The 142,942-nt window shown below is 41.3% G+C and overlaps 10 protein-coding genes across 24 annotated transcripts; 5 read left to right on the forward strand and 5 right to left on the reverse strand.

Moving 5' to 3' along the window:
- Window positions 1-9,847: 9,847 nt before the first annotated feature.
- On the forward strand, window positions 9,848-48,470 carry LOC1274774 (homeobox protein orthopedia). 6 transcript variants are annotated; one of them, XM_061646050.1, is made up of 9 exons: window positions 9,848-9,958; window positions 11,036-11,333; window positions 19,371-19,618; window positions 19,739-19,900; window positions 42,419-42,488; window positions 42,593-42,727; window positions 42,930-43,055; window positions 45,584-45,825; window positions 46,560-48,470. In XM_061646050.1, exons 2-9 carry the CDS (start codon window positions 11,300-11,302, stop codon window positions 46,743-46,745), a joined length of 1,203 nt encoding a protein of 400 aa, XP_061502034.1. In that variant the 5' UTR covers window positions 9,848-9,958; window positions 11,036-11,299; the 3' UTR covers window positions 46,746-48,470. The 6 variants fall into 6 exon arrangements, with proteins under 6 accessions (XP_061502034.1, XP_061502033.1, XP_061502031.1 ...); XM_061646049.1 differs by lacking the exon at window positions 9,848-9,958 and adding an exon at window positions 9,986-10,467; XM_061646047.1 differs by lacking the exon at window positions 9,848-9,958 and having other exon boundaries at window positions 9,986-11,333.
- Window positions 48,471-49,691: 1,221 nt separating this feature from the next.
- On the forward strand, window positions 49,692-51,026 carry LOC1274775 (charged multivesicular body protein 5). The gene is made up of 2 exons (XM_313976.5): window positions 49,692-50,089; window positions 50,175-51,026. The coding sequence occupies exons 1-2, from the start codon at window positions 50,021-50,023 to the stop codon at window positions 50,781-50,783; spliced, it is 678 nt and encodes a 225-aa protein (XP_313976.2). The 5' UTR covers window positions 49,692-50,020; the 3' UTR covers window positions 50,784-51,026.
- On the reverse strand, window positions 50,953-59,577 carry LOC1274776 (centrosomal protein Cep290). Its single transcript, XM_313977.5, has 11 exons — window positions 58,174-59,577; window positions 56,965-58,097; window positions 56,747-56,902; window positions 55,080-56,674; window positions 54,867-55,020; window positions 54,555-54,783; window positions 54,269-54,488; window positions 53,810-54,195; window positions 52,290-53,720; window positions 52,045-52,217; window positions 50,953-51,735 (listed from the first exon to the last, which is right to left on the reverse strand). Exons 1-11 carry the CDS (start codon window positions 58,342-58,344, stop codon window positions 51,099-51,101), a joined length of 6,285 nt encoding a protein of 2,094 aa, XP_313977.5. The 5' UTR covers window positions 58,345-59,577; the 3' UTR covers window positions 50,953-51,098.
- Window positions 59,578-59,636: 59 nt separating this feature from the next.
- Window positions 59,637-61,476, reverse strand: LOC1274777 (nedd8-activating enzyme E1 catalytic subunit). Of its 2 annotated transcripts, none has more exons than XM_313978.5 (3): window positions 61,270-61,476; window positions 60,992-61,213; window positions 59,637-60,919 (listed from the first exon to the last, which is right to left on the reverse strand). In XM_313978.5, the coding sequence occupies exons 2-3, from the start codon at window positions 61,146-61,148 to the stop codon at window positions 59,727-59,729; spliced, it is 1,350 nt and encodes a 449-aa protein (XP_313978.2). In that variant the 5' UTR covers window positions 61,149-61,213; window positions 61,270-61,476; the 3' UTR covers window positions 59,637-59,726. The 2 variants fall into 2 exon arrangements, with proteins under 2 accessions (XP_313978.2, XP_061499104.1); XM_061643120.1 differs by having other exon boundaries at window positions 61,266-61,457.
- Window positions 61,477-70,540: 9,064 nt separating this feature from the next.
- Window positions 70,541-73,878, reverse strand: LOC1274779 (vitellogenin-3). The gene is made up of 6 exons (XM_313980.5): window positions 73,757-73,878; window positions 71,901-72,151; window positions 71,421-71,819; window positions 71,116-71,350; window positions 71,015-71,052; window positions 70,541-70,939 (listed from the first exon to the last, which is right to left on the reverse strand). The coding sequence occupies exons 2-6, from the start codon at window positions 72,145-72,147 to the stop codon at window positions 70,725-70,727; spliced, it is 1,134 nt and encodes a 377-aa protein (XP_313980.5). The 5' UTR covers window positions 72,148-72,151; window positions 73,757-73,878; the 3' UTR covers window positions 70,541-70,724.
- Window positions 73,879-77,641: 3,763 nt separating this feature from the next.
- Window positions 77,642-79,775, forward strand: LOC1274780 (uncharacterized). Of its 4 annotated transcripts, none has more exons than XM_061644505.1 (6): window positions 77,644-77,884; window positions 77,958-78,381; window positions 78,447-78,520; window positions 78,606-78,834; window positions 78,926-79,011; window positions 79,210-79,775. In XM_061644505.1, exons 2-6 carry the CDS (start codon window positions 78,006-78,008, stop codon window positions 79,600-79,602), a joined length of 1,158 nt encoding a protein of 385 aa, XP_061500489.1. In that variant the 5' UTR covers window positions 77,644-77,884; window positions 77,958-78,005; the 3' UTR covers window positions 79,603-79,775. The 4 variants fall into 4 exon arrangements, with proteins under 4 accessions (XP_061500491.1, XP_061500489.1, XP_061500490.1 ...); XM_061644506.1 differs by having other exon boundaries at window positions 77,644-77,863; XM_061644508.1 differs by having other exon boundaries at window positions 77,644-77,863; window positions 78,037-78,381.
- Window positions 79,776-79,958: 183 nt separating this feature from the next.
- LOC3289900 (uncharacterized) lies at window positions 79,959-81,900 on the forward strand. Of its 2 annotated transcripts, none has more exons than XM_061644504.1 (4): window positions 79,959-80,254; window positions 80,350-81,092; window positions 81,181-81,233; window positions 81,368-81,900. In XM_061644504.1, the coding sequence occupies exons 2-4, from the start codon at window positions 80,354-80,356 to the stop codon at window positions 81,770-81,772; spliced, it is 1,197 nt and encodes a 398-aa protein (XP_061500488.1). In that variant the 5' UTR covers window positions 79,959-80,254; window positions 80,350-80,353; the 3' UTR covers window positions 81,773-81,900. The 2 variants fall into 2 exon arrangements, with proteins under 2 accessions (XP_061500488.1, XP_558490.3); XM_558490.3 differs by having other exon boundaries at window positions 79,960-80,161.
- Window positions 81,901-82,913: 1,013 nt separating this feature from the next.
- LOC133391555 (uncharacterized) lies at window positions 82,914-85,345 on the reverse strand. Its single transcript, XM_061646487.1, has 4 exons — window positions 84,948-85,345; window positions 84,451-84,877; window positions 84,066-84,373; window positions 82,914-84,009 (listed from the first exon to the last, which is right to left on the reverse strand). Exons 1-4 carry the CDS (start codon window positions 85,108-85,110, stop codon window positions 83,909-83,911), a joined length of 999 nt encoding a protein of 332 aa, XP_061502471.1. The 5' UTR covers window positions 85,111-85,345; the 3' UTR covers window positions 82,914-83,908.
- A 319-nt stretch (window positions 85,346-85,664) lies between these two features.
- On the forward strand, window positions 85,665-106,707 carry LOC1274781 (E3 SUMO-protein ligase ZBED1). 3 transcript variants are annotated; one of them, XM_061642743.1, is made up of 4 exons: window positions 85,665-85,983; window positions 86,286-86,559; window positions 86,649-86,728; window positions 89,223-91,146. In XM_061642743.1, the coding sequence occupies exons 1-4, from the start codon at window positions 85,933-85,935 to the stop codon at window positions 91,047-91,049; spliced, it is 2,232 nt and encodes a 743-aa protein (XP_061498727.1). In that variant the 5' UTR covers window positions 85,665-85,932; the 3' UTR covers window positions 91,050-91,146. The 3 variants fall into 3 exon arrangements, with proteins under 3 accessions (XP_061498727.1, XP_001230965.3, XP_313982.5); XM_001230964.3 differs by lacking the exon at window positions 89,223-91,146 and adding an exon at window positions 93,167-94,305 and having other exon boundaries at window positions 85,666-85,983; XM_313982.5 differs by lacking the exon at window positions 89,223-91,146 and adding an exon at window positions 105,493-106,707 and having other exon boundaries at window positions 85,674-85,983.
- A 32,892-nt stretch (window positions 106,708-139,599) lies between these two features.
- On the reverse strand, window positions 139,600-142,821 carry LOC3289901 (uncharacterized). 3 transcript variants are annotated; one of them, XR_009764657.1, is made up of 7 exons: window positions 142,573-142,821; window positions 142,254-142,503; window positions 141,519-141,598; window positions 141,107-141,386; window positions 140,672-141,050; window positions 140,424-140,604; window positions 139,600-140,347 (listed from the first exon to the last, which is right to left on the reverse strand). XR_009764657.1 is itself a non-coding variant. In XM_061642745.1 (6 exons), the coding sequence occupies exons 1-4, from the start codon at window positions 142,621-142,623 to the stop codon at window positions 141,330-141,332; spliced, it is 438 nt and encodes a 145-aa protein (XP_061498729.1). In that variant the 5' UTR covers window positions 142,624-142,816; the 3' UTR covers window positions 139,600-140,347; window positions 140,424-140,604; window positions 140,672-141,329. The 3 variants fall into 3 exon arrangements, 2 of the variants coding, with proteins under 2 accessions (XP_061498729.1, XP_558492.3); XM_061642745.1 differs by having other exon boundaries at window positions 140,672-141,386; window positions 142,573-142,816; XM_558492.3 differs by lacking the exons at window positions 140,672-141,050; window positions 141,107-141,386 and having other exon boundaries at window positions 140,424-140,627; window positions 142,573-142,817.
- Window positions 142,822-142,942: the final 121 nt, after the last annotated feature.

The raw sequence follows: 142,942 nt of genomic DNA on the forward strand, positions 1-142,942 counted from the left end.
CACCTTACGGTCGTTCCGGTTTCCTGGCATACAAGTAAATCGATCGGTGATGCTAATCATCAGATCTTGCGTGACACATTATTACACGACAAGGTACAGAACAATCGCAGCTCTTTGTAGTATGATAAGATCTAACGTGCTGCTTAAAATGAACCAATTAACCTACATTATTTATTTATTTGTTTGTTTATTAAACTCTTGTTTTGGTAAATAACATTATTGATTATTGAATTATATCTATGATGACAGATATGGTACACAAGTTTTAAAAAGCATTTAATGTTTTAATCAATATTGTATTTCTTCTCTTTTTTGACATGTTGATTGAAATAGAACACGGCTTAGGTCTTAAATATGTTATTATAAAAATTTACACGAAAATTGTTTTCTTTGTGGATATGCATTGTTTATGATTGAGTTGAATGCTACTAAAAATTGAAATGAAAATAAAAAAAAGATAAAATACGTACAGAACGTATCTATTTATTAATCCTATCCTATCTATTTATCTTCCACATATGAAAGCTAACTTAACAATATGATTATAAATTATAAACTCAAAAGAATAATTAGTATCATAAAAATCACGTTTAAATATAAAGCATGACACAATTTGATCAGATTTTTCTGAAAACAAAAATAGCATAAATTACGTCGAATATTTTAACCAAATTTGACTATTTTAACCTCAAACAAAAATTATCTTATATTTTCAGTCTGTAATACGAACGGTTCGAATGCTCTTATGTGGCATAATAGGAAACTGTGCTTCACTTTTATTTTAATATTAAAACTTGACAAATTTTGTTAAATAATCAGAAAGTCTACAATAAAAGAATAGCATTTTTCATAACTCGAGCCGTCTAGTCGTACAGGCATCAACTCGTAAGACTTAACAACTTGCCCGTCATGGGTTCAAGTCTCGAATGGACCGTGCTTTCATAAGTAGGACTGACTATTCTGCTATGGGTAAGTCACTGAAAGCCAAGTCGAATCTAATCCAAGTCACTGAAAGCCAAGCCAAGTACAGGCAAGCCTTGGCCGTCAATGGTTGTTGTGCCAAAGAAGAAGAAGACGAAGAAAATATTGCATAGCTACGGCGACACTAGTACAAAGTCATACGAGTTTCAATTACTATGCGAACTATCCCTTTGTAGCAAGTTGACTTGCTTGCTCAATTCCTTAATGTTAACCTATAAAGACGATAACATTTGCACCCTTAAAATCATTTAACCATAAATAATGTTGATATACGTGTCTCATATCTTCATTCATCAGGGCATAAAACAAAAATCGTCTTGATAATGTTATCATGCGCTCTGTTATATTAAATAAAACTAATAACTTATAACACTATCTAAACTATGCCGCTAATTATCGTAATGTTCATCCCAACAATAAAAAAGTGAATAGTCGACTAAGCTGTCGAAATTTGTTGTGTGTTATACAAACCAAGTTAGATATTTTAAGGGTTAAAAAAATCGGGGTTTCATGCATGTATTTTTTTGGTTTAAGAAAGTGTCTTCCATGTTTTGCACATCAAAGTAAAACGCTTGTCAACTATAAAGCGTTCAATTCTACAATTTCGACTGTATCTGCACGGAATGTGTCAAAGCTGGCATTCAGCGTATTGTTTCCGTTCCTTGTGGGCAATGATCTGGAGCCGTTCTCAGATAAACAAATCTTTTGCGTCGCAATGACCAACCGTGGCATGACAAAAAAACCATACAAACACCAAAGGTCAAACCCTTCTCGAGTGGAAAAATCCATTCGATTTTTCGCAGCTTCGCTTGACTGCATGCAACCGGCACGAAGCAAGACTCACCGGCACGGCCCCCGAATATTGACACTTCTTTTATATTGCGAGGTTTTATTCCTTTTCTTAGCATCCAGTAGTGCTTCTCCAAAAACGAGTTGTTCGTTCCAGTGGAGTGACAATTTCAACTATTACTGAACGGTGAAGCTTTAGCTATTTTTGGGAGGAGATCTATGGCCGCGGTATTTTTGAGTGTTGATGGAAAAAAGTACGTCAAAGATGAACGAGAAAATACAACACCACCAACTATATTCAAAAACCATCTCGACACACGCTCGATATGAAACTTTCCAGCAAGAAAGGCATGAAAAGAGCGACCAGAACGACGGTTGATGTTTTTTTACCCGAAAAAAAGTCCCACACCACCAGCGTCAGGTGCTAATAAACGATAATTGTATTTTTGCGCGATTCAACCAAACATGGCGCTTGTGGCCGTAGCTTCCATCTTGAGTATCTGCGTCCCACCGAACAACACCAGCAGTCCACTACGAATGGTTACCCCATGTTTACCAAAGATACTCTCTCCCACTCACCGGCACAGTGTCGCATACTTCGAGCAAACGCCGGACACGATCTCGTGAGTCGATCATCCAACCATGGCATGGTCCGTAAAGCCACGGGGATGAGAGGGTTATCTTTGACCAAATATTGTCAGTACCGGTGGCGGCTCTGTATCCAAACAAAGCCTGCACGGCCGCAACGGGAACGGCGCACGGAGGCGTGAAGGTACTACGCTCCCTCGCACCCGGGGGAACGTTCATGATTCGATCCGATGGATGATGCTGTTAATATGAACGATACGGTTGGATTAGCAGCTAAATTAAATCGCACCACTAACCGCATCCGGAGGCTAGAACTGGTCGAGTTTGTTTCTAATTCTAATATGATGAGTAAACTTTATCGGATCGTTGCAGCAGTACAGCGGCTTGCTTGGTAAATAGTAAATTAAGTCTTTGTTGCCTTAGCATTTTGCTACCATGTTGTTCAGTGTGTGATTTCTAGCACCAATCCGATCTTGTGATCTATTTCAAAATTACGTGGGATTATTGTTTAAAATTGAAATAATATTTTCATGTTTTGTAAACAGTTTAAATTCACAGACAGAAATATAAAAGGTACCAATTTTCTCAAAATAGACATTTACTTCATAGGGAATGGTTGTGTTAAGACGTTAACGCTTACGATCAAACAACACACTAGTCATGTGTTCAAGCCCCGTGTTGGCGGACACCGGACTGACTATCCTGCTATGGGAAAAATTATGAAATAACAGCTCATTAGTGATCTTGATCCCCACACCGTCAACGGTAGTTACTAAAAACTAGAAGATGAAACTTTGTCTCTCGAGTTTACATCATGTACCACCTATGTATCTGCTTGCAACCTACCAGATACGTACCTGTTCCCTGCGTGTTTTGAGGATAGCCTAGCTGAGTGAAACACAGTTTGGTCGAACTATTTGTTATTAATGTAGCAAATATTCCACATTCAGGAACAAGATAATGTAAGATACTACGATTTTTACGTAATATTTTCTTATTTGTTCATATTTTCCATTACAGCTTGTGATGAATTTGTGATCTTCGCGAAAACAACTTGAGCAAAGAGATGCAGCGGTGCAGGCTTTATGTGCTGTAGTTACTAATAAATGTTTCAATCCAGAATAAATGTTTGTTACTGGACGATGTTTTTGCATGCCTTCAAAACGATGCAACTGTTTTAGGCTATAAAAAATCAATAATTAGCGATATCCGAAAATCTTCCAGTTTACTGATATCTTAGCTTTCCCAAACCGAAATCTCGGTTAAATAAGTCATTTGTTATTTTTAGCCGAAATTTCGGTTAAATAAGTTTAACCGAGATCATAACCGAGATTTTAGTTGTACGAGTCTCAGTTATTTTCAACCGAGATTCGGCAGCAAATTTTAAGAGTGAAGAAATATCAGCAAAGAGAAGCCCGGCGTGCTGGAAAGTATATTGGTTAGTAAACCATCGATTAGCCAAACTGTGACAATGAGCTTGTTACTACATCAAGATAAAACAGGAGACCAACAATGATCAATCAAGTGCAATATGTGAGCATTTGCAAGCAATTGACCTTCGAAAGTTTTTTTTCTACCATTATACCGCCAAACATGGCTAGCTGGGAGTAGCAAGATCTTTCATGGTTAAAATTTTAACTGATCGATTGTCATGATCTTCTATTCGTTCATTATTCGGGGTTCATGTAAGCAACTTACGACTACCACTACTAATACTCTATATTGACGGTTTGTCTTTAAAGCATGATATTTACATCCTATACGCAAGCAATGCTAACATCTCCTAGACTCCTAGTACAGGTGGAATGATTAATTATGGATAAATGTGTCTGTACCAATTTCAGCCGATCACGAGCTCCAGTCCTCTTTGACGATGGACTAAACGGACACATCCTCGAAAGAACATTCTTCTCACAGATCTACGCGATACGATCCTTCCATTCGCCGTCTCGTAGACAGGACTTGGTGTTTGTTGCTAGGGCTGCCACTTATCGACGATCGTCAACAATGTGTCGTTGTTCGTAATTGATTTTTGAAAGGAATTGTTTCATTAAAATTTTCTTAAATCTTAGAATTAATATGCAATAACATCTTACTGACCTAACATTGTCTGCTTGTAGTTACATTACCCTCAACATATACAGTTCACATACATTACTTTTGTCTATTTTTTCCTCCCTGAAGTGCTGAACCGAAGCCTCTAATGTCTTGTGGTGTCTTCAGTGGTGTATTTACATTGAAATTTGATTTGACTTTGATTGAGAGTTGATATTTGATTTAAGATGATCTGTGATTTACTCTCGTGGCCCCTTTCCCTTAATGTGATGACTTATATAAAGTTAATACTATGTTTTCATAACCACTCCAAATCTAGGTGCCACCAATTTTATATTACATGATATGTACAAATCATCTACGTAATAAATTCGATTGTTGTGATTGTTGTGATTGACGAACATTATCAGGTGGACATAAGGCGAAGGGGAGCACAGCGAACTCGATGGCTGGACCAGGTGAAGCGAGACTTGACGGAGATCGGGTGTCTACATGGATGGGAGGCTCCGGCAGGGACCTAGCATCCTGGAGAATAATTGTTGACCGGGCCATGTCACATCGACGTGCTCTATCGTGAACAGGCCAACAAGAGAGAGAGGGATAGAGATCAGGTGGACATTTTTTTTAAATTTTAGTTTACATAATGGACATATTTATTTTTAGATTATAATATGTATAGTTCTTCAAAATCAACATCTAGCAAGATGAATTAAATGCAATAATTACAACACATGTCGGTTATAAAACGTCAGTAACGCGTAAATACACACTCGGTTCAATTTTTTTTTCTTTCTTGAATGTGTGCAAATCAATGAGCTGCTTTTCTACTTTCTGAATATGAACCTTCATCTTGTAAAAAACATGTTGAAAAAATTTGTCCACATCGTATTTTTCCGACACATACAAAGATTTGTACAGCTCTACTTTAAGACGAATTTTCAATAAATTATAGTAACATATTATGTAAGCGAAAGATGTTTTTTTTTTATTTCGTTCCATGATAGCTTCGAAAACTATTTCTACTTTTAAAATGTTGATGTTTAAGTTTTTGTTAAAGCGTAGATAATTGTACATGAAACAAGTTGCAGTCGTATTAGTTAAATATTGTGTATAACCCATTTCCCGAGTTTGCTTAAACATAGGATGGAATCTTTCCACAATTAACTGAAATACAAATAATACTTTTTTGTGCAAATTTTGTATAATTACTTTTATTTTGTATAAAAAACGACTTATGGTACCAATTTCACTTTGTTCTTCGTGCGTTGCATGCCTTTATTCTTCATACAGTTTACACATTCATCTATACAATCAGTCCCATCTAATGAAAAACTTAAGTGTATAATAATCAGATCTGTAATACTTGGTGTATTTAGTTTTGCACCATGTCTTAAGTGATATTAATACAACTTATCATTTGTAGTAGTTAATAATATTGATATAAGTAGAAATGATGATTTCAAGATTCAAATAAGGTCTTGCTTTTAACATTCTTACTTACTTATGTTTTTAATATATTTTTTAAGTTACCAAAAAAATGAGTTATTCGAAATGAGTTATTAAATGGATCAATCTTTTTAATTTATACTTATAATTGACTTAAGAGCATTCACAGATATCATTATTGTAGAGAAATAAACAATAACAACAATTTGTGAAATATTTGCTTGAATATGTGCAAACATGCAATTCAAACTCTTGTCCATTTAATTTAATATTACTTCTTACTTATTCATTTATCCAAACAACAACAAAAACACTTGTTCATTTTTCCCCTCTAACACATATACAATTGTTTATGAGATATAGTAAGAGCAATAAATATAAATATGAAATTATGAAAAATATAGCATAAATGGTAAAAATTTGTTTTACAGTTTCGCATAAAAAAAACCACCGCAAATTAGATACACGTATTGTTTGAACTTCAGTCAAATGTAGGTGGTGGTCCCGCGTGCCAATAGCGTGTTATTCGGGGTTGCGGAAAAGGTGAAAACGTGGAGCTTTTCGCCTGCCCGGCTGGCTGGATGAAAGGATTTGAGTGCATCGCAGATAGCGCATCCAGCCAAAAGCCAACCCTACCGAATAGATGCGTCAATCTCACTGCAGCGGGATTTTGTCACTTAGCCTTAGCCGTCAATTGCCACCTCGATGAGTGGAGCCGCAAACACCCATCGGCACCGTGGACGACGTGGACCCCCTGCTGTATCGCACACCCGGTTGCGGGAAAAACTCTACAGCAAAATCCACGTTCCCATACAACCTAAGCATTAATGCGGTAATATACATTCAAAACGACAATTTTTCCGAACGCGCTAAATCCCTGCGAAAATCCTTGCCAAACGGAACTGCGCTAACTGCGCTTTAGTGCTTTCCATCCTCCCTCCCCACGGTTGTTTCATGCTGCGCCACGCTCGCCCGCTGATGTGGGGTGCAATTTTCCATCGACTGTTTGCTTTCTTTTTGTACATTTTATTTGGCTTTCGATTCACCACGCCCGACAGGCGAGCGTCAATGCATGGAGAATGCACGAAAACAAACAGCTTGTGTGTGTATGCGTTTTTTTTTTTGTGTTATTTCACTTCAATTTATGGTGTTTTGCATTTTAACTCCACTCGCAAGCTTTCAAAAAACCAAACCGGTGCAAATGGAAAACCCGCTCAGTTTCGGGACAAAACCTAAAGCATTTATTTGGTCGACTGTTTGCACACGTTTTGGTTCACGGTTTTCCATCCGCAAGCAAACGAGTATGGGCGATGATTCCATTTTCCGTTATTGTTGCTACCGTCTGCTTTCGTTGTTTCTGTATTCTTTCCCTCTTCCAATTCCAGAGACGTGCGCTCGGTCGCTGTCCGGAAGCCAGCATAGAACTGGGTAAGCCGAATGATAAAAAAACATAAATCACCGCTGATCGCCGAATGGCCATCGAAACTAAATACGTGGCGGATTGTGGATTGCTCTCGTAATGTGTTTCGAAATCCGACACAGGACTCGACTTCAACTGCATACTTGAACTTTTTTTTTTTTTTGGCAAGTCTGCCAATAAATACACAAGGGTAGGATGTAGATGTATTGTATTGGTGTATTTTATGTTGGACGGAGCCCAAAAGATGCATACGGTGTGTGTGTGTGTGCGTGTCTGTGGAAATGCTGTTGTGTGCATCGGTTGGTAATAGAAGCTTTCGGATGGTCGTTCGCAAAGACTTTGCCGTGATTTACGAGCGGAAGGAAATTTGAATAAGTAATGCAGACAAAAATGAAACGTTCATATTGTATTTTCTTGTAGTTTTCTGCTCACGCTACTTTAACTGATATGTGATATTGACCTTCAGTATTGAGTCTTTTTAATTTTAAATGTGTTTTACTGGTATTAAAATTACTTCCAGGTTTTGAAAAAACGTACCATTTGCAAAGCGAATTATTCTGCTCATAACCACATGTAGTTTTCAGGCAACTGAATGATATTGAAATATTTAATTTAACTTGAAAAAAAACTCTTTCCTATGAAGCTTCAAAGGAAATATTCATTTTTATTGTATATTTTATTGATTAATTAATTTTTTAGTTGTTCACAGAAGGACGGTATGCAAGATTACGCAATGAATGTTGTTCAATTTAATTGTTGCCAATAATCGCGAATAACAAAAGCATGAGTATCCACGGAAAATCAAAGCCTCTCATCCAAATCATCCACACGTCTCTCTACATAATCGTCAGTGAGTCAGTTTGTCTTTCGTGTGAGATTAAACTTTTTCGCTCGAAGTTGCTCAGGCACGCGACTTATACGTATAGCGAAACAGCTTTGTGTCTCTTATAGAGTGTTTATTGTTAAAATCAAGAGAAAATGTTATTCTAGAGAGGAGGTAGTTTTGTTTGGTGCAACAATTTCAATATAATTTGTCTCCTTGAATATCTGTCGATCTAACAATGAAACCATAAAATCTCCTTCTCTGTCGTAATTATTCAAAAGTAGTTGCGTATTTCAAATGTATCGAAAATTTTCTCTAAATAGCACATAGCATCATAAATCATTTTCATTGAAATCATTTTCAGCAATGGTAAAGTAACGTTTCAACTCAAAGCGCTCTAAAATTCATTCACTTTATAGTAACATTAAAATCGAACATAAAACTATTTGACAAAACATTCTCCCATCGCCACGTGGCATTAAAATTGTAAGAGCTTTCACAAATGCGTGTGGCTTTGCTTTGCGCTACCCGGATCTTGCGCGCCGCAAACCCGTTTTCCCTACACGAGCCACTATGGAAGGACACCGTTGGCCCCTTTGGGATGGCCACCCTCAGGCCGCACCGGAAATCTGTTGATCCTTGCTAGTGGCAGTGGCGCCACTGAATGAGGAAATATCCTTCTCTCCGTAATCGCCGTCTCTCAATCTCCCGAACCGTGGCAGCACGGCAGCTATGTGAAGCTGGTGAAAAATGGCCCCCGGAAGGCGAAAAACGGTTGCCTACCCGAGCGTGGAGGGTTTGCCCCGGCACAAGAAAAAGAAAGATATTTGCATCATCACTCACGTCAAACCGTGCAGCACCGTGGAGCACCGAAATGGACCACGGGTTCGGGGCGCGTTTGGCTAGCACAGGTCTGCTACACCGACCGAGACACAGGCGGCAGTGGCGCAAGTGGCGCACACACGAGCCACCGTTGGGGAATGTTACGTTCGACGGTGCAACCCATCAGTCCTCTCCGCTGCATGAATGGATGCAATGAAAGCAACAAGAAGCAGTCCGGACCACCAAATGCAATAAAATAAAACTACACTGAAGGAAACGAGCTTTTTGTTTCGAATGAAATAGCGCAACGATTGCGAAAGGAAATAACACCGTTAAGAGCAAAAAACACGAACAACCAAAGAGCATCACGAGATGATGATGATGATGATAGTGCTGGTGCTGCATAAATGCGTGGTAGCGAAAAAAAGAAAACACCGGAAAAGCAAACGTAAAGCTAAAACATACGATGAGCTCATTTTTCCTGCGCTCTACAAAACGAACACCGTGTCTAAATGACAGTGTGAAAAAGCTCTACATTTCCCCCACACAGACGAAGTAGCAAGAGTCACGGGAGGAAAATAGTATGCACTTTTGGAGCCAAGAGAGGCAGTGCATTTGCGGGAAAAGGTAGCTCTCCCGAGCTGTTGCGCAGTCGCACCCGTCAAAGGATGCTGCGAACGGCGAGAATGTAGCTGTCCCGGTTACGCGCACATACAACACCTACCAACGTGGCCATCTTGCGGTTTCTTTCGGCTAACCGTTTGTAGCTACGCCTATTAATTTATTTCTACAACCATTCTGCCTCGAGCGAAAGCGAGAGAGAAAGAGCACGCGAACCGCTCTGTTCGCTGTCGTTCGCCCCCGCAGCAAAGCACACCCTTTTGTGAAACAATGGACACGCGAGATTGATGCTGCAACTCAATCCTTTGTTGACAGGCACCGTGCTTACAGCTACACACTTGCCGCTCGGTGCGGTGTTTTTGTACGGAAGTTTGACCAAATAAATCGCGCGCTTCTGCTGTTGGTGTTTTAGTGTAATCCATTTTTTGTCGAGCTTTGTCGAGCTTCCTCCACTCCGCGCGCCAAACGTCCCGGTAGCAAACACTCTAACTCACGCTTACCATTGCGAGAGTGTGCCACAACGGTTATCTCTGTTGCTCTCGTGCAGTCGCGCCTGTGCCCTGCCCGTTACAATCGTGCGCGGATCGTAAGGCGGTTACTCGCGGTGTCCGAGATTGTGCCGCAGACTGATATCCCGCGTCAGACTCTATCCGGACGACGCCCGACCAGCTCGTCTTTTCGGCCGCCGTGTCTCTCGTGTGAGTGTGAGGCACCGTCTTAGCAGGACCGTCTCGCTGCCAAGCTGCCAGCTTAAACGCCACTCACTGCAGCACTGCCGATCGCAACCGTCAGCACACTTTGGCTCGCTGTGCTGTGGCGCACACAACTTGGCCCTATTGCACGCCTCCATCCGCTGGCCACCGTCGCGGCCCAGGCCCAGGGTGGGCGAGTTTTGATAAATAATTTGCTCCTCCAGTCCATCGTAATGAATTTAATTTGTTACTTACTTATTTAATTAATAAAGCCTAATTAATAAGCGTGAGAAGTGTGCTGCTCGGCCCGACGCGACGCGTCTAAGGGTGTATACAGGGTGGGGAGGAGTAACTGTTTGTGATCGAAGCCCACATTCCAGTGCCGTACGTGCGTGTGATTTTTGTGAGTGTGTGTGTTTATGTGTGTGTGTTTGTGCATGTGTCTATGTTTATGCATCTGCAGTGTGTCGAGCTTTTGCTACGAATTAACCACCCTGAAGTGATTTTGTTTTCAACTTTCTCGATTAGTTCCTTGTTTGTTTACGTTATTGTGCAACTCGCAGGAGAAAAGAGGTGTCACAGGTGTTACTTTCAAAGTATGTGCGTGTGGTTTTATGCAGCATATCGACACTGTGATACAGATGCTCTGGTGGGATAGTGATGTAATCCAAACGACTTTATTTACCAGTACTTTTAGCAGTTTTTTTATCAATTCGTTTCATCCCTTCAGCGTAATTTGAACGAATGTTCGTCAACAACAAAAACAAATTATTAATAGCAGATTTTTGCTGTGAATAGAATGTGACAACCCAATGGCTGAGCTTAATGTGCAACCCAAGTATACGATACGACAAAACCAAGCCCTTACTCATAGTGGATAAAAACGGACAAGGATAGCAGTGGTGCTTTTATCTTAAAGAACACAAAAACAGCTCCAAAACAGGATGTGTGCAACAGTCGGTGACCATTGTTCTTTCGTATGCTAGACAACAACACTTCCGCTTCGCAAGAACACAATCGGTCAAACTGTCGGCGCTATCGATTCGCAACTTCTCAGCAAATATGCTGAACAATCTCAACGCAGCCGGATTGGGTGGTGAGTTTGCCAAAAATAGATGTTCTGTCTTTTATGTGTGATCCTTGTTTGTACTTAGTCGTATCACAAATCAGCTTATTTTTGCAATTCCGCGTTAAGAATCTATTATTACGTGTTGAGTGTTTGAATTACCTTTTGTCTTGTGTATATGCCAAAAAAGTGTTAAAAAAGATTATTTTTGCAACATATCTTTACATTTCTGATTCAATTACTTATACAGCAAATGCCACAACGTGCACTATGAGGTATTCCATTAGAATTGTTTGAAAGCTAAGTTTGTTAATAATAATATTACTACAAAGTCTGCAACATGACCGATCCACAACAACAATTGTTTTCTTTGTAAAGATCACATATCTTAAAATCCGCCACTAAGAAAGGATAATAAATTAAACATTAGTTGGAACTCAATTCAGTAGCGGGTTTACAGTGTCGAGGACCCTAAGCAGTAAGAATTGTTGAGTCCCTCCGTACATGATTTCCAGGGCATACTTGGCATCCGTCTTTGATTATGAAACATTTCAACATAAATTTTGTTCAACAGGGTTCGTCTAGCGCGGGGCCTTAACGTCCATCACTCACGGAGCCCCCCTTGCTAATGCAGTGCCATATTCTATCAACTGTTATAGATAATGGACTAAAGATTCCGGGCCCCTCATTGACGGGGCCCCCGCAAATGCTTACTTTGCTTACCGTTAATATCGCCACTGACTCAATTTAAAAAAAGAAGCTTTGATTGCTATGCCAAGATACAAATCATTCTAAATAACTTATTGGTACTTTGTTTCAAGGATATGACTTACCTGCACATTTAATGTTTTGCAATTTGTTGCTGGCCAATATTATTAATACAAAAAATTATTTTACACTATGTGTACTTAAATATTTTTCATAAAATATTTTTACAAATTCAAAACATTGTTTTAACACAGTATTGTAGCTATTTAAATGTTAGTAAGATTTTTTTTCTCATCGCTTATCACATTCACATCACTTCTTGATCCTCTAAGCTTTGATTCAAAATATTATTTTGTGTCATTTGAGCGTAATCTTTAGCTAATAAGCTTATTTCCAATCAGAGACTTGAGAAAAAAGCGCCAATATTAATAACTTTTTAGTAATGAAACTTCAGCTTCATTTTGAAACAGTGTTTTTTGTGAAATTGATGTTCTGTTGGACAAATCATAGTTTGGAAAACACAGTTTAAAGAAACTATTTAAAATTAAAAAACAAGTCTCGTACGACCTCACTCTGGGAAAATATTGTTTTAACTCCAATTTATTGGATCACTTAAATCAAACGGTGCCATTAAAACCTCTGCACCCATATCCCGCGTACCAATGGTTTAGTCAATAGTAATTGTTCCAACCGTTCCATTTGTATACTCTCATGCCCATCTTAGCACTAATTGCATACGCTCTACCACCGGACCACTATTCGCAACAGTAAATCGTATTATAAATTAAGTTCCCAGCTTTATAGAGTGCGCATATAAACCGCAACATCCCATCTCGCCGAGCTTACGCGCACGCCTAACAAAAGCGTTAAACCGCGACACTATCAAAATTTGCATACGACCGCGAAACGAATCGAAACAGAGCCAATGCACTGTAGCAATACGCTAGTTTCATTACGACACACATAAAGCACCCAACACATACACAATTTACGACACATTAGCGGCCATGCATAATGCACCCCACAGCGATGGGAGAAAGGGGAGATGAATCGTAAAGCGTATGAAGCTGGACGAAGGGATGGACCACTGAATGAGAGGGGAAAAAAACGTAATCGAAATCATTAGGCCCACCGCCCGAGGGTCTCTCTGGTGTGGTCCAATCGAATTTCAAACCACATTACATTCGCACGCGAGTAGAGCCCACTGGAGCCGCTTTATAGCTTCTCTGTTGGCACCTTTATCGGGTAGAGGGTACTACTAAAAGTGTAACGCTTAAGCGACCATCACTGGTTACACCAGCGTTGTGTAAATTTGTGCTCATAAAATGATAATGAATGGTACCATCGTAATTAAACGGTAAACAATTGAAATTATGATCGTTTAATTGAAACATCATAATTGAAAAGCCCATGTCGTATGATGAGGTTTTAAAATGTTTTGCATTTGATCATTGCACCTGCATTGCAGATTATGATTTTCAGCGCTTTTATTACCAATAGCGCTGAAAGCACAATGAACCAATAGTTTCGCACACATCGTAATGTTTAAAGTAATGAGTAATTAATCCCACACCGCAGACCCATTGAACCATATTTTTTTATTAATTTCGCTTTATTATTGATCATGCATGAAAATCGCTAAATTTTCATGAGAATTCAGTTAAATTAAAGTTGTGCTTTGAGAGAACTTGTACATATAGTAAAACTTTATCTATTTTAGCATTGTTATCGTTTTTTCAAGAAAAATAATGGCGACATTTGTCAATTGACTTCAGTATAAGTTAATTATTTTTTAACGCAACCTCATTTGTAAGTTCAAGTAACAAAAAACAGAGATACTGTAAAATCAAATGTTTAAAAAAATTACCAAGAATTACGTAAAAAAACATCCTAAATATTGTACACAAGTTGATCTTGTCCTCTAATTGATCGCGCATTGAAATATGGCAAGTGTGTACGAATTTAGAGAGATTTTGTTATTGTTTTGTTTTTTTTCATGAGTTTTATGGTATTCTTTTCGGCCAAAATAAACTTATTTTTATTATAATATGTTATTTAAAACACAGTGTCTTCATGCCGATCATGCCTGTCATCACTACTGAGACTTACTAATTTCTACTTACTGATTACTAAGCACATACTTGAAAAAGGCCTTTAAAAGCCTTTTAAAAACCCTATGCAACTATAAATAGCGAATCGAATGCAAAATCAACGCATGAAGCTGTGGAATCGATTCTATGGAACACTGATTAGCGTAGGTACGCACATTTCCTTGCTAAACAATTTTCCCCGAGTAGCTTTCTAGCATTAGGTTAAAGTTTCAGAAGACAATAAAATGGGATTTTATTCATTCATTTTACAGTTGAAACTATAACACTTTGCAATGCAATGGTTGGAATTCAAAACCATTTTCAAAGCTCCAAATGCCCTTCGACGAGGTACAAAAATTTCTACTAGCGAATAAGCATTTACAGAAAAAGGTCTATCTTAAATGTACAACATGGCTTTCTATCCATAGCTTTGCATAAAAAAACACCAATTCCTACCATCCTGCCACACCGCACAGAGATGGGCCTTTTTGTACTCAACCAGCGTGCCAACCAACCCAAATGGTACCACTAAAAGACGGTGACGATGGAGTCGAGAATGAAATGGTGATAATGTTTAATTTAATTTTATTAAAACCTATTTTCACGCCATCGAGCGCCCGTGGAGTCGAGCAGACGACCCGTGTGCCAAACCACGTTTTACGATCGGTGGCACTGGTCGTCGTGTCGGCACCGTACATCGTTTCGGTTGCAGGATGGAACGGGTACGCTGGGGTGGTACGTGTCGTTGTCGCGAATCTCAAACCTGTGTCGTGGGCTACTATCGATCGAAATGGATTGCAGATGACTCCTTCCCTGTCTCTGTGCCAAACCAGCGGAAGCAAGTGAGCGCTGAATAGGCAAGAAGCTGTGGAAGCTTGTGGAAAACTCGGTTCCATTTTGTTCCATGTTTTCAGGATACTGATTCCGCTTGCTCTCTCTCTTTCTCTCTCCCTCACTCGCACGCAGACTCGTTGAATGCTGCAGTACAAACGCCAGTTGAGCGAAACTGAAGGACCTCGAATCGATTTTTCGATGAATTGTGGCAAATTGCACTTCATTGCAGGCGTAAAACGTGAGTGTTCGTAGTCAAATGAACAGCTTGCCACTCTGACCCTGTCGGTGAAGCGATGGTAAAGATGTGACAATGCTGTGAGGAAAATGGGCGGACAAATTTTCAGAAAACCGGTGTCCATATGATTCGGTACAGTCAATTCGCGTACGTTTGCACTCTCGCGGAATGGATATCTGAAAAGTGCATTAGATTCGTACAAATATGTGGAAGCTTACACTCATTAGTGCCACTTTCCAATTCATTAGTGCACGTGTAATTGGTTCGTACAGATGAAATACAAACGAATGGTAAGGTTGTGCTTTAAGCACGGATGCGAACAGATGCACCTTAAATTTGCGTACACCAGCGCCCTTTTGTCTCAGTTAAAGAGCCTTTACAAATACCTTTACAAACGAGATCCTGCTCTTGTTGAGGCATTGAGAAGTTATTTTCGACGTTTTTTTTTTTGTACTTCTTTTTTTACCGACCACAGATGGGACGGTCGACCTTTAAATATTTATTACCCACCCTTCATGCCCCGCTCGGCCTGTTTCAACGTGTCAAAACAAGGGAACAAGGGAAAAAAGGCCACAAAAGAAAGAACTGGTTTACGTGGATGGACACCCCTGCCGACGTGGAGAGAATTCATATTTTTTAAACATTAATTATATCGATCGACCAGGATGGTGATGCTGATGAAAGGTGGCGGTTTTACGCCTTTACGTCCCTCTCCTTTGGCCGTCTGGAGGGGTTGACAAATGGAACATTGGTTCAGCTTTTCGCCGTCTCACAGCATATACCCACACACACAGACAACGCACTGATTCTGTACGTCCTGGTAGCTGATGTTTGTTGTCATACCTTACGCATTACGTGCGCTAGACGGTTGCTGCATGGACAGGACCGCGTTTTCACGCAACCAAAACAGAAACCAGACGCATAAGGGAACGCTTTCATAATTCAAAATGAAATAGACCCTGGGGAGCCGTCAGTAGTGGGTCGTTCCTGATGGAAGTTGCGAACGGAAGGTCACTATAGAGGATAATGGTAGTGGAGTGATTTTTACACGCACTCAGACATTGAGGTTTGAGGTTTGCGAGTTTGAGAATAGATTAGCGACTGAGTAACACTAGTTGTAACTGTTTTCGGTTGTGCAGAAATCCAAATTTATTGTTTACATCTTCTAAAACTAGTCAAAGAGAACTATTGCAATCATTATATTGCCCTATTGTCGAAGAGAACTATTGCAACAACTATTTGCAATCATTTTTCACTATTAAGAATGGTACAAGCTAATTGCATTTAGCTCTTTGTTGTTTTCATTAGCTGCTTTTATCCATTTCCCCTGTTTAATTAATGATTTCCAGCTAGAAACGCTAAATATGCTTCAAGACCAAAATGTTCAGTCTTAAATATCTATATTATTTTTAGTTTAATAATTGCTATACTTAATGTAGTATATTATGTATGTCGAATTAATGCATGTAGCTCAAATTTAGTAGACAACACAACCGAGAAACGATAAAACGAAATAAAAATATACCATATCTACCAATATTCAACCCATTTACCCTGAAAACCAGCTCCACTGAAATGATTTAAATTTCTATTTCATTTCTAAGCTCCATACCGTGAGAAAGACGCCCTAATTAAACTATATTCTATTATTGTACAAGCAGAGAGTAAAAGTGTAAACTAAATTAGCATGCACCTGTACACCGTTCCGTCCCAGAATAACTCTACAAATTGTTGAACCCACTGTGGTGCAATAAAAAGTCAATCTAATTTTTCACACCAGCCCCCCAAACACGCTAATTCGAACCATACCGCTTTCCATTCAAAATCTAATTCATCAATCGATACAATGATTCTTCGAATGGCGGACGCTAAACACGAGGGCCAGCACAGGCACACATTCACAAACGCACCAAGCGTAACATCATCATAAAAGGGGACCAATCAATAACTAATAACTCATTACGCTGCGTGTGGCTTGTACGCATGAATGAATTGGATTTTTTCTTCCCATCTTTCCGCTTCCACAACTCTGTGCACTGTCTCCGGTGTGGTGGAATGTTGGAACGATCCATATTGACACATTCCATACCATGGTTCAGTTCAACAGCAGAGCAAAACTTGACGGTGAAATAAACACGCTACCAGTCAGACCGGACCGAGCTCCAGTAACATTGGTGTGGATGTACTACAAAGACAAGAAAAAAACAACAACGTACCATACCAATAGCCAATCAACCGCATAAAAGAAAACAGTAGAAACAGAAGCGATCGCTTTGTGTGCTTCTCGTTAAAAATATCAGCCCCATGGTGATGCAGTGAAAACATCATCACTTCAGAAATCCCTGCAGCCCAGAAGTCGATGCTTCATCCATGCACTGCCTTTTTACACGTTTTCAATATAGGTGGAAGAGGGGGGAGTCTTACAGCACAGAGCACCACAGCCACAGCTTGAGGGCGATGCTGGCACCGTGAAGAGTGGTGCGCAGATGCCCAGGAGCCACTTTGCTTGTTGTATTTATTTCTCAAGTTTCCAATAACGTATGCTAGTTTGTCTTGAGAATGCAATACATGCAGTGCTCCGTTCCCTGGCCTGTTCTCCCTGGTATTTGACAGTCCTCAAGCTTTCTTGGTTAAACTTTCATATGGGCTCCACGATAGGAAAGGGAGATACGGTGGGGAGGGCGCTCACAAACGCTGACAAACTGCACCACAAAACGGTAGCCAAAATCGTATAGATGTGTTAAAATTAACACCTGCATATGAAGAGTAGCATAAAAGTGTTTCTGATACGTGTCTTCCACGAATAAACTTCACGAGCCTACTGGATGGAGAGCCACGGCATCTTTCCTGGGTCTCCTGTCATGGTGGAAGGACGGGGAAGAGGGGGAGGGGGGTTGGGCATACGAAGAGGCAAGGACAAACTAACAGAGAGAAGTAAAAAATCGAGCACACTATCTCACACGACTGTCAGAACGGATATCGAATCGCTATGGGATCACCTCAACTACCACCACCACGTACGGTCCAGCGACTGTTTGGCTGTCGCGGTGTGATGGGATGTGACATGAGTCCGTTTAAAAGACTGTTTCACCACGTTCGGGCTACCGGATAAAATTGCCGCTACGGCAACTTCGTCATCGATCCGGTCTGACGTAAACGGTGTAAAGTTGATGACAGTTGGCATTTGCTTGACTGTTGCCCAGGGATCGGTGATGCTGTCGAATGGGATCATCAGCACTGGTTGGCCAGATTTCAGTGAGCTCATGTTGTTCTGGAGCCATAAGTAGACTTTGGCGGTTATTAAGCGTGAATTTTCGATAAAGCAAACAACGAACATTATTGGGACAAAAGGCAGGTAGAACACAAAAAAGGAGTTGAACCTGGAGGAATATCACTTACAAAATTTATAGTACGTCTCAGTGCCTCGAAAAGGGAATTAGCTAAAAATTGATTTACATGTAACGTAAACAAGTGAACAATTTATCATAACTTTATCTTATTTCCATTCTAAAGCGAAGAATAATTTTATTCATATACTTAACCTCATATTGACAAAAGAAGCATAAACATTGCAAAAAAAACCTATCATTATAAGATATAATGATACCACCAATACAATAAAACACATCCAACAAAACAATAACGTTAGGAAGTACGTCAGTTCTGTGGAACTGAGGAAGTTTGAGTCTTCTACACGCAGAATTTACTCTCCTATTTTTAGCAAATTACGGATTAGCTATCTATATCAAGCGAAGTCTAACGACGGTTTTGATTACCAGGAACAAAAAGTTTGAGCGAAACTATTGGGCACAACAATCGAAGTCGGCCAAGGTCTGTTTTTCGCATTCTTATAGTAATCGTACGATGTTAGGTCACACGACTTGGCAACTGTATTGCGAGATTTATTTATTTTATACAGGGTTTATATGGTTTATTATTTATTTATTAATATTTTATTATATAATTTAATAATATCATTACAATAACAAGTAATAACATTGACTATTACTTATTTTTTATTTATATATTATTCATTTACATCTGTCCATTTTCCAACTTTCACCGTTTTTACCGATTATTGTAAATTAAATTGAAAAAAAATCAAATGAATCTACTCACACGCTTTGTACTTTCAAAATCACATGTTTTGTACAACACTATTTAACGAAACAATTAGTGCAATCGAGTAATGCTTAACAGTTTACCATTTCTACCCACCCGCAGGTCCGAAGGAATGTGATCTGCCGAAATCGGGCCTAACATCCCTGCACGGTGCGACCGGATTCGGCCAGGTGCCCAATTCCGGCACCGCCGACAGCAACGGCAACCGGTTGCACGTTAACAGTGGCGCCGGTGGCAACACTGGCACTGGGGGCGGCACGGGCGGTACAGGTGGTGGCAACGGTGCTGGCTCGCTGTGTGAGCCGCACAACATACACCAGGATCAGGTAAATGTAGCTATACGGGGGGGTGTACCTCCCAACCATTCAACCCATTTCCCGGTCGGGCCGCCCAAGTCCCGACTGCTATTGCCCGAAAGGTGAACGACTTTGCTTACTCTCCACCAGAATGCTGACAAACATGGCGCAAAACAGAAACGGCACCGAACACGCTTCACACCGGCGCAGCTGAACGAGCTGGAGCGCTGCTTCTCCAAGACGCACTACCCGGACATCTTCATGCGTGAGGAGATCGCCATGCGGATCGGTCTCACCGAGTCGCGAGTGCAGGTGAGTACGCTGGGCTGGGGCCAAACCTTGCTTGCTTTCCCTCCATGTGAAGATAGCTCACAGTAACTGGCTGGCCACACCCTGGCACACGTTTCCCTCAGGGTTCACGAGATTGTCCCGGGACGTGCCTGCCTAATGGAGTGCCGCAAAACCGTGCACCGTCATGCAGGGTTGGTGTTTCGTACACAATCGTTCAGTGTTGGCAGCGAACCAGGGGCGTTTTCTCACACCCTATTTACCGTCTAAGGTTATTTACATAAATCACTTTTCTCGTACGCGGAATGTTTGAGGAGAAAAAGGCTGGGCGACAGCTCGCAAGAACGAAAGCAGTCAAGATAAAAAGTTTGGATAACATGCAAGCAACCAGAACATTTTGACTATTTCCGCATCCTTTTTCCCCTTTGGTGCGGTTGCTCAAGAATTGCTTTGGGGTTTGTTTACAGATGGCGTAGCTAATCTTTTTACACGGCCAATATTGTACTCGTTCATGTGTGAAATATTGGATAGAGTCTTTTGGGTTCATAACTGAACCAGGAGGTATTTGCGTTCTTGCTCTATTCGAAGTATTAAATTAATGTAACACATTCGGCATCACCGTGGACATTGCAAACAGCTACCAATGCCTGCGGTTGATTTTCCAGAAATTACATCTAATTCGTCAATTTCGCGCCTAATTCTGCGGCTATGCGCTTTGATAAACCCTTACAAATGTGATAAATTTCTAGAAATTTTGTTCCCTGTGTGGCAAGAAATAGCTACACCCGATGGATGTTTTACACATGTAACAACGACATCAACATCTCCATCCATCCGCACCAGCAAAGCGCACCGGAATGTCCGGCCTTAGCATCACTAATTAACAATTAAATCGACCAAATGAATCACTTAGCTAATCCGTTTTCCCAGCAAGCAAATCTCCTCGGACCAAACACCTCAGACATCCGAGATTAGTGTACTACATAGGTGTTTTGCTGTGGCTCTGACCACAACAGAATGGGACGGCGACGAGGGGAGCATAATTATTTAGCCCAGTTTCCATTTACATAAACATGATTCATGATACCTGTTCCTCCCGTTCCTACACGTTCGATTAAGCTACCGAACTTCGAGCCGCCTAATGATTGTCTGAGGAAATGTGTACCGGGTCGGACAGACGACAATGCTGATTGTCGTCAGCATGTCTATCCGTAACAGTGATATCTGACACGTGTTAACGAACGTGTCGGGCAGAAGATTCTAAACTTGTTTAACCCTACTGTTACTCGAGCCCCAAACCATTCCATCGATTAGAGCCATGAGAAACGTAACGAATCCAGGCATGCTTTTCTTACCATTCTTACCTTTCGGCTTTCAAGAGCCACCTCTTGGCGTACGTTTCTACTATCTACACTTCGGTCGATTTTTCTTCTGCATTATGGTTAGCAAGACCTGGTCTAACTTTCAATACGATCTCAGTTCTACACATAGATATAAGTACATTGAGTATGAACAGCAAGGTCACTTTTAGCTTCAACAGCCTAATTCCACACCATAAGAAGCATCATTCTTGATTAGTGCATATAGTTTCATTTTTGCTAGACACGTAGAATATTGTTTAATTCAAAATTTAATTTATGCAATTGTTCATGTTAAGCAGATATTCAATAAGCTGTCTAACTTAAATTAAACACCAAATTTAAGAACACATATGCCATTCCATTATTTAGAACAAACTGGTGGTTTTACGTTCTTCTGGTTAGCTAAATTCTATGAAATGTATCGCATTGCTAGATTTTCTCCCCAGATCCACATTCTTCCCATATTCTCCACAGATTATTTTTGCAATACTAAACCATGCAACAAACCTTTAGATCCCCTTATCATCCCATAAATCAATCAAGGAGCTTCAACTTCATGAAACAAACTTTAAACAATCTGATCACGTTCTCGGCGACCCCTAGCAAACATGTGTGTATGTGAGTGCGTTCGTACACTGTGTGCCGCTTCAAATATACACCTTTCTGTGTGCTGGATGCAAAGGATAGCCGACTAATTTTCCTAAAGACGAACGCAGCGACAAAGCTCCTCCAAATCGCTTCCAAAATCAAGCGCACCAACTTTTTGATCCTGTCTTTCTTTGCATGGGAAATCCTACCGGAAAAAATAGATCCCCTACACCAAACATCACTTTTGCAAAAGGCTCTCTGCTTCCGTAGCCATTGCCGGCAGTCGAATAAAGTGTTTTCAAGGTTATTGCAGCGGCTTAGCTCGGGATCATGCAGATTGTGGACTCTCCTCGCCGGGCACACCGAACGTACGCCTGTGTACGTCAATAAACGTGTGCCATAAAAGAAGATTTTATATTCACTTCACTCGCATCCCATACACGATGCTATCGATATGATTGCCGCTCAATAGGAGCAGGTGATTCAACAAATCGAACACAGTTCCACAGTGGCATCACACAAGGTGTGGGCAGAAGTTTTCACTAATCACACCAATAATAAAGTATCCTTTCAGTGCCACCAATCCCCTCCGAGATGGCACTGTCGAAAGGGGCTTTTACGTACGAAAACCGCACTGAAACCGCACATGGAACATAAATTCCCCAGCTTTACGCCTCCCCCTTGGCTAATGAACTTGTTTTGTGGGTAGAGAGCTACAATACACAGTGCACGATGGTCCGTATGGTGTATACCTAAGAAAGGCAACACTACTAGCATTGTTTTTCCATTAAAACGTTTGGACTCTTGCGACAGTATTAAGCCGCATACACTGGTTGCCCACACAGTCGAACCACTTTTGGTTTCTTTTGATGGTAAAACTTTTGCTTGAAGCAAAACTGATCCTTTCCTACATTTGGGGTCGATGAATTTCCATGTCCCTAAAAACCGCAGCATTATCGCCGTGTGGCTGAGAACAACGTTCCGACATGAATGCGTAGAAGAAGCTTCGATTTGCTTTTACCCAAACGATCATTTTCATCGTCTTCAGACGGAGTAGGAAATATAGGTATGAAATAATCATCCAATGTTTCCAAACGATGCTACAAACTGGCTACAAACCGTTCTTTCTCCTTTTCCGTAAGGATTCCTAATTCCTTCGCCATCGGGCACGAATAAAGGGGAGAGAATTTTATTCGTTTTTTATGATATCATTATGAGTTTATTGGTTTGCTTTTATAGCATTGCGCCTAACTCCAATGGGGTTCGTTGTGCTCGAATGTGACCGCCACGATCGTCCGAAGGAAAGCCGCCCATTCACTTTCGACCAACCTCTCCCTCCTGCTCGACAGGGGTAGTTTGTTTGATGTGTTGATTGTGCACCAAATGTGCCAGACGGTTCACAGCGGTAAGCAGCATCACAACGATAGAGCTATCAGAATGCTATTTTTTGCCGTCTTTGTAATTTCTTCTTTTTCCCCTGCGCGAAAGTCAATCGTAGAATGGAATTAATTCGAACCAATTTCCCTCGCCTTCATCTGCCCTACTGGAGATATGCGCACAGTCAGTAAAGCTACAGACACCATTCGGAAAAGCACACGAAGGGTGGAAGATGGGATTACTTTCACATTTTTCAATTGTGACCAAACCAATTAAAGGATTTGCGTTTCCCATTCGCAATGAGAATGACCGGTCGCTGGGGAGAATGAACGTTTGATCTTACACATTTTACCCATTACATTGTAGTGTTATTGCGTGCGATCAAACTGTGCAGTAATGATTAATAAATTTTCTCACAAACTTTTGCTAACTTTTCTTGTGCTGAAGTGTTTAAAGAATACAAGTGCTGTATTTGTGATAATTGATTATATTAATATGGCATATTTCGTGTCAACGTGCATAATTTTGTATTATAAAAAAGTAAAGAAAATCTAAAAATACCAAACATCGCTAACGGGATGAGTTAACAGAATTTAACAACAAAACTACCCAAATTTACTTTAGCTAGTATTCAACAGCTTATTCCTTTACGTTAAACCTTTACGCCAAAACTCAAACAACAACGTCCACAAACCGACGAAAAATACGCAAACAGCAGGGATCTTGGGAGCGATTTATGGCCAACCGAAAACCCCCCGGGTGAAAAGCAGCCAAGCCCATGCTGCCGCATGCAAATAAAAGAACCGACGTTGATCTCCTAGGGGGTCAACATGCACAAGCCGACCGGGTAAATCGTGAGAAATGATAGTAAACTCCTTACTTACCACGGAGCAGTACCCTCAACGACTTTTTTTTTTAGTTTTGTTTCTCTTTACTTTACGTTCTGCTCGTCTACACGGTCAAAGCACGGGGCACTCAGTAGAGTAGTACCAGCGTGTATGGCAGCATGGGCCTGGTGAAGCTTCTGCCAATCCTTGGTTCTTATCATTCAAACCGTCCAGTGTGGAGGCCACTTTTTGTTGCCAGGCCGAGCGTAAACCCGCTAGTGGTGGTGTGCCACACGGGCGAGAATGTATGTGTGGCATTAGTTGTTGTTCCCCAAATCCCCACAATGTCAATTTATATGCGGAAATAATTCCTGCTCTTAATCCTCGAGCTGCCGACCCCGTGAGCTGGGCAGGCATCCGAAATCCCTGTGCATAAATAAATTCCTCCCAGCGCCCAAACCATTCAAGCGGAACTGTACCATACCGTGATAGCAGAGCACATATTAAAGAGGCTTGGAATTGCCTTAGTTTACAGCATAAAATCATAAGTAGCGTCATGTAAAACTTACATCATCACACATCGCCAAACGCAATTATGACGCGTGAGAAAAATCACCGTGCTATCGGGAGATGCTTTCGGGAGTAAAACACGTTTCATACGCCTCCGTCCCATTGCGAGGTCACTGCACGGTGGTTAATCAACTGATCCCAAAAATCAAACCACACGGCTGTCATGCCATCGCCTCAAACTCGTCTGAATTCAAACAACGCAACACGGGCGCACAGTAACGACATGACAATAGCATGAGAAAGGAACCCACCAACATCAACAAAGGGACAATTCCTTAACCCAACCTTAAGTTGTGAGTGAAGGAATCCATCTGGCGGAGACTACTCGAGCCGGTCTGTAATTGGATCGTTCGCCACCGATTCCACTGTGGTCGGTATGACATTCGATCTGTGCAATCCTCGAAGGGCGAAGCACACCGTTCCCTTTGAAGGTGATGATGATGCTGAAAGAGGGGGTCCGGGAAAGAGAGGTCAGACAATCGGACAGTGGTGGACGAATTTCCAGTTTGAGGTCGATACAGCATTGACCGGTTTGGGGCGCGTGTGGTTTGACCGTGTGGTGGTCAGTGTGCGTCTGGTTCGAAAGTGTCGTTGGGTTCTCGCCCCGCGTGTTTTTGGTTTGTTGCTAGTTTCACGCAAATATCAGGTTGATGCCACCCTGTAGGATTGTCGAGGCATTTCCAAAGCAAAGCATAAACCGTATTGCAGTGCTAATTTGGAGGTGGCTTGGAGCCATTAGTATTAAATTAGCCAAAATCAGTTATTTCTTTTATTATGTTTGATTACAAATTTACTCACTTAAAATTTTACTCAATATGACTTGAATGAGCGATAATTTTAAACGGAAAATGCATCATTGTAACAAGGCAACATCTCATTTCTTTCATTAATGGAGAACCCCGTTTTTCAGGTTGTCTTACTTTTTGAGCTACCGTGGCCGTTTACCACAATACACCATATATGTAGCGCCGTCTGCTAAATATCACTAAAAGTCACGATCTAATCGAACGATCAGTATTATTAACATTCATTATACAAATATGTTTCACTACATGAGTTGTAATTGAGTATCATCTTGATGATTGATTATGATATATTTTGAGAAACTTTCCCAAAGGTTACGCAATTTAACTTACATACTACTAACTGAAGAACTTAATGTAATCTGAGATGAGGGAAAACAATGAGAGGAATGCGGGAAAGGAGCTAGAATTTTGCGATTTATTTCGCGTATATTTTGAATGCGCGTATCCCAAGTGAACTGGGAGAAAGAGATGTGGAAATTGAACTTATGGAAACATGCATAACATAGCATTGCTCTAATATTTGCTCATTTCTACCCGTAGCAGTTCTCCCATTTTATGTCATTTCCAGACGGTTTATTCCTAGGTCCTTTAGTTTAGTAGTATGTTAAAAAGACTACTGCATGAAGAATTGTTTTATCAAATTAATACAATTTCTCTCATGGTTCATCCACGCCGTAATGACACGTGATTGAAGCAGCTGTAATAAAAAGCGACTTTGCTCAGTCGCCTGCCATCTCTAATTCCTGGCGCATGATACTCTTACCGTGCCAAGTCTTGTTATCTTGTTGCAATTGTATCTATTTTTTAATAATCTCCAAATTACAAACAGGTAGATTCACCTGCAGCTTAAGCAATTTGGGAAAAAAATCTTTGAAACTTGTTCTGCCTCGGGACTTATTTCATTCCCCTTTTGTCATGTCGCTTGTTGCACGCGCCATAAAACACACGGCCACGCATTTTTACATCTACATCAACCCGAACGCGTGAGTGTGCGTATGCCGTCGTGCGAACCCACCTCTGTAATGCGGAACACGTGGCGAAATTTAATATAAACGGCAAATAAACAGAAATTGATTTAGTTTTTTATTCCCTACTCGGGCATGTGGCTGCAATTGACAACTTGTCCACCTGTTATTTTGTGCATGCTGTGTAGGGGATGAATTCTTGTTCTGTTTGTGCGTGTGTGTGTTTTTTTTTTGTCTTCATTTTCTGCTCATCCTTGAAAGGGTTCACGCTGTGCTTTGCCCCGCTCCGGGTGGAACAACAAATTGTTGTAAATTTACACACAGCCATTGTGCAGAACCGCAGCGCTTTTTTGTGTGTTTTACCTGCCCCATGCACTACAGCCGATTGCAATAACATTTAAACACACTTTCCATTCAGGTATGTCAGCTAACGACATCTTAGTCCTTTTTCTTGACTCAATCTGGCCCGTCCTGATTACACAAAGCCTCCCCTTCCCTTCTGTCCCCTCCTCCAGCAATGAGCATGTGGTGTTACAGGTTACAGCAAATTCAGAAATGCTGTAACGATTTTAATAAATAATAGGCAACCCGCACCGACTGACAACGACTGCGGCAGTGTACAAGGAAAACGACTCTAAACCTCGAACCGCACCGTACACGACCCAGATTGCCGCTCGAATGGGGTACATATCGTACACACACACAATTTTCGCACTCCCATTCCCAGCCCCAGCAGATACGGACGAACGGGCGGAAATTAGCCGTGCAACTGATGACGAGCAAACAGGTCAAATGGGAGAGGGTGACGATTCGAAAAAGGGACTCGATATAAGGCAGGGCGCCGAGCTGAGGCGCTAGAAATCGAATCAAAAAGTCATCCCATTTACACCGCCACTGTCTTACTTTCACTTTTCCCGCTGCTCTTTCCTCCCCTTTTGGTCGGTCTCACTTTATGTGTTTTGGTTCCTTATGCCGAGCTCACGGCAGAGGAAAATCGAATCGAACAACGAAAAGGACAAAAAAGGATACACACAGGGAAACGACTTTCTTCCCAAAGGACACGGCGCATCTGATGTTGGCCCGGCCCGCCAGCCAGCCAATATTGCGTGGGATTGTAAGCAGAGAGCGGCAAGTGGTAAAGATTTTCCCAACATGATAAATAGTGCGGCTAGTAATGTGCTATTAATCCCGAATAGATTTAGCACGGGAAAAGATTTATTCCGTGCGTACTACGACCCTTTTGCTGCCAGCACGCATTACCAACCTTATGGGGGCCCCGTTGTTGTGGCCCCGGGAAGAAGGGTGGTTTTACCGTTGTCTGTCTGTCGCGCAAGTCATTGTGCCCCGGTAGGTGTTGGTTCTTTGGCAAAATTAGAACAATGGGTGAAACAATGCAAGCGGGCAGAGAATGTAGTACGCTCATTAATAACGCAGATCCTATTTTTACTGCACTTTCTAAAAAATGTATCGTTTGTATATTTTTAATTTCGAATCTTTACCTTATAATTATTTCTGTTAAACATGTTTTTGAAACAAATAATCTCAATTCGAAATATAACCTTAAATTTCATTCTAAAACTCAAAAACTACCAAACTAACAAATATACCAAAAAAAATACATACAGCAAATGTGTGTAAACATGTATAATGTTCAAGAGACTCAAATTATTTTTGAAAGTATTTTAGTAATTTACATTTAATACAATTTATCATAACAATAAAAATAAAACAAATGGCCAAAATATTATTTTCACCACTGTGAATCAACGGGAAACTGTTACTAGTTCATTATTTACTAGTCAGGATATTTGTACGAGCCCAAAAATAAACAGGCTACAAATTCCTTCCGAAAATCCCCTACCAAACCTTCCCTCAACTTCTCTCCCTTCCCATTACTTCTCCCGCGTATAGTTGTACACGATTTCAGTTCTGGCCCTTTTTAGGTAGTCCGTCTAATGTGTCTGCTGCCGGTAGTGACAGTGCGTTGAACGTTTCCCCCGCTGAGCGAAAACACAGCCAGTGATGGTGCGATGGTCGACCGCTGTGCCAACACTGGGGTGTGGAAACGGGTGTTGATGAAGGTTGTGTAGGGATCGACAGATTCCCTAATGCAGACCGTGTCCCAAATGCGGAGGGAAACGGTGGTGTTGGTGGTTGTGATGGTGTACCGACAAATCCTGCCCAAAAGTGCGAGGTAATGAAAGTGTAATAAAAGTATTATTGAGGCGTACGATTTATTGTTTATTTATTAATAACATGCAAATTGAAAACATTCGGGTGGGTTTATCGATAACGAACCGAATCGCTACAAAAGAATGTGTTGACTGGTAATCGATTTCGCTGCATACCGATGGTTACCTGATATCGTTATTTGACATTTTTTCGTTTCAAATAATGAAATTTGCTTCTCGTGTAATATTGCTATCAATTGTTATAACATGCTAGTTTAATTATAAGGAAACAACGTTGAGTTACAATAGTTTACAATAATGAATAAATGCAGCTACATGGAACTTTAGTTGTGTTTACAACTATATTTGAAAAGCACCTGAAAAGTATTGAATATATGCTAGAATTAACTAAACACATAAAGGAAAAAAACAATAAAATCATGTATGAGCAAAGTCTGCCTTAAAGGAAAAAATTGGCCTATGAAACGGAGTGCCGCTATTTGAGGTCATTGTGGCAATATTTGTTTTGCTCTTCTGTTGACTTCACCACCAACAAAGAGGCAAGCGGTTCATTGTTTAGGCAACATTACAACAATTAGTTCGAGCATACCAAAAGAGTTACACAGCACAGAGCACAAGATGAATGGTTCTGACAATAGTTTATATTAAAAATCTGAAGAATTCCATAGAAGAGTGTTTTGTGGAAATTATAAAAATTTCAAACTTTGATTGCAGTTTCCAAAATCGAAGAAAGTGTAACTTTAATGTGTGAAATGTGTGATCAAAGGAAATAGTTGCTACTTATCGGTTCTTCTAAAAGGACTATATCCAACGAAATGCTTAGGAACCAAACGATACAACCACCAGCAATTCCATTTGAACACTATACAACCTCGAAAATCGAATGATTTAGACTAGCGGTTTTCAACCTGTTGGGAATTGTCCCCAAAGGGACTATTTTAGGGGGGAATTTTGTTGATAATTTCGTTAAATTCTTTGGGTTGCCACGATCTCCTCCCTGCTCATGAGCTTGTGAGCTTTAGACCTTCGCCACGCTTATAGGAACACAAAATCAAGGACTGGACTTGATAGAACCAAAACGTCCGAGTCCGGGATAATGTGCTCTTTCATGACTCAGAGAAAGAAATGTATTCCAGCCAATATAGATTGTAGCGCCAGAAATTGTAATTTTAAATCCCATTCTTAAGCAGATCGGCCGTTTTGGAAAGTCTCTCCTAAATTAAAAAAAAAGATTATTCCCAAATGTTGTTGGATAGCCCTATGAAATTGAATTGTTTTTTTTTTTCTAGAAAGAAGATTAACAAATAGAAAAACATTGTAAATTTTGATAATATTTTATTCTATACGCGATAAATCGTTCTTTGGATTGTGGTTTAATCAACCCTAAAATTGAACTAGGAATCAAGCATGTTGACATTAGTAAATTGATAATGTAAATAATATGATTTTGTACTCTATAGCTTACATGATGTACATTCACAATAAGATAAAACAAAACATATCTTAGTCTTGATTGCCCGTCAAAGAGTCTCAAGTTCCTTCAATCGATGTCCTCCATTTCTATGAACACTTTTCCTCTATTTTTCCCGATAAAACTATCAGTACTAAAATCACCAGAATAAAAATAGTCAGCGTATATGAAATAATGTACCACGCAAATGTTTTATTTGCCGGTGCTAATGATAAAATGAATTATGCTATGTATACATGAAAAAAAATACAAAATACTGAGCCATTTGTGAACAAACTACACTATTTTTTCGAGCTAATGTTACTCATCTTGAAATGTTTACTCAATGTTCAACTCATTGATGTACATAGAGTTTTCTTTGTTCCGTTTGCCTTTCGCATACAGACATTATATTTTTCAATTTCTTCTAAAAAGAGCATTAACATTGCATGCTGTAAATAATCCCATCAACCATTAACAAACTGAATGCACTTAATTATAATGCAGTCATACTAAACGTGTCGTGGCAAAACTCCCCACCCAAACATTTCCATCTTGCATATCGTTCGTAGCAACAGTCTCCGTCTTTATGCAAACAGCTCACGCAAATTAAAACAACCAGTCAATTGTTTTCAATCTACCTTCCCACGAGCCGCCACTTCTTTTCCCCAAAGAGCAAGAAAGACTCCGGCTGTACGGTATTCTAATTTTCCCCAGCCCTGCCTGCGGTACATTACGCACGCCGAAGACAATCGTCAAGAAGTTTCACTTGCACAAACGCCTGTTCGCCATCTTTCAGCCGAAAGGTGCTTAGAAGAAACCGCCAGCAGCCTCAGCACCGTGCGCATTCGCAACCAGCCACGGACACATTCATCGTAAAGCATCTGCTGGTACTACAATACACCTGACACGCAGCAGGCAAACAGGCAAGCTTTTAATCTGATTTAATTCATGCGAGGATTAGTGGCATGAAACTTTCAGGAAAATTGATAATAAATACATTCACAGCACACTGCTGCATGCTTGGCGCTCCGTCGAGCGCACCGTTTTTGACGCACGGGGATTTCCGCAAGACACCATCAAACAATCTAAGACGACCGATGTCTTATGGTCCCTTGAAATGGTAAGAAGACGTTTGTGCTCGTATCGTGCGGTTCATTTTCGTACCGGTGTGCTGTTAAGCCAACTGCTATCTCTACCATCCATTATGGCAAGGTGTCGACTTGCTGTGCAAAGCCTCCATTGCCCGTTAGTGCAAGCGCAAGTACTAAAGGATGCGTGCCACAAGATGCAAAGCGAACGTGGAAGTTTTCTTACCAGAGTTTCTCCCTCGTTGGTCTCAGAATGATTGTTCAGCTCTGGTGCTTTGTTTCTTAGCTAATGAGTTGTAGGATTCCTTAGCGACTGAGGTGCGTTTATCAAGCATCCATGGGAAGCTATACATGGAAAATAAAAGGTTTGCACGAACGTTGATAAAACGATACTTCCATCAACTATCAACGAGGTGTGCGCACATTTTGAACTCGTACCATGATCATACGGACGCTGCTCTGTTTCCACGAGTTAGGAACAGTGAAAGGCTTTCAGGCTGGGATTGTTTCGTACGAATGAATGAATTGTCAAGTGATCAAATTCTACAGAAGATGCTTTACGACTACCGCTCAGGAGCATTACAAACCCCGTCACAAGCATCATAAAAACCTCGCGCTCGTGATGACATCCACTTCACCGTAAGACGGTACCGTCTGCGTCAACCATTTTCAAAACTTTAGCAATCAATCGAAACCAATCAATCAATTATCGTCAATTACCGAGCGCCTCCATCAAAAACCTGAAGTGCGTCCTTTTCTTAGCTAGATTCTTCTCACTAAAAGCATACGAGCAGATTTTGGTTTTTCAATCGATGCCGCATTGCACGTACATATATTGCACTGGAGTATCAGACTGAATTTAAAATCCATTAAAATGCTGTGTCCCACGAGAGAGCGTTTTATGATTTTATGCAAATAAACTTTCGGAATCGTGGATTCGGGTTATTTGCAGCACATCAAATTACAATATTTTTTTCTTTTTTTATTATTTTGAAACACAACATTGTTCACAAACTTTTTTAAAATTATACACTATTTAATGTTTTTACATGTTGCTCCATTGATAGTGTTTGATTTATAATTTATTATTAATTATTTATTTTTTTTAATATAATTATAATTAAACATAACAACATAATCAAAACAGTGTTATATTTATCATGTTTAACGAATAACAGTTAAGATTGGGAAACATCTTTTTTGTAGTTTCTATTTACGGAAGAACGGCCGTGATTCTTCATTTGTTCATTTCTTCAAAAAAAAATTGTAGAAAAGGTATTTTTTTGCGTTGCCAACAAAAGTATCAAGTGAAAACATATTACGACGCTATAAACGTACACACTGGAAAAAATGCGTTTGATCTTTACCGAACCAGTCATGTTTGGGATCGAAATCTAAACAACACGAGGTATAGCACGTTCAACACGATTGTTAACACCCGAAACCATCAAACGCTGTGCAAATTTCAGTCAAAAACACCGTCCCGGTCTGTTCTGTCTTGTTGCTTTTATTTATTTTGTGTTTGAAATTACGCATCATAGCTCCGGAATCTGCAGTGTGTTAGAACGTATCATTTTGTTATAAGTTTTTTTTCTTTGGCTCAACAACCGTTGTCGGTCAAGGCCTGCCTGTACCACTATTTGTGGGCTTGGGCTTTCAGTGACTTAGCGATTTCCCTCCATAGCAGGATAGTCAGTCCTACGTATGGCGGCACGTTCCATTCGAGGCTTGAACCCATACCGGGCATGATGTTAAGTCGTATGAGTTGACGACTGTACCACGAGATTGGCCATTTAGAAGTTAGAAGTATTACCTGATTTTAAAATCCACGTGATGAATTTTCTATCTATTACTTTATATATTACTATATCTATATACTTTATATATACATGCAAGTGTTATTTAAAAGAACTACAAACATCAGATGTATAAATGTACTGTAAGACCAATTGAGCAAACATATCCATCTCTACACTTTACACCTTGTAACATCATCTACAAATGCAACACTCTGCAATTCTTTGCTCGTAACGTTTGGAGGGACGTTTGGCAAAACAGATCGCATATTTCGCTGCACGAAAACCATTTCAAGTGTACTTTGGAAGGATTCCGTCAAAATTGGTTCGTGGCAGCTTCACAGTCACCTGAACGATTTCGAACAAACGGTTCAGTTTTCCGTTGCCGTCGCTGGTCAAAGCACTTCACACCATCGCCATGGTAACGCTTCCAGCATCATCAGCTTTCCATTGAGCGATTGCTGGAAAAACGGATATCCAGCCAACGGGAGGCTGTAATTGTGTGCAGTAGTGTTAGTGTGCCAGAGCACCGTTACTAACACACACCCCAAGCCGTTCGTGAGATGATTTTCTCCTTTTCCCAAGCAGCTCTTCGTTGGGGCATGGGATAAGCTAGAAAGAGAGCGAGTGGAAATGCTCCTAAAATGAAGGTGCGGGAGATTCCCTGCTTTCGCCATTTTGGACATTCCACATCCCAAGAATGCTCTGTATCGAGTGGTGATGTTCTCGTTTGTACGACTTGCCAACGATAGGCATCGAACGGAAAAAGGGGAGCTCAGGGGGGGATGAACGATGAATTTTTCAGAAGCATGCGCGGGGCATGCCACTTGCCGATTTGTTGTGACTTCCCAGCTTTCCGTTCTGCTCGAGGCCATTCCATCCAGCTGGAACGCAACCATTTTGAGCTGAAGGATAAAAGATTTCTTGCAGAAAAGTTTTCGTCTACTTTTTTTATTGTTTTTTTTTCGTGAATATTTTCTTGCCTTAGGAAAAAACAGTCAGCTTTTGGAGGAAGAACAAAGTTTTTCGGCTCATCTGGCTTTGGCGTGCTGTCGTTTTGGCTGGATGGAAAGATACAAAATGCCATTTTTATTGCAGCCTTGCGTAACGCTGCATCGACGGTCTTTCCCGATGCTGCGAAAACTTTGGTAATGTTCAATTAAAAAGGATTCTTATTGAACTGAGATGTGTTTTAGACCAAATCAATACTTTACATCACTGACAAGACCAAATGTTTATTATCATGATGTACGTATATATACAACTTTTTTATGCACTTCATGCTTACAATTAACGTTGGCGAATCTGATAAAGAACGAATCCTTCCACAATAGTTGCGATGGATCTATTTTGTTTGTTGCTTTATTTGTGATAATATGTACCAAAATGTTTATGGTCAGTTATTTACAGTATTTTATACAATTTGTTACTTCGAAAAACATGTTTATTTTTGGCCCGCGGGCCAAATGCACCCTACGAGCTGATTCATCTGGCCCGCGACAACATTTTGCATTTACTTAGCATGAATCCATGTGAATAGAGAGCGAGGAATGCTTTTTGATTGTTGTTTTTGATATAACAACTTAAAGAAATAGGTATTCAAAACAAAAAAAAACAACATCATTAACTAAATTAATTTCGGTTATCCCAATAAATTACTCCGCTTGTATATGTATCTACAAACGCGAATTAGCAAGTGATTGCAAAAGATTACTTTACGACCAGAATAGATTGACTCATAGAAAGGATTGTAAAGAAATTTGTTATCTGTAATTTAAACAAAAAGTTAAATCCTAAATAGCTGCACAAAGATACATTGATCAATAAAGTGATAGTGAAAATCTGCTTAAATATTTGCTGTTTTGTTGAACTTTTTCAGTACCAAAAGCGAGAAGTTTTACAAATTTCTCCAGTTTTACAAATAGAAAACCATTTTTACGAACCATGCAAAAGAAAAATAAAGAAGTTTTTTTTATGCGTTGCAATAAAACTTGGGATTTATTGGAGTAAATATCTCAACCGGCTAAATTTAACAACGAATAAATTGTGATGTGGTATTAGGCCAATTATTTGTTTGTTTATTTTTCCAATAATCATTTCAATGCGTTGTATTGCCCTAGCAATACCTTCATTTATCACCGCACCACAGTGGTTATTGCACAGTGAAGCATTATCAAATGTTTTAAATCCTTTTTTATAGAGACTTTGAGCCGATTGGCCTCCTTCGCTCCTCTTTAAATCCGTTGATTAATTCTAAAACTTAAAATCCAACATTATTCTTTGAAAACCTTTGTAATTTGAAGCTATTCGTTGATTTTATTTTGAATGTTTGTCTGTTTTACATGTGGTTTTGGTTAAAGTTCTTTATAAAGGCTAGTTATACGAAGTTTCAAATCCTTAGTTTTAGAACATGCAGTTCTAAGATGTTGTGCACAAAAAAACATACTTTACCGAAAAGGCGCAAAACAGAATCATCCGCAGAGAGAGAGACAAAAAAACATACAGAATCCCGAACAGAAGAAACCCCCGAGCACCAAACAAAGCAGGTCATCATCATCAGCAGCAGCAGCAGCAGCAAAAGCAACAACGGCAGCATCACGATATGGTGCTGGTAGCGTCATTAGTACACAATTTCACACCAACCTGCCAAAATATTTATTAGTTTCAGCTTTATTTACTCAACCATATTCCACGTTCCGCTTGTGTGCGCGGGCATTTGGATCGGTTTTTGTGACCCTCACCTAGACCGGTTCAAAACAGGTCCAGTCGGTGTGTCTGATCATTTCATTTTTCAGGATCCGGACCAAATGCCGTCGGCAAAATGATAAGTAAATAGAAACGGAAAAAGGGGTTTTTGTTTTTAGTTTTGACGTTTTTTAAAGATATAAATTAACACAATGCACAAGAAAATGTGGTTTTGCGGTAGATTGATTCCTTGCCGTATTTATTTGTCTTATTCGGAATCTTTCATTTCAACGTTGATGCCTCTTATTTCAACACATTAAATCATAATTCTACAAAGCTCAGCTTTATATATTACAAAAAAATGTTAAGAAATTCACAAGAATACTGCAAAACTTGGACAAACAGGTGTCCAGAAGGCAGCGCGACAAACTCATAATGCTCAAAGAATGTTGTTGTCATGCAACCCTCCGTGACTCTTTGTCCTCGGGGAATTGTTCCTCGGCCGCTGTGTCTTTGCTCGGGAACCGCAACGTTGTCATTGTCTACGGCGAAAAATAGTCATTGTCCTACCGATTGCGAACTGCTTTCTAAAACATACATTTTTAAACCCTATTCCATCACTATTTTCCGCCATTCATCCGTCAGCGTTCAGATGGATGGCCGTTGGAGTTTGCTGCAGCATGTAGCTGTTTGCATCGCGCGAGCCGAGTCTAACAGTTGTGTTTTTTTTAGATAAAACCGAAAGTTCCTCCTCGTTAGGCGATGCTGTTTCGGTTCCAAGGAGCGGAACAGAATGGCAAGTGCGGAATGCGACACTTCACACAATCACACAAGGATTATCAACACTTTGCTAGGATGTTTCACTTTGCCTCGCCGCAACACGGCTTAACCGTTCGAACTGCCGAAAAGGGAAACCGAACCGAACGAATGAACACCGCACTGGTTTAAGTGACGGTTGTTTTTAGGGGTTTTTTTTTTTTGGTCGAAAAGATAGATTTTTATTTCCATCATTTATATTTCAGTCGGTGCCAAAGTAGTTTTACGTGTAACCACACCGGGAACCGCCCGTTGGGAATTGGTCTGTGCTACTGCTGGCCGGAGCGCCATCAAATTCCCGGACCCTCGACCAAACGGAAACGGCACGTAAATAGCAAACGGCGGACAGAGCGTAAAGTCAACGGTAGACAAAGCTCCTACAAATGGAGGACCAATATTTTATCACTTTGCCACTTTGCCAGCCAGTAATGGTTTGTTGGTGTTGGAAAATGTAAGGTGGCGTTGTAGCAAATAGCACCAGTCTACCCAACATCCTGCCCAAACTGTGGTATGGAGTTCAGAGTGGGTGTAACAACGACCGAAAGCCAACCACAAATAAACGAGCCAATTGCATCAGTGTTGAGCTTTTGTTGATCTGTTTATTATGCTCTTAAATATTTGCCCAAGGAACTATTGTGCTGCACTCATGCAATAATAACATTATACATATCCTTTTCAATTTCATTTTACTTTGAATTGAAAAAGTTTAAAGTGCGCGTTAGTAGTAGTCGTAGTAAGGATATCAACTGCACAACAACAACATTGTCATAATCTCACTTTTGGCAATACGTAAAATGACATCGGTACTTGAAAAAAAATCCTTCTTTGCCTCAAATAGAGAACAAATGGTAGATTTTAGCAAACCAGTTGAGCCCAACACACACTGGTACGCACGATTCATGCCCTTCGGAAGCCATCCTCACATCATCCACCAATGCGTACCACTGAGCGTCACTGTCTGAGCCGTCTGAATCTCCACCCCGGAGACCATAATGGTATCAAAACTGGGAGTAATGAGACGGGTAATTAATCATTCGGACTCCACCGTCGAGAAGCGTCGGAGATAAATGGAGGAAAGGATTCCCCTACACGGTTGATGGCCGAAATGGGACCATGCTCTCCCAATGCTGTCTGTCTACTGGCATGACTCCGAGCGGATGCTGAAAGGCACACTCACACCCAAACAACGCCACTGGCGACCGTGTACGATCATGTCGGATGATATTTGGTCCGAAACTCTGGGACTCTGGGTGAGAAATGATTTTCCGTTTGACAACATTATTATCGCATTTGGCGTGCTGAGTGAGACATAAATTACCTTCCGAAGGGGAAACGTAGGTGATGGAGTGTGTGTATATATATTTTTTTGTTATACTATCACCGTAAAATCGATTCGAAGGACGATAAAGCACCGCCAACACACATGTACCGGTGGGAGAAATCAACAACGAGGAAATAACAGTGTAAAAATCAATATGTGTGCGAGATTATACGGGGTGTGTGCAACATTGCATACATTCACGGAACTAAATATGGAACATTTTACATTGTATTTAGGATTTATTAAGGATCGCAAATTTAAGGATTACTTTACTTCAATAGCATGTGTAACAAAGCGTCGAACAAAATATCAAAGTTGGATCTAATTTTGTGGTTTAACATGAATATATCAAGTCATGAGAAACAAAATCCTCACAGATAACTGGGTAGAGCTATACAAAATAATGGAAAACTTCTAGCTTTTGGACCAAATTGTGTACACATGTTTAGAGATTTCATGAAATTATGGTGTTATATTAGACTCAAAAATAAGATAAGCAATTGAATAATACTAGATGAATATCAAAGCTGTCCATAGAATTGTGCAAATAATATTTTTTATTATTTGTACATAAATATACAACAATTTGAGCTGGTTTGTGGTACAGCCGTCAACTCGTACGACTTAACAACATACCCGCCATGGATTCAAGCCCCGAATGAACCGTGCCCCCTATTCAATCATCATATTGAACAACTTGATACAATATTAGTATAATAGCGGAATTTGGAGCAAGTGTGCCATACGGGGCAAGAGTGCCACCAACTATTTTTCCTTGAAAACTTTAGTTTAATGATCAATTTTGTATACAGTTGGTTGCTTTCTAATGACTAGGTATACTGAGCCGAATTTCATATAGATCAATCGATATTTCCCATTGTTTCGAACTGATTTATGTTGAGTTTCAAAATTGAGCAGAATATTATAATTTTTGAATCCAACCAAATAAGCTCTTAAAAATCATGCGAACAATCAACCGAGAAAATATTTACACCACCGTATAGCTGAGAAAACGTGAAATTTGTTCTGGGGTTGGTTGAAAAAAACTTTTATTTTGTCACTTAAAAATTCAATTTCAAAAAAGTTACAACTTTTGGGGCAAAAGAGTCATCTCTATTTGGGGCAAGTGTGCCACCATCTTTCATAGGCGCGAGCTGTGAAAAATGTAAACATTGTTGTAGCGTGCTGCGGTATGGTGCGCTTTTACGAGCGGATTCTACTCCGGAAAAACAGACCAGCAACAACCCATATTGCGATACAGTTTGTGATGAAAAGGGGTTCATTGGTGACTTAAGACATGTAGGAATACATACACTAGTGGTACAAACGTAATGACTTCCAATTATCTAAGAAATACGGTTATTTTAACCAGGTGGCCGTCTTGCCCCATACGAGTGGCACTCTTGCCCCATAGCCCAAAAAACAACGTCTTTTTGGACCCTTTTTAAAACGCTTCAAAAACTGTTTTGTTTGCACTTTTTTCAAGCGAAACTCAGTTATAAGTGAGGAAATAGATGTTAAATGGTTATGAGATTTAAATCGGCTTTTGAAAAACACGTTTTAGTGAGTTATAACTTGAAATACTTAAGGTGGCACACTTGCCCCAAATTCCGCTATATGAAATTTTATTATCAAAAACAGTACAATTAGCCCAATGATCTAAATTTTCTTGTTATGTGGTTATTTGGTTATCAAATCAATGACACATCAGCAATTGTTCTGAGACATTTACTTTTTTTTAATCAATGATTCATTCCTTAAAAATGAAAGAGTAATACAACTCAAACATACAACTCAATCATCTTATCTAACTCTCACTAAATAGCAAAAGGGTGGCTTCGACAGAGATAGCAGGAAGGTGTGCTTGGAAAGTGACTCCGGTTAAGATATAAATTAAACAAATGCAAGATAAATAAGTAAAGGTACAACTAAACATTGAAACAAATAATGCACACAACAGTGCGACGAAAACATTACTTGATAACGATGCACTAATAAAACATTAACCAGTGCAATATCAAAAGCATTGGATTTTGATGCATTAGCTAGTGTGGTATGCCCTCTGCTCTTGGTCTTTCTTGGTTTGATGGCTAAGTCAAGACAGTGAGCAAACATCAATAAAAAAGTCACCCAACCACCATCACCATTAAAGTCCATTAAAAGCGTCGTTTGCCGTTCGTTCTTGCCCTCGTCTCACCAGCTATATTCCCTCCAGAGCTTCACGCTTCCCCTTTGCCTTATACGCGCCCAAATCATTCATACCCTAACACGGATGACTTTTAACGCCTAGGATGTGCGCCTGTTTTTCCACGCTCTTATTAGTTCCTGCTCATTTCCATGTCTCGGAGCGTAACGAGGGTAAAATATGCTTCATCAGGTACAATCAAACGATGATACGGTGGTTTTCAAATGTGTAGTGTTAGTTTTTTTTTGTCTTCTATACAATGCACCGCAATACAATACAGTCTTGGGTGTCTTTTACTGGTGGTTTGGGATAATGCCATGTACCAGCTCTTCTGGCGCTCCTCTGTTTCTGTAGGCGCATATGCTAGAATTGAAATCAAGCAGTTGTTCCCTTTACTTGTTTCTGACAGCTTCACCCTAGGCTCGCTTTAGCACTCTGGCGCATAACTCACGCGAGGGAATTCAATGAAAGGCTGGTGGGGTTTGAAAAATATGCAACTCAAAGTAGATGTTTGCCATCATTCTTTATAAGATTTATGAAATTATTAATAAAATAAGTACAAAATTAGTTTTTGGATACATCCATCTCTAGGAATTTTCCAAACATCAGGTTTAACATTTTTATTATTTAATCCTAATTGGCAACCGGTTTTTGGGTGGTCAAATCTTAACGAGAACTAATGCTACTTGCTTTCTGTTAGTGTTTCGAAATTAACACTACAAATACACACTGGCACTAAAACTTAAATTTTCATTTGTTTACTTTCAATCAATATTATCGTTAGAATTAGCACACAAAAACAGTTCTTGCATTTGCTTCATAAAAGTGTGAGAACATCCGCTAAAATTCATTTTATCATAAATGTTTTGATTTGACATTAAAAATTAATAATCGCATGTAATCATTGTCATTGAATTATCCAAGGTAAACCCAACTTTTTCCCAACAATAACTCCCTTTCCTGCAATCAAAAAGTTGAGTACAACGCCCAATGACTAGCTAAAACCGTATGATCCTGCCGGTCGAAAACGATCCCTCCATTAGAGAACCACTCGTGTCCGCTGCCAAAGCGATACCATGCGTGCGTATACCGGCAAATGCCTCTGAATCATGAATTTATAATATGCAGTTTTCCCCCCTGCATTTGATTAAAAAGTTGAATTAGTTTACCGAAAACCGGTGCTCTTTGTGCATGTTCTAACTCCGGGACGTCGTAGCAGACCAGGGAGCATTTGGAACACTTTCCAAGGACCAAAAACCTTGGCCAATATCTAACCTACTGCTGCAGCAACAACATTCGAACGCTCTTACTTGTGTGGCGTAATGGTACAATCAAAACACACCCGACTCCACCCGTGGAATCTTCGTAATCTGATGTGGCTGATGTTATTCTTGCCGTCTCCGCCTACAGTCTCAGCGGCTTCTGACAGTTCTGCCAAACTCATAAACGAATGTCATTATCATAGATCATTGTTTACCGACTGCACTTCTCAACCGCGCAACCTTAACCTAAAGTGGAACCTCCGTGAAAATGATGTAACTAAGAACAGCTCAAAGGAAGAAAAGCATACTCGCCCCAGAAAAAAACAACTCGTGCCACTTTTCCACCGTCTGGGCTGGGCGCTTTTTCTTTATTTTTATCGCTAAATTTGTGTTGCCTGTGCGTCCGCATACTGTGGCACGTTGCATTGCGTGCCCATCCCTGTGGTGCACCGCTTCCCGAGCCAGCACTCGAGATGCCATTTGGCACAATGACACCACCACCCTTCGCGAATAACATACATTGACACAATATTTTCCCGTTCTTGCGCGACTTTTTTTGTATTTCCCCTCCTTTACCACGGCTGCCGGCTTCCCTTAGTTTTTCAACCCATAGCGGTAATCTGTGCGGGACCTCGCCTAGCTCCCAACCACGCGGTACCATTTTCTGCAATTTCATACATAATAACCATAATCGTAATGATAAACAACAGTGAATAATAAATAGCACGTGATTACCACCGATGATGCGCGGCCCGACTTTTGGGGCGGCAGGCAAATCGGAAAAGGGAACAGTCCACACACACACACACCAGCAACTTCAAGAGGCTTAAAACAAAACCTAAAAAATCTAACGTCCTCAACGTCCCCGTACCCCGGGAGCGATGCTCAATTTCGTCAAACCCATCACCACCACTACTACCACCATCATCATCAACAAACAATTCGGTTAATTCGGGTTGTTTTGTTTTGGTTCCGTTGCGTAAAAGATCCGGTTTTTTACGCGTGAAAAGAGGGAAAACTATTGCCTGTCCACTTTGTTTTCCCGCGTATACGCATCGTCCGCACTCGGGGTCGGTCGGCTTTTTATGGTTGCTTCAAATTATTTTTACTGTTAATGAACTTTTGATTTGTAAAGTGGTGGTTAAAATTTATTAAAATCACATTCTTTTTTGTCCCCGATTTGAGATACTTTTTTTTAATGGATGTCTTTGTACTAAATTTTCTATTCCCGTTCTTTTTTTTCTCCATAGGTTTGGTTCCAGAACAGGCGTGCCAAGTGGAAAAAGCGAAAGAAGACCACCAACGTTTTCCGTACACCGGGTAAGCAGGGTTACGATGGCCACAGATAGGCACGATGGGGTGGGAAATTAGTCCTTGCTCTTACACTAGACTCTCTTCTTGTTTTCTCCACTCACCTCCTGTAGGCGCACTATTACCTTCGCACGGATTACCCCCGTTCGGGGCCAACATAACCAACATAGCCATGAGCGAAAGCTTATGCGGCACGTCAATGTTCGGGGGCGATCGATGGGGCGTTGGTGTCAATCCGATGACCGCCGGTAGGTACATGTTATCCGTGAAAAATTATTCCAATCGTCAACTAACGCCTTTTATATGAATAGCTGCGTTTGTCACATCCTTCACTGAAACTAATCCTTCATTTCTCTTTTGTGCGCTTGTTTGCGGCGGCTACTAACAACACCAACTAACTACCAACACACTGCCACCAACTACTAACCAACATCCGTGGGGTTGGCACAGGATTCGGTCAGCTGAACCAATCGTCCTCGCTATCCTCCACGCTCAACACGGGGCTTAACTCGGGCATCAACATATCCTCGGCTATGGGGGCCGGCGGGTATCATAACTATGGACTGAATGCGTTAGGTAATTACGATGGACAGTCGCCATTTTTCGACTATAAAAGAATAAGCTTCATTAAATTACAAATGACAAGCACTTGAATGTCCCAATCATGTTAAACAACTGCAAAAAAACTTTTGTTTATTCCTAGGTTTTTATTAGTATTTACATTTTTTAAAACACATTTCAATCATCATTCAGGGTTGTTTTGCACGAAAGTTTTTACTGATGAACTAGTTTGATTAATTGTAAGCAATTCATGGTTATTTTACCAAATTCAACACGCTGCCCGGAATCAGGGTGACTTTTATGGATTTGTTCTTCAGTAAATAAAAACAAAATTGCTCGCATATTTTGCCAATTTTCATTTCAAATCATACAGCTCAGTTAAGTAAAAATATTTATCAAGCATACGACATAGCGTATTTTTTCCGTTTATTATGATTCTGTAAGCCAAACATATACCATTTACCTTCGTTTATTCGCCTTACATACAAAAGAGGAATTATATATTCGGTATGGAATTATATATTATCTTATGGGATAATGTTTTCAATATTATTTTTACAACAATTAACCTCTACAAGACTGTGCACAACTTAATAGGTAATTTAGCCATTAAATACCTAAACCATGATCTTACTAATCGCCATGAAATCGAACTATGGTTTCAAGTAGAATCACACAAACTTGAACAGCAAAAGCAAGTTAAGATTAAATCCATCCGTTTAGTGGTGATAGTCTAAATCAGGGATCTCCAAACTTTTCAGTTCACGGGCCGCATTGTTTCACATATAATTGTGTTGAGGGCCATTTTTCCGTTGCCTGTAACTAATGCGAACGTTTAAATTTCGTCTTTATAGCAAAATACTAACACGATATACAAAACTTCTATAGCTTTCTAATATTTAAGCTTGGTCTACGTCTCTGAATAGCAACAATTACATTTTCTTTTAAAATAGTCACAATATTTAACTATTTATTTTAACCTTAACAAAGCCGCAAAGGGCCGCATAATAGGCTCCCGAGGGCCGCATGCGGCTCGCGGGCCGTAGTTTTGAGACCCCTGGTCTAAATAATCGATCCATAGGTTCAATTGTCATGCCATTGATGAAAATAATTTGCTAAGCACAAACGAAGTCCTTTCGGAATTCTTTGATATCTTTACATACATAGTGAAATTTTTTTTATCATTTTAAACGCGTATTTTGTAGCAAGTCAAATTATCCTTTTACATTTTATGAAACCAGTAAAACTTATGTTCATAAAATGTTTGTGAAACAAGTAAAGATTGCATATTAAATCAAATGCAATATTTGTCTCTAAACCATTAAACTCAACTAGCACATCTTATCCTATGTTGTTTTCTTAGTCACCTTTAATTTTCATCGAGATACACGTTCCTCATAAAATGCTGAGCATTAAATTTAGTTGCATAGTAGTCTAATAGCATAGATTGAAGTATAGAAAGTATAGAACAAAGCACGCAATTACTTCCTATACAAAAAAACAGAATTAGAAAAAAATATAATGAATTAGCGGAAAAAATTGTGTAACGCTGTCGAAAACGGGAATCAAAAATAATATTACCCGGAATCAAATTTTACCTAATTTTATTGAGCATCCATTAGCATCCATTATTACAAAGGATGCCAATGCCATGTCGGGTTTTAACAAGAAATCAAAAGCAATTTTTTGAACAATAACTTCCGTGCGTCTATTTTATCGATTTTAGAGTATTTATTTACGATTTCAGAATAATCGTTTAAAACTCTCATCCACTATCCTCACTTTTCCAAATACTTTAACATGAGCAGGTGACTCGCATATGCAGCCGTAATGCCTAATTCCCGTCCCCAAATTGTCCGTCTGCAAGGTCGCATATATGAAAATAAAACATCAGGTTGTATCGCATCCTAGCTAAAACCTGTCCTTAATGGTCAAATAGAACCTCACCATCAGCAGACCGGTTGATCAGACCCAACCATTACGCCTTGAACAGTGCGCTTTGGCAGCGGTCGTCACGACTTACTGTTGCACGCACGAGCCCATCCGGTATGCGAAACCCATTAACACCTCGCGGAGGTTAGGATAAAAAGCGAACCGAGCGAGAAAAGGAGAAAAATCGGTATCGACACGAAATTATTCATGCTCACAGGGCAACGGACAGCTCGATGGCCGCCGGACGGCGGGGTTCCGCCATTGTGTGCCGCTGTACCACACGAGGACGACTCAGGGTTGTTTTTACCATCGCACGATTTCGATCGTGATGTTTTTGGGTAAGGAGGCCAGGGAATCGAGGATCGGGCCGAGGGACCCGGGGCATGAAATGGAATGTTTTTTTTTTTTTGGGTCCGGCTGAGGTTGTTTATTCAAGCGAAAAAAAGGAACGTCCACCTCTGGGTGTTGTTTTTCTTGCTTGCTTCCTGAGCCGTCCGGCAGCCTGGTCGGCCGAAATCGGTGGCCCAGGAAGGTGTGAGGAGTAGCCAGTGCACAGTTCTAGCTTTGTTAAACATGGAAATTTGGTTCTCTTTTTTGCCTTTCCCATGCAGGTGATACGATGATGTACCAACATTCGGTTGGCGGTGTAGGCTGCACGGGAGGCTCACCCACGTCCACCCCGCCCAACATAAATGCTTGCTCACCATCCACACCACCGCTAACGAATAGTGGCCAGCAGCCGAATCAGCCTCAGCAGCAGCAACCGCATCAGCAACAGCAGCAACAGCAGCAGCAGCAGCAACAGCAACAGCAAGGTGCCAGTCAGAACGATGCGTCGGCCAATGGTGAAATGGTACGTGGACGCATAATGTTTTATGAGTGTGTGTGTTTTTTTAATCACACTATCAAGCAGAATGAATTATGTCCTGGTTCAGACTTTTCTTTTAATTGAAAAAACGGAGCACAAATAAACGCATCGTATGACTTTTGATATAAAAATCCTGAGCACTAAACTAAAAAAACAATGAAAAACTAAACGGTTCACAACATTTGGCTATTGAATATTTTATACAAAAAATATTATGGCAAAAAATATTAATATTAAAAATTTGTTTATTAAAGTTTAAATTCGTTGGTATGCTTTATTGCTAGCTATTGCTTTATCTTTATTTTTAAATTCTTTTTATTTTTTCTTGTTTTTATATTTATATTTTCGTATGTATTGTATAGTTATACAACTATTTGCACATAATTTTGATCGAACACATGAACATGGATTTTAGAGGAGTTTTTAAAAATAACAAAAATATTAAAGAGAAATCAAACACATTCATAATTAATATTGGCAAGTACATACTCAATTTTGTGTATTTTAAATTCCAAAAAAGTTTCCATTTGTGTGTAAAAAGTGTTAATTAAAAAGCCACGTTTATCCATAAAAAACAACAGCACTTTTTAAAGATTTTTCTAGGAAATTTTATTTTATAGTTGAACTTTTATCATGTACTGCGTTTTAATTAATAAACCATCTACATACTAGACAGCAAAGGATTAATACTCTTTTTATCTCAAACCCATACTTTGCAGTCTGGCCCCAATCAGCACGGTATCGGCAACTGTCAGAGCTTGTCGGCCGGTACCCCTGACGGAGATGAGGACGTTTGGCGAGGTCACAGCATAGCAGCCCTCCGACGCAGGGCGTCCGAATTGAATCAAACCATGCCCTCCTACTTGCATGCGCACAATTATGATCACCACAATTCGGTGTATTGACTGCAGCTATTTAAGTGAGCTCGCCAATTGTGCAGCTTTTAAGGTGAAAGCGGCAACCAGTAGCAGTACGGGCAACTAGCAAAAATGGTGCAACGTAGCAACGGACACGCATCGAATGCCGGAGCAGTATTACGGACCCAGAGTAGGGATCCCGGCCGAATCTCCGTGTGAAGCAGAGATGCAAGATCGTCGGTGTGTCAACGTTTACTTTTATTTCCTTATTTTGTTTTTTTTTTTAATTCCATTCCTTCTGTTGTAATAGTCTGTTACGTTTGTCTCTAAGATAGTTGATCCCACTGTTTATTTTCTACCGTCAAGGGATTTCTGGTAGCAGGATGGAAATCCGTTGTACTTGTAAATCAAATTTAATGTAAATTTTAGTATCATAGCACCGAGTAGCGAGAAATGATCAGGCAATTATTTGAAGAATCTTATAGGATAGACGAACGCAGGAAAAATAGTCTTACCGATGCTTACGGGAGTATCAATCTGTGTGTGTGTGTGTGAGAGAGATTGCATACTTAGCTGATCGATATTCGCCCAACAACAGAGAGAAACAACACACAATTCAAATTACAATGAAAATGTAACTTATTTACATACTAAAGCAAAGAAGGCCAGCAGTGGAAGTGACCCCTTATTAGACAGACCCACTATTGCATTAATGCACACACATACACACCTCCCTAGTGATCAAGTAAACTATCGAGCCTAAAGAAAGAAAAACAAGAAACAACATCAACAACTGTAAACCAATGTATACGAAAACTCTGCATACTAAAAGCATTAAGAAGCGTGTTGGAAAAAAGGAACATAATTAAAAAAAAAACAGGAACTACGAAACCACGGATAGAGAGTGCTGCGGAACACATGGAAAATGGAAACAAATTTCCAACATTTCAAGAGACTTGAAAACAAGTATACGATTACACGATATACGATTATAAGAAACATTGCGTAAGGGTAGAAATGCATGCAAAGTGCAGAGAAATTATATTATGAAAAATCTATATATATAAAACCCTCTATATACATACACAAACACACACACACATACACTTAATCGGAACGGAAAACGAATGCCTCGATCGCGACGATCTGCTGCGCTGAGATATGCTAGAAGAGAAATAAAAATAGTCACACATCCACATATTGCTTTAAACAAACCATTCTAGTGCGCAAACCAACATAGGAAGACCCGTATGCAACGAATCTGAAATGTAACACAGCTTATTGTAAATAATCGCTACTTCGTTATGGTTATTTCATCGATTATTGCGTTTTGCGAATTGCATCGGCAGCACAAACCATTCCATGTGCTTGAAGGCGCTACAAACCGCATTACGGAAAGGCATTTCTACCTAAGGTAATGTGTATAATGTATTGTACTTTGTTGTAGTTCAGCTAGAAATCTGTAGTTCAGCTAAAACATTATCTACAACACTGTGTATATGCTCTATCTTCCTTCGAAATTATGTTTGCGTAAATTCATCATTAGCATTCGAGCATTCGTAACGACAGCAAGAAATCTGTGTTACAGTTCAGATTACTGAATAATTGTACGTTCATCAACAACAACAGCATTAACAATAGTAGCAGCAGCAGAAGTATCAGCAACAGCAGCCGCAGGATCGATGCCAAAAGGGTCAGAAAATATGTATGTTAGTAAAAGTAACTATAGTATTGATATCGAATAAAAAGAAACATTCATTTGATTCAATCTAATGGCAAGCATTTTTAAATATAAAAATGATGTTAATTATGCACCTGGTAAGTAAATTACGGGACCGTGGGACACTTTTGCAATTCATCGTGAGTCAATGTCATGAATAATGCTGAAAGTGTGCTCGAGACCTAACGTCAGTGCTAACGATAGGATATATCAGCGATCGACAAAGTGCGGCTCAAAGTTTATAGCTCATAGAACTTTTAAAAAACTTACTATTGAGTTATCTTTTTGGCTCTTGACGAAGAACTCTACGAACATTTTTGTAGAATTTGACTCTTTAGGTCCACAAGTTAGCCGACCTTTGTGATAGATCGATAAAAACGGGGTGGTGCTATCCTGCGATCAAAATAGCAAAGCTTATACTATATTTGAAAATTTGTTTATTTGTATATTTATTGAGTTTTTTCATCGGACATAGAAATGGTCTTAGTGAACTAAGTGCTTACAAGCTAACGTGACATTACGATAAATTTGATTTTCGCACACGTAAGCGTTCACGGAACGCGGACTGGGGCATACTAAAGTCATACAAACTATAAACTATGACTGAAGGCGACACCCGTCACGTTTATCGGATTCGACTGACCGAAAGTGCTACGATTATGTGATTCACGTATTACTTGATTTTGCTGGAATGTATTAGACGGGGCAGACAAATTTAAAGGGTTGAATTGGGAAGTGACTTCGGACCGTTCCTTGTGAATAACAAAAAAACAAAATTGAAGAGTGGCTCCAGAGCTAACAGTAACTATCGACCAGCGAAAATTTAGACGTATGTCACCATGACTCCATGGGAAGATTCTATAAAGAATAGAATCGAGAGAATGTTATAGAAAATATGTTACTGAACGGCTATGCGGAAACTAAAGGAAAAAATGACTTAATATAAACGTTATTTTGTAAATTGTGTCCAAAATGCTAAAGCTATTACTAGTTTGTTTAGAGTTACGCGCAATTGGATAATTCAATAAGCCAATATTGAAATCTCCCTTATGTTGTACATTATCGCACTATTCCAAAATTGAAAAATCAACCAAACGCCAGTAACCGTCCAACCATGTGTCGATTCAAATGATTCATAGCAATTGATTGGTACAGTATTTTCACCGGGAAGCAGTATGACAACTGTTTGACGTTGGAGAAATCAGCTTTCTTTCAAGTTGGTTGAATGCAAAGAAGAAGAAGAGAAGAGGCCTCCTGTTTTCATGATATATTCAGATAACAAGAACAAATTGATGTGCCTGTGGGCATTATTTGTTTTGCCAAATTTATATACAACTTTCACACACGTGTACACTCTCTTGTACACCACAATTATCCCCCCCCCCCTCCACCCGGAAAAGAACAAAACAACTGCGCACCAAACTGTCAAACGAGCATGCCAATTCATTACCTCGAAAAAGAATCTCAATGATCCAACCTGCCGTTTCTTCAAAAATCGTAGAAATACAAACAAACAACCTTGCTGCACGCAAAGACGAGCAACAAACCACGGTGAAAAACTAATCCTTTCTTGATTAATTCGCTCTACGTACGTAGTGTAAAGATGAACCGTTTGTTCGGCAAATCGAAACCCAAAGAACCGGGCCCAAGCATCAGTGATTGTATCAGCGGGGTAAGAATCAGATTAGCAACAGCCAGTCCCGACCGATGACTCACCGCTCGGGCATTCCCTATCATCCCCTCTCTTACCCATCCAGGTCGATGCACGGGCGGAAGCAATCGAGGGAAAGATCAAAACGTTGGACAATGAGCTGCGCAAATACAAGGACCAGATGGCCAAGATGCGCGAGGGGCCGGCCAAGAACGCCGTCAAGCAGAAGGCGATGCGGGTGTTGAAGCAGCGCAAACAGTACGAGAGCCAGGTAGAGAACCTGCGGAACCAGTCGTTCAACATGGAGCAGGCCAACTTTGCGCACCAGACGCTGAAGGACACGCAGGCAACGGTGAGCGCCATGAAGGACGGCATGAAGTCGATGAAGAAAGAGTTCAAAAAGATCAACATCGAGGAGATCGAGGACATACAGGACGACATGGCGGACATGCTGGAGCAGGCGGACGAAGTGCAGGAAGCGATGGGCCGAACGTACGGCATGCCCGAGCTGGACGATGATGAGCTGCAGGCCGAGCTGGATGCGCTCGGCGACGAAATTGCCCTCGACGACGATGCCAGCTACCTGGACGATGTGGTGAAAGCGCCGGAAGCACCGGACAAGGAACCGGGTGCGGATAGCGTCACCAACAAGGACGGCATACTGGTGGACGAGTTCGGCCTGCCAAAGATTCCTGCCTCCGTCAAAACGACCTAAGCGGCTTTGGCGCAGCATCCCGCCTGTGCGATGATTCAGCTATTTGAGTGGCCTTCTTCAATTAAACACTCCCTCGTGTATTCGGCATCATCTGCATGGCGTTTGCCTTTAACTTATGTTTAAATACAGCACCCGTAATCAGCCAACGGCATACGAGAAAGCACCACTGTTTTGTAAGTGAACCGTATTTTCTTTACCATATTATATTTTATCGAATGATTTAAAATTGTTCTGTTAACTTAATTTCTATACTTTCTTATGAGCAGCCCTAATAGACGTACAAAAAAATCCGAAACAACCAGTCACCTTTCCCCTCTACTCGCTAATTTCGTCTATTACCGGCACATTCTGCAGATCGGAGCATTTGCGGCGCAGCAGATCGATTTGCTCCTTCAGATATCGCTCCTTTGCCGCGGCACGCTGCAGCAAAATTTTAGCCTTCTCCAGCAGCTGACTTTTCTTCTCCAACTTGTCCCTCAACTCTTCGTCTGCTCCGGTCGCCGTATCAGCGCGGTTCGGTCCGCCGGACCCCGCTGCGCCCGCACTCACCTTGCACCGGGTGCACCTGACGCTCGACAGCAGCTCTATTTCCACCTGCTGCACAGACACTTTGTTGAGCGCGTCGGTGAGATTTTGCTGCATCTTTTCGTGCTCCTTCTTCAGCCGATCGTACAGCTCCTTGGCGATCGTTTCATTCGGCGGGTTGGCAAGCGATTCCGCACTGGCCGCCCGTTCGCGATTGCGATGCTCTTTCAAATGCTTGTTCTCAGCCCGAAGCTTCTCGATCATACGCTTCAGGGTGAGTACGGTTTGCTCGAGATTAGCATTCCGCTCCGCTAGGTCGTTCGTGCCGCTTCGCCGGCTGCAACGCACGCAGAGATTCTCGAAATTGATAGACTCTGGACATCCGGCCGTTGCTTTGGCGATTTCTTCCTTCAAAGCGATCACATACCTTGTAGAAACACGACAAGGGGAAAAAACGAACGAAAATACAGAACCATTAACCACTAGTAGTTATCAACAGCACGACAATCGAGTACATACATAACGTACGTTTTTTCCTAACGCTCTGGGAAATCCCCAGTAAAACTCGTCTCGTATCAAGCGTTTAATTTAATAACCATCATTCCACCGCCCAAGGCGGTTCCGATGATGATAGCAAGATGGAACGTTTGCAAGAATGTAATGATGATTCATTGCGCAAACGGCAAACATTCGAATGCAATATTCTAAACTATCGTTAAATAACCAATAAACTCACTCTTCAAGATGCTTGATTTGCCGCTTCAGCCTCTCGGATTCGTCACTCTGCCGCAGCATGTCGTTGTCGAGCTGGAGCTGCAACGTTTTCGCTTCCAGCCGTACATTCTGCGCCTCCATGTTGCAAAGCTTCTCCTGCATCTTTTCCAGCTCATGTGCCACCGTATTGGAACCCTACGTGAAAAAAAATCCGAGTGATTTATAGATAGACCTTAGATATGTGATCCTTCGATCGTGCCCCCTTACCTTTCTATCAAGTTCCATCGCAATAATTCTTCGCTGCTGCGATTCGATGCGGCTCTTGAGCGCTTCAATGATTTCCTTACTGTTTTGCGTGAACATTTGCGTCGTGATCGTGCTGGTATCCTCGGATTCCGTACTGTCCGTGCTGCAGTACTGGTCCGGCGAGCCTGACGGTTGGTACTTGTTGTCCAGCAGGGACGCAGGAGCACCCGAACCCGTGCCCGCACTGTTCAACCGTGTCCGATCACGCTCCAGCCGAGCGATCGTCGTTTTGGCGGTGTTGAAGTGAACTTTCAGCTTTTCCAACTCCACTTCCCGCTCCTTCAGCTGTACCTTTAAACGCTCTGCCATCTGCTGCCAGCGCTTCTGCTTGTTCCACAGATCCAACTCGGCCGCCGTTTTTGCGCGCCGATTTTCGTTTATCGCCGTCTGTTTGCGCAGCTCGTCCTTCGTGTCGAGCAGCTCCGTTTCGAGCTGCTGAACGCGACGCGCAAGATGATCCTCCCGGGGCGTGGACATACGGTCCGCTTTCATCGCAATGACGGGCCGCTTAATCAGTTGGTTCTTGAGCGTCTTGACCAGATCGCGCGACTGCTTCTCGCGCTGCTGTATGCTCACGATCTGGCGCTTGAGCGCTTCGATCTGCGTTTTCAGCACGCGATTGCTGGCCTCGCTGCGATTCAGGTCCGCACTCAGCTGCGACACCTGCTCAGCCGAATGTAGCGACGTATCGTTCATGAAGCTCCGCTGGTCCTCGTGAAACTGCGATAACGTTTCCGTGAGGTCCTGTATGTGGCGGTCCTTCTCTTCAAGCATCTCCTTCAGCTGCTCGATTTCTTGGGCGCTAGCGATTGTTTCGGTAAACTCGCGCAAATCGTGCGTTTCCTTCGTCAGGCGATCGTTCAGCGCTACCAGCTCCATTTCTTTTTCCCGCAGCAACTTTTCGCTCTTTTTTTCGCGCGCATTTGCATCGCGAAGTTGCAGCTGCAGGCGCTTCTGCTCGTTCTCCAGCTCCTGTACGTTGCGTTCGAGCATCTTCACTTGCACATTCAGGTCCTGAATTTCACGCTCCTTTTTCTCGTCAATTTCATAGATGTTCTCAATGATTTTGTCCGTATAGTCGATTGCCCCGGCGTCTGACGACCCGGTGGCCGCCTCGTCCTCGACAGATCTTGGCTTCTCCGGTACACTTTCCTGCAGTGCTTTTAGCCGATTCATATCGTTGAGCTGGGTGGCGATGTTGTCGCATTCCTTCTGCTTCTCGTACAGCTTCTGCTCTAGATCATCGATCGTTTTCTTCAGATTTCTTATTTGAGCCATATTTTCATCATACACTTGTGAGTGCTCACTTCTTTCTGATTTCAACAGCTCCTGATATCTGGACAATGTCGTGTCCTTTTCTAGCAACAAATTCTGCAGCGAACCAATGGTGGTCTAAAAAAGAAAAGGTATGGAAATATTGATTAAGCGCGATCTACACCTCTCCCAGGAAAGTTCACTTGAATTCACTCTACTAAACGTACACTAAGAATGCTATCCTCAACGCGATCGTGCTTCGCAACGCTCGGAGACTGCGCTTGTTCCTTTAGCAATGATTCTTTCTCCTCCAAGGATTTTTCGAGCAACTTAATTCTTCCCTGACATTCAGACAGTCGACTTTCGGCTTCTAGTAGAAGCGCACTTCTCGTAGAAGCTAACATCATTGCCTGTTTCAGTTGCGATTCCAGCGATCTCTGGGCTACCGTGTGAACAGTCACAGCGATCTGCTCATTAACGTGCGCACCCGTCTGGCTATGTTCGCTTCTACCATCGAAATCGCTTATCGTATCACCAGATGAGCATCTTCTTGGTCCCTCACCCAGCGTATCCTCAATGATTGGAATCGTGTTGATACATTTGGATGATGTTTCTGAAATGATTTCAAATTCATTAATACAGCAAACGCACTGTGGCCTACACCTGTGCATGTGTACACTACTCACCAACTGCAACCTGCACAGCTTTATCGAAATACTTGTCACGATCTTGGCGCGATCGTTGGGCTTCCTCGCCAAACAGTAACTCCAGCGTATCCCAATGTCTGGTGTAATCGATTTCCTTCATTCTTAGCTGCTTATTTTCCCTCTGCAGCTGATCAACCTGCTCCTGACACAGTATCAGCTGCCTTGTTAAGTACTCACTTTGACTTTCGTATTTAATTAACTGAAAAGTTTTGATTGTTAGTGACAGTGTATATGTTGCATTGCAGGCGTTGAGAAAGCTACCTACATTTATTTTATCCTGTATGTGATTTCCCTCAAGATTCTCCTTCAATTTTGCAAATATTCGTTCGTACTCTTCGTCCCGCATTTGATGCTGATATTTCCTCTGCTCCTCCGTTAGACTCTCGCGCAATTCTAGCGCCTTTGTGTACATCTTTATAAACTCCGGAATGGCAGAGGTCGGTAGGTATGAGTGATGGCCTATCGTTAAGAGCTGCAAGCTTTTCTTCAAAAATCTGTAATTCGCCAGTCATAAAAACGTTGGTAAATAAATATTTCAACGTTCTCTTTACGTGGCATACACCATCACGTCGTTTACCTTATTTTTAGTTTGTTATCTCTTTGCTCGGCACTAAATTCTTGTCTCTGTTGGTCATGTCGCAGTTTCAGGTTGTCCAATTCTTCCAGTTTCTGAAGAAGCGTTAGTTTCATTTTGCTGTTCTCTAGTTTCAAATTTTCCTCTTGCTCGCGCACTGCAAAACAAAAATCCCTTATTTAATAGTGCTTAATTACACAACTGAACGTCCCTTACCCAACTCCAACTCCTTGTTTGCACGAGCGAGTAAATACTTTTCATTCGATGCGCTTTGCAGATCCACTACGAGATGGCGGAGGCTCACTTCTTCCTCGGAATACTTTGAGATGAGAGATTGCTGCGATCTAATCTGTTCGTTCGATACCTTCAGCAACTCTTCTAAATGGCCACTTTTAACTAGTTCACGTTGTAACTCACGCTCCAACCCATCTAAACGGTCCTTCATTCGCTTGTACTCGTCCTTGGTAACGAACTCTACTGCCAAACTGTTATCCACTATGGATAGTTGATTTAATTTGCTGTAATCGACCTCCAGCAAATGATCCTTATCTACCTCCCGGATGTTCTTCAAGAATATGTTATAAATATTTGTCGCCTCAGATTTCATGCGCATGAGCTCGCTTTCCAATTTTTCAATCTGATCACTGTCAAGCGAATCGAACGAATCGCCTTTGGCTCCATCAATCGCTTCGGGTTGCTTTAACTCGCTACTCCTCGTTGCCAGCTGCAGGCGTAGTTCGTGCAGAAGATTAAGGTGCTCGATCTTGATCTGACGCAATGAGTTGTGCAGATTATCATTCTCCGCTTTAAGGAAGTCAACTTTCCTTTGGAGCGTACAGACTCCTGATTCGATGTCCCGCAACCGATCGACCGTCTGCACCAACAGTCGGTCTTTCTCGTTCTCCGATGCATTGGTAATGTGCAGCATTTCGGTGTACAGCTTTTGCGTAACCTGTAGCTCATCCTGCACCGCCAAAAGTCGCTCATTTTCCACCCGCAGCTGTTCATTCTTCTCCATCAAACGGTCAATTTCTACCGCTTTCAGCAACACCTGCTCACTGAAATCAATCTGCTCCGGTTCCAGCCGTTCGATCGATTCCGAATTATCATCCTCGTTGCAGACATTGCCCGAGTCGTTAACGCTCTCGGTCGATTGAATGCTTTTACTTATCCTACCGTTTGCATCTGCATCCACCACTATGGCTAACCGTTCCTTCAACAGCAGCTCACGTTCCCGAGCAGCAGCTAGTAGATCGTTCGGAAACCGCATACCGCTGTGCCAACCCACCGACATCGGCCGTACGCTCAGTACGTTCAGCAGCTTTTCCAACGTATCTCTGTCGATCGTCAGCCGGTCCGACATGGCATCGTACTCGCGGAGCTTTTCCAAAATCTCATGCATTCCTTCGCGTAGATTTTCATTTTCCTCTATTACGGTGATGTATTGTTGCTCTAGCTCCCGGATACGATGGTGGTTAGCGTCCGTTTCCGCGGAGCGCGATGTCCCCTTCGGACGATCCTCGTCAAAGTTCATCTGTAGCTGCCCGACACACTTGTCGCAGTAACTGAAACTGTGCCGAAAAATGCACGCCTTGCAATGTTTCATACTGTCGTACACGTTGTACTGCTTCATGCACTTTTCACAGAACTTTATTACTTGCACGTCGTCGATAGAAGCAGCCAGATCGTCTACATCCGCCACACTTCCCTTGCCAGGAGATTGGGGCAGCGTTTTGCCCGTATCGGGGTCTGGCACGTCTGAATTATTAGTTTGTCTCTTTAAATTCTGCGCCAGAGCAGCCAATTGTCGCCTGAAATCAAACAAAACAAACAAATGTTGTGTAACAAGAGTGAACCAGTAAAATGTTACGAAACCAAATTACTTCAAATCGTTTTTCTCCAACTTTAGCTGCAATCTCATCTCTTCGGAAGCGCGCAACTTAAGAGCCAAACGCTCATTCACTTTGGCAATTTTCTTCTGTTTGGCCAATATGGAACTTGTAGCGACTACCTCATCGTCTTCTATGCCCAACCGTTTCCTGAAACGAAAAGTAAAAAAATATGAAATACTTTTAAAAAAGCTCGCCCTCCTTGTCCATACCGTAAAACACCATTTTCTATCGCTATCTCGTTCGCTAGATTGATCTCCGATATTAGCTGACGAATTTGTTTGTCGCGCGAGTTCACCTTTTCCTGCAACCGGTGTACCTTCTTGAGTGCACTGGCCAAACCCTCTTCGCCATTTTCATAGCGTCTCAGTGCCTCAATTGCTTCTACGGCTTGTTTTGATTTCACCCGATTATCATCCTCAACATCGGCCAAGATTTCCTGCATCTCGCGACACCTTTCGTTAGCCTTTTCCAGCTGCATCCGGTACTCCTGGCAGCAGTGGCTTTCCTGACGCTTTTCCTGACTCGCACGCGCCTTCTCCTCGCTGATGCGGTTCATAACCTCCGTCGAGCGATGAATTTCTTTAGAAAGTGTTAATATCTTTTGCTCCAAATCGACAATTATTTCATCCTTCTGCTCGAGACGTTCCGCCATCAGCTTGTACTCCCTCCGTTCTGCCTCAATATCGATACCAGGGAATTGACTCAACAGATCATCGTAACGAATCTTCAGCTCGTTCAACTCTTTTTCCCGTTGATCAATCTGGTCCTCCCATTCGGCGACCTGGTTCGTGTGCTCCGTTCTGGTTGTGTTAAGCTGCTCCTGCAAATTTTCCTTCTCGTCACACACGCCCATCAGTTCACCTTCCATTTGTTGCAGCTTTTTGTTCAGTTTACTGTTCAGCTCTTGCTGCTCGCTCCAGCGAGCCTGCAGCTCTTCGTACTGATGCGTTAGCGCCGTAATATTTAGCGTTGCATCGTTTAAGCTCACTTGCAGCCCATTAATCGTGTCGACCTGAAAGTTATTTCGCTTTTCCAAATCGTCAATATCGCGCAAAAGGCGTTTAATGTGCTTGTTCTTCATGCTGATGTTATTGTACAGCTCCTGCTGTCTTTCAATTTCCGACAAAGCATCGGGCGAATCTTCACCCTCACTGCCGCCATGCAGTCCTTCGGCGAGCTTGGCCTGCAGCTTGGCATTCTCTTCCATGACGTCTTTGAGCTTTGTCCGAAGGGTGTGGCGTTCCAGCTCAAGCTTTTCGATCGTTCTTTTCCATTCCTTCATTCGCTCCTGGCTTCCGAAATCATCTTTTCCCTCCACTAAAGTCTGCTTTAGCTGCCTCACCTTGAATGTCCAGACAATTGCGGTTATGTTAATTATGGGCGGTGGAAAAGCTTTTTCCCAAGAGCCCCAAACGTACCTGCTCATTGCGAAACCGTAGTGCAACCTGAGCCAAACGGAACAACTTTTTACTGCTTTTGCTATCCAGCTTAACGTCTGTTGATAAATTGGCGATCTCCAGCGCTGCTCCATCCTTTCGCACGTCATCTAAATTATGAGGAGATAGTGACAAAAGGTGCTTCCAATCCATTTTGGAGGAAAATGTGCTTATAACACAGCCGTCAACCTTGAATCCTCCCACAGAACTGTAGATTTTGTATTATTTTTACGATAAATACATTTGTTTTTGTTTGCGTTGCTATGGAAACCGCTCCGTTGCTACAACCAACAATCTCACATGGTGTACACACCACGGCATCCGGCAGCATGCGCTTTAAAAAAAATTAAATCTCCGACGTGCATAGAGGCCATCCATAAAAGACGTAACGCGTGCAGGGGATTTTGTTTTCTTTTGTTTATTTTTATAGAGACTTTGAGCCGACTGGCCTCATTTGCCTCTTTTAATCAGTTATTTATTTTAAATAAATTAATTTATCAGTAATTTATTTTAAATTCTATCATTAAAATCTAATAATCTTCTTTACAAGCCATTTGTGGCTTGCAATGACCTTATAACGAGTAGTCTCGATTTATTTAAAGCTATCCGTGGATTTTATTTAAAATGTGTATCTAGTTCATATGTGGTTTTGGTTAAAGTGCTTTATAAAGGCAAGTTTTATGAAGGAATTTTAAGAGCTTTCGCTGGCAATGGCTTTCTGGTGAGAGGATATTGTCGATACTGGTGTCCAATTTGCAGCTGATGCGTTCCGCAGTATATCCATAACATTCGGTTAAGCTATGGCGGACCTCTCTGGTCTTGGTGTGATGGATGGTCTCTCCGTGATGGTGTTGTGGTCTTGATGGTTCTCAGGAAAGAGCGGTCGCTGCTAACCCAACAACTATTCAAGCTCATAAACCCAATAACCAGTCATAAACGAATGGTGGAACGGTCCATTTGGGGTTTGAACCCATGACGGGCATGTTGTTAAGTCGTACGATTTGAGGACTGTACTACGAGACCGGCTAGTATTTTCTACCTCATGAATAAATATGTATGACTATGTTTAATGGTAAAGCAACATTGTTTAGAATTGGGTAGCTCCAAACGGTGGAAAAACAACGAAAAACCTCGATCGGTCCCATGACTAGAAATTTCGTATAATTTTACAGCCAGACCTTGACCGACAACGGTTGTTGAGCCAAGGAAGAAGAAAAATACTTGCACAATGCAATGAACTGAATCATTGGTCTAACGATTGTACCCTGAAAATGACCTTGAATGTGGAATCACATGTAAAGTTTTGATAACCAGTACATTTGCAGTCTACATCTCGAACGGTAGCGGAGTTTTTATTCCTCATAGAACACTGATTTTTTTTACATGTCATGTCACGGAGCATGATTCATTCCTGATTTGAATCAATATACGAGTATGACCTGCAATTAAATCGTGTACCAAATTATTTTTATTCCAAAATCAAATTCATCGCTTCATTTGCATATTGACCTTTATAAAGAGCTTCCCTGCACTATTTATGACATTTCTACCTCGTTGGGTTGAAATTTAAGCTTAATAAGGATCGTATTCGGTGTGGTGATATCGGCTACCATTATTTCTTGACCATCCTTCAGTCCGAGCTCGCTGAGTGACAACGTTAGATTTCCCTTCGTTGCCTCCTCAATGCTTTTGACTGTACCCATGTACAGGGTTTTGTTTTTCCCTTCCAGCACGGCGGTCAGTCCTGGACTTTTCATTTGAAAGTCAGGGTTTTCGCACAACAGCTGAATCAGATCCTGCAGCGTCATTCCATTAGGATCCTTGATGTCCACCGGTCTCGGCACCTGGCTACATGCCAAGCAATCGGACCGCTTTTCCGCTTCGTACGTATAGGTGTAGATGCCATCCACGTCATTGAACACCATGTAATTGTTCGACGGTTCACAGCAGCTGGAAGCAATCTTGAACACCTCCGTGGCACAGGCGGCCGCAATTACCGCATTGGTGCTGGCCACGGCCGGGATAATATTTTTCAACACGCCCTGCACGAGCCGGTATGATAATCCGGTGATGTTGAAACTGTTGGCTCGTTCCTGCGCTTTCTCGTACACCCAGGAGACGTGCTGCGGATCGTCACCATCGAGGGCAACATCTACCCCGAAGGGAGTTTCCTTCGGCCACTGGATAATCTTCACGTACTCGATGCAGTGTTCCGGCAGCCGGGGTGTGTTGGCGATGGTGCAAAGTGGATAATTCACTTGCGGTGGAAACAGATCCAGGGTGCAGTCGATGCACGCCGTCATGCCGGGTAGGATCACACGTGCGTTTCCCTTAAATCCTTCGGTTCCCCCATCGATGAAGGGAATGATGGATGTTTCATCGACCGAGCCGTCTTCTTCGTACTCCAGCATCGATATCATCATCCCGTTGATCCACCGGCGAGCTACGATCGAATCCAGCCCGCAAACAATTATGTGAAACTGCCGATAGAACGCAGAATCAAAGTCCTGAATTTTGCAAAAGTGAGGCGTCACAACGCACCCCGGCACCCGTGCACTGATGAATGCGGCCGCACATTGTGCCTTCGATTTGCCGATGTCCGTCCTTCGAAACAGAAACTGCCGGTTCAGATTGGAAAGCTCGATCGTATCCATATCGATTACGTGAATATCACGGATACCCATCAGAGCCAGATCCTTCAACAGTTCGCATCCCAGACCTCCAGCACCTTCAATCGTACAATTTAGCTTGAGTAAAATTTTCGAAAAACACGCGCCAGCCTCCGCCAGTATGCACCTACCAATGACGAGAATTTTGCAAGTGTTGAGCAAAAACTCGAGCGTTTCGGACGAGGCAACAAAGTATGGGTGACAAAGCGGGCCAGACCTTTCGAGGATTTTCCGCAAATGGTTCCAGCGTTTGCTCAAATGATCGTTGTTCGGCGAAGCGACTTCCATGGTAGCAGACAATTACTTTACTTTTTATGTGTTAGCCGCTCTCTAGAATTTATATTTCCGCAAATCTAGAAGTACATAGATGGTGATGTAAACGATTCCCTTTGGCGCTGAAACAACTTACTAGGCGTAATGTTTTTGGTGGATGCTCCAATTGACCACTTCAGAAAAGTCGAGATTGGCCGATTGTTGCTAAATAAGCGAGAATTAGCATAACAAAATGCTAGCAAAAGTCAAATTTCTGCACCAATCCAGTCCACGCACAACAATTATTTACTTTTGCCGGTGGGTCGAAAACAAAAAAACGTCAAACCCGGGGCCAGGCGCAGAGTGGCCAGATTATTTTTGCGGTTTTCGGTAGGCGCATCAAAATTTTATCGGTAGTTTTCGGTAGGAGTTTAAGATTATTTCGGTAGTTTTCGGTAGGCTTTAAAGTGTTGAGCGGGGGGGGGGGGGGTTGTCAGAGATGCAAGCTAATCTGTCCCATGAAGAGCAGCACGAGAAAATAACATCTTTACATGATTATTTACATGTGCCGGGTTACATTCGGCCTCAGCACAATTTTTCGATCGAAAAAATTCGATCGATCCGGCTGTCATTTTGGTGTCATTTGACACTCATTTCGCCGCCAAGGTGTTCATTTTACTGGTCTTTTTGAAAAATGGTATACCATGACAATCACGAGCAAAATGAACTATGCAACAAAAATAATCAAAACTACTTTATCTTTTTTATGGCTCATAGAAAAATTCTGAAAAATTTATACAATACGTGTAACATACAATTCTCAAAGCTTTTGGAGCCATTTGGCTGTGAAAATTTTGGCCCGGTTGCCTGGAATAGGGGTATTGAAAAATTTAATTCTAAAAAACAGTTTAATTACACTCAAAAAATTCTACGAAAAATTTCAGTGAAAGATGGTTGTGGATTACACACATATTCCAAATTTCAAGTCAATCGGATTCCTAGAATCAGAGAAATGAGCAATCAAAATCGATTTGGCTACCCGGTTAGCCGGTTGCCTGGAATAGGGTTAATCCACCTTGATCGCGCAATGACGTTTATAATCTAAACTTAAGCTAGGTTTATACGTGCATGTTTACAATTTGAAAGCTTTCAATTTTGAATACCACCGTTGGACGAACTTGCAAAAAAGGACAAACAAACCACATATTTAATCCTATAACAAATTTTACAAAAAGGTTCTCATTTTCAATCTCTCACTATAGAGCGTTACTTTTTCACTCTATAGTGAGACGATGTTGCTTAGTGAGTTGATGATAGGTGCGGATAGCTTGGATGATTTTTGTACCGTGTTGGTTCCTTGCACACTTCCCTATCCGCAAATTTCCGTTAAATGCCTTCTAATCGCCTTGTAATCGCCGGCGAATTGAAGGCGATCAGCAGTGCATTTAGCAGTAATTAAATGCCTTTGAAATATGTCAATGAAAAATTTCGCTTTTAATTTGAAACTTGAAATTGCAACTGTCAAAAGAAAACCTTACAAGCGTCTTCAGCATTGCACTGTTGTAGTGTTCCCAGATATGAGCGTGAGATTCGATAGCACGATTTACGTGTTATGTTCTCTTGCGTTAAGCTCTGAGCTATTTCACTTTATTAAAGATGGTCTGCATTATTCCATTGTTAAAGACCAACCCGTTGAAAGGTGTTATTATATCAAACTCATTTCGATAACTCTAATAAAAGGAGAAATGAGATACATATTTCTCCCATCCTGACAATGAAGGGTGAACATAGTGTAAATATTATGTTTTTTTTTAAAGGTACTATTTTAATTTTGCTTCACTTAATTTTTATTTATATTAATTATAGCAAGAAAAAAATAATTTTAAAAACACAGAAAAAAGATTATAAAAATCAGGATTTCAACACACGCTTTCTCGGTTCTGAACCAAAGGCGTTGTCACTGCTCTATTTGACAGTTACAATAGTAAGGGTGCAAAACCAGTATATAAACAAGCTAAGGCGGCGCTCTGGGACCAATCGAACGAGACAAACAAACACGACTCTGTTCGATAGGTGCTCTGTCAGCTGTTCGATGTCTTATAGACCTGTCATGATGCACTGCAATACGCCTATCTTATCATCTCGAAAATGAAGCATTTTCATAGTTTAAATGAACATCCATCTGCAGGGGGAAGATTCAACAAATAATGTACTAGTTATTCATATCAAAAATAACATAAAAATCTTTCAAATTTTTTATTGAAAAATGTAAACAAACGTCCATGCCCAAACACATACAGTGCATACACATTCATTGTGTACACGTAATAGTTTTATACGTTTCAAACCTGTATATTTGATGTTATTATTGATTGTGAAGCATTGCAAATATTATTGATAGCTATTCTAAATATTTTGTACACATTTTTAAGAAGAAAAAGAGACAAACTACGTAAAAAAACTTGAAAATGTCCCGCATTGAATTCTATCTACTGTAGCTGTGAAGCGTTTGACAGCCAAGGTACTCACAGCACAGGTGGGTATCGAACATCACAGACAGAATCAACTGACATGTTCGATTCGAGGTTTGTGTTGTTTGTTTGTTTGTGTCTGACAGTGCACCTCCATATGATTATATGGGTTTGTTCGTGTCTTATGTCGTGTTCGATTGCTGCTAGAGCGCCGCCTAAGATGGCGGCAAGCTATCTGTTCTCGTTGAATCAAAATGTTGAAACATTTCAAAGAGAACCCGTTACAACCGTGAAAGTTTCGGTTGAAATCTTCATTCGCCTTCTAAGGTGACTACCCAAGTGCCACAAATCCACTAAACGACCACTAAACGCCTTCTAAACGACTCAAGTTCTCTACCTAAACGGAATATAGAAAGACTTCGTTTAGCAGACGGCAAACGACTCATGCATTCTAAAAATAGCAAAAAAAAATCTGGTGGCGCCATCTGTTTGTGGGATACCCAACTTCCTCGCTTGGAGGAGAGCTTTCTCATTTCCTCCGTACTGTTGTATGGTTTTGCATTGAAGTTATGCATCGCTAGAACTAGAACGGCGATACAATTGTTTAAATACTAAACTCCAATGGAAACCACCAGCACTGAAAAGCAAGTGAGATTTGAGTAATGGTCGTTGGTGTTGATACCCATGTATCTGACCACACGACCATTCATATAGACTTTTGCTCGGAAAGTTAGAAGGCTATATTGGCCATGATAAGATGAAACTTGTCGAAACACAGTGCAAGAAAAGGATAGCAATATAATGATGAGTTGTAATACGCCATCTATTGATCAAACCATTGAAGCTGTGGAGCTTTCATTTTTTTTCTATGGATATTCAATTTTCCAGTCGTTTAAGCTTAATCTGTGGCGCTTGGGTAAGGCCTTAAATGCCTTCTGATTGCCTTCAAAGCCGTTTAATGCTGGTAGGGTTCGGTGCACATAGCGATTCATCGATGTAGGCGTTGGACGAAAAACGACAACCATGGTTTTGTCCAACTAACAGACGAAAATTGCCCAAACGTATGTGAAGTTGTGTAATATTTATGAAGTGATCTAAATAACATAAAGATTAAATAAATACAGGTAAACTTAAAATGAATTGCAGCAGCTTCCGTGATATGGTACGGGTAACCAGTGGATCGCACGCACCCGCCAGACTGATATCGTTATTGGCCGCCTGGTGTACTGTTGTTGTCCGGATTAATTCAGGACGACACCAAAATATTCAAGACCTTACATGAAGCAGTCTCATTTCAAATGCTCAATCACTGCGTCACCTTACTTACTTACTTATCCGGCGCTACAACCGCTTTGCGGTATTGGCCTGCCTCAGGAGTGTCCGAAACTGCTCACGGTCTCGCGCCTTCGTCTGCCAGTCCGTTATCCCGGCCTTAATTGCGGACGCCTCCACGCCATCTTGCCACCTCAATTTGGGCCTACCAAACTACACTGCGTCACCTATTTGCCCTTATATTGGTGGAGGAAATGTCACATTATCCTCTCTTATTGTAGAACGCAAACGTGAATCACTTTTGTGAAGATTTACACTCAAACATCAAAATCAAAAATCAATACCAGTACACCGTCGAAGACTCCGAACAGAATCAGATACAGCGAGCTTTCGAGAACCTCAAAGCGCTGCGACTCATTGATTAATATCTGTGCGAAATGAAGCCGCGGAAGGCGCTGACGATATTTCCGACCATGCTGCATTTAGACGACTTTGTGCAGATACTGCCAGACTTGCTACAATGCGCCTTATTCGCAGCCGAAATACTTTCCCTGGTGGATGCGGAGCACTCTTATGCTATCGATGAGCTGGACAACATATTAGTAAACGTGAACCGATTGAACAACGAACAAGGAACGGAGTGCGATTAAATTACCGCAGCAGTGGTCAGCTACGATTTGACAGAACAATCCAGCGGAGAGGAGACACACAATGGACAGGTTTTTTCCTTGATTGACCTGGTGGCATCGGAAATCCGGTTATGCTCGAAACTATTCTTGCATTCAATCGAAAATTGCAATCGCAGTGGCTTCGAGTGGAATTGCTACGCTGTCTGCTAACCATGGAAAGCACGCTAAAACATTCAAGCTATCGCTCACCTTGAACGCTCACAGTTCCTATAATATCCGTGTACAGTAAAGGTCTGCAGCAGTGTATTCGGCGGAGCATGATTTGGGGCAAATTTAGGGTATTGCGTTTGCGGGAAAACATGCGTGTGCAGACAGCCCAGACTGTTCAACATGCTGAAGAGCGGAAAGAGTTCGAGAATTTCTGCTCTGCATCGGCGAGAGTCATACGACGTACGGCATAAGACATTCTCGGGGTTCGGTAAGGCATATGTCAAGATACCACGGGACTCTTTATATTACAGGTGTCCCCCGAGATACGACTGTATTTGGGACCGAAAAAATGTCACAAAGCAAGGCGTATGTCGAAAAAGTCGTATGTCGAATATCTATGAATATAAATTTTATAACCGAAGTTGAAGAGTTGGAATCTATGATATCGTGTATTTTATTTAAAATAATGTTCGATAATGTAATAATTATATTTTAAAAACCGTACACAATATAGATATTCAAGATAGGGTAGTTTTGGAATCTTTGGAAATGTGTGTATAACGGTTATCAGCCCAGATATTCAAAAAAAATACATCAATTTCTTGCAAATGACAACTTTTAACTGTCAAAATCAAAATCGTCGTATCTGCGAATCGTCGTAACTCGAGGGGGTCGTAACTCGGGGGACGCCTGTACTTGGAACATCTGATCCGAAAGGTTACGTAAATTTATCGCAAACAATGTGAATTTTAATACATAAATTATGTATTTCAAGTGGTACACGATCCACAATATAATTTATAAAATATTAAATAAAAGAATTAAGAAATCATAAATCAATATACTGCAATAAATGTTATAAATAATATAAGCACACAGAAAAAAATCTTTCACAAAGGATCCAAAAACAAAATGGTTTATTGAAGTGCAATTCTTATATGCCCTCGAATAAACGTTGCGTAGCCCTGTAACCGGGCCATTTTAACTAGTGTCTCTAAAACCAGCAATAATTGTCACAGTTTATAAGAGTTACTAATGGACATTATTATGTTATTTATTAAAATTCAACCGACGGTATGTGGCTATGGTCGATTGCATCGGTGTGTGTGTAGTAGTGGTGGGCCATGATCCGGAGTCGGGTCCGAGCCAGTCGAAATTGATTCCGACCCGTGGGTGCAGCGGGTACGCTATATCGGTGTCGGAATCAAAAGGAACCTGCGGGTGCAACAAATTTTGATCGACACGAATGTTCTGTAGGTGTGAGAAAGCATAAGGCAGCGGTCTAATGTTGTTGTGCGCAACATTGTTGCTCGGAAACATATCGCTGAGGTGGTCTATGAATGTTGCTGACAACATTTAGTTTTGACATTGTTTAGCGTTAAATATCAGTCAATTAACAGCTCAGAGTTTATTTTTTTATCATTCACTTGTTGAATATAGAGTTGAAAAAATAATATACAGTCAGTCCAAAAAGTATTCGTCTAGCTGAATATTTTTCAGAAAAAGGCGAATTTTGGCCGCAATAGGCATGGGGTGGTAAAAGTAATCATGGGGTTTGATAAAGGGACCATCAATACACACGTTTTGCTAAAAAATAAGCATTTAAATAGTACTATATCAACCAAAATACATAAAAAACTAAAAAAAGTCGTTTGATGGGCGCGCAAAAAGTATTCGTCCATCAGACTTTTGGCGAAATATGCGTAAGAAAACAAAGGTTATGGAGTCAAAAAATGTCCTGATCTTGTTTCTTATTGCATTTATGACTATTGGTGAATACTTGCACAACGCAAGAACTTATTTGAACCTTTAAAAGGCGTAGTTTTGACCCACACATCCTCCAAGACTTGTTCCAATTATTCGCTGGTAGAGAGATTGCATTTCCGGGCCACGTGGCCAAGTTCCATTGAAAAAATGGCAACTGCTATCATATTGAGAGTCTATTAATTTATTTTCATCAGTTTGGTGTCAGCTGGTTTGGTGTTTCGGGCAAATGACAATGCTCTGTATGTTCTCCAGCTCGACTGTTCTTGAAACTTGTGGTATTTTTTTAGTACAATTTCTCAGAACTGGCACCCAAAGTACTTTAAAACTGCAACAATATATTTCTCCATCTCGTCTCCTATCAATTTGAATCATTTTTTTAGCTCACCTTTTCTCCATGAGCCCTGGTAAAATGACACCATGGTGTTAACGTTACACGAGATTTTGTTGCTGCATCTTAGTAGACTGTTTTCGCTACAGTCGACGTCGGCCGTATGACCTTGGCGATTTAAACATGTTTTAACATGTTAGTACAGGCTAATTTGAAACAAATTCCTGAATTATTTGATGCACCTTAACAGATTTGGCCACTTTCTGGGTACGGTATTATTCAAACTAAACATGTTTGTAACAACTCACTCATTCAAGCTATTACATGACCAGCTACGATGAAATGCAGCATGACCCATCAACCAATCGTGACTCATCTATTCTCCTGACCTTATTGGCCATCACAAAATGCACTGATTCTTTCGTAAAATTTGATTTTTCGGACATTAAATCGCATCTTTCGTTAGATTAATCGTCAAGGATGGCTGCTTACATGGCAATTTGTCACACAATTAGTGTCAAAAAATGGCCAAACTCTGATCAAATGAAGAAACGAGGCCTTCCACACATTTTGTAACCTTCAAAAATGGGTAGGATAGGTTATGCATAAGTTAAAGATACGATTTGCGCCTTCATGCTCCAATCATTTAACTCCCCCGCTTTTAGTGGCTCTCTGACCGCTTGAAGTGCAATTGAAACAACAGAAATGCATTATTTTAGAAGGAAGTCACCAGTAGATTGATAATAATACATTTAATTCACGTCTAGGTAGTGTTTGTCCAGCGTAAATAATTAAAAACCTAGATGGACGAATACTTTTTGCGCGCCCATCAAACGACTTTTTTTAATTTTTTAAATAATTTAGTTGTTATTGCACTATTTTAATGCTCATTTTTAGCAAAACGTGTGTATTGATGGTCTCTTTATCAAACCGCATCATTATTTTTATCGCCCCATACGCACTGCGGCCATAATTCGCCTTTTTATTTAAAATATTCAGCTAGACGAATACTTTTTGGACTGACTGTATACACCGAAAAATTTATTATAAATGCTTAAAATCCAAATTTAGCGGATGTCAACAAAACGCAAACTGCTGCTGTGTCATTTCATACACCCGATAAATAGGTAACGCGATAATAGGGACCCAGGTAAATAGAAAATGTTGCCAGACAAAAATCAAATTGGTTTGAATTTGGCCTGCAACAAAGTTGCGCTACCTGTCAAAATCCATACATTTTGCCAGCAACAATGTTGCGCGCAACAAGATTAGACCAGTGCCTAAGCGATTCCGACCCGTGTGTACAGCCTGTTCGGGTCGAGTATTGAACCTACTTTGACCCGACCCGAACTCGCTGCACCAACAGGTCGATGTCGCTGATGCTTACTTGCACCCACCGGATTCGTTGTACCTACTGAACCTACTTATACATCTCGGGTCGACCCGAACGACTCCGGGTCGCATACGGATGGCTTCCGGTAGGTTCGGGGCGACCCTCCCATCACTGGTGTGCAGTGATGTGATCTTTGGATCGCACCTACGACTCCGATCCCACTCCGGCTATTGTTAGTCTGATTCCGACACCAGCAAAATCCGAACCAATAGTTCCGCCCAGAGCAGTCCGGAGTCACCCGGAGTCGTTCGGAATCGGAGTCATCCGGAGTCGTTTGGAGTCGTTTGAAGTCGGGAGACGACAGGAGTCGGAGTCATTCGGAATCGTCCAGAGTCGACCGGAGTAGGTCGGAGTCAACAGGAGCCGTCCGGTGCAATGTGATTGTGATCAAGCATTTCATTTCGTTGTATTTTTTGGTTTTCACTTTGCCCGCGCATTTTGTGTACAGGCCTTTGTTTCGAGGGATGACTCCGACCCTAACATATACAGGACGACTCCAGCCGATTCCGACTCCTAACGACTCCGAACAACTCAGGATGACTCCGAAAAACTCCGGATGACTCCCACTCCGAACGACTCCAGAGGACTCCGGGAGATTCCGGCCGATTCCGGGTGATTCCGGGAGCGTCCGGACGATTCCAAACGACTCGGGATAATTCTGGGAGGATCTACCTTCTGGAGTCGATTCCGAAATTATCGGAGTTGGATTGGAGTGGAATCTGGATTTGTGCCAACTTTACCCATCACTAGAAGTGTGTAGTACCCTGTACGAGAGCCGCATTTGATTACCCAAAAATAATATTTAAACTAAAAAACCTAAACTAATTTCGATTTGTATTAGTAACGGGACTGGAATAGTTTCAAAACATAATAGATGAGTGTATGAGATTACCGCACAGATCTGAAAAAGATCTCGTAAATTATTTAGATTTAGTTTGATCGGTATGCTGATGTTATTACATTTTTCTGGTCTATATTGGGTAAGACGCTGGACACAGAACAAATCAACAAACAGAAATATTAAAAATAAAATAAACCTAAACACTAGCTGGGAAATAAACTAGGAAATTTAAAAAAAACACCTTCAGTGGATATTAATGATGAAAAGAGTGAATATTGAATAAATCTAAAATATTTGAAAAAAAAAAACAAACTTTTTATACACTTTATTGCACATTTAGGAAATGTGTTTTACTCCATTCACTCAAACCCAAACATCTTCTCCTTTGTAGCACAAAAAAATAGCTGTGTCCACTTCACAAACAAAACAGTCAATCGGTAAAAGCCAAAAAATTAAATAAGTCAGTTGAAAAAAGTTTCATCCTTCTGTATAACACAATGCACACAATGCATCATGCTTCTTTGCAAACTCAATTTATTTCAATTACCTTATGCTTACATTCAAGCTAATCAAACACATTTTACATTTCTGTTCAACGTTTCAACAATCAACAAATTACATTCCACAACTTCCTAGACAGCCTCAAAACAAACAACATAACGCCTTTTACCAACTGAGCTCATATCGACCGTTAGTTGGCACTACGATGCCATTGCGAATGGTGATTTATCGTTCGTCTTTAGGAAAAAGTTTCCTTTGGCCGTTTTGGGGCAGGCAAAGCCAAGTGGAATTGGATTGCTCACGCACCCGCCAGTGTTAAGCGAGAGAAGGGAGTTGCACTTCACCGCCAACAGGCTCTTTTCCGTTTCGGGATACACCGTCTCGGCATACAGCTCCCAGGCACGCTTATGAGAACCTAGAGTGGAAGAAAAAAATATATGTGTTTAATCTACTCTTTTTTCTACACCAATCATCTAAAAGGTATACGTACATGCCGGATCTAGACATCCCGGTTGAACGGAAACGACGCTAAAGAAAATGAAATACAAGTTACAGCACACGATTGCAACGATCTTATGATGAACATCTTACCCGTTGGGATAAAAATCTGCATCTCCGATTGGATCACGCTTGCCCAGCACCTTCGCATTGGTATGAATAATGTCCACGAAATCGGCATCACCCCGCTGTATGCCACTCAGCGATTCGCCCTCATTGAAGCATGGATTGGCCGGATCAAGACCGGTGATACGTGGTATCGATTTGTTCGTTTTATACTGAAAGTATCGCCCAGCACCTCCAACGATGTGTGCGCCCAAGCTGTGTCCTAGCAAGTTTCGGAATGAAGTTATAGCGACGCGCGCGTACTAAAGCACTAGCACTGCCCAGCTACCTACCTATCAGGTGAATCTTCTCCAGTGGCACGTACTTGATCAGTCCCTTCAGCCCATCCGCCAAACCTTCGCCAAGATCGTTCGTATTGAATGCGGACCAGGTGTACAGTGTGTCCACATACTCGGCCGTATCGATAACGACAAAGTTGTACCCGCCACGTGCCTTATACGCGTTGTAGATCGTATCGATTGCCCGATTCGGCTCGTTCACGTTCGACGTCCATCCGGTCACCAAAATGACCGTATCGTATGATTTGTTGAACAGTTCGTTCTTCCACAGATCGTCCGATTCCAGCAACGGTATGGTAACGTTGTTGTCTTCCGTCATCAGTATGTAGTTCATGTCCGTTATGTTGACTTCATTCTCGGACGCAGTTGCATTGGAGAGTAGTGCCACCGAACCTTAGCAGGATGGAATGAAAGCTCCATAGTAGCGTAGTGCAAAAATCAATGCTACCATCCTCCTCTGGAGGGTGTACTTACATATTTGATTGATCGTTGCAGCGATCGCTTCCGCCGGTAGGCCAATGACCGATTGCTTACTAAATTCCAGCAGCTGCTCCGGAGAGAATATTTGCGGTATACTCTCAGCAATGCCCTTCGCCGTTTTGGCTGCCACCTTTGCGACGTCTCCCGTCTTCTTCACCAATCCACCGAAGTCAAAGGGGTGCACTTCCAGAGCGCAAAAGCATCCGATCAGTACGATCGACACGATCATCCGCTTGCCCATCTTGCTACGGGTTGCAGGTCACAGATAACAAACGGGCGTGGGAATTGCATAGCATAGAATAGTTGAGAAAAAAAAACACAAACCGCAATAGGAGTAAGAGAGTAAGGGAAATTAGTGTTGTTTGATGCATTGTTTCCACTTTCCCTCGGTTTGTTTTGATGCCTATGACTAACATGGGAATTTACAACAACGCATGTACCGTTACGCTAAATGATGCAAACATAAAAAAGAACTCACAAATCATTAGAACGAGAACCAGGAAGTGGATATGAGAGAAAAGACGCATTTAATGTTTTACAGTACAGGCGGTCCCCGAGATACACGGTACCTCTTATACGCGGATTCGGAGATACGCGGTTTTCTAAATATGACAATTCTTTGAGCAAATTGTACTGATTTGACACATCAATTTTAAATTGCCAAATAATTTCCGTTTTGATCGAATGTTAAAAACTATTTCAAATGGTTTAAAACTGTTATATTCTGTAAGAATCATATCAACTAATTCATAAAGTAACTATAACCTCCCCTTACTTGCAAAATTACACGAACATTACTGATATTTTAGCTGGAAACCACGAGATTCGACTTACGCGGAAATTCGAGATACGCGGTATTTGGTGACCGTTTTCGGTCCCGATTAACCGTGTATCTCGGGGACCGCCTGTACTCGAAAGATCAACATTTGAATAATTGAATACTAATCCTTTTCCGTTAATCCATTAGAACGGATGACGATAGTGGAAATGACTACTGATTAAGATCAATTATTATAAATTATCACTTCAGGCTATTCAATCATTTGCGATACAGCTACTACATTTAAAAATGATGTGATAAATCTTCTGTGGAATTATAGTTAGCTATTATTTTTTACTATTACTAATACAAATTATACTCTTGGTGTGTGATAGACAGTGAAACCAAGCTTTGCGAGAATCCTTCTGCAAAAGTGATATCGTTATAGAAAATTAGCAAAGACCCTATTATTCGTGGTAAAGATCTCTGGATAAAAAAACCTTTTTAACGATAATCCTTCGGTTGACGTTGATAAAACAGTACCTTAAACATCGATCCATTATTTCATTATCGATTTCCGTTTTCAAACGTCTTCCATGAAAACATTGTTGCCGAAATTAGATCGCATGTATAGCCATAATACAATTAAAATTGCTTTTTTATGTTCGACTATTAGCAGATCGTGATCTTGATTCAAGCATAAAGCTGTCACAATTGACACTAATTTTATACAAGACAATATACATATTAATGACAGTAGATGAAAAATTCATGACCTATGAGCGTCATCAATATAAAGCAATTAAATGGTAATTCATTAAACAGCTACCAACTCCTGTGAAAGTAAGAATGTTACAGGTACATTCGTAGCAACTGAAAAATATTAAAAATGCTCCTTTATGTTCAAAAATATGGTATAGAAATTGAAGCTACTATATCAATCTTTCTACTGCGAATGCAACAGTTCTAACCGTTGTCTCTCCACAAACACAAACTCAGCCAATCGTATACACTTCACCATTTTGCCACATTAATCCTTTCTACTACCATCATCTGCTCGAAAACATTATGCGCAGCTTAGTATTCCTACCACGTTTTCCACCAGCCAGCACACACACACAGTAACTGTAACAGACAGACACTTTATGCCGAACACACGCGTGCTTTCAGAGATCAGCTTCACACGACGAAACAAATCGAACTAATCTGTGATCTGAGAAAAATTATAATTTTATATCCGCGTAATGCAGTGTGTAGTGTGGCTGGCGGGCTATACTCCACCCCCCCCCCCCCCCCCCCCCCCATTCGCTGGCTGACTCCCGCACACCTTCACCACACCTGAGATGGAGCCGGTTGCGCATGTTGATTCATTCTGATGCTGGAGCGTGCGGCTTGTTGACGCCATGCAGTTTTGCGATGGCCGCTGGCGATGGAGAGATGACGATCGACGCGACCACTATACGCATCCGTAAATCACTCCGCAAAAAGGCACGAGCGTGTGCAATGAGAAGAAGAAAAAAGAACCAAAAAAAACCAACGGCTTTGCGGACAGACTGTGCACGGCCAATGTCATCATGCTTCCGATGCGGCCGATACTACCGTGCTACCGGTTCAAGGATAACAGAACTTATTGATGCTGGGAGGTAAACCACCTTTGCTTTGTGACAAGTCCAATCATCATAACGGAAGAAAGAAAGCTTAGGTCACAGGACATACCGTTCATTGGCGATCGTAGCACTGATCGATAAAAAAACGGCCATACTTTATATACGACACACTCAAACGGAAGTTCAATGTTGAGCGATGATTTTGATTGATTATTGCATTTATTTTACGATACTTACTCATCACAAATATGTACAACTGCTGGGCCGTTTCACAATCTGTGAACCAGTGTATATTCTTCGTGCATGGCAAACACCGTCCACAGTATCGATCGCAGACAAATTTGAATGTTTACTGATGAATATTCAGCAGGCGTAGGCCTTTTTTGTGAACGCTCATTACGTCGAGTTTGGACCGCTTTTCGAGAGCATTTGCCAATTGTGCGGGACTTCTCTTGACCTTCACAAACGCTATCCGTAAGCAAAGGAAGTTATATTTTTCAGCGATAGCAAGCACTTTCTAAGTGTTATGAATATTTGGTAATGCTGTGTACCACCCTCTCAACAATAGCATATGCTTGTTATAACATTATCAAAGTAATGTATCATATTATTTATTTTATGTTTATTGTTTTCTTTAAATTCAGTTTTTCAGAATTTTCAAACATTAATTTTCTGTCCTTGTTTAGCTATGAAAAATTGAAGGTTGAAAATTGAAGATGAGACATTAAAGAGAATATTTTTAATATAGGTTTATGTTTAAGGTTAACGTAAAGGTTCAGGTGCATATTCTTTTAAATAAAAAGAAAAATTGGACAATGTTGCCATTGAACAAATGTTGCCGCAACCCGAGACTAAAATAAATTGGAATTTAAAAATATTCCTAAACACCTTTGTATTTTTGTATTTTTACATCAATAAGATCAAATACCAAAAATTACTCGCCGTATTGTTATAGCATTTCTTGTGCTAACGATTTATAACTTTCTCAAGGTATTTCCTCCTGTTTATTAACTTTATAGCGGGCACATTCGGTTGCATTAAAATTATTATTATTATTATTTTTTTTGCTTGGTGACTGTGATTGTCCGGTCTGCTAGTACAGTCGAGTCGGCCGGTCTGGATAGGGCCGATCTGGTGGTACAGTCGTCAACTCGTACGACTTAACAACATGCCCGTCATGGGTTCAAGCTCCGAATAGACCGTGCCCCTGTACGTAAGACTGAGAATCTTGCTATGATAACAATAAGTCACTGAAAGCTAAGTTCTCTTCAGTAGTAGTGGGTACAGGCATGCCTTGACCGACAACGATTGTTGTGCCAATGAAGGAAGAAGGAGAACTGTGATTGTAGTTGTTGATTAGTGATCTTCCCCAAGTGCCACAAATCCACTAGCTTTGAGAGCTTTCTCCTTCCTTCTGTACTGTTGTATGGTTTGGCATTGAATTTATCCCAAGCGTCACAGATTAAGCTTAAACGACTGGAAAATCAAATATCGATAGAAAAAAAAGATTGCTCCATAGCTTCATTGGTTTGCACAATAGATGGCGTATTATAACTCATCATTATATCGCTGTCTTTTTCTTGAAATGTGTTTCGACAAGTTTCATCTTATCATGATCTATATAGCCTTCTAGCTTTCCGAACAAAAATCTATATGAATGGTCGTGTGGTCAGATACGTGGGTATACAACCATTATTCGAATCTCATTTGCTTTTCAGTGCTGGTGGTTTTCATTGGAGTTTAGTATTTTAACAATCGTATCGCCGTTGTAGTTCTAACGGTGCATAACTTCAATGCAAAACCATACAACAGTACAGAGGAAATGAGAAAGCTCTCCTCCAAGCGAGGAAGTTGGGTATCCCACAAACAGATGGCGCCACCAGATTTTTTTTGCTATTTTTAAATTGCATGAGTCGTTTGCCGTCTGCTAAACGAAGACGTTCTATATTCCGTTTAGGTTGAGAGCTTGAGCCGTTTAGAACCCGTTTAGTGGTCGTTTAGTGGATTTGTGGCACTTAGATAGTTGTTCATGTAGCCATCCCAAGCGCCACAGATATTAAGCTTAAACGACTGGAAAATTGAATATCCATAGAAAATAAAAATGAAAGCTCCACAGCTTAAATGGTTTGATCAATAGATGGCGTATTACAACTCATCATTATATTGCTATCCTTTTCTTGCACTGTGTTTCGACAAGTTTCATCTTATCATGGCCTATATAGCCTTCTAACTTTCTGAGCAAAAATCTATATGAATGGTCGTGTGGTCATGGTCATATACGTGGGTATCAACACCAACGACCATTTCTCAAATCTCACTTGCTTCAGTGCTGGTGGTTTCCGTTGGAGTTTAGTATTTAAACAATCGTATCGCCGTTCTAGTTCTAGCGATGCATAACTTCAATGCGAAACCATACAACAGTACAGGCGGTCCCTGAGATACACGGTATCTCTTATACGCGGATTCGGAGATACGCGGTTTTCAAAATTTGACAGTTATTTGAGCAAATTGTACTGATTTGACACATCCATTGTGAAATACCAAATAATTTCCGTATTGATCGAATGTAAAATACCATTTAAAAAGGTTTAAAACTGTTCAATTCATCAGAAACATATCAAATAATTAATTTGGTGGCTAAAACCACCCCCTACTTGCAAAATTGCACGAAAATTTGTGATATTTTGGCTGGAAATCACGAGATTCGACTTACGCGGAAATTCGAGATACGCGGTATTTTGCGGCCGTTTTCGGTCCCCAATAACCGTGTATCTCGGGGACCGCCTGTACAGAGGAAATGAGAAAGCTCTCCTCCAAGCGATGAAGCTCAGCTGGTTGGGGTATCCCACCAACAGATAGCGCCACCAGCTTTTTTGCTATTTTTAAAACGCATGAGTCGTTTGCCGTCTGCTAAACGAAGTCTTTCTATATTCCGTTTAGGTAGAGAACTTGAGTCGTTTAAAAGCCGTTTAGTGGTCGTTTAGTGGATTTGTGGCACTTGGGATCTTATACTTAAATAATATCGTTTTTTTATAAAACAACGTCACACAAAATTAGCTTTTGTTTTTCATTAAAAATCGAAGCTACGAATATAAAAAGAGCTCGACGGCATCGTCAATCGGTAGAAGAAAGTCTAATTTACGAACTCACCAAATCTTAGCACTTTCAACACACTTGATCACAAACTAATCCACAATTTCAGGCGTATCGAGTACTAATCGAGCAGATATGGGAAAACAACGAGCAAATATCACTTGGGTAGCAGCGGCCTGCGGCTTTGTTGCTCCCTACTGTCAAATATGCTATCGGTGCTTTGCAAGGCAGCATCTATGAGCCTACCTGTTCCGATGAATATGTAGCTCCGATTGTCACCTGCGCACTGAGCATCGATTGAGGAATCAAAACAAAAGCTGTTTACGTTTGTTCTGCAGAAATTCTCAACTCGCGATAGTTTTTTAACTGTTTTAAATAGCATTTTAGGGATTAGTACTTATCTAAAACGTGACTGTGGTCCTTTCGTGTCATTACTGTTGAACCTAGATTCATTCTACTCATGAATCATTTTTTTTTTCGCGCTAAAATTGGTTAAGGTAGGAAAATAGGCTTTTGCTGTAAGTAGTGAAAGCATTTTTCATTCTGCCGCATCTTATCTATTCATGGACTTGTATCGCTTGTGGTTTTCAGACCATATAACATATATTTGAATATCATCAAAACAACCCTTTTTGAAATATGGAAGAATATTTGGATGATCCCCTAATAGAGTTTGTGAAAGTGGAGGGAAATGATGATTCTGACAATCAATTCGTCGACGATACGGAAATCGAAGATCCCAATTTATTATCACGTCCCAAGAAGATTCGGAAAATAATGTGTTATCAAACCGACAACCAAAAAGTTGTTCACCCTAAACATATTGCAAACAGGCATGTTGGTATGGCGGCGATGCCGGTGCTACAGAAAACCGGAATCCGAAAAATTCCTACAGAAAACCGGAATCCACACATAAAACAGATGGCAAGGAACCACGACGCCACACCGACGAAGTTAGTGGCACATAACTACGAGAACCGTAAAATGGTCAAACATTTGACAGATAAACACGACGGTACGTCCATCTAGCTAACACGGCTATCAAATCAGACGATTCAATGGTTTAATTTCACATTTCAGATGAAGTAAGAAGGAAGAAAATGATAATTGAAGCTCACCAAACAAACATGGAAGAAAAAAAATTCAAGAAAAATGTAAGTCAACCATCGATAGAATTGAGTGTTGAAAGAAGAGGAATCGATTCCAAAACCTAATTGTAACAATACATCTCATTGCCAGATGATTCCGATGAGTGAAAAGAAGACAATCGATTTGATCAGAAGAATCGAAAAAGAGCCGTCTATATGGGACAAAAAACATGAGGGTTACAGAAGCAAAGCGAACAAAGATAAAGCCTGGAGTCGTGTGGTTGGAAAAACAGGAATCCCATTAGAAATTGTTAAAGCCAAATGGTCATCGGTTCTAGGATCGTTTCGACATTACAAAGCACTGCACCTAAAAGATCGAGGTACCCGGATCAGTTATATCCTTAAGCATTTCTTCAAGCCTGTTAGCGTTTCGATTAATAATATCTATGAGGTTATTGTTATTTCTTTTAGGTCATAGACCAAATTGGTTCGCCTATGATGCATTGAGTTTTATGCTCAACTCAACAGATAACGGATATCAACCGGATGCCATCGAGGTAAACACTTTTTTATTTATTCATCTATATTTTGTTTTTTTTTTGTAATATACATCAATTATATTTTATTTAATGATTATTTAAAATTCCAAAGAATGGGATTCACTGCTGTATAAGTTGTGACAATGTATATGAATTAATTTCTGTTCTTGCTGTAGCATTTCTTAAACTAATTAACAAAGTAAAATTTAATTGTAGGACACCTCTGTCACTGAGTACATTGACGACCCTCGGGCTTCCGAGGAACATTACGAAAGTGAACACATGGAAGAAGAAGAATACTTATTGCAGAATGAGACCCGTTCTCCGAAGAAAAGAACGCCGATGAAGGAAGACGCGGTGGACAGTACTTGTTCTGACGATTCGAATAGTGCAGAAATCTTGCGTATTGTGCGCTCCATGTCAAAAGTGTTAGACAAAATGGCCAACGTTGGTATGCCCGTTGACTATGGACGCTATGTGAATCAGCATCTGAAGGAATACGACGAAGCGATACGAAGAAAAACCGTTAAAGGCATCATGGACCTCATCGCGGCTGCAAATGCCGAAATGGCAAACAAATATCCCGAGCGAATAATATGCAAAACATAACAAGATGTGCGCTATGTTCAACAGCAGTTAGTTTTGTAAGCTTATTTTATGGATTTTTTTTTATTTCATCGCCGAATTATTCCGATTTGATTTAAACCGCTTGTACATTTTGACGCAATTTATGTGCTGTAAAATTGCTCTAATAAATTCAACGTAAATGTTTTATATTTTAATATATTCTTCTTTTTCTATGCTGGCTTTCGAGACTCTCGAACTACGACACCTATTAAAACAATAAAACCTAACTAGAAATATGTATCCAAATTAAGGTTTCTCATTTTTTTAACTGAAGCAAATTATTATGATTCGTGTCAACGCTGCTTCAGTATTGTGCTGTGTGAAAAAGGCCTTTTGCTTTAGTGTAATAAGGCCCTAATCACAGAACAGCTGTCGATGGCTTTGTTTACTACGATACAAACAATCCCGATTTGAAACAGCGGAATAAATTAATAAATACGTATGTTAAACATGAACAATCTAATGTGATCAGTCGGATGTTATTTGCGTGCGTGAAAACTAATCTTACTAATCAGTGATCAAAAAATCGTCCAATAACTAGGTACAGTTTTGAACTTACCGGAAGAAGTAGTTCAGCAAAGTGTCCGATCACAACAAATTGATGTTTTTTTCTCTTGCTTTTGCGCTTAAAAAAGTGAGCTATGGATTTTGGCTAATAGTTCACTGCAAAATAATTATTGCGCTACATCCACAACAAATCAAATTATATGCTGTTCGCATCTTTTTCAGAAATATGGAATCGTGCAAAAAACAACCAGCGACCGCTGGTTCTGCTAGCCGCAGTTCGAGAGGCAAAAAGACTGGAACCACGAAAAAGCAAACAAGCGATAAGGATAGAGAACGAATCGTTAATGCATATTTGAAAGGATTCGGTGCAAAAATGATCAGCAACATGCTTAACATCAACATCTACACCGTGTACTACATCCTGAAGCAGTACAGAAGAACCGGCCAAGTGTTTTCCGCAGAACGTGGAGGACACAATGCTAAAGCGTTATCAGACGACGTTGCGCAAAGTATTCGCCAGTGGTTTGAAGAGGACAGCACACTGAGGCCGAAGCAACTGGCCCAGAAGGTGTGGGAACAGTACCATATACGTGTGAGTCCATGCGCCGTTCAACGTGAGTTGAAAGACTTGCAGAAGAAGTTATATAAAAGCATGCAGCCCGTTTCCAAACCGAACAGTACCATTCAGCACAAGAATGATTCTAATTGTAATGCGACAAGAAAAGAATCCCTTGCCATAAAAGACTGTCTTGTAGCGAACGAAAGCACAGTATTTATCAAGCAGGAATACGGCAACAGCAGTGACGATGATGCACAGTTAACAGATCACATTGACATTGGCGAAACTCAGCTAACTTACGGCAGTGGTGATTTCAAAGACAAATTTGAACCTACTGCTTCTAACAGCATTCATACCGGTATTAGACGCCCACATGGGACGGAATCAGGAGCATACCTAGATTCTGGTAAGTATCGAATTGGGCATCTCGTTAAATGATAATAGGACTGAAGAAACGAGTAGTTTCTTATGTTGGTTTTTTTCTTTCATTGCAGTTACAAATGGAGCAATACAAGATTATGCAGAATCTGAGGGCGAATACACAGAGGTACAGCAACAAGTGAATAATAATCAGGAAACAATTTGCATACCCACAATTATTTGTATCTTTTCCCCACCATCGAGCTTCAATCGTTTCAACTACATAGCAAGCGTCCATTATTGAATTCGTTTTCGTTTCAGGATCCACTTGGAAGCAGCCCCCTCCACACCTTTCCATCCACAACCAGGAAAAAACAGATCCAAGCAGACGACCTGCGTAGTGTAGGAACCAATGCGCATACTGTGAACAACAGGAAACCAGTGGCAAGCAATTCCGTTGCAACGTTTAACATAAACGGTATTAAAGCTGTTGTCGTAGACGGCAATTCAGTGGATGTTCCAGCGGGTGGCAACTGTACTGCAACAAAAAACATTTGCATACATTGTCCTTGCTTCGATAAACTGGTGAGCGAGCAGAAGAAAATGTTAGAACAATTTGTCGCCAGCCAACAAAAAATCATCAATGAAATGCGGGAGGCACAACAAACTTTAATAAACAAACTGGAATGCATGGAAGGGTCGCTTATAACTAAGCAAAGGGAATAATAATCAATTATATAGGATGTATTTGTGTTTACTTTTAATTTATTTCATTACACTTATGTAACACAATACATACAATAAATACTAACTTTACGAAACTTTTTTTAATTATGAACAACGCGTCAACCGTACCGAGTTTCGACGAGAGTTTTGCTAGACACTACTATGCATTCCGCGCGCGAAACACATGTTCTCGAAACACAATGCAAGCATTTTTTTCTCAGTTGGTTTAGCTCAATCTGTAATGATCTTGTGTTAAGAGTTAAAATTACCCAATATAACTTCAATTAAATCACCCATTTATAAAATTTATTTTGACTGAAAAACGGGAAATTCGACTCCAGAGAATGGAGATACGCTGGGATGAGGTGTACCAAATAAACCAGAACCGCACAGCTCATTTTATTCGCTTGAAAAAAATGAATGAACCGGTTCACAAAAATAGAACTCTATGGTACTTTTGGTACATCGCAAAAAAAGAGAACATGCATTCAATATAATTTTGAAAAAAAATAACAGAAACAACCATTTAAATGCAAAACTAGAAACGGTCGATTTGAAACTTCACAATCTACTAAACGACCACTAAACGGGTTCTAAACGGCTCAAGCTCTCAACCTAAACGGAATATAAAAAGACTTCGTTTAGCAGCACTTGCACCAACGTTGATTGTGGAAAAAGGGTTGAACCTATCCCTTCTGACGGGTTTCATAGAGCTAGAGAAGCTATAGTGGACGGTAATGCAGTGTATGGTCCAGCTGTTGGCAATAATAGCACACTGAAGCCCATTTTCACACATTGACCCAGTTTTGAAGAACTGAAACTGTAGCAGGCACAGCAGTTTTTAAAAAACAAACTTAAAATGATTGAGTTCTAATGAACGAATTAAAAAATAATAAGTCATCTGCAAACCAAAAAAAAAGCCTAAGTATTAATAAACATGCGTCACCAACACATGCTATGTTCCTCATCCGGGTCTGGATGAAGTAATAATATTTTTTATCATACTAAATAATTATTTAAGTACGTAAAACCACCAACTAAGTCGCCAAACAATATCGGTCGAAAATCAAGAGGATAATTGCAATTTTCTAAATGCGTACGACTTGTCCGAACTATTTGAAAGGAAAGAAAAGCATTGGCATTTGGTTACAGTAAATTTATTTCAACACGTCGATTTAAGAACAGAAACATAATGCAAAAGTGTTTATAATAAAGTACTAAGTAACGGGAAAAAAACAAAGTTTTGCTCTTCAGTATCATCAATTACTTTCACTAGCTTACACTTTAAATCCGAGCATTTTAGTTCATATTCTTCGCTGGAAAGTTCGCTCATTTTAGCAGAAAAAATCAAAATTTCACTAGATGAGTCAAACACCTCGTAAATATGTGAAAACAATTTGCCTCTTATCTTCACTTGTCCATTACAGTTTCTGGCGGATACAAATTTAAACACCTCATTTTCTTGGGTGATTAACCAATCATTAACGTTATCGTTACGCAGCATAAATCCTTGCCGCACATGCAAGGTAACCGTTTGGCCTTTCCACCTACAGACTGGCTCTGAGAAAGGTTGGCGTTTATAGTTGACATTTAAGCTTTCAAATTCTTGTATTCTACGCCCTGCTTGCTCCAAACCCCGATAGTTTGCCGATTGTAGATAATTGTTCAAAAAGCCTAATTTCTGCACAAAAGAGTACGAAGAGTAATCGCCTATGCAGCCAAAGCGTACAGCTTGTTTGTATAGATTTGTGAGGCTGTGCACATTGGATGTTACTGCATTTGTTCCGTAGATTTTGGCAAAGGTACCTACAAACTGTCTCAGCTTTTGGTTCGCCTTTTCCCACAGATGTTTATGCTGTTTGGATGAGAGTATTGTAATGGCGCAGAAATACAGCATAAAATGTTTGTATTTCTCTTCCGTCAGCAATCCTTTCAATACTACGGGAGATGCGTAAAGAAGAAAGGTCTGCCAATCAGTGCTCTTCCACAATGATAAATCCTCGAAAGATCGTAGCTTTTGTTTGGTTTCAACTGGAAACTTTTGCTGTTCAAGTCTGTTTAGGATTTCTGCAGGTAAAATCCACGCTTCCTCTTTACCAACTACATCCCTGAACCAAATGTCGAACAATTCTATAGTTACGCCAGTATCGACCTGATAAAGACCGTTATGACGTCCTTGTACAAGTCAAAGTTTGGTATGTCGATGAGGGGGCTTGTTCCGGCTTGGCTGTCTACAGCTGCAAATAAAAAGAGGTGTAAATTTTACGTTTTGAAAGGTTTATCTAAATACTACCTTCTATAAACGCTCGTGCAGGCATGTCCGCAATAATGGCTCGTAAGCTCACTACAAATCTTGTTCTGTCTATAACCAGCTTTGCCACGTATAGTTCTTTTATTTCATCGACCATCGGCCGAAGGAAAGCTTCACTACTGACAGGCGTTGCTGTGCCCGAATAGATGGCAACAACCATCGCCGGCCAGTTCGGTTGATCTACGATCTTTAGTAAAATAGACCAAAACTGCCTTTTTGACCGATTGCGCAGAGGAAGACGATTAATGCTTAAATCGAACAGAAGAGGTTGTGGACACGTTTTATGTTTTCTGAAAAAAAAAGAGAAAATTACCTGTGATTTCAAACGACTTGTATTCTCGGTACTTGGATTTAAAACGAGACTTACCGCAATTCAACCGTCAAGCAGCGACGTATTCCGTGGTACCAAAGTTTTCCATTTCCGAGCTGGTGGATCCTCATCGGGTGTCGTTGAGTGCGTAGGATCTTTCTTGGGTCTGTAGGTAAATTAAAATTTGTTTTGGCGCGCAAAATTCCCAGAATCATCTTGATTGAAGCGTTCGATTCATTTCCCGCCAGTGCCCAATAACGCACACAATCCTCGTTCGACATCCGAGCGAAATCGGGTTCGTCGTCTTCGTCGGTATCGGAAGACATCTCTTCATCGCTCTCATCTAGAAGCGCAGAATTATCGGAGTCTCCTAAATCCATTTCGTAATCCTGTGTATCCTGGAACAGAATATCCAGATCTGACGAAGAAGGACTTTCGTTTTGATTTTGGACTGCATTGGAAGACTGCGGCGAGGAAGACGATACTGTAACATAATGCACGTTTTGTAAACAGCTATACTCCAACAGCGCGATGAAATATTTTCGTATACATACCTTGCAGCTCCGATGCAGGCACCACATTTACAGTTTCTTGTGGCATCCTGTCTGCCAACAGCAAACGCGCCGCTCCCCGATAAAGGATACCGGATTTGCGGACTCTCTGAAGTGCTCGATTTTTACCGCTCAACGCGTCAAGCTTACGATGCATGTCACTCATGTTTTGAAGCGATTGCGTTGCTTTTCGCCACCGAAAATCGGTAATTCAATCAAACCGTTCCCCGTTAACCAGGACGAGACGCTACCAATGTTTATGCTTGTCTTATTATTGTTATGTCGTCTTATTATTGCTTTTTCTACTACCCCCAAAGAGCAAAAGAGATAGAATGATCGCAATACACATGAGCTGTAGCGGCACCTGTAGATCTTTGCTGTACAGTCTGTTCCCGAGTTACGCGGTTTCTGCGTTCCCGACGAATCCATTATCATTTATCATTTATTTGATATGATTCGTGCAGAAAATTCTAATATTTCTGGCTTTTAAGCGGTTTCAAATTGTTACGAAAAATGCAATTTATACCGAACTTGAAGCAAATTGTACTAATTTGACTTTTAATCTGTCAAATTTAGAAAACCGCGTATCTCCGAATCCGCGTAAGTCGAGAACCGTGTAACTCGGGAACAGACTGTACCCGATTTTAAAACCTACTTTTCAATTTGACAGCATTGCTGGTGCAGCTAAAGGCCTTTTGGTTCCGTGTAATCACGGCTTCAGCAAGAACGACATCAACAATCAAGGTTCAACTGTCAATCTGCAAACTATCCGTGTTTCAGCGTGTGTAAAGCTATTGGGCACTCGGGTAAATTGTACCAAACTAACGCGAGTTACGATTGATTCGTAAGCGTATTGATCCGCCGTGGAATTGGATGGTTACATTTGTAACAGAACAATCCATTGTTCAGCAAATCAGATCCAAATTCCGTGGTGCCAGTTCGTCGACGCTGTGTTGCAGATTGGCATCTCGATTCCGTACCTACAATCATGGAGAATTCACAAACCAAGCGTAGCACCAGATCGGCGGCACCTCCTGCGGTAAGATTCGAATAACCATTCTTTAGCCAGCTCAAACTCGTTGATGGAAATTGTATTTAGAGGAAAACAGAGCTCTCTCTGTTGTAATTTGTTTAGTCATGAATATGATTTTTCAGCTGCCATTTCGGTGCAGTCGAACGAAGAAGTTTATTATTTGAGTGGCGCTAGTAGAAAGATAGGAAACACCGTGGAAGTGTAACTACACTACCTCCAATGTGTTTTCCTCAGGAATGATTCCATTTAATTTTATATTAAAAACATAAAAAATAATATTTTTTTCTTTTTTTTTACTTTTCTAACAGGTTTCCGCCGAGATGCCAGAACTCAAAGAAGAACCTATCGATGACGACATTTCCCTCGATCACACAAGACAGGCTGCAACAGAAACCACACATCAGGAGGGTTTCCTAAGCAGTGGTGCTAGAGATCCGTTTTTGGATGAAATGGAAATCGGCGAGACCAGCATTACGTTTCCGAATGCCTTTCTCGATGCGTTTGGGCAAGACGTCAAGACTGAACACCCAACTGCAGAGGAGAGTGATTTAAATGCTGAAGCCGTTGAGGCTGCTGGTTCGAGTGAGTTACAATTAGCTCTTTGTGCAGTTTACGTTTTAATATACGATTAGGAAAACCGTAATATCCCTACAAATTTCCTCGACTTCCAGGTACTGCAAAGAGAAAAAACTGTGACGACGAAGAATCAGAAGAGGACTCAAGCAGTGCAACGAAAAGGCTGCCAAATTCTGTAAGTTGTTAAACTAAAATCTTTCATTATTTCGTATCTTTAATTAGTAGAGGTAATATCTGAAAATATGTCGTAGTATTTCTTGGCACAAAATGCGTTTTTCATTGATCTGTCTTTAAACCATTTTGGTCGATTGCAGTCTTTTTGTCTAGGGTTTGAGCATGGAAATATTTACGTTTCAATTTACATACCATTACGCTTAGAGCTACATTTCCATTACATTCAATTACAATGTGAATGGATCCTAAATCTTTTACGAGTAATCCAAATCATCGCATCGGTTGATCGGTGTTCGTTGTGCGAAATTTTGCGTTATAAGGGGTATTTGTAGAACAATTAGATGTATTCATTATGGGAACAATTCGTAAAGAATGGTACATAATTGCTGGATTTACAGTCTATCTTAAAGATAACTATATTTACACATACTGTGGACTCTCGCATAACGAGTTCAATTCTTTCCAGTGACTCACTCGTTATACGAAAACCGTTATGCGGAAAGGTATTTTCGATAAAAATTGTATGGAAAGTCCTTTAATGGGCAAAAACCATGCTAGATTATCTTGAAGCTATGAATACGACTATGCAAAAAATCGAATTCAAATATCAATTATTTTACCTTTTTGTACGAGATCCAAACATAAAAATGATCCTTTTGGCTGATAGTACAGGCGTCCCTCGAGTTACGACGATTCGCAGATACGACGATTTTGATTTTGACAGTTAAAAGTTGTCATTTGCAAGAAATTGATGTATTTTTTTTTGAATATCTGGGCTGATAACCGTTATACACACATTTCCAAAGATTCCAAAACTACCCTATCTTGAATATCTATATTGTGTACGGTTTTTAAAATATAATTATTACATTATCGAACATTATTTTAAATAAAATACACGATATCATAGATTCCAACTCTTCAACTTCGGTTATAAACTTTATATTCATAGATATTCGACATACGACTTTTTCGACTTACGCCTTGCTTTGTGACATTTTTTCGGTCCCAAATACAGTCGTATCTCGGGGGACACCTGTACTGATTCCAAGGGGCGGTTCTGTGGTGCAGTCATCAACTCGTACGACTCAATAATATGCCCGTCATAGGTTCAAGGCTCATATGAATCGTCCCCCCGAAGAAAGTACTAGACTATCCTCTGGTGGTGGTGGTACAAAAAAAGTCTCTAGAGCCTGTGCAGGCCAGCATGTCCGCGTAGGACTTTACCCCAAAAAGAAGAAGATGAAGACTCATATTAAGCTTCTCTGTCCAACATTACCGTTCATGATGAAGAACGCAATTAACATTATATGCGAAATTTGGCTCGTTTGTATTGTAGAGTGATATCGTCATGAAGAGAGATCTACTGTATACGAAATTTCTTTCCTATTGAGTTACTGCAGAGTTCTAGCAGCCACGATTCACAGCCACAAACATTATTAACAGTCATATTTAAAAAATGATTAAAAAACTGATCATTTAATTTACGAGGACTAATTTTAAAGTTTTGTTGATTATCCTAAGCCTTTTTTTGTTATCAAAGAGTCTCTACGTGAATTATATACCTTTATTGTATTCATGCATACGTTTGGAAACTGATTATTTATTATAAGTATGATTACATTTGAAGAGATGAATGTAATGGCGAGACTTCAAATCTCTTTAAGCCAAACTTATTGCTATTACTATGACTACTTTTTTATACATACATTTATATAATCAGGTTCTGTATTCTGCGTCTATGTACTGGCGTTATTGAGCGGTCAATAATGGTCTTTGCACAAAAGGCCAATCACAGGCTGCGTGATTTCCAATCAATAAAGCATCAATTTTTGGAAGATTCTCAAATGATTTAAAGCAATAGGCTTGCAAGGACATGTGAAATTTCATTTATGCGTGAGATGTTAGCATGCCACCATAGTTAAATCTTTTGTCACTGCCAATAGATTGCGGGCCTGTCTTTTACTACAGTCAACTAGTCGTACGTTCATGCCCCCGTATGGACCGAACGTTCCATACGCAGGCTGATACAGACACAATAATGAGTTAGTGGAAGTAAACTGATAGTAAAAACACTTAGTGGTTAAAGCAGACCTAATATTCCAACACACGAATATGTATGTAAAAGTGAAGGGGCGAGCGATCGTTGACACCAGAATTATTTTGTCCCAAAACGAGGTTCCTTTATTACGATCTGATCAACGACTGACGATCAATTCAAGTTCTCCCCTTTATAATAGTTCACTTGCTTGCATCGGACAATACTATCCTGTCACCATTCTTACATGTATGCGTTGAGACGATTCATCTGAGTCCAAGTTTCCCATTGAACAGATAGAAGAAATTCTGTATAACTTTCTTAATGATTTAAACATTGCAAAAGTGAGTTACATCTCTCAAATGAGCATCATACAAACTATTCTTCCTTTTTCTTGACGATTCTGTGCATACTCTAATTGTTGAGGATTTTTGCTTTCAATTTAATTACAATTTAGACACATAGAAAGCAGTACTTGAAACAAGTAACATGGATGCATTTTGAACAAACTGCTGGAGGAGGAATTTGTCGGTACTGTGGAAAGATGATAAAAATGAATCGGGGCTCAACGTGGAACCTAGCGCGCCATATGAGATCGTTTCATGCAGGAATTAAATTCCCCATTGCAACCGGCGAGGATGCAACATCACCAAGATCACCAACACCTACGAATGTATCTGTTGTCACTTCGGACCAGAATGGTCAATCGTCACATGCTGATTTTGCTGGACCGCTATCCACGTTTAACTCAAACAACTTGGACCGGCTGTTGATGCTTGCGTTAATTAAAGACTGCAATCCTTTTACCATGATCGAAGGAAATTACTTCCGGGTTTTCGTTAGTAAGCTAAACCAGCAGTACAAAATGCCGTCAACGAAATATCTTACCAATGAGTTGCTTCCCCGGGTTTACAACGAAACTGTTGAAAGCGTTCTATTCAAATTAAACAAGGCGGAAACAATCTCGCTAACGATAGAAGGATGGACAAACTCAAACAATACGAATTTGAAGGCTATAACTGCGCACTTTTTACAAGAAGGATGTAAGCCGACGTCACATCTCTTAGAATGCTTATCGTTTAAGGAGTCTACTGCTGATGAGGATATAGTAGAATGGATTAAAAAAGTAATCAATAAATTCGCCCTGAGAGGCAAAGTCGTCAGTCTGACAAGTAACCATGTGAGCGACATGAAATCTGCATGCTTGAAGCTAGGTCTGCAGCATTATTACTGTTTCGCACACGGTCTCGATACAGTAGTGCAAAACGCCATTACCGACAGCATAATGCAGACGTACGAGAAAGTAAAACAAATCATTCTAGATATCAGACAAAGTGACGTTGCAACAAAAACTCTGCTAGAAATGCAAGATAGTTTGAATCTGAAGGATACGAAACTGAAGTGCTACAATGCGAACGATTGGAATTCAACATATGATATGTTATATCGATTTTGGCAAAACAAAATTCCTGTCCTTGTATGCATGAACTCGTTGCAGGTTGTAACTACCAACATGCAGCCTAACGACTGGAGTACCGTTGAACATTCCGTACAGGTTCTAGGCTATTTTGATGAAGCCGTCAAACATGTATCGTCCGATAGCTTAGTTACGCTTTCCAAAATGGGACTGATTGTAAGGTTACTGCAGCAAAAAGTGATCGAGTTTCAAAGAGATACGAAAAACTTAAAGCCAGATATGCAGGATATGGTTTCGCGATTGATCAGCGGAATTGCCGCTGGATTAGAGCCGTTGAAAAATGACCAGCATGTGTTGCAGGCCATGATTTTGGATCCAAGAATAAAGCAACAGGGTTTGGATAGGGAAAAGGATAACTTTCAGTCAGCTTCCGAAGCGATCATCAAAGCCATTTCGCCCATGTACATGTACTATGAGCTTCCCTCGCCAAAGGTTCAGCAACAGAGCTCAGTGCCAACAAATTCAATCTTCTTCAGCTTTGTAAGTAGCTTACCGCAAGCTGAAGCATTGAACAGTCCGAAAGCAGCTGCCAAAGCAGAACTAGATCGATATCTTAAAGCAGATATACTAGCGTTGGATCAGGATCCATTGATGTGGTGGCACAAGGAAAAAAATAACTACCCCAAGTTGTACGATCTCGTGCAGAAGCGATTCTGTATTGCAGCGACAGCAGTACCCTGCGATCGAATGTATACCAAAGCAGGCCGATTGTACAGAGAAAAACGCTGCAAATTGGGCGTCAAAAATGTGCACGAGTTTTTGTTCATTCAGCAAAACTATGACAACGCAAAGTTGGAAGACTTATGAATAGTCTATGTTATTATTTAAGATTTGAATTTGACGTAAGAATTTGAAATGTACTTATTGCTAAGTATAAAATAATTATGATGATAACTGAAACTAACTCCTGCGTTAGATGCACAATGTAGAGTTTTGATAAAATCGCAAACATCCGTAAAGTTCCTGTATTAAATAATCATTCTACGATGGAATTTCCGAGCAACGAAATGATTGGTGGTAGGGTAAATGTACCAATAGTGGTACAATTTGTAGTGGTACCGATGTGTTTTAATGGATTTAAAGTGTCAGGAAGGACAATTTCTGAATATTTTAACACATACCAATTGGAATATGTTTTATCTACGCAATCACAACTATTTTTATCATGAAATACATCAAATTTACGAAAAAATACATATTTTTGTGACTGCTTCGTTGTACCTATAATGGTGGTATGGTTCCTATAGTCGTCGTATTGTGTTCCTATAGTGGTGGTAAACAAAGATGCATCAAAAACGGGGTATAATATCAATGAAACTTAGTTTTGAAGCTGTTTGCGTATGAATAGCACAGATTACTGCCATAATATAGGTTTCTTGCGTAATTTGATCGTAAAAAAATGTATAAATTTGATCAATGAAACTATTGACAAAAGTACTGCATCACACCTGTCGTCAACCTACACCCGGAAGAGTGTGCTTGATTTGAAGTCAATTTTTCATTCAGCCATATAAGCGAATTTTGGCCTGTTTTTGGTAAATTACCTACATAAAACTCATTTCTGTTGATTATTTTAGTGAAAACAATACGACATGTCAAAAATATCCTCGAAAAAAATCTAAAACGACCTGTTTTCATTGATTTTATAACTATAACCACTATAGGAACATGCCTGTGTTGTGTACCTATAATGGCACTATGGTAAAAAAAACACTTAAAAATGCATAAATATGGTCAAAAGGCAAATAATTTTAGTAAAACAATAACATTTCATAACAATTATGTTGAAAAACTAGTAATTGCGTGGTTATGTGGTCATTTGGAACGTTAACAGAAAAATGAGTTTCGTTATGAAATTCTAAGGATTTTGGAAAAATGTCGACACTTTTCACAAAATAATGGATTTTTCGGTCACTAAGTAATGGAATGGCCCCATTTAACTTTTAAAACCTTTGTAAAAGGCTAAAGAACATTTTACACTAACTTAAATAACTTAATTACTTCTGATTTGCCGTATGAACCGCATTTTAGTGCAATACCACCACTATTGGTACTACCACCACTATAGGTACATTTACCCTATTGAAACTTCCTAGTCTTAGTATGGTTTTTATTGCTTTTTTATAGTGACTTTTAGTCGATTGGCCTCATTCACCTTTTTAGTTCAATGCAATAATTCTAATCTTAAAATCGAACATTCTGTATTGTAAGCCATTTGTAGCATGCTATTATCTCATATCGGCTAGTCTCGGTTTACTTTAAGCTATCCGTTGATTTTGTTAAATTAATATGTCTTATTTACATATGGTTTTGGTTGCAGTTCTTTATAAAAGTTAGCAATAATTTAAAAATTTAAAAGCTTTCGCTGGCAATCGTTGTCTGGTGAGAGTATAGTGTCGATGCTCCTCAATGGTCCAATTTGCAAGCGATACGTTCCGTAGTATATCCATCCATTCGGTTAAGCTGTGGCGGACTGCGATATCAACGCCACAAAAACTGCATAGTGGATTTTTGCAATAAAAAGATGTGGGTGAGCCGGGTGTGTCACATCTGAAGTCGTGATAGCACTCTCTGGTCTTGGTGTGATTGATGGTCTCTCCATGGTGATATTATGGCCTTGATCGAAACAGCGGCCGTATAACCGTTCCAACTATTAGCGGTGATGAATTTGCTAAGGGGAATGAAGCCTCTTTTCCTTTTGGTTATCCTTTTCCATCGGCCTCTTTGTAGGTCTTGGCATGACATAATCTTGTTTTGTTGAGGTATAGCTGGATCAAACGAATTGGAGTTGGTCGCTCATTTCAACGTCTATAACTATATGAGTAGCAAATACTTGATTTCAAATGTAATTTAATTTAGACAACTAGTCGTGCAAAATAAAAGAAAATCCGTAAGACGCTAACGGCGATTTCATCTTATTACAGAACTCATCAATAATACGTTGCAAAATAGTACAAACACGCGATGCCAAAGGGCATGTAAAGCTTAGCGTTGTTCCTGATCACAGGGTTAGCGTACCCAGCAATCCACTAAAAATCCGATTAAACTGCACAGAAGCTAACGAGCAAACACAAATCCACAAGCACAGTATCTATCAGGAAGTAGAACGGTCGAAGCAGGAACACCGAAGGATAACTTCTGAAGATGCGGACTCATTAATCACTATGTCGGACGAATCGTTGTCTGATTTTTCTGTGAATAATTCAATGATCGTACATACATTACAGGATGATAATAGTGACATTGAAGATCCTACATCCAAACAAACAACAACCCCTGTGTCAAGAGTAGCAGCGAGCAATATCGGCACATCAGAATCGAAAATGATCCGCAAAGCACGCTGCTCAAATTGCAAAACAATGACAGCGATGCTGAAAGCACAGACAAAGTTGCTAATCAATATTCGATCGCAGCAAAAACGTACCACAAATGAAATGTTGAAAAATCAAAAAATTCTTATGAATCGTATGGCCGCTATGGAGTTACGAATTAAAACATTACTCAACGATGAAAACGCTGACGAGGCGAATAAAAACGCTGACGAATCCATTCCCTTTTTCGATCAGCCACTCGTTGCCAGCCTTGAAGGGCTCGAAAAGTTGGATAAAGATTTGGAGGATGAAGGCTACTTTCGAAACTTGACGAATGAACTACTGATACAAATTGTTGACGAGGATCCTAACAATAGAATGTTGACTGTGCTCGATGCCATATTCGACAAGACATTCTTAACGACATGCTCATGGACGGGCATATCTAAAAAAAGCAGAAAAATAGCAATGGTTTCTTATCAAAATGTCTTGAAAGTTTTCCAATCAGTTGGTAGTACCCATGAGGACAAGGTAACCAAGGATATGGTACAGTCGTTTTTCATGAACAAGCTGAAACATGCCAAAGAACGGTTGAAAGCGAAAGGGCTGGTGCGATCAAAGTGTCGAACGAGACAAACTTTTACACTGTACAAATGAAAGAGTGAAACATGCTATGGTTATGTATAGTAGTTATGTAGGATAAGAAACAAAATATAATGCACTTTTAAAATAAAGTAATAAACACATATAAATGACATGCTTTCCTTGGTCATCTACATTCGAAGTATAAGCATCTTCTATGTATATGTGACATGTTAAATGACATGCTGAAACAGTACTTATCCTCCCAGTTCAGATATCTAACAGTAACACAATCTGTATATTGAACTGACGGCTACAATCTAGAGGTGGTAGAAGAGTTCTGCTATCTTGGGACGATCGTTACTTCGGACAACGACATCAGCATTGTTGATATGTGAGGTATATTGCACATTGATTCACCTTAGTGGTCCTGAGCGGAGGATACAAACGCTCTATGCGTGTTTGAACGACACATCCTCGGGACTATCTTTGGCGGTGTGTTCGAGTATCGAGTTTGGAGGAGAAGGAAGAACCACGGTGCTTGCTGAGCTGTACGGTGATAGGACCATTCTGATGGTGACGAAGGTTGGCAGGATACGATGGCTGGGGCATGTTATGAGGTTGCTGTTGAAGTGTGAGGGAAACGCAAAGTGGAATACCGAGTGGACTGATTTACCAAAAGAAAAAAAATACGTCTGTTCGCTTGTACGTTTAATGCAGGAATGATCTTTATTCAGAGTTCAATGTGTGTGTGGCCCGATTGGTAATCATTCGGTGTTACCTGATAGGCACTTGTCGTGTCAAGCTGAGAAGTTCAACACTCCTCCTCAACACTGAATGGTTTTATTCCGATCGCTTCCTTAAGTTTTCGAAGTTTCACTGCTTGCAACGGTTTGGTAAGCAAATCAGCTTGCATGTGTTCGGTTGGGCAGTACTGCAGTTTTACGATGCCGTCCCGAACCATATCCTTCACGAAATTAAATTTCGTATCGATGTGCTTTGCTTTGCGTTCGGCTCGGTCTCCTTTAGTCAGCGCAATGCAACTTTGATTGTCTTCGTTGACCAGAACTGGACCATCCAGTTGCTCGCCAACATCCGCCATCAGTTTCAGGATCCACTTTACTTCCTGTAGACACTCGGCAAGGGAAACATATTCGGCCTCGGTACTAGATAGTGCCACACACTTCTGCTTATGACAGCCCCATCCGATGAGCCCGCCGCCGAACTTAAACACGAACCCCGAGTTGGATTTGCGGTCGCTCTCGTCGCTTGCCCAATCGGCGTCCACAAAACACTCCAGCTTTTGTTCGCCGCTTCCAAGGTACAATACACTATCCAGTGTACCCTTGAGGTAACGTAGTATCCGTTTGGCCTCGTTCCAATCTGCTTCTGATGGATCTTGCACTCTCCTGCCCAGAATGGCTGTGGCGATTGCAATATCGGGTCTGCTGGTCACTGCAGCGTACAACAGAGCTACTATGAGCTCTTTGATACGCTTTTGGCGAATCCAACTTCCTGCCATTCTCCTCCTTTCGTTTTAAGAAGCCGGGATCCATCGGATATTTGGACGGTTTAGCATCCAGCATGCCGAAACGCTCCAGAACTCGTTCCAAATAAGCTTGTTGGTCCATACAGTAACGCCCATCGTTACGCCGAACTCGTATGCCGAGAAAAAATCTTAGGTTACCCATGACGCTGATCGTGAAATTCAGTGTCAAGACGTGGACCACCTCAGAAAATTCTTCCTCCGTGGTACATATGACGATCACATCGTCAACGTAAATGAGAACAAAGATGGACTTACCCGCTTTTTCGCGTATGTACAAACATGGGTCCGCCGTTGATTGGATGAAACCCATAGTTTTCAGTACGTCGTCGATTTTCGTATTCCAGACACGAGCTGCCTGCTTGAGCCCGTAAATGCTGCGATGCAGCCTGCACACTTCGTTCGGGTTATCGCTTTCGAATCCCTGTGGCTGGCGCATAAAAATCTCCTCCTTGAGAAGACCATGTAGATACGCCGTCTTTATGTCAACGTGCTTCGTTAACATCTTCCTTTTACTCGCCAGAACCAGCATCGTCCGGAAAGTAATCTGCTTTATGACGGGGGCAAACACCAGGTCGTAATCCGTCCCGAATTTCTGGCAGAAACCCTGCGCCACCAGCCGTGCTTTATACCGAACGAAATGACCGTCTTCATCCGCCTTACACTTGAAGATCCATTTCGACCCGATAGCCTTCCGGTGTGGTGGCAGCTCCGCTCCACTTTCCATTTTCCTGATGAGAGTGCATTTCTTCTGCCATCGCCGTTTTCCATTCGGCACTCTGAGGACCGGATACAGCTTCCTTATACGTTTTTGGTTCTGCTACACTTTCCTTCACCAGATATACTTCTTCGTCTCATATCTTGCCGGTGGAACGCCAACTGTCGCCCTCTGTGAACGACGAACGGGAGTATTCGACACCTCTGGCACAGCCGCTGGCATCGCCTCCGGTACCGCATCCAGCACCGCCTCCGGCACCGCAGCTCCAGCTTCATCGTCGTTATCGTCCCACAGTCCGCGAAGCCAATTGTTATCATTGTCGTTCCAAAAACCTTGTGGCCAGCCATCGTCTGAACAATCACAACCGTAAAATTCAGAATCGGAGATTGTATCATTGGCCACGTTAGTTTTAGCTTCCCGTTTCGTTTCATCGAGAGACCACTCGATTTCAACGCTTTCAGTCGGATTATCCTCTATTTTGGGATCGCCGTATGTCTGCTCCTTAGATCCGTCATCAATCTCAAGAAAACGGACATCCCGACTGATTTGAATTTCTCCCGTTTGAGTGTTTAGCATCCGATACGCCTTATGCTCGCCGGAATAGCCGACAAAAGTCATACGCTCCGCCTTAACGTCTAACTTTTTTCGTTTCACCGACGGAATCAGTACGTACCCAACACATCCAAACAGTCGCAGGTTGGTCAAATCTGGTTTTCTGCCGAACCAGATCTCGAATGGCGTACGTTCTACTGCAGCAGACGGCAATCAATTTTGCAAGTAGCAAGCGGTATTGATTGCTTCCGCCCAAAATCGCTTATGCATACCTGCATCCCGAAGCATACACCGACCCATCTCCGTGAGCGATCGGTTCTTCCGCTCCGCAACTCCGCTGGGGTGAATATGCTGCAGTAAACTCCATCTTTATCCCTTCATCCGCACAGAACTTCCGAAGCGCCTTATTGGAGTATTCTCCTCCCTGATCGGAGCGAATAATTCGCGGTTTCCGGCCAAATTTACACGGGTTTTGAACCAATTTTACATACTCGCGAATCTTATCCTCGGCCTCCGATTTCTTTTTGAGAAAATAGACGAAAGTATACCGACTATGATCGTCTATTAGGGTCATATAGTAACGGCATCCCCCTAAGGTCGTTTCCTCCATTGGGCCGCACACATCACTATGGATTATATCCAGCACTTCTGTCGAGGTTTTTTCCGCAACTGGTGGAAATGGCGAGCGTGCCATTTTGCATTCGATGCAGCATTCGCAGGTCCAGCGGATACCGTAGTCGACCACTTTTAGCCCCGACACCAAATCGCGCCGCTTCATTTCACAGATGACAGCTGGATCCCTGTGCCCAAGACGACGATGCCAAGTGTGTTGGCAGTTTTTTCGTGTGCTCCTTTACCACTGATTTCATCACTCGATCCTGTGCAATTCGCAACCAATACATATCGCTCACTTTATCCGCGACCGCGACAACCGTATTTCCGTAAACGAGTTTGCACCCGGTGTTGTCAAAAACCGCACGCACACCTTTTTCCGCGAGTTTACCGATTGAAATCATGTTTCCCTCCAGCGTAGAAACATACAACACACCCCGTAGCGTGATTTCAATTATTTCACCGTTTTCAACCGCACACTTGATCAGGCAATCGCCAACGCCTTCAACGCGATTTTCGCTGCCATCCGCGACGGTAACATTTGAACGCAAGCTTTGTTCCATTATCGTGAACGCGCTTTTGTCACTACACATGTGCGAACTAGCACCCGAGTCGATTAGCCACGACCGATCGTTACCGCGAATTTCAGGCTGACGAACCATGAACGTGAACGAACTTGTGTCGTTTTCGCGCACTGTTTTCACTTGTTGTTCTTTATTCGTCCTAATTTTTTTCTTCTTTTCACCTTCCCCGCTGCTCTTCCGATTCAGGAACTCTTTGCAGTCTCGTTTCTTATGGCCAGGTTGACCACAAAAGAAACACGCGCCTGGTTTTGCTTCACTTTTCGCCTTCAGCACTCGCTCCTCCTGCACCTTTCCGCCGTACAGCTTCTCACTTTCGTCGATCAGCTTTGCCCGCACAAGATCCATCGTTAGTTCTTTATCTGAACGACTTTCCAAAGCTGTGGTAAGTGCGTCAAATGCTTTTGGAAGGCTCCGCAAAATCATGGCCACCTGCATGTTCGCCGAGAGTTTTTCACCCGAATTCTCCAGCCGAGAATAAAGATCTTCCATGCCGTATAAAAAATCTTCCATATTCTCACCTTCATGATAGTTTGCGTTGCAAATCTCTTTCAGCAACGAAACTTTCCCGATAAGAGTGGCTTTGTGGTGGTGTGCCTTGAGCGCATCCCATGTCTCTTTCGCTGTGTTCTTTGTCATGATGAGATTGTGTTGGTTATCCTCAACCAACAAAGCAATGGTCGCCCGCGCCTTCGAATCACCCTCCGTCCACTCCGGAGTTACCGGTGTCGGCGCGACACCCGGGTCAACGTACGTCCACGTACCCTCCCGCATCATCAACATCTGCACTTTGAAAGCCCACGACCGATAGTTTCGGTTGTTCAGCCCACTTTCGGATGACACCCACTTTCGAAAAATCCATTTTTGCCCGTGCAAAAACCGTCCCGGTTGGATTTTTTTCTTTCACCACGAAAAACACACGATTCCTTAACCGCACTGCGTACCTTCCGGAAATGTCCTAATTTTTCACACCGAAAAAATAACTGTTTTTCCGAACCGCGTCGCGCACTTTTCAATTGAACTGGCCACACAGAGCTGGACCCATAACCTGTTGAAGTGTGAGGGAAACGCAAAGTGGAATACCGAGTGGACTGATTTACCAAAAGAAAAAAATACGTCTGTTCGCTTGTACGTTTAATGCAGGAATGATCTTTATTCAGAGTTCAATGTGTGTGTGGCCCGATTGGCAATCATTCGGTGTTGCCTGATAGGCACTTGTCGTGTCAAGCTGAGAAGTTCAACAGTTGCTAGACTCATGACCCATAAAGAAGGTGGTCCACAGCGACCCTTAGTTAGTTCTGCATGAGGCGCAGGGGAGCACAGCAAGCTCTTTGGCTGAACCAGGTAAAGGTTTGTCGAAGATCGAATGTCTACATGAATGGGAGGCTACAACCAGGGACCGCGCATCCTGTAGAAGCAATGTTGACTAGGCCACGTGTCGACGACATGCTCTTTTCTGAGTAGGCCAAAAAGACAGAGAGGGAGAAAGACCTTCGCTGTTATCCTGCCAATGATGTCGATGTACCGGTGCCACATATGTCATTGGTAGGTAGTGCCACATATGTCATTGTCTAACCTCGCGCTTCGAATGAAACCTTCCAGGACGATGTTAAAGAGCAGACAGAATAGTCCGTCATCTTGCATCTTGCTGTCATCAGATTCTTGTGAGATTTGAATGTCAAGTTCGATACTCTTACTTTGCACTAAGCCTCATTCATTGAGGCCTCTAACAGTCGGCTCAACTTCCCAGAGAAGTGGTATCGCTGCATGATGTTCCAACAGGTGGTGCGTAGGGATCCGGCGCTCTCGGCACTTCTGGATGATCTGTCAAAATCTGTCGAGTGAAAATTTAGTCGGTAGTGGATTTACCTCCAACAAACCCAGCTTGGTAGCTGCCAAAAAAATTATAGCAAGGGCGCAAGTCTGCAGAACAGGATCTGGGACAGGATCTTGTATGCGGCATTCAGGACTGTGATGGCTTGAAAGTACGAGCAATCTAGACTGTCGCCTTTTTTGTAGATAAGGTTAATAACACTCAGCTTCCACTCCTCCGGTAGTTCCTCCTGCTTCCAGATTCGCACGATCAGCTGATGCATTTCAACGGTAAGCCTCTCCGTGAAGAGTTCAGCCGTCAGCCCATCGCTGCCAGAAGACTTATTGCTCTTAAGCTGCTTGATGGCGCTGGCAATTTCATCCAGAGATGGCGGGGATAACTTGTCGTCTGTACCAATGTTGTCGCTGTTGTTACTGCTGTGATGTTGCTGTGGTGGTTGCCTTGTTCTGCCACTTGCGCCAGCCGCTCTTACCTCTGCTCCATTCAGGTGTCCTTCGAAGTAGCACTTCCATCTTTCGATCACCTCCTGGTCATCTGTCAGAAGAATTCCTTCCCAGCACATTACGGTTTTAGGAGCAAACCCGCTCCGTGCCTTCTTCAATCTCCTGTAGAGTAAGCGGGTGTCCCCCGACTGGGAAAACTGCTCCAACAGCTGTTCATCTGACTCTTCCAAACGGCGCTGCTTGGCTTGAAAGAGCAGGGTTTGCTGTTTCCGATCTCGGGAACCTGCACAATCATGTGTTTCAGGCTTCGGGTCGTACGCAATGTCAGAGATGTACACAGCTCGAAGACTTACTCAATGTCAGGGATGATGTACACAGCTATGGCAGTTGGAGTACGTTTGAGATATACAGTCTGTTTTCGACTTACGCGGATTCGGAGATACGCAGTTTTCTAAATTTAACAGAACAAATGTCAAATCAGTAGAATTTGCTTAAAGAATTGTCCAATGAAGTATAAATTGCTTTTTTTTTTTTTTGATAAACAATCTATTCCGCGTAAAAGCCAGAAATATCAGGATATTCTGCGCTAATCGTATCAATGATTAAGTGATAAAATGTTTAAAAGTACCAAATTTGATTAAAAAAACTCAGTAATCAAATGTAGTTTAGCTAAAAACATCAAATTTGACCTCTGCGGATTCAATTTTGACTTCTGCGGAACAAAATCAAGCTGATGATTATCAATCGCCTACACTAACTGCTTCTTGATAATCAAAAAAATGACTATCTTTTTCGTCATCTGATCGACCATATACACGGTCATGTTGAACTTTTCAGTGTTCGCCTACAACGTGGTGCTTCGTGACGCTTCAGCTGATGCGTTTCCTTCAATACCACGTCTGTCTGCGTCTTGATCAGCCACGACAGCCGATCGATTCAGTCGAGAAGTTCTCTCTGACGTGTTGTTCAACAGGATACTCCTTCCTGTTGTCATCGATATATTCTTCCCCCTCTTGATCGTATATCAACATTTCGATCAATTTCTCTATATCACGAGCAAACACGATATTTTTCTTCGGTTTCATGCGGACCCCGCTGTCAACGTTCTCACGTACCAGATTGCTGATCATACCTCCTTCATTGAAGTGACCAAGATGGCGATGCTGGTCAGTACGCTTCACTTCCGCTGTTGGCTTCCGTTTCTTTTTCGACTGTCTCCCACAAATGCCGTAGGCGCTTACAATCGTCATCTAGCAACCGGGTCTTCATTAACTCATAAGTTAATTGAGATTCGGGAAGTTTTTTCAATGCAGTCATCAGGGGTTCGTAGGACTCCATAAGGGTTAAGCTTCAGACATAACATAAATCACCTTCTTATAGCTTTGATCCAGCCACTCGAAGCTGCCGAACTAGATCCTCAAATTGTTGAATGTGGGCGCGCAACGATGTCCCTTCCTTCAACTTAAGGCGAGCGATCTGATTTCCTATAACCATCTGTCTTCCCGAGATCTTCTTGGCCAAAGTATTTTTGAGAACGTTCCACATTTCCTTCACCGTGGTCTTCTCTTGTATACATCCCACTTGAACTTGGCCACATCACTAGCCTTTGCTGGAACATCCTTTACGGCTACGTCCCATACCTTCGAGGCTTTCAAATACACTTAGACCTTAAACTTCCAGGCGTCGTGTTCGGGAAAACTGCGAGATTCCGTGAACCGCCACTTCTTTCTGCTTGTCTGGACACATAACCTAAAGACGTTCGTTCTAGCTGGTGGTTTTATTACAACTAACTATTAGTTCATGCTATTACAGACTACTGCGATCTACCTTTGTAATTTGTCAACTACGTGATTGCTAGATGTACAATACATTTCAATGGATGTCGCCTTGCTTTCGCTGGCGGTTTCCAATTTCCATTTTAAATTTATATTCATACTAGTTAAGGCCCGGTAAAATCTACCGGATGTCCTCAAATTTAGAATTATTTTCAAACTCTACACGTTCAGTGGCAACAACCATAACTCAAACACCTATTTGTTCTTATTTGTTCTTACAACTGTGTTAACCTTGTAACTTCCTGGTTGTTACAGTTCTTACTGTACATTGCAGAACCGTTAAGTATCGATGAGGCTACTTTTGAGCCATACTGATGTAAATCTTAAAGTTTAAATAACCATAAAAAACCAAGTCACGCAATTTTGATATTTTTTTAACTGGTGTTCAAAAATAAGGTTATTTGTTACGCACGTAAAGTACCAATGAATCTTATTTACTTACACTTATAAGTAATAACAATGATAATCATGATTGGCGAGTTTTGTGGCCATTTTGACAAAACAGAAAGTTCAGTAGCTGCATTCCTACTTATTTTCAATCGAACTGATACGTTCCATGCCTCTGTTGACACAAATGTATAATTTGTTTATTTTTATTTTTTAGTTATCGGCGTGATTTTATGGAAAGCATAGCTAAGTAGTAACCTCAACAACGTGTTGATTGAATAACGTATTGATGTGCAGTGGATTAAAAAATTAGGGTGCCGCTAATACATATACAACATGTTTAGATCCAATCCCAATTGCTTACTTAAAAACATAATATTTTTGAAATGTTCACTTCTGTTTCAATCCATTTTGTGTTTTTTGTGCCCATAAATGTAAAATTGATCTACAAAAATATGATATCGCACGTGGTTCGAATTTCATTTCTACTCTTTTTTCTACTTATGTTTTCTTCGTTAGGTAATATGTAATCGATGCTTACAACAATGTTAATGTAAATTTTATCGTTCTTAAATTTCATGAGGGTCATTTCCAAAAACGCCATCAATATTTTATTTTATCATCTTGAAACTGGTTTTGAAGTATTAAATGGAATTGGTATTTGTGCATGAGACTATTGTTGTTGTTGTGCAAAATATCAAATTTCAACAGTGAACATATTCCCTCACATAACTATTTCAACGGTGTAGTTCTAATATTCCGATCTATACTGTTATAGAAAAGAATGGTTCAACATTGTTATAGCCTTCCCAAATCAATTAACTAAATTCGCGTTTACTTGCAAACTACTTTATTTACTCTTGCCGCCCCACATCTTCAGATTTTGCTTCCAATTTGACTTGTCCTTAATTATAACGTGGTTGTTCCTAATCAACACCGTAGTACGGTGATAGCATCACATGGTAGATATCGTCATCACTCTTGATAGATACAGGCAGAATCAATTCAGCGCTCTTGGGCACGCTACAGTAAGCATAGTTTCATTGTGGATCATTCTGCAGTTTATGCTTATCCGGCTAAATGCAGTGCGCACGATTGTCTCACCTAACGCGCAGTATGTTGCAGCCATGTTGCGCAATGAACCATCTCTCGCTTTAGTGCTTTGTTCCGGAAGGACATCCTGAAATAAGTAGTTCTTCCCACCCGCGAGCAAATCGTTACAAATTCAATTTTAATTTTCAAGCCATCAATACTCCCGCCGCTTCCTCGCTCGAAATTTCAGCAAGGTTTTTTAGCATATGGCTGCTTAGGGTCTCTCGCTTACATCTGCTTCTTATTGTCATGCGTTTTCCATTTCCTGATTCAGCCAATAATGCGGAGTAGTAGATTTGAGGGAGTAGTAGATTTGGGGCGATCCCGTGGTACGTGGACGTCAACTCGAACGACTCAATAACATGCCCGTCATGGGTTCAAGCCCGCGCACCGGCCCCCCGTAGCAAGGATTGACTATCCGGCTACGTGGTAATGAATTAAGTCTCGAAAGTCTATACAGGCCGGCATGTCCGCATAGGACGTTACGCCAAATAGAAGAAGATTTGAGGGAGTGTACATGTTCGACGTCCTGGCAACCCGATTTACAGGATATTCTGTACCACACTTATCTGCCGATGACGACGGTGTATTCGAGGTGCTTAAGCACCGGTGTAGTATTCGAGGTGCTTAAGCACCAATAATGAGTATGGTTGGCTTTATTAATGATGGAATGAATTGGAATATCAATTATTTCACAATTAAGCTATTTTGCATAGTTTTCAAACATGTTTTTTTTAATATTGCCTTGAATATCTTGATTCATAATGGGAAGGGGTATGAGATGGGACACATTATCATCAGGTGGCTGATTTGCAACTTAAAAAATAATCATTATATCCAATACGATGTGTTTTCAAATCGGTTTGTGTTAACAAAAAATCTAAGTAACCATTGCCCTCATTATCCGCAGGCTGGCAGTGTGGCACGGAGCAAGTCCTTTCGCAGCAACGCGCGTTGCTAAGAGAGCTCTGCTCTCACCGCTTTCTCTCTCTCTCTCGCTGAATGTTTACTCTCACGTCATTGTGGCGATTTTCGATTTTATATATAGTGAGATTCTAATTTTTCAATTTAAAAATCTCAGACTCGGTTATAGGCGCTGTTTTTATTTTTACGCAGTACAAATCAATCTGTCATTGTATATGCCATACATCCAATCACTTTGTATTAAGTGTACAGGCGGTCCCCGAGATACACGGTTAATGGGGACCGAAAACGGCCGCAAAATACCGCGTATCTCGAATTTCCGCGTAAGTCGAATCTCGTGATTTCCAGCTAAAATATCACAAATTTTCGTGTAATTTTGCAAATAGGGGGCGGTTTTAGTCACTTTATGAATTATTTGATATGATTTTGACTGAATATAACTGTTTTAAACATTTTGAAATAGTTTTGAACATTCGATCAAAACGGAAATTATTTGGCAATTTGCAATTGATGTGTCAAATCAGTACAATTTGCTCAAAGAATTGTCAAATTTAGAAAACCGCGTATCTCCGAATCCGCGTATAAGAGGTACCGTGTATCTCGGGGACCGCCTGTACATCTGCAGCATCCACTCAAAGGAATGTGGCTACGAACTTGGATTTCTGGACACGATCATTATTTTCTATAGTCTTGTTCGACCCGCTTTGTTTGACGCAATCCACTAGGACATTAAATAAAAAGATAAATTAATAAATAAATTATAATCTCATTGGTCTATTACAGGAAACTACTGAAACTAGTTAATTGAAATCTGCTTTTATTTATCATTTCAGTCTTCATCCGACAACATTCTACTTAATAAACTTGCACCTGCTCTCCGTGTTTCTTCGCCATTGTTAAGGCAGAATACACAAAAAACGGTTAAGCCAACTACAACACGAGTCCAAAGTACGGAGCCATCAAAATGTACGTACATCATCCGAATGCTAAACGACGATCCAACGAAACCACCGTCCAAGCCGGTGGTTGTATCTGCCGACCAGGTGCAAAAACTGCAACGTGTCCCAATCGAGCAGATACGAGCGCTGAAACGAGTGGCGGCACCACCGCAACCGGGCAATGTGTTGAATCCCAGAATACGTGTAAAAAATTTCGCTACCATGCAACCCACTGCCCAAACAGCTATGCCAAGTGTGCAGAAAGATACACAGCAAAATTCCTCCCCACCACCTCACTCCAAAGAAGAATGTACACATTGTCCGTGTTTCGAAAAGTTTGTCAAAGAGCATGACCAAAAAATGGACACATTCCTGACGAAGCAGCAAAGGATAGTAAGTGAAATTTTGAATCTGCAGCGGCACATAATGAACAAGCTACACAGTATTGAGAGCACGCTGGAATCTCAACCGACCGGCGGTGGCAAGCCCAGCTTTATCGAGCATTCGGACGACGATTCGGCACATTCACCTATCCCGTTCAATCTGCCAAACACGATCGATGAAGCCAGCGAACCTAACTACGCAGCTGCGCAACAAAACGGAACGGCCCACATCAATTCGGACGAGGTGCAGTTATTCAGCTTCACGCGGATGGAGAAGGCAGAGGAGTTGAACGAATTCGACAGACGCCTCGCTGACGCCGAATATTTTAAGGAAACGTACAACTGGCTAAATTCACTCATCACGGAAACGAACTGCGCCAACCGTATGCTGGTAGCGCTCGATCTACTATTCGACAAAGTGTTTGTGAACAAGTGCAGCTGGACCGGTAGGGGTAAGGGTAACAGCAGAAAGGTGCCGCTAAGATGTCGTCGAAACTTGCTGCATCTGTTTAAAGTTATAGGAAGCACGCGCCGGGCCAGCGTTTCGCGGTCTGACGTGGAAGACTTTTTCATTAAAAAGCTGAAGCAATCCAAACAGCGGCTAAACTTGCAAGGAATTCGCAAGGCTACGTGTCACGTGAAAAGAACGCAACTAAGCTAGGCTTTGCTATCAAGTAGGAATTTGTACAAAATAACATACATGAATAAAATATATTGCATAATGTAATTACATCTGTTTCCGATTCTTCTTCTTCTTCTTCTCTTTTTGAGGTTATACCCCGGTTCGGTATACGGAATCCAGCTTCCTGGGCCCTCCGCTACTAGTCCGTGGTTGCGTTTTACTGCGAACCTCTTTAGTTTAGGACCAGCTACTGAGGCTATATGTCCTTCTTTTCTTTTTTCCTTTTTGTCGTTTGATTTGTTCTATCGATTCGTTATTTTTGTCTCTGTGTTCCTTTTTGTGAACCTTGTGTTGTTTTTTTCTGACTGTTGCTCTGTTTATGAGTTGTTGCGTTTATGAGTTCGGGTAGGATTCTAAGGTAGTTCATACAGTAGAACGTCGATTATCCGGGGGCGGATTAACCGGCAGGCGGCTTAACCGTGCGCATAAATGTGACAGCTGTTCAAACGTTCAAGCGAACATTTGCAGCGATAGTCAAGTGAACAACCAGTTTTTTTTTTCAGCTCTGTAGTGTCTAGTGGTATTTTCGAAATTCATTTTAGGTCATGAAAAGTTGTTAAACCTATAGTTATTGATTAAAATAATATTCTACTAACGATTTAACGATTGATTCAAGATGAATTAATCATAAAATTAGTGGATTTTATAATTTTTATATGAATTTGACATTTCTTGGACCGCCATTAAAGAAAACATAAAAAATTGTACCTTATATACAGACAGTCTAGCAGCATGCTACATACTGCTGGCAGCGCAGCAAGAAATGCATATTGACGAACTAATCAGCAAAATCTTGCAAAATCTTGTCTAAATTCATTATCCGTGCAAATCGATTAACCAGCAAACGTCCGGTCCCGAGCTGCCCGGATAATCGACGTTCTACTGTATTCATAAAACTATTGAATTTTATAATTTTTATATGAATTTGACATTTCTTGGACCATTATCCGTGCAAATCGATTAACCGGCATTCGTCCGGTCCCGAGCTGCCCGGATAATCGACGTTGTACTGTATTTGATTATTTGAAAAAAAAAACGTTATTTTAGAACGTTATCTTATTGTCTTTGATGAATTCTGTGACTATTTTCAAAATTTTAATGTTTTTGGTTTTCCATGCCTTTATGAAGTTTTCTTCATTGAGTTTTTCTTGTCTGTTTCTCTCTATCTCATATTTCTGGCAGTCAAACACTCTATGTGATCCTGTATCATCTTTGTTGCAAATCGAACATGTTCCATGGTCGACTAATTTCATCTTATGAAGCCAGTAATTTCCATAATCATGACCAGCGATTAGCCTATTGATTATTTTGATTTCTTTTGGGGGGAGTTTCAGGTTATGGTGCCACATTTTTTTGGGAATCGATTTCTGATATTTTGCGAATTTCTTTCCTTTAGTAAGGCATGTTTGGGAATACCAAGTGTTGGCTTCCGTCCTAGCTCTGTTAGTGAAGAGGGTTATGCCATCTGATAATCTTAGTTTGTTTTGTATTGTTTGAATTGTGGTACCCATCCTTGCTAGCCTATCTGCAATTTCATTCCCCGGGATACCCACATGGCTGGGGATCCATTGAATATGGCATTGTGTTCTTTCACAATTGTGCAAGATTTTGCTGATTAGTTCGTCAATATGCATTTCTTGCTGCGCTGCCCGCAGTATGTAGCATGCTGCTAGACTGTCTGTATATAAGGTACAATTTTTTATGTTTTCTTTGCTGGCGGTTTCTAAAGCAAGGTCTATGGCATATAGTTCAGTTGTGCAAATGGAAGTCGGATGGTAGAGTCCTTCTGATAATTTGATTTCTTTGTTGGTCATCATTATGTAAACTCCGATGCCACATTTATCATCTATTATACTTCCATCAGTGTATATTTTTACTCCTGGTTGATTGTTTATGGTCTCTAAGCTTTTTTGTCTTAGAACAGTTATGTTGTAGTTGTTTTTGCTTTTGTCTATATCAGAGATGGAGGTGTTGATATTGGTGAGGAAGTGACTATTTTTGGAGTGATTGAACTCATGTCGGGCTATGTCATCGTATATACTTTTGTTGGCTATATATGTTTGTTCTTGAGCTGATAATTTACGAAAGGGTGTGTTTCTATGGATGTTGAGGTATTGGGGATTAAAAAGTGAATGGGCTATTGCTTTTGCGAGTTGTTTTTCTACTAGTAGTGAGCTTCTTATATTGAACGGTATTTCTGCTGAATTTGCGAGGAGCGTGTTGATGGGAGTGGTTTTACAGCAGCCTGTTACTTTACGTAAGGTTTGGTTTAGTATGGGATTAAGGGAATTTAACACGTTCTTGTTGGCATTTTTGCTGAGAGATATCCCGTACTCTAAAGTGCCTCTCACTAGAGATTGGTGAAGTTGTATGGTTTTACCAGGGTTTATATTGTTTTTATTGTTGCAGACTATTTGAATGAAATTTATTTTCTTCTTCGCTTTCGTTATTTGATTTTTTATGTGAGAGTGGAATTTCAATTTGTCATCTATTTCTATTCCCAGAAAGCGGTGTGGTTTGACCCTCTCGATCGGGACTCCGTTCATTTTCTTTTTAATATAATTATTATCTTTCGTGAACGTCATTACTTTGGTTTTTTCTATGTTGATATTCAATTTTATTGTTGCAAGCATGTTAGCTAGTTGGTTCAGGGACCGTTGTAGTTTGGTTTTTAGTTGTTGTAGGGAAATTCCGTTTTCTATCAATGCAAAATCGTCTGCATACTGTATTAGCTTGATTTTATTTGCATTTAAAGCATGGCAGTCGCTGGTGTATAGGTTGAATAATAAAGAAGATAACACATCACCTTGTGGGAGACCGTTGGATATCCTTCTTCTAATTGTTTGGCCATCTCAATCTATTTCAACCCATCGGTTGGTCAAGAAGTTTTTTACCCATCTGATATCTTCGGGAGATATCATATTTCTTGTCATAGTTTCAGCTAAAATATTTACATCTACACTGTTATACGCATTTTGTACATCAATAAAAATGACGGCAGTGTGTTTGTTATTCCGGTTATTTTTTTTTTAAATTATTAGTCAGAAAATCGACTGCTGATGTTGTTGCTCGATTTTTCCGGAAGCCAAATGATGTTGAAGGTAGAAGTTGGTATTTTTCCGTTATGAGCTGAATATTTTCGGAAGAGTTTCGTTTAGATCTTATGATTCTATCCCATTTCTGCTCGTCTAAGATATTTACATCACTTATGAATCTTGGAGAAGGGGATCTTATTTTATTATCATTGCTATTGAAGTTTATTTTTAAAAATTCTTTGGCTTTTTCGGTGTCTTTGGCAATTATGTTTGATTTTGGTGGCTTTCCCTGAATGGTCCCCATTAGCCTCCAGAGTTTTTCAGATGATGTTTGAGAGTCCACCTCTTTTATTTTTTTTTCGATGCTGCTTGCTTTACCTCTTTTCATTAGGAACCGAAATTTTGCCAGCTTTCTCTTATATTCTATGTGGTTATCTATAGTTTGATTGTTATTGTAAAGTTTCCTAGCTTCATTTTTATTGTTCCATACCTCCCGAACGTCGTCTGTCCACCATGATTTGGGGATGAACGTAGATTTGGACATGTTGTTCTTGATAATTTTGTTGATGTCAGTAGTTATAGTGTCGATGCTGGTGTTTTGTTTAAATGGTAAAACTCTTACTAGACTATCTATTTTTTTGTTATTATAAATTACTCTTTGGTTTGGGGGAGATGGAGTCTCATCTAGCGAGGATATTATTACCCGATGACCACTGTTACCTACATGCATGTCGGTAACCTTTTTCTGTGTAACCGTTGAAAGATGTCTCGATGTTATTGTGAGATCAATGGCCGAATTTCGTTTATTGGGGTCCGAATTAATGAAGGTGCATTTCTTATTATGTATAATTTTCATGTTAGATTTTATGATTTTGTCTAGAAGTGACTTTCCTTTGCCATTTGAGTAATGATTTCCCCATTCTGTGCTGTGTGCGTTAAAGTCGCCTACTATAATTGTTCGGTTGCTTTTTTTTAGTCTAGAAAAAATTCTATTACATAGCGAATTGAACTGCTGAGCAGGTGTATTCGTTTTCACGTATATCGAAGCGATGACTAAACCCGAACGTTTGATTTTTATTGCCGCAACTTGTATGTATGGGTTAGGATCGATGATGTCAATTTGTTCGTAGTTGAGTGTGTTGCGAATAAGCACTAGGCTTCCTCCATACCCGTCCTCTCTGTTTTGAGCAATGGCGTGAAATTGAGGTATCTTTATTGAGTTGAATGTGTTGGTGTTCAACCACGTTTCTTGTAGGCATGCTACATCTATTTTTTCTTTGAGGAGTAATTCTCTTATCTCGTCTTTATTATTCTTCCATCCTTGTATATTGGCATGTAATATATATTGAAAGCTTTTCATTATATCGGTAGATGTAGAGGATTTGATTTTTTTTGTATATGAAACTTTCTAGTTAAAAATTTTAAATTTTTCGTTGTCTGAATTTGGTTCGTGCATGTCTGTGTCTGTTATTTTGGTGTCGGTTGTTTTTGTGCATTTGTTGGTTGTAGGAGTATTGTTAATCTCTTGAACGTAAATGGAGTCCTTTGACCCGATAGAGGTATCGGATAGGGCATCCAGATCGTAAATGATTTCTGTGTCTTTAGTGATATATGTATTTATATTGTTCTGTGGAGTGGTGAGGGTGTTAGTGATGTGTACTTTTTCTGTTGGTAGTTTTTCTGTGTTTGTAGTAGTAGTAGTTTATTTGAATTCGAAGCATTAAATGTAATTATGTTTTACAAGTTTTCCTTGCGATAATGGGTTCGACTCTTAAGCTTTCCTCATTAATGTTTTCTGTGTAGCAATTGCTGGATTTTTCGATTTTGTTCTGATGTTGAGTAGTAACGTGGGAAAAATTTACAAAAAAAAACCCACAAATTTTGTTTTCTGTGTTTGTGTTTTGATTGTTTTCTGTAGTTTTGGTATCGCTGTTTCTGCTAGTGGATGGTTTTGGTGATGGAGCATTTGTCTTTGCTTTGGTCTTCTGTGCGTATGAGTGTTCGGTTGTGTAATTTTTTGGGATGGTAGGGCATTGACGTCTCCGTATGCGTTTGGCTTCTCCATATGTATTTCTGTTCTCTGTCTTTATTTTATTTATTTCAACTTCGTCCAAGAAAGCAGGACAGTTTTTGTCCAGCGTGTTGTGGGCATCCCCGCATGACACGCATTTTGTTTCTTTGCAAGAGGTTTCATGTACCGATAAGCTGCAGTTAGCGCATGTTTTCTCGTTCTTGCACCATTTTTTTGTGTGTCCCAATCTCATACAAGTAATGCACCCCATTGGCCGAGGGATGAACAGTTCAACCTTTACTGGGTACAGTCCAAAGTCGACCATGCGAGGTATTTTGCCTGAGTTGAATGTGATGATTGCCGTACGTGTGTTTTTCAATTCGTTATCTACCTTCCTCTTGAGGATATTGACCTCTACGACACGTTGTTCGCTCAGTCCCTCGATGATTTCAGCCTCCGTCATGAATTCTATGTCGGGGCATCGGATTACTCCTTTGCTTGTATTGAGGGTTGGATGTTCTTTTGTTAGCACATTTACCTCGCCTCGACCGTCCGTTAGTTTTTTTAGTTCTTTTAGTTTGTTTGCCTGTTTCTTGTTGGCTACTTTAATTAGTAACTTGCCCTCTCTCAGCCGAGATACTTTAAGGGCTTTAGTGCCAATTGCATTTTCTATTTTTTATTTGATACCAAAAATGGGATCACTTTGTTCAAATCTCTGTTTGAATTAATTGCTTCCATTACTAAAAAGACCTCTTCTTCCGAACACTCGTTCCCAATAGCTAGCCTTTTAATATTTTTCCCGATTTTTTTTCTTTTGGGCTCAATTTGCCCCTCCAACAGCTCGTAATAATTCCCGAGGGGAATGCCCCCTCTCGGGTCCTGGACCCCCATGTCTCCTACCTTGTGACCACCTCTTGTGGTTTTTGTCGCTTTTCCCTTATGTGATTTTTTTTTTAAACAGCTCCAAACCTGAGGTGAACAACACTTTTTTTTGGGCTTTCGCACACTTGTTTTAACCGTCACTTTAATTTAAACACGTCTATATTCTTCAGCTGCCAACTGTCGAATCGCTGTTTCCGATAAGCGAATACATTTTGGTAAGGTGTCAATCTCCGAAATTGTCTACCTTACGCCCCCGTCACTTTTGACTCCCTTCTCTGTTGGCCGAACATGCATCTGGTGCCTGGACACAGACAATCACGACAGGGTTTGAACGCGAAACTTGTTAGATTATCAAAGTAATCATTGATGGTAGTAAACCTTGATTTAGAAATAGCCTATTATAAAACACTATTCCGTTCACATCGTTCATAAAGAGTAGTTGCGACTCCTTTAGGTTATGGGCCTAGGAACGTAATCGAAGTACACATAGTGCAAGTGAGAGAATCTTTTTTCGCAGAATATAGTATACCGGACTCTATTTTCATTTGGAAAATGCTGTCGATCAATTCCAACGGTGCGGTTGATGGAAGCAGAGGAACTGTACAAATTGGCAAGGGAAATTATTCAGGGATCAGAGGCGTGACAAGGCCAGCTATGGAACGTTTGCGAGGAAGATAAAATTATTCATCATGTGCGTTAGCAACCAAAATGCTGTTGATCCGTGCTGGGATCCTGAGATGCAGTGAGTGCACCAGCAGATGGCGATGCTTGAAACTCACAGTCGCTGAGAGCATTGGCCACGATTTGCCTACGCATTGAGCCAATAAATTATAGCTTGGTGCAGACGGCAAGGACAGCGGATCAGGCTTGGGAAAATGTGAAAAAGGCGTTACAGGATGATGGGATGACCCAGCGCCTTGGATTACTACGGAAGTTGACAGATGGTATCCGTGGAAGCGTACGTGAATGGGTTGATGTGTACCAGTCACTAGCTAATGGAAGCAGGGTTTGCGAATGGTGACCAGTGGTGGGCTAGTTGGCTTTGCTAACTAAATAGCATGCTCAGAACGCAGATAAATGATAAACAGCGTCACTGAATAATGAATACCTATAGTTTTATTTCGCGTAACGATCGAAGCTTACACATCTAAATTCATACGCGAACTAGGGCATATATAATAAGCACAACAAGCAGAGCTCTTCAAGATAGGGCCGGAGATGCTTTCCGTCAAAATGCATCAGTTGTTCGTGAAAGTCTGGGAACAGGAAAAACTACCGGAGGAGTAGAAGCTGGGTGTTATTCACCCAGTATACAAAAAGGGCGACAGGCTGGATTGCTCGAAATTTCGAGTCATCACGGTCCGTAATGTCGCCTACAAGATCCTGTCCCAGATTCTGTTCTGCCGGCTTGCGACCCTTGCTACACATTTTGTCGATAGCTACCAAGCTGGGTTTGTTGGAGACTGTTGTGTCTTTGGCTTATCAGGTACTTTATTAAAAACACTAATATAACAGTACACATTATAAATATTTCTGACAAGCACAATACACATTAAAATACTCGGCCGCGCGCCAGCCGTACCGTGCCCTGCCGGGAGCCCTGCTCGACCGGCTGCTCGCAACACCTGCTTGTCCGAGCGCACGACACACACTGTCGTCCCGTGGACATTGACCAGTGGTAGCACAACTACCACGGCAAGTCCAGGGGTCTTCACGGCTGCCCACAACAGAGGCAAATCCACTACCGCCTACGACACCATAGATGTACCATTGACGTCGGAATCGTTTCGAATCTCACAGGGGTCTGAGGCAAGGTGACGGATTCTCCTGTCTGCTCTTTAACATCGCCCTGGAAGGAGTCATTCGAGGTTCAGGGCTAGACAACGACATTCGTGGTACGATCCTCTACCGGTCTCTTAAATATCTTGGTTTCGCGGATGACATCGACATCATCGACAGGACAACAGCCAGGTGTACACCCGACTCAAACGCGAAGCAGCAAGAATTGGATTGAGAACCAATGCGACGAAGACAAAGTACCTGTTTGCCGGAGACTCAGACCATCTGGGAAGCAGTGTATTAGTTGACGACGAAAACCTCGAGGTAGTAAGGGATTTCTGCTATCTAAGGACGGTTACTTCAGACAACGAAATCAGTAGCGAAATCCGGAGACGCGTTGTGCAGGGGTATCGTGCATACTATGGGCTTCACCGACTGCTGAGATCCAGAAGACTTCAAGCCCGCAAGAAATGTGAGATACATCGCACATTGATTCTCCCGGTGGTCCTATACGGACACGAGTCCTGGACCATCCGAGCGGAGGATGCAAACGCTCTGGGCGTGTTTGAGCGACGTATCCTCCGGACCATTTTTGGCGGTGTGTTCGACCATGGAGCGTGGAGGAGAAGGATGAACCACGAGCTTACTGAGATGTACGGCGAACAGAGCATCCTGACGGTGGCGAAGGCTGGCAGGATACGATGGCTGGGGCATGTCATGAGGATGCCGGATTCATGCTCCACCAGAAAGGTGTTCGACAGCGATATAACAGCGCATAAGGCGCAGGGGAGCACAGCGACCTCGATGGTCGGATCAGGTGAAGCGAGAGCTGTAGGAGATCGGATGTCTACATGGATGAGACGCTGAAACCTGGGACCGCACATCCTGGATAATTATTGTTGACCGGGCCATGTCACATCGACGTGCCCTATCGTGAGCAGGCCAACAAGAGAGAGAAAGAGCGAAAGAGAGAGAGAGAGAGAGAGAGAGAGAGAGAGAGAGAGAGAGAGAGAATAAGCGCAACTTTTTGTACAGGCAATGGTTTTCGGGTGATGTGTGAGTGTAGCAGATCGGGCCAGAGAGAGAGCCGAGCGGCAAAGTGCATTATTATACTGTAGGCCAGCTGTGTCAAACTCATTTCATCAGAGGGCCGCAAGTACAGATTTTCAGTGATTCGCGGGCCGCAAAGTTGAGAAAAAAATATACCTCAATATTTATATAAAATACTATTTAAAATCATTATTTTTAAACAAATTCACTTTTTATACTCCTCGCTTCAAATCTGGAATCGTTTCTTATTCAAAAATTTGCGATGTTATTTTCCATTGTGCTCTTTTTTATAAAAAAAAAAGTTTAATATACTTTAAAAGTCACATGCAATCTCATTTTATCCTTATTAAAATAGGATATTTTTCATTTGTCGCGTTCTCACACGGCAGTTCTGTTAGAAAATATTCTGCTCAACCTCACTTTTTCACTGAGGTAGGGGAAATCTAGCTGCCTGTTGCGAATTTTTTTATAAGCATTCTGAGCTATTCATCGCTGGATGAATAACAAAAATATTTGCCTGCAATTTTTTGACAGTTCAAGAGAAAAATTGTAATAAATCGTGTTTAAACATTAGTTTTCGCTAATTTCCAAGTCCCAATTGTTCTAGTGGTATATTCATTTCTAATAACAACAACCCGTTGTTTATGAATAATTTTGTTATATTACGATATTTTTATCCGACGCAGATTCGTGGTGTGTGAGCCCAAAAAGATTGGCAAATATTTTTTTGACACTTGAAGGGAAATGATTTGCTAATTAACCGTAGAGTTGGCAACCAGATTTACACACGTAAGTTGGCAACCGGCATACCCGGGTATTCCACACGTTTTGATGCAAAAAATTAACGATTTTCATAGGTAAACAATGCTTTCTATATTTTAATGCTGTAAGCAAGTAATGCTGACCATATATTCTCTTCTATTTCATTTATACATAAAGTTTTTTCGTTTTATTATAAAAATAACGGTCAAATTGAAATTTGGAATCGCTTGAATTTGACTCGAAAATAAGCACAATACGAAAAGAGGAAGAAGAGAAACGTCATTCTCCATACAAAATGTATGGAATACCCGGGTATGCTGATGGGATTGCCAACTTACGTGGTAAAGTTTAAAAAAAAATCAAAATAAAATACTTACAGGCTGTTTAAAATTACAATTTATGCACCAAAAAATCAGAAATTAAAAGTTGGGAGGCTACAGAAAATTTCAGGCCAATAAAAGCAATGAATCAAAAGTTATCTCAGTTTAAAGTTAAAAAAAATACCCGGGTATCCGGTTGCCAACTTAAAGGTTAAGGAAAGGACTGTGTGAGCTAACCTATTAATTAGCTATGTATTGCAGGCAGTGTTGTTAATTGTCGACATTTTTTTATGATATTCGCAGTAAGCGGGTGTCAAAATCATTTTTTGATCATGATATTCATGGTTACCATGACACGACTTTCCAAAAGCGACAATCATTTGTGCATTAACAATCAATGCTTTTGCGATGATATGATTGCAAAAAATGTAGAATGAATATCATTTGACATTTTTCAGTGAGAATCCAGAACCGCTTAATCGTGCATTTACCGATACTAAAGCCATTAGACCACTTGATATTTTCACTCAGTGAACCAGGAAAATGGTATTCTCTTACAGGGGTATAGAAATTGACGCGAAAACACGAAAAAAGGACCCATTTTCGATGAAGATCTAGTTCACTTGAGGTACGGCAAAATCAAAAAGTCAAATGATTGTAGCAGAAAAAATATCATCGTGTCACCGCGCGGCTACATGAGGTGAAATATACAGCGAAATGAACTATTTGACAGGCGAAATATCTGACGGATAAAGCATCACAGTAACCAGCTGATGTGCAATGTAAACAAATAACGTGCACAAAATTGTAACTCGACCCATTGAATGACTTCAATATGGAGTATTTCGTCCATTTTGAGTCAACAGCTCATTATTTCTTCCAATTAGGGAATGTTCTGCTTAAGAATATATTATTTTTAAGTGAGATTTGAAAGCGGATGTTGTGTCTCCCCCAACCCTTTACCTTTACCTGTCATATATTTCACCTGTCAAATAGTTCATTTCGCTGTATATTTCACCTCATGTAGCCGCGCGGTCAAATGATATTATTTTCCGTGATTGTCGAATGAATGCGTGGATCTAGAATGCGATGCTTCAAAAAGTATCATTTTGTAAAATTTTATGTCGACGACTATCACCGTTCGCAACACTGATTGCAGGACTTCGGCATTTCGTTTATTTTAATCCTTAATGTAAATCCTTTTATGTTAAGCATAATCATTTCATTTTGGTTTTGATTTTCGCGGAGGTTGCAAAGTACAATTCGTCTTGTAGAATGTGAGATGCAAATAAATTCAACTTGGCTACAAACGCTTTCGATAAATCGTACATATTGGATTGGATTCACATTCTACATTGGATTTTTATGGTGGGATGATTAGGAAAAAACAGAAGTGGCTCCAATCGAATATCAAAGATGTAACATACTAAGGTCGGAGCCGTACAGATCTGTTCGGAGCAATTCGGAGCCGACTGAAGCCTTTACTCGGCAGTTAGAGTCATTAAGATCGGTAGGACCGTCAGAAATGGTTCCGACTCCAGACTAGCCGCTCCGTGCGACAACCGATGACTCCAACGGTTCCGAATGACTCTAGATGGCTCTATAGGCTTCGGACGGCAACGAGCGAAACTGTTGGTTTAACAATCCATCACTAGTTGTTGCAAAGTTTCCAAGTGTGTGTATCTTGTTATTTTCATTCCTATTTCGTTTCTAGACAGACGCAAATCTGTTTTTCTGTTGTTTTCTGTTTGTTTTCTGTACGTACGTGTAGAATAAGTTTGTTAGATGTTATGGGAATATTAATGTTAATTTAGAAAAATATAGCGACATAATGATTGTTCTTCTCTGGAAAATTGAATACACTTCGACAAATAGTAATAACAGAATTTTGGTTTGCAGTGCTATCACCACTTCTCAAAATATTCTCGCGGGCCGCATTCATTACCGACGCGGGCCGCCAGTTTGACATACCTGCTGTAGGCTATCGCACGGGCAACAAGAGGAAATAGATAAAGGCATATTCCATATCAGCAGAAAGACGAAAGTGTACTGTATTCGATAGAAGGGTGGCGATATCACAACAATAAGAATAACATGTCTAACAATAAAGACGCTTGCATATGAGAAGTAAAACCAAACGGTCCTTGGTATTTCTGATATACATCTGAGGTACCAGGCGTCTCCATTGTGTACGAAATTGTCTAAATTAACTCAATATCGCATGCGAAGTGCAAGTTAAAAAAAACTGAGAAAGATACGCTCTCTCTCTCTCCTTCTCTTTGCGCTACTAATCCATTAATCACTTGCCTTACAGAATCAGTTATATGTGTTAAATCTCCGAATATCGATTTCCCACAAAAAATGGGATATGCAGATACGGTCCCTGGCCGAGGCATTCGAAAACAACCCAGTGTAGATTGGAGTTTGGTCTGCAGCTCTCCTATGTAGCATAAGCCTACCAAGGGATCGAGCAGGCGTCAGAGAACGAGGCAAAGACCAAACTGATGGTGGCAACATCAGCGGGCCTACCAATAAATAATCAGAATCTAGATAGGTGAACGCACGTTTGAAGTGAAAGGTCAGCAACGACAATAGCATGGAAGCTGAATTGCACGCATTGCAGGCTCCGCTGGGCTGGCCATGTTGTACGCATGGAAACGGACGACCCAGCCCGTAAAGTCTTTTTAGGTCGTCCACAAGGACAGATGAGGCGTGGTCCGCTGAGGTGGCGCGAGACCGCGAGCGGTTTCGGATACTCCTGAGGCAGGCCAAGACCGCAAAGCGGTTGTAGCGCCGGAGAAGTAAGTAATTGTCATATGCTGGAATGGTGCCCCTAACAGCCATTTGCTGCACCGAGAACCTGCAAAGTTGGCGATGTCAGACTCATTAAGATCATTACGATCCGCAATCATCAAAGTACAGTGAACCCTCTCTTATTTGACACCTCTCCAATTTGAAAAACCTCTCTTATTTGAACATTTTGCACAGTCCCTTGATTTCCAGTACATTTTTGTCCCTCTAATTTGGAAAACCTCTGAAATCTGTATCCCTCTTATTTATGTATGGTGTTGCCATGGTTATTGAAAGATGTATGCTCAAATTGGCGATTCTGTTCGCAGTTTCCTATAGCAACAGTTAAGGCTGCATACTAAATGTTCTGTCTCTTTCTTGTCTTGTATGGACCTTTCATTCACTTTCAACCTCTGTAATTTGAAAACTCCTTTTATTCGACAGTCCCATCGCCTCTCAAATAAGAGAGGGTTCACTGTATATTAATATAACTTTGGTCCTAGTGAACTCTTTTGCCATTTAACGCTCTGTCCAGCGTCGTACTGCTGTAAAGGGCTCTAATTCAGATACAGAAAAACATGAACACTACCATCTTGTCAGTGTCTCACTAGTTTCAGGAGCTCATCTGAACATCGTCACCGAGCGCCTACTGGAAAAGAACGAAACTTTCCTGTAATGCAAACAAATATCGAAAAGAAACGATTTTATTGAACACACAGAGCAATTTTTTAATACGATCAAAAGCAGGATGTACTAGATTATCCAACATTCGAATACGCTAAATAACATTTGTTTATTAATTCACTCGTTTGCCGTAAAGTCCTGTTCGTATCATATCAACTTTCTATCCTACCTAGGGCAATTATGTGCGAGATAGGTGAGCTTATACTAGTTCTTTTGGCCAGTCTAGACTAGGTAACTTTATTTTTGTTAATAAATAAATCCACGTATGATAGATAACACATTATTAACCATGCCAGTTCTCCACCAAAGCTGTTCCATAGATATGTATTAAACTAACCTTTAAATCTATTATAAGTTCAGCAAACGCGACTGCTTTCGGTCAATCGTTCATTTCTTGCTTTTTTATTGTAAATTCATTCAGAAATTCATCCATTTTGTTGAAGCACTCCTTACAATCGCCATCCGATATGAAGGACGCTCCTCGTTCGATAGCTGCCATCAGTTCTGCTTCATTTTGGGGATTAGCCCTTTTCATGATCTGCTTCCATGTGTCGATCAAGCTATCGATGGGATTAAAAGCGGGAGCATTTCGAGGCAGATACTGAACTTCGTACCCCTCTTGCGCAATAGCCTCCGAATTAGTTGCACAATCTCGAAAGGCGTCACCATTCAATATAAGCACTGGTCGGTGTCCATCATCGTGCTGATAATTCAGGCTTCGTGTCATATCTTTTAGAAATTCTTCAAACACTGGCTGGTTGATGGGCCTGTATCTGGTGGTATAATGAATTAAACCGATGCGGTTCATCGCACATATGATTACGACGTTTCTTGTACGCAAGGCTGCAGGTCGGGATTGTTGTTTGTTTGCCATTTCAGGCGAGTATTGGCTGGTGGTACGTAGATTTACATTGAGAGCCACTGCATGAACGAATATGATAGCGGCCCGAGGAAGACGTTGCACCAGCTGATTGTAGGATGATATATACTGCAAAAGATCTTGTAGAGTGCTCTCGGTGTTTTCACCCCGTTTCGAGCTAGAGGCAACCTTTATTCTTTTGAACGAATAGTAGAAAGGATAGAACTCACGAGCGATTGTAGTGTGGCTAACTTGAATTTGATGATACTCCCAAACTTTTTTAACCAGTTTTGATAATGATATCGTGCAATCCTCGTCCAGCCATGCTTGAATGCTCGAAATTGCCGCATCTGTAAGCTTTTTGGGTTTAACACCGCCACGTGAGTTTGCTTCAACCTCGCCTGTTTTCCAATACTTTTTCAATATACTGTAGACGGTAGGCCGCTTAATGCCCAACATCTCAGCGATCATGCTGTGTGAGTATCCTTTATCGCTAGCTGCAATGACTCGTTCGCGGTCTTGATTGCTCGTTACATTAACCTTACCGCGGGATCGACGTTTACCAGCATCTGTTACCGGCGGAACAACATTTGGTCCGCTCCGCTGTCCATGATTTAACTAGTGAAAGTGAGAGCAAGTAAGATACAAGTTAAACATGTAATAGATTGTTAACATCGTACAATAGTGGGATATTTTATGAACACAATCTCGAAAATGTTATTGTGCGATAAAAGTTGATGTCGCAGGAAATTAATCAATATAAGGTTTAACATACAAGCCCAATGTGAATAGCATAATTTAGCGCACGCGAAATATATACGAACAAACATGACATATTTTATTTGTATCACAATTATGTTTCATTTCTTTCAACATGATTTTCAACATGGCAAAAGTTGAAAATCATGTCTGAAAACATATTAAATAAAAAAGAGCTGAAAGAATAATTGTTAGACAGATTTTTTAAATCAACAATTGAACGATGGTACTGTCGTGCAGTGTATCAAACTCGCCAGGCTCCGTTGGGCTAACCATGCTATACGCATGGAACCTGATGACCCAGCCCTTAAAACCCTTGTAGACCGCCCGCAAGGATAGGGAATGATAGGGTGTGTGGTGAGGGAAGTGTGTGCTTTCTCTCAGTAAACATTTTTTATTTTACGCAAAGGTAAGGTTTTTATATGCATATTATATACACGTTTTTGACACGTTTTGAATTGAAGTCACTTTCTTTTGGCTATGAAAATGTAATGCTCGTCACCACATCGCCCTGTTTTGACACTTTTCTTTTTTGGCGAGGATTAATGTTGCCTTTTTTATGTTCTTTCGATCGCAGAGGTGGTCGAATAAAACTCACGCGTTACTAATAAACTTAATAACGTATATATTCAACTTCTCTTGGTTACAATCGATGTTGGCTCCGAGCACGCTTCCTTGCTGACCGCTAGTTCTTCAGTGCGCGCTGGTGTTTGGCGGTCAACGTCCGTGACCGCGCAACCGATGACCCCCTGATCGATCACACGCATACATTGACGGATGACGCTTTGCTGTCATCCGTGAGTTACCGCCGTGAATGAGTCCGGGCCAGGTTAGCTCACAACAGCCTTCTTTCTCTATTGCCTTTTATCTTTCTCTCTCCACGTTGGACTTGGTGCCAGGGGCGGATAAGGCACTACCCAAACTAAGCGCCCGCGTGGGGTCCAAGATCTCGAGGGGCCCCGAAAATGGGTCCCTCCCCCCGCTCACAAGTTGCTTCTGCAAAAAAATGCTTCTCAATTCTTCTATAATTTAGAGTTCCTCATACATCTGCTCGCTTGACGCTTGCGCTTCAGAAACGCCTACAATCGTGTGAGCGCGTAGGGTCTCCCACTTGTGTTAATCCGCCAATGCGCAATACACTTAAAATGATCCATGTAATCATGTTCAGAAAAACATTGTGGTGGATTGCCTATAGCAATATCTTAGTTGTAATCAAGTAGCCATTGGTTACAGCAACCGTGGTTACACTGCATATCGAATAAATGTACAGTGAACCCTCTCTTATTTGACACCTCTCCAATTTGAAAAACCTCTCTTATTTGAACATTTTGCACAGTCCCTTGATTTCCAGTACATTTTTGTTCCTCTAATTTGGAAAACCTCTGAAATCTGTTTCTCTCTTATTTGTGTATGGTGTTGCCATGGTTATTGAATGATGTATGCTCAGATTGGCAATCCTGTTCGCAGTTTCCTATAGCAACAGTTAAGGCTGCATACTAAATGTTCTGTCTCTTTCTTGTTTAGATGGACCTTTCATTCACTTTCCACCTCTGTAATTTGAAAACCCCTCTTATTCGACAGTCCCATCGCCTCTCAAATAAGAGAGGGTTCTCTGTAGTTAGTCTTAGTTCACTCTTAGAACGGTGTACATCGTCTTTCAATCGATCCCACATTGGTGACCCCGACGTGATCTCCGGATTGTTATTAGTTCTCCTAACTCGAAAATTCGTAAACGAACATGTGTACCGAAAACGTTTCTAACTAAGAAACTCCCCTGCTACTGCAGCCGTTTCGGTTAAACTACCGGAATTCTGGAAGAACGATCCATCGTTGTGGTTTTCGCAAGCTGAAATTCAGTTTTTGTTGGCCGGCGTTCATAAGGATGAAACAAAATTTTATCATATTGTCGCTAAACTCGAACAATCCGTGCTTTGTCATATCGCTGATTATGTAAAACAGCATCCTGCGACAGAAAAATATGAAGCCGTTAAGCAACACCTCATCGCTCGATTCGAGCTCACGGAACAAGCCAAAATGGATCAGCTACTTGGATCGTACGATTTTGGAGACCTTCGTCCTACGCATCTTTTATCGAAGATGCAAGAACTTGCTGCCGAATTGAATGTGAATGATTCCTTGTTAAAAAGGCCATTTTTGCAAAAACCAGCTTTTTCCAGCTAATATACGAGCAATACTTAGCATGCACGATGGAAGTCTTTCGAAGCTGGCGGAGATGGCAGATAAAATGATAGAAATGGCTCCTCAAACATCGGTCATCCATGCTTCTGTACAAAAAGATACGACGGAAAATTTAGCAGAAGAAGTTGCCGCCATGAAAGTAGAACTACGCCAAATGAAAGCACGGCAATCTGAGCGCAGTCGATTGCGTTCCATTTTTCAAAATCGTACCAATGAAAATAATATCTGTTGGAATCACCGGAAGTATGGAAATCGAGCTAAGCGATGTCGAAGCCCTTGCCAGTATCATCAGTCAACAAACTAGATTTACGCTCATCCGAAATCGGCGAGGTGGACGGATTTAGAATTAGTCACCGTCTGCAAATCTTCGACAAATCTTCTGGTATTCGATTCTTAATCGACACGGGATCGGATGTATCGATAATACCTGCATCCAAGATCTCCATGCAGCAAAAGGAACGAAAATACGAACGTATGTGAGCAAGTTTGTTTCAGTGGATCTCGAACCACTGCAGTCACTTATCTGTAAGAATTTAACCATGCTATAAACAGGTCTTGATTGAATATGAGAATTTGGGAAAGTTGAGCAATATGGACATGCTAAGCATTTTTATCATTTGGTTATAGTTATTCTTGGATCGTTACAGTTTTTAAGTTATTTTGGGACGCTGTAATATTTTTTTTTTCATTGGCTACCAGTAAAAGCACCGATTAATGTAAAAATTCCTGCATTGTATGAACAAACTACAGTATAGATAAAACTGCCTAACATGTCCATGTTGCCCAGCTTTCCCAACTTCAAGTGATACACGTTCCAGCCAAAACCAAAACAAACCGTGCCGCATCTGACGTGTGTTTTCGAAGACGACAATTGTGAAATTGAAATGGACAGTGTACCAAAAACGGCTTGACTTGTTTGTAAGTGGTAGATATCGTGTTTTTCAAATCGAGGATTGCTAGTAGACTGTGGACAGTTGTTAATTGGAATGGAAAACCCTGTAATTCATCAAACTTTTTATGTATTACTATCATTTCAGATGCGCTCCACAGCATGATGATGGTAGGAAAAACAGTTTGATGAAGGATGACCTTTTGCGCTTGCAATAGGGTCCCTATTGATGGCAAATATGTACAAGTGGAAAAGCCGAGTCATAGTGGATCAGAATACTACTTCTTCTTTTTATTCTTCTATTTGGCGTAACGACGCGCAGTCTGTCGGCCTATACATGCTTTCGAGACACAGGCGACGGGATGGACTATATAGCGGAATGGAAGATAGGAGGAAATGTACATCGAATCGTTGGATAGGATAATAGCAATAAAGCATGTTCGGATGTGGGAATGCTGAAATTCAATAGGCTCAAGCCCAAGAAGAGGAAAGCGCATGGGATAAGGAGAACTACCGAGGAAGCGTCGAACTGCTACACGCAGTGCTGCAAAATGTCACTATCAATGTCATAAAAAAATCTGATTGAAACAAAATCCATATCAGCGTCACGTACTCAATTGTGATAATCAGAGGTGATACTCAAAACGATTGGTGTGACTAATACATGCTCATGACATGTTTGCGACCATCGCTTGGTCAGTCACTATATCACGACTTTTTTTTGCTGTGATCAATTTAGCAAAATGTCATTGACATTGGCATGACAAATTCTGACTGAAACAAAATCATCTCAGCGTCACGAGCTCTACTGTAACGATCAGAGGCGAGCCTCAAACCGTTGGTGCGACTATCACATGCTTGGTGACATTGTGTGCAACCAACTCTTGGTCAGTCACTTGGTCGCGACATTTTCAGTCGGTGATCATCGCGCTGGTCACGGGAGATATGCGGTGCGTGCGAGTGGTTCCAAGAAACAAAATGAGCATGTTTTCTCGCTCTGTTTGACCCGACAGATAATCAAAACAGATAGAGGGAGAAAGCATGCTCATTTTGTTGCTAGAGCTTACGCGCCAAGTATATTCCAAGAATGTCGCGATTATCACCGACAACAATGTCGTGACCAAGTGAGTGACAAAAAGTTGGGTGCTGAACTAAATGTCACCAAGCGTGTGATTGATTCTCCAACTGTATAAGCGAAAGGCCATGGGAATGTTGTCACTCAATGCTGACAAATTTTTCAAAATGTGAGCTTTTGTCACTTTTTTGAGCTTTTGTCAAAATTTTGTAACCTGGAGCAGCCAGGAAAAAGGTTGACAAAAGTTGACAAAATTTGACGTTCGTGAAAAAGCGTAAACAAACAGCTATTTGCCGCAGTTGTGACCCATTGTTATGATAATAATGCTAAAATGCATGATTCTAATTGATTTATGTACCTATTTAGTACTTCTTAAACAAAATATCGATGATATTCAGATGTTGGAGCTTTTTTTCGCTCTAGTGTATGGTTTTGGTGCGGCCACGAGAAAAGCTCTTTTTTGCAGTTGACAAGCAATTTTGACAAAGTTGAAAAAAATTTCAACATTTTTTCAGCTCCGTGGCCACGCGCTATTTGAGTATAGTCACTGCCCGCACAACAAAATCGAGCAGTTTTTGAGCTCGGTTTCTAGCTCGGTTTCTGCCGAAACCGATCGAGAAAGCGAGCAGAAACGTCCGAAGAACCGATCGAAGCTCTTGATCAATTGAAGCGTTTACGGTCGTTCGAAGGAGCGCGCAGTCTGTGTTTATCCCTTTCTGACAAAAATGCTCCGGTACACGACCGTGTTGGCGCAAAAATCATAATGGCCAAAAAATACTTCACACCGACGTTCTCTTTCTCCCCTCCTCCTCTCTTCACTATCCTTTCACCTCGCTATATCATTATTCGTTCTTGCTCTCTAGCTATATTGAGCGGGAGACTGAAAAGTTTTCGATCACTTTGCGCTGCGGGTCTCTTTCTGACAAAAAAGCGACCGTGTTGGCGCAAAAATGATAATGGCCGAAAAATAGTTTACACCCACGTTCGCTTTCTCCCCTTTTTCCCTTCTTCCCCAACTTTTCATCTCGCTTTATCATTATTGGTTCTTGCTCTCTAGCTACATTGAGCGAGATGTTGAGAAGTTTTCGATCGCTTTGCGCAGCGGATGATCATCTCAGATGTGCACGTGATCTGATTTGAGCTTCGTTTCAGTCATGAGTGTTGATGACTGAAACATTGGCATTTGGTAGCACTGTTCACAGCCAGAAAAAATCATGATTATGCTTGCGCCGGCATTAAGCTAAGCTTGTCAGTCAGAGTATCGCGTTGGACTAAAGAATTCACATGTCGTGTTCAGCATGTATTGACGCACTTTTATTGGCTATCAGCAATGAACATCAAGCTACCACGGATATGTTCATCGTTTTCGTTGGTGAAAATCTCGTGATACTCATGACATTTTTAAACTTACGGTGAACACTCTCCAACCTGGCCATCGCCACCGAGCCTGGGTGGGGACCAGACAACGGCGGCATAGTCCAGGGTGGACCGAACCCAGTAGCAATATAGAGCCTAAAGACAATTTGGATCTCTGATCTCGGATGACAATCTAACAATTAAACCCGGCGATTTGTTGGCTTTGTTAAGGACGTGTTCAATATGAACATTGAACGGCAACGTCTCGTCTAGCCACATTCCCAAGTCCTTAACCGATATTACACGGCTAATAGGAATATCGCACAGTGTGTAATTATGGACGATCCTGTGGGATCTGCCAAAATAAATAACACAACCTTTATCGAGGCACAATTGAAGACCGTTAGAAACGACACCATACAGAAAACGAGTCTAGGGCATTTTGGACAACACTACAATCGGAAGATGGGGATACAGGGGAAAAGATGTTGAAGTCATCTGCATAGAGCAGAAAACTATCGGAAAGAGAGGTAGAGGCACAATCATTTAGGAAAAGAATGAAAAGGAGGGGACTGAGGACGACTACTTGAGGTACTCCGACGCAACCATCAAAGGAATTGGACAAATCGGTCTGTATCCTGACTCTGTACGTTCTTCTAGTTAAATAGGATCACTATACAAATTTTACTATATTTCCTACGCTATTTCCTACGCTAATTCCTACGATGCACATTTACTGCTGGCTGGCATAGTTTGTTGACTGAAACTGGCATTGTATCCGTTCCATACCTGAACCAGGCCCAAATATCGTTCCGAATCCAAATCCTCAACAGTTCCTGGAATTGTTCCTCAAGATGAATGAAATTGGAAGCTATTTCTGGATCAACATGGAATCATGATCGATTTTCGGACCGGTATGTGTTCAATATCAGTTCCAGGTTCATAATGGGTTACCTTTCAGTTCTATGACCGGTTTGGGTTCGTGAAAGGTTCCAGGACCAGTATGTGTTCAGTATCAGTTCCAGATTCTTTATGGGCTACCTTTCAGTTCAATGACCGGTGTGGGTTCGTGTTAGGTTCCGACCGATTAGGAACAGTTAGGAACGTTATGAATTTATGATCAGTTACAGGACCAGTTTTGGTTCATGATCGGTTCCACGGCCCATAAAGGTTCATGCTAAGCTCCAGTACTGGTATGGGTTCATGATTGGTTCCAGGGCAGGTATGGGTTCATGATCGGTTGCAGGGCCCATTTGGGTTCATGATTGGTTCTAGGACCAATATGGGTTCATGATCGGTTCCGGGAACAGTATGGGTTCATGATTAGTTCCAGGACCAGTATAGGTTCATGATCGGTTCCAGGACCAGTACGGGTTCATGATAGGTTGCAGGGCCGGTAAGGGTTCATGATCGGTTCCAGGACCCTTATGGGGTCATGATCAGTTTCAGGACCCGTATGGGTTAATGATTGGTGCTAGGGCCGCTTAGGGTTCATAATCGGTACCAGCACCGGCATTGGTTCATGATAAGTTCCGGGACCAGTATGCGTCATGATAGGTTATAGGGCTGGTACGGATTAAGTATCATCTGTTTTTGGACAGACATAGGTTCAGTAACCAGATGCAGAACCTTGAACCAGAAAAGTGATGTAATGGTTTCAGGACCAGTAAGGGTTGGATTTTGGTTTTGGGTTTGTGGGAGCGATTGAAAGACGATGTACACCGTTCTAAGAGTGAACTAACTACATTTACTCGATATGCAGTGTAAACACGGTTGCTATAACCAATGGCTACTTGATTGCAACTAAGATATTGCTATAAGCAATCCACCAAAGACCAATCCACGGTGACCGGATGGCGTAACTTTTGTTCTTTCATCATCCTCATTCGAATCCTTTTCGCAAATATTTGTTGGTTTAATACGATCAATGGAAATCCTTCGTTTTTCACCGTTCATATTTATGTCCATATACTTTTCATGTCTTTCCATTATTTGAAAAGGTCCCTCGTATGGGTGTGTAAGAGGCCGCTTGACTGAATCGATTCGAACAAAAACGCTTTTGCATCTTTGCAAGTCCTTCGGTACAAATACCGATCGTTTGTCATGATGCGAGTTTCTGATTGGTCCGATTTGTTTTGCATGGTCCGGCAAAGCAGTTTGGCGAACTCTGAATTTCGGTCTTCGAGGGTTCCAAAAAATCGCCAGGAATTGGTAGTGGCTGTCCGTATGTCATCTCGGCAACAGAACAATCGATATCTTCCCTGATAGCAGTTCGCAAACCGAGCAGGACCAACGGCAGTTAATCGCACCAACGTTTCGAATCGACACAGGTGAGCGAAGTTTTTAACGTTCGATGTTCGATTATCGCTCGATAAGGCCGTTAGCTTCGGGATGATACGCTGTAGTACGGATACGGAGAGCCCCAAGAAGCCGTGTCAATTCCGTGAACAATTCGGACTCAAATTGTCGTCCTTGATCTGTCGTGATTGTTTCTGGAACACCAAACCGAGAAATCCAACATTCACAAAATGCTTTTGCGACTGTTTTTTCTAGCATATCTGGCAAAGGAACTGCTTCCGGCCAACGGCTAAACCGGTCGATCATCGTTCATAAATACCGCTTTCCGTTCGACGTCAGAAGTGGCCCAACCAAATCGATATGAACATGGCGGAAACTACTTTTGAAAAGCTCGAATTCGTTGAGCGCCGAAGATGTATGCCGATGGATTTTCGATCTTTGACAATCGATACAAGATCTGACGAAGCGGGCGACATCTCGATTCATTGAAGGCCAAACAAACCTTCGCGCAACAATTTTTCTCGTTGCTCGAACACCGGGATGAGAAAGGCAATGGATGTTGCGAAGACTTAACTAAAACGTAACTTCTCTGGTACATACGGTCTAACATGTACATTATCCGACACATCATAATACAGCAATTCATCAGCAATTCTGTAGTTCTGGATCGTCACGCTGCGCTTTCGATAATAATTATAAATCCACTGTTGCAGAAGCTGAGATGGTGTTGACTCTGGATAATGCGTCTGTGGCACAGGGAAACGATCTTGCACAGTTATTCTGTCTAAACTCCTGTAATCTCCGACAAAGCGCCATTGACCATTCTTTTTCGGTACGCAATGAAGTGGACTTGCCCAACTGCTTTTGGAAGGGCGACTAATCCCGAGTTCCATCATGGTCTCAAATTCTTTTTTAGCGGCTTGAAATTTGTCTGGAGGCAATCTACGTGATTTGGAAGCAACTGGAGGACCAGTGGTTTGAATGTGATGGGTTACATTATGTCTGTTGGCACGATATCGACCTCGTGCGAGATCTGTCAGGCGAATGTTGACATATATCGAGATATCTTGATAATAGCACGAATAAGTCGCAACAAATCCCTCAGATGGCGCTATGACATACAGACAAGGACGAAAATACGAGACAGCTAGATCTCCAACATTAGGGCCAATTAGGAGAAAGTTCATCTACGGTCAACTTTAGGGCAAACATGGTCAAGGAGATCAGCTAATCGAGTAAAATGCCGCCATCGTAAAATGGACAGTAGCAAAAGTCAAGCGAAAGAAGAAAGACTATTTTTTTAACTGTGCGGCGAAACCCCTATACGCGAGAGCTACCAAAATAAACGGATTGTTACCAGGCGTAACAACAATGTCTTACCTTAGTCCGCATTACCGGTGGGCGGTGATTTCTCGAAATTCGACAAGCAAGTCTCGAAAAGGACGATCTTTTGCTATAGTTGTTACACCAAAAACCGAAGATTTCGATAATCCACAAACGGTGTGTAATTTCGTACCACCATCAATAAGTCTTCTGTTTCCAAGGTCTACAAGAAGACAAAAATGCGCGAGGAAATCGGAACCAATAATTGCAGAAGTAACGTCGGCTTGCAAAAAATTCCACGAAAACTTTCGGCGTAGTCCGAGATCCACTGAAACAAACTTGCTCCCATACGTTCGTATTTTCGTTCCGTTTGCTGCATGGAGTAAAAACGGCGATGGTTCTCGAGTCTTCTCGATCTTGGATGCAGGTATTATCGATACATCCCGTGTCGATTAAGAATCGAATACCAGAAGATTTGTCGAAGATTTGCAGACGGCGACTGATTCTTAATACGCCCACCTCGCCCATTTCGGATGAGCGGAAATCTAGCGGTTTTTTTTGGCTGATGATACTGGCAAGGGCTTCGACATCGCTTAGCTCGATTTCCATACTTCCGGTGATTCCAACAGATATTGTTTTCATTGGTACGATTTTGAAAAATGGAACGCAATCGACCGCGCTCAGATTGCCGTGCTTTCATTTGGCGTAGTTCTACTTTCATGGCGGCAACTTCTTCTGCTAAATTTTCCGTCGTATCTTTTTGCACAGAAGCATGGATGACCGATGTTTGAGGAACCATTTCTATCATTTTATCTGCCATCTCCGCCAGCTTCGAAAGACTTCCATCATGCATGCTAAGTATTGCTCGTATATTAGCTGAAAGTTTTGGCAAAAATGGCCTTTTTAACAAGGAATCATTCACATTCAATTCGGCAGCAAGTTCTTGCATCTTCGTTAAAAGATGCGTAGGACGAAGGTCTCCAAAATCGTACGATCCAAGTAGCTGATCCATTTTGGCTTGTTCCGTGAGCTCGAATCGAGAGATGAGGCGTTGCTTAACGGCTTCATATTTTTCTGTCGCAGGAGGCTGTTTTACATAATCAGCGATATGACAAAGCACGGATTGTTCGAGTTTAGCGACAATATGATAAAATTTTGTTTCATCCTTATGAACGCCGGCCAACAAAAACTGAATTTCAGCTTGCGAAAACCACAACAATGGATCGTTCTTCCAGAATTCCGGTAGTTTAACCGAAACGGCTGCAGTAGCAGGGGAGTTTCTTCGTTAGAAACGTTTTCGGTACACATGTTCGTTCACGAATTTTCGAGTTAGGAGAACTAATAACAATCCGGAGATCACGGCGGGGTCACCAATGTGGGAGCGATTGAAAGACGATGTACACCGTTCTAAGAGTGAACTAAGACTAACTACATTTATTCGATATTCAGTGTAACCACGGTCGCTGTAACCAATGGCTAGTTGATTACAACTAAGATATTGCTATAAGCAATCCACCACAGGTTAAGTAGGTAAAGACGGACACTGCGGGTAAGATGGACACGTCTCACCGCGTGGCTACATGAGGTGAAATATACAGCGAAATGAACTATTTGACAGGCGAAATATCTGACAGGTACAGCTAAAGGGCTGGGGAAGACACAATATCCGCTTTCGAAATTCACTTAAAAATAATATCTTCTTAAGCAGAACATTCCTTAATTAGAAAAAAATTGTGAACTGTTGACTCAAAATTGACGAAGTACTGGATATTGAAGTTATTCAATGGATTTAGTTACGATTTTGTGCACGTTATTTGTTTACATTGCACATCAGCTGGTTGCTGTGATGCTTTATCCGTCAGATATTTCGCCTGTCAAATAGTTCATTTCGCTGTATATTTCACCTCATGTAGCCGCACGGTGCATGAAAAAGGTAATTTTCGAGTAACTCAACAATGTAGAATCCAAACTGAAGGTAAAACAACACATTCGAGAACATTTTTCGTGTAATATATGCGAAAATGGTTCAACGAACAAAACAAATTTTCAATCATGCGCTCCTTTGTGGATCTAATTTGATTACTGCGGGTCTTATGCTCTGTAACTTGCATTGTTTATATTTTAGAAAGTTTTATTACATGAACGATTTGTCATGATTGTTAAGCAAAAAACTGGCGAAAGAACGATGATGAAAGTATTAAAAAAAACTTGTATTTTGTTGGTTTAAACATCCTGACACCAACGCGGGAAAGACGGACACTTTGTCATAGGGAAAGATCGACACCGAATTTGTTGAGTTATTTTACTTCTTAAATCAATTGGTGATGAATATATTTCTTCAAACACCTTAAATAAAGGTATTTTGAAGATATAAACCATTACACAACTAGAAAAAGTAATAAATAAGCGAGAAATGAAACTCCGGTCAAAATAGCAGTCATGCGTTATGATATTACTCGCTCGACGCTGATGAGGTTCTTCACGAAATCCAATATTTTGTCACGACTTGGACAACTTTAATAAAAAAAAGATGAAGTACTGATATCAAATCGTTCAGGAATAGATGAGAGATTCTATGGGTTTACAGAATGGGTTTCAAAAAGTTCAATCTTCAATGTAAGAAATGGCTGGACCCATTAACAAGTCCCTCAAATATGCTGTGGTCGCGCACTTTCCGCGGAATTATTTTCTAATGCGAAGTTTCAAATTGTTGTTCTGTAAGCTGGTGCAACGTCCACTGTTAGTGCCCGATATTAAAAAGATGCCTTAGATTCTGCATTCTACGTGCTATTAGAAGCGGTGCTTACAATTCCAAAATTCACGGCTGAATGAATCGTCGTTGCAATTGGCAAAGAATTGGGTTATAAACGTACCAGGACGTGAAAAGCGATAGAATTTGTAAAAATACTGTAAAAGACTTCAATTTCCAACGTTTTCTATAGGTGTTGTGAGCTAACCTGGCCCGGACTCATTCACGGCGGTAACTCACGGATGACAGCAAAGCGTCATCCGTCAATGTATGCGTGTGATCGATCCGGGGGTCATCGGTTGCGCGGTCACGGACGTTGACCGCCAAACACCAGCGCGCACTGAAGAACTAGCGGTCAGCAAGGAAGCGTGCTCGAAGCCAACACCAAATTGTAACCAAGTGAAGTTGAATATATACGTTAGTAAATTTATTAGTAACGCGTGAGTTTTATTCGACCGCCTCTGCGATCGAAAGAACATAAAAGTGGCGACGAGTAAAAAAAAAAAAAAAGGATTTTTTTTTCATTGCATTTCGACTGTGAGTGAAGTTGTGCTTTTCGAAAAATTACGCGCCCGCGAGCAAAACGCAGAAGGATGAGCACCAGCGAAAACGGTGCATCGGATTTCCCCATGGAAGGAGAGCAGCGAAGATCATCCTTGCTGCGTTCGACTGGTTTTGCTACGGGACAGCAAATTTTTCCACCCGCGAACGAGAATGTTGTGCCAACGGTGAATCTGCCATCGCAGAATGCAGCGGGGCAGCCATCGCTACAGCATTTTGCTGCGTCATCATCAGTGCCGGCGCAGTCACCCGATTCTGCGATGCTGATGCAGATGATGCAGTTAATGCAACAGCAGATGCAGCAGCAGCAGCAGCAGGTGCAGCAACAGATGCAGCAACAACAGCAACTAATCACGCAAGTATTGCAGCAGTCACAAGTTACAAACCAGCAAAGCCAGGCCTTCCCGACGCAGGTCATTGCCCCCAGTAATCCGGAGTTGATTATTGATGCGTTGTCGGGTAGCATCACCGAGTTCCGGTACGAGGCGGAATCCGAAATAACTTTCGATACGTGGTTCGCGCGCTACGAGGACCTGTTCGCACAGGATGCCTCCCGCCTCGACGATGCAGCAAAGGTGCGCTTACTGGTGCGCAAGTTAGGCCCTGCGGAGCACGCACGCTACGCTAGTTTCATCCTGCCCAGCGTTCCTCGGGAGATACCGTTCGATGAAACGGTGAAAAAGCTGAAGGCCCTTTTTGGGAGAGCTGAAACGCTTGTGAGTAAGCGCTACAAGTGTTTGCAGCTAACGAAATCTCGTACGGAGGATTTCGTGTCGTTTGTTTGCCGCGTGAACCGCTCCTGCGTCAACTTTCAGCTGTCCGCAATGAGCGAGGAGCAGTTCAAATGCCTGATATTAGTGTGCGGCTTAAAGGATGATGCTGATGCGGACGTGCGCACGAGACTTCTCTCTCGTATCGAGGAGAGAACCTACGTCACGCTAGAGCAGCTCTCCGCTGAGTGTGAGCGAATCTCCAGCTTGAAGGTGGATAGCGCCATGATCGCTACTCAGGCGGAGGAGCAAATCCTAGCACTAAGAAGTAGAAGCAATGCACAACAGCAGGCGAGCAAGTGGAAACAAAGGAAGCAGTACCAGCATACGAGGAACAGTGATAATGTAAACAAACCACCTGGGCCGTGTTGGTTATGTGGTGAGGCTCATTGGGCAAGTGAGTGCTCATATGCTCTGCACAAGTGTCGCGATTGTAACGTAACCGGTCACCGAGAAGGTTTTTGCAACCAGCAGAAAAGAGGCAACAAAAAGGGGAAGTACAAGAAAAAAAAACGCACGTCGGTGGACATGCGTACGGTGACGGTCAATGTTTGTAATGTCCAGCAAGCTAGAAAATTTGTTAACATTTTCATCAACAGTAACAGGGTCCGCCTGCAGCTTGACACTGGATCGGATATTACAGTAATCGGACGAGAAACGTGGCAGCAGCTGGGTAAGCCAACACTGAAGCCGGTAACAGTCCACGCAAAAACAGCATCTGGGTCCCGCCTTGAATTGGATGGTGAATTCGAGGCACAGATAACGATCGGTGACAGAACGCGGTCTGCTGTTATACGCGTTATGGACTCGGCCTTGCATCTTTTGGGGGCCGATATGATAGCAACGTTCGAGCTCGGTGCCGTCCCCATGGACCAGTTTTGCAACAAGGTGGAAGCAGAGGGAGTGAAATGGGAGAGCCGATTCCCTGCATTGTTTAAAGGCAACGGATTGTGCACCAAGGCGAATGTACAGATTCAGCTCAAGCCAAATCACCGTTCTGTGTTTTGTCCTAAGCGCCCGGTAGCGTACGCGATGCGAGCAACGGTGGACAAGGAGCTCGATCGCTTAGAGGATCTAGGGGTGATTACTCCGGTGGATTATTCGGACTGGGCGGCCCCAATTGTGGTGGTGAGGAAGCAGAACGGCAGCGTGCGGATTTGTGGAGATTATTCAACTGGGTTGAATGCAGCTCTTCAATCGTACGAATATCCACTCCCACTCCCAGAGGATATTTTTGCAAAACTGGCACAATGCAAGTATTTTTCAAAAATTGATCTAACGGATGCATTCTTGCAGGTACAAATTAAAGAGGAATATCGTCCACTCCTGACGATTAACACGCATCGCGGATTGTACCATTACAACCGTCTGCCACCTGGCATTAAAATTGCTCCAGCCGCGTTCCAGCAACTCATCGATGCAATGCTCTCCGGCCTAAAATGTACATCTGGGTACATGGATGATGTAGTTGTTGGAGGCAAAACAGAACGCGAGCACGATGAGAATTTGCTCAACCTTTTCCGGCGCATAAAGGAGTACGGATTTACAATTCGAGCGGAAAAGTGTTCGTTTAAAATGCCAAGGATAGAGTACCTGGGTTTTGTTATCGACAGACAGGGTCTCAGACCAAACCCAGCGAAAATAGATGCGATCCTGAAGTTGCCAGCACCGACGAACGTTAGTGAGGTTCGATCCTTTCTGGGTGCTGTGAATTATTACGGCAAATTTGTACCAAAGATGCGAGAATTGCGATACCCGCTGGATGCATTGCTCAAAAATGACACCAAATTTGTTTGGACACGGGAGTGCGCAAATGCTTTTAACAGGTTCAAAGACCTGTTAGCATCCGACTTGCTGCTGACGCACTACGACCCGAATGCAGAGATAGTGGTCTCTGCCGATGCATCGTCGGTTGGACTAGGCGCGACCATAAGCCACAGGTACGCGGATGGCTCGCTGAAGGTTGTTCAGCACGCATCGAGAGCCCTTACGAAGGCTGAAGCAAATTACAGCCAAATTGACCGCGAAGGTTTGGCGATTATATTTGCTGTGAAAAAGTTTCATAAGATGCTGTTTGGGCGCCACTTCCGACTGCAAACCGATCATCGACCCTTGTTGCGGATTTTCGGGTCACATAAGGGTATACCAGTGTACACGGCAAATAGGTTGCAGCGGTTTGCATTGCCATTGCTGATGTATGATTTTACCATCGAGTACGTGCAAACCGATAAGTTTGGCAATGCGGACGTGCTCTCAAGGCTGATACACGAGCACGCAAAACCGGATCCGGAATACATAATCGCAAGCGCTGAGTTGGAAAATGATGTAAGTTCCATAGCATCATACTGTATTAATATATTTCCACTCAATTTTAGAGACGTTGCGAAGGCCACGGAGTCCGACCCTGTCCTGAAGAAGGTTTACGGATACATCATGGAAGGGTGGCCCCAAAATGTCGCGTATGCTGCAGAGCTGGCTTGCTTTTACCACAGAAGCGAAGCCCTAGCCACGGTGCGTGGTTGCATTTTGTTTGGGGAAAGAGTGGTGATCCCTAGCAAGCTGCAGCAGCGTTGTTTGAAGCAACTACATGAAGGGCACCCCGGTATCCAGCGAATGAAGTCGAAGGCCCGGAGTTACGTGTACTGGCCATCCGTTGATAAGGACATAACGGAGCACGTAAAGGGATGCCATGCTTGTGCGATAGCGGCAAAAACTTCACCTCGCGAAAAACCTGTACCCTGGCCAGCGACACAGAAACCTTGGGAACGTATTCACATCGATTTCGCTGGGCCAATCGATGGTGACTATTTTCTGATCGTGGTAGACGCGTTTACCAAGTGGCCAGAGGTGATACGAACGCGAAATACCACATCAGCAGCAACGATCGCGATACTGAGGTCAATCTTTGCGAGATTTGGATACCCGGAAACGATGGTGAGCGACAACGGGCCACAATTTGTCAGTGCTGAGTTTTCGGAGTATTGCAGTAGTCGCGGTATACAGCACGTCACAACTGCGCCATTCCATCCGCAATCGAATGGGCAGGCGGAGCGCTTTGTTGACACCTTCAAGCGGTCGATGAGGAAGATCCAGGAAGGGGGAACAACGCAGGACGAAGCGCTTGACGTTTTTCTGGCGAGCTACCGGTCAACTCCCAACGCTATTTTGCCGGACATGCAGTCGCCAGCTGAAGCCATGCTAGGCAGAAAAATGCGAACAGCGTTGGAATTGCTGAAACCTCCACCTGCAGCGCAAGCAGAACCGGCCAACTTGGATAGACGATTTCAGCGCGGTGACCTCGTCTACGCCAAGTTCTATGCGCGGAATTCATGGAAGTGGGTTCCGGCGCAAATCATACGAGAGTTGGGCAGCGTTATGTTCGAGGTGCAGACGAACAATCAACGGGTTCACAGGCGCCATGTGAACCAGCTGCGAAAACGTGATTCGGCCGTGGGGGCTTCCAGCGAGGACGTGGACATAGATCATTTGCCGTTTGATCTGCTGACGGACAGCGCGGTAGCGGAATCGAGTTCTGTTCCCTTGACGGACCATCAAACTAGCGCGTCACCCACACAACCATCTCCACGCCCAATCCCGTTCGCTACTACAAAACGCCAGCAGCCGATACGGTCGCCACGCCGGTCTTCTAGGCTTAGAAGACTTCCGCGTAGGCTCGAGGGGTATCGTCTGTAATTAAAAGGGGGAGATGTTGTGCGCTAACCTGGCCCGGACTCATTCACGGCGGTAACTCACGGATGACAGCAAAGCGTCATCCGTCAATGTATGCGTGTGATCGATCCGGGGGTCATCGGTTGCGCGGTCACGGACGTTGACCGCCAAACACCAGCGCGCACTGAAGAACTAGCGGTCAGCAAGGAAGCGTGCTCGAAGCCAACACCAAATTGTAACCAAGTGAAGTTGAATATATACGTTAGTAAATTTATTAGTAACGCGTGAGTTTTATTCGACCACCTCTGCGATCGAAAGAACATAAAAATAGGTGTCCATCTTACCCTTCATGGTGTCCATGTTTCCCATATCAGGTGTCCGTCTTACCCGAACATTTCAAAACTGCACGAAAAAAATCATGTTTTCGTTCATGAAAAAACGCAAAAATTGATGGAAACTTAGAAGTTTTTCTGATAAAACATGAGTGTAAGATAATGTATGCACATTTTCATGGTCGTTGCACTTATATATCCTTAGATTTTTACCATTTCCCTTAACGTGTTCGTCTTTACCTACCTTCCCCTACTTACTTTTATTTCAGTTTAGAGACTATTGATTTCAGTGTACTCTTTACAGTAAAGGGGATCTTTTAAATTTAGTTGCGTAGCCCTGTAACCTGGCCAAATTAACTAGTTAAACCAAATTTTCATAATTCTTTCAAGAAGGTTCAAAATTGAAATATACAGGCGTATTCTATACTCATAATCAAGTCGTCTCGAGTCGTCGAGTTGAAGAATTTTGTGAATTCATTTGTATGGAAAAATTCACTTTGGAGGTCATTTTCTCGTCTCAACTCGATTCATGTTCAGAATAGAATACGCCTGAACAAGAGTCCGAATTATATCCAACAATAGAGTTATTGTCTAAAGTTTATCACGTCAAGCAAAAAACACGAAAGTTAGTGAAATAAAAACCATGCAGTTCGACTTCTGCGGAAATTTGAGATACGCTGTATTTTGCAGTCGTTTTCGGTCCCGATTAACAGTGTATCTCGGCAACCGCCTGTTCCACTATTAGTTGCGAAAGTTTATAAATTGAACAAATAAATACTACTGAATAATTGTTGCTCATTAGCTTATATATTTTGTGCAGTTTTTTCTTTAAGGATTGGTTGACATATTGGTTTGTTTTGCCAATAGATTGTTGCAGACTGTAAGCTGTTTAGTACATTCGGCAAGAAGGTCATTCGTCTTTTCTTGTAACTTGAAGGATTTCTCTTGAATTTCTACAAATCTTTTCATCATGACTAGCATCTCCTTATTTTGCTGTAAAACCGCTTCAGTATTTTTACGTTTACGGCTTCTTTTTAATCTTGTAGGTCGTGAAATGTGTACAGCAGGAGTTCCATCCTTTTCGTGTTCAGAATTGTCCTCGCTGGTAATGTTACTGTTTTCAGCTTCCACGTTACTGATACGCTGAGTATCTTTTGCCTGTCTGCCGATTTCGTACTGAGTTAAACTATGTCCTACCACAATGTCAGTGTATTTGCGTTTACGACTAGTTATTAAGCTTGTGGGTAGTGAATCGTCATCCTTTTCATATTCAGAACTGTCCTCACTAGTGATGTTCTTGTTTCCTGCTATCATGTTACAGATTAATTGATTATCTTTTATCTGTCTGTCGATTTCATACCGAGGTCTACCATTTCCTACCACGATGGATCTTAAGTTGCTGATAGTGGCAACGCGTTCTTCCAATTCATTCAATGTTTTAGTGCCGAATCGTCTACCATACCCTGTTGCTGCTAACGCATTTTTATTATCGAGTAACTTTTTCTTTACAGCACACTTGTAATCAAACCATACCTGAAAAGTGGAAGGATGAGAATGATACATCAAAAACATGATACTATTTTCCAAATCAGGGTATCTCGTAAATTACCCGTTTCCACGTTCCAACGGTTTTAACTGGGGGTCCCAGTGCGTTAAGTTGGGTGGTTAGTTCCTCCCAAAATTGGGTTTGGCTTCCTCTGGATAGCGCACGAGCGATGTCGGGTGCAGTTTCCATTATATCTATCATCTTTTTGTACTGAACTTTGGTGGTTCTTGCATCCCACAGTTCCCTGCTAGGACAAATGTTACATCCCTAAGAAATTGATGTTTAATAATAAGCATTCATTAAATACTTACATTTTTTTACTTAAATTTATTCACCAAGTTCACACATTCACAAAATAAATGGGCACAAAAATGATGATTTTGTTTGTCGTTGCAGGAAGTTGGCGTAAAGTAGTTGGAGCAATTTTGTCTCCGTTTGGATCAATTAATGCAAATTTCTATCTTTCCGTTTGAGAACAATCCTACATCGATTTTCATATGTGAGCCAAACGGAAAGTTATACAGAGTTTTCCGAGTCACTTTCCAATGGGAACAGCATTGTGCATCGATATTCGTCAGTTCTTCTACCTGATTTTCAACACACTACAATCTGGATGCAGGAGTTTGGCAGTTCTTTGTGTCGTGTTGAAAATTATGTTGAAGAACTGAAAAAAATATTGTGATGCGAATACTGATAGAAAAACATTATAAGAGTGATTAACAAAGCTGTTCATATTAAAAAATTACCATGAAAATACTGTAAGCATAAGTATTTGCATCACAATAACTGTTCTTCAACATGATTTTCAACAAGATACAAAGTTCGGTGAATCTCAATGTAAATTGAGGCATATTGAAAATCATATCCACGAAGTGAAACATTATTTTAATGCAAATACTGTTTTCAGCTTCCACGGTACTGATAAGTAGAATATCTTTTGCCTGTCTGCCGATTTCGTGCTGAGTTCCACTATTTCCTACCACAGATGTGACAGCTGTTGATAAACATTTCGCGAGCGAAGTATAGCTTTGAATAATGAAAATTGTACCGAAAAATCATGTTTTAATATACTTCACACGGTAATCAAAAAAAGAAAACATACTTATTTCCCTCAAGTTTTGTTCCCATTTTAACACATTTACTAACCAACGTACTTACGTTTTCATGAGGATTAGTCTTCGCAGTACCAATATCGTCTTGTAATTCGTTTGCATCACTATGCTTTCTCTTTGTTGCACCTGCGGGTGTAAAATAAAAACGTACACATTTAGAATATTTTATGGACATTCATGAATAACATGTTCAGCGCTAGGACAGTATTATAGAGGAACCGAGATCGATATTCCCTTAACTGGACATTAACAGGACGATCGTTACTCTTTCTAAACTACTACACGTTTATAGAGACTCTGATTTTAATCAACTAGCCGTTCCTCCAGCGTCACCAACCCAAATAGTAGAATTTCAACTAAATATACATGAAGCAAAACAGAGCTTTTTTGCTATAATGTAAACATGTTTGCTGTATATAAATATGTTTGTGTGTGCGAAGAGATTTAAGTCATCGACTAAATTTCTGAGAACACATTTCTTCCACCTGCGCACCGCTGCTATGCATGTGGTTGAAGTATAGTTATTCCCAACGATACTTGTTTGCCCCAGCAAAAGACTATTGACTATCGGATTGACTTGGACCCGACGCCGGCTGTGATTTAGGACTACCATAGAGCTGAACGTGGCAAAAAGAGACAATCCATAGCAAAAAAAAAAGTAGAATTGAAGGTGAATTTAAGATTTCGTTCTAAGGCGGGTTTCATTTGTAAAATGTATGCTACTGTTGACTTATTCAAACTTACTTATTAACACAATAAAAAAACACTTATTCAAACTTACTTGAACCAGCAACATTAGCGATTTCTTCTGCCACTCCAATACCGTTTCCTAGGGCACCCAAGTTTTCCATCTTGACATCCGTTTGGGGCGCAAGATTTAATAATGGATCTTGAACATCGCTGTTGTCCGAAGTACCGTCGCCGGTTTGACTTTCTACCATACATTCTTCACGCAGTACTTGTGTATGACCATGCAAGATGTCGTCGTCTAGCGGTTCTTCTTTTATTACTATCTTCACCCCAACAGGATACTGGAAAAGATAATGAATATAAAGCGTATGGATAAACGAGATCTTCCAATGCATTTGAAAAGAACTTACCGCTTTACCGTGTTCAGAATCTGCTGCACGTTTGGTTCGAATCTTTTCCATTGTGTCTGGAGCAGGAAAACTCTAGCATAAATATGAACCACCGATTGTCACAGTAGCGAATTATTGAACAGGTTTCAACGTAATTGGCCCGAAAACAATAACTTTTTTGCGACTAACCAGCAAAAGAGCTGCATCTGTTTACCGAGAAATACAGTCGCTTCAGAAATGGGGAAACAGTTGGGCAGAATGACAGCAGCAACTCTATTGTTGATATTTGTATACTGCAGACAGAGTGACCAGAAATACCGAATTACAGTGGAGCGCCGTTTATCCGGGTACCTTTTATCCGGTTGTCCGTTTATCCGTGCTGTTGAAAAAT

This window comes from Anopheles gambiae, chromosome 2, assembly GCF_943734735.2.
Source record: "Anopheles gambiae chromosome 2, idAnoGambNW_F1_1, whole genome shotgun sequence".
Taxonomy (NCBI): Eukaryota; Metazoa; Arthropoda; class Insecta; order Diptera; family Culicidae; genus Anopheles; species Anopheles gambiae.

Excerpts from the sequence above, each read along its gene's own strand:
- LOC1274774 (XM_061646050.1), top strand. The coding sequence starts at position 11,300 with ATGCTGAACAATCTCAACGCAGCCGGATTGGGTG. Across the intron at positions 19,619-19,738 it reads ACAACATACACCAGGATCAG|AATGCTGACAAACATGGCGC; the intron begins GTAAATGTAGCT and ends ACTCTCCACCAG. Across the intron at positions 43,056-45,583 it reads CTATGGACTGAATGCGTTAG|GTGATACGATGATGTACCAA; the intron begins GTAATTACGATG and ends TTTCCCATGCAG.
- LOC1274775 (XM_313976.5), top strand. The coding sequence starts at position 50,021 with ATGAACCGTTTGTTCGGCAAATCGAAACCCAAAGAACCGGGCCCAAGC. Across the intron at positions 50,090-50,174 it reads TCAGTGATTGTATCAGCGGG|GTCGATGCACGGGCGGAAGC; the intron begins GTAAGAATCAGA and ends TTACCCATCCAG.
- LOC1274776 (XM_313977.5), bottom strand. The coding sequence starts at position 58,344 with ATGGATTGGAAGCACCTTTTGTCACTATCTCCTCATAATTTAGATGAC. Across the intron at positions 58,098-58,173 it reads TACGGTTTCGCAATGAGCAG|GTGAGGCAGCTAAAGCAGAC; the intron begins GTACGTTTGGGG and ends TGGACATTCAAG. Across the intron at positions 54,196-54,268 it reads AGCTGTGCAGGTTGCAGTTG|AAACATCATCCAAATGTATC; the intron begins GTGAGTAGTGTA and ends AAATCATTTCAG.
- LOC1274777 (XM_313978.5), bottom strand. The coding sequence starts at position 61,148 with ATGGAAGTCGCTTCGCCGAACAACGATCATTTGAGCAAACGCTGGAAC. Across the intron at positions 60,920-60,991 it reads TTGCAAAATTCTCGTCATTG|GTGCTGGAGGTCTGGGATGC; the intron begins GTAGGTGCATAC and ends GTACGATTGAAG.
- LOC1274779 (XM_313980.5), bottom strand. The coding sequence starts at position 72,147 with ATGGGCAAGCGGATGATCGTGTCGATCGTACTGATCGGATGCTTTTGC. Across the intron at positions 71,820-71,900 it reads TGCAACGATCAATCAAATAT|GTTCGGTGGCACTACTCTCC; the intron begins GTAAGTACACCC and ends CATCCTGCTAAG. Across the intron at positions 71,053-71,115 it reads GCAGATTTTTATCCCAACGG|CGTCGTTTCCGTTCAACCGG; the intron begins GTAAGATGTTCA and ends CATTTTCTTTAG.
- LOC1274780 (XM_061644507.1), top strand. The coding sequence starts at position 78,006 with ATGGAAGAATATTTGGATGATCCCCTAATAGAGTTTGTGAAAGTGGAG. Across the intron at positions 78,521-78,605 it reads AAAAAAAATTCAAGAAAAAT|ATGATTCCGATGAGTGAAAA; the intron begins GTAAGTCAACCA and ends TCTCATTGCCAG. Across the intron at positions 78,835-78,925 it reads ACTGCACCTAAAAGATCGAG|GTCATAGACCAAATTGGTTC; the intron begins GTACCCGGATCA and ends TATTTCTTTTAG.
- LOC3289900 (XM_061644504.1), top strand. The coding sequence starts at position 80,354 with ATGGAATCGTGCAAAAAACAACCAGCGACCGCTGGTTCTGCTAGCCGC. Across the intron at positions 81,093-81,180 it reads AGGAGCATACCTAGATTCTG|TTACAAATGGAGCAATACAA; the intron begins GTAAGTATCGAA and ends CTTTCATTGCAG. Across the intron at positions 81,234-81,367 it reads CTGAGGGCGAATACACAGAG|GATCCACTTGGAAGCAGCCC; the intron begins GTACAGCAACAA and ends TTTTCGTTTCAG.
- LOC133391555 (XM_061646487.1), bottom strand. The coding sequence starts at position 85,110 with ATGAGTGACATGCATCGTAAGCTTGACGCGTTGAGCGGTAAAAATCGA. Across the intron at positions 84,374-84,450 it reads TGCTTGACGGTTGAATTGCG|AAAACATAAAACGTGTCCAC; the intron begins GTAAGTCTCGTT and ends TTTTTTTTTCAG. Across the intron at positions 84,010-84,065 it reads TGCACGAGCGTTTATAGAAG|CTGTAGACAGCCAAGCCGGA; the intron begins GTAGTATTTAGA and ends TTTTATTTGCAG.
- LOC1274781 (XM_061642743.1), top strand. The coding sequence starts at position 85,933 with ATGGAGAATTCACAAACCAAGCGTAGCACCAGATCGGCGGCACCTCCT. Across the intron at positions 85,984-86,285 it reads GATCGGCGGCACCTCCTGCG|GTTTCCGCCGAGATGCCAGA; the intron begins GTAAGATTCGAA and ends CTTTTCTAACAG. Across the intron at positions 86,729-89,222 it reads CGAAAAGGCTGCCAAATTCT|ACACATAGAAAGCAGTACTT; the intron begins GTAAGTTGTTAA and ends ATTACAATTTAG.
- LOC3289901 (XM_558492.3), bottom strand. The coding sequence starts at position 142,623 with ATGGAAAAGATTCGAACCAAACGTGCAGCAGATTCTGAACACGGTAAA. Across the intron at positions 141,599-142,253 it reads CGCTAATGTTGCTGGTTCAA|GTGCAACAAAGAGAAAGCAT; the intron begins GTAAGTTTGAAT and ends TTACACCCGCAG. Across the intron at positions 140,628-141,518 it reads AGACTAATCCTCATGAAAAC|GGATGTAACATTTGTCCTAG; the intron begins GTAAGTACGTTG and ends TCAATTTCTTAG.